Source organism: Anguilla rostrata, chromosome 8, assembly GCF_018555375.3.
Source record: "Anguilla rostrata isolate EN2019 chromosome 8, ASM1855537v3, whole genome shotgun sequence".
Classification (NCBI taxonomy): domain Eukaryota; kingdom Metazoa; phylum Chordata; class Actinopteri; order Anguilliformes; family Anguillidae; genus Anguilla; species Anguilla rostrata.
This window is the reverse complement of record NC_057940.1, coordinates 12,903,799-13,047,977: the sequence shown is the minus strand read 5'-3', so window position 1 is coordinate 13,047,977 and position 144,179 is coordinate 12,903,799. Positions and strand designations below refer to the sequence as shown.

The 144,179-nt window shown below is 41.0% G+C and overlaps 1 protein-coding gene and 1 long non-coding RNA gene across 2 annotated transcripts; both read left to right on the top strand.

The window, feature by feature from the left end:
* Window positions 1–25,256: 25,256 nt before the first annotated feature.
* On the top strand, window positions 25,257–28,426 carry LOC135260343 (uncharacterized). The gene is made up of 3 exons (XR_010331535.1): window positions 25,257–25,346; window positions 25,871–26,060; window positions 27,248–28,426. It is a non-coding gene; the product is annotated as an uncharacterized LOC135260343 (long non-coding RNA).
* Window positions 28,427–54,570: 26,144 nt separating this feature from the next.
* On the top strand, window positions 54,571–127,298 carry LOC135260860 (cadherin-18-like). Its single transcript, XM_064346506.1, has 12 exons — window positions 54,571–54,785; window positions 67,411–67,889; window positions 81,650–81,944; window positions 88,386–88,505; window positions 102,658–102,825; window positions 103,939–104,126; window positions 104,334–104,587; window positions 107,116–107,252; window positions 113,008–113,129; window positions 114,873–114,987; window positions 122,514–122,765; window positions 126,472–127,298. The coding sequence occupies exons 2-12, from the start codon at window positions 67,662–67,664 to the stop codon at window positions 127,011–127,013; spliced, it is 2,421 nt and encodes an 806-aa protein (XP_064202576.1). The 5' UTR covers window positions 54,571–54,785; window positions 67,411–67,661; the 3' UTR covers window positions 127,014–127,298.
* The last annotated feature ends 16,881 nt before the right edge of the window (window positions 127,299–144,179 follow it).

The window sequence follows — 144,179 nt, the reverse complement described above, 5'->3', positions numbered from 1 at the left end:
TTATTATTATTATTATCCATGTATTTTGATACAGAGATGTGTGACTGTGAGGTGGTGGCACCTCTCTCTCTGATTTCTGCGGGTTAATTGACCCTGACGAGGGGCAGGTGTATGAGTACTATGGTGAGGTGATAGCACCTCACAGGTATTTGTCTGAGCTAATTGTCCCTGATGAGGGTCAGGTGTAGGAGGCCTATATGTAGCCCCTGATTTCTGGGGTTCAGCGCAGACTCATTGTCAGACTCTTAGTGTGTAGGGGTGTGAGAATCGGCAGGAGTTACCGTGTTGATCCTATCTGCCTGATTTGATCACCGTTTAGTTTCTTCTCGAGTTGGTGATCTCTCTGCGCTGTGGAGGACATTTTGCCCTCGTCTCTTTAGTTTTCTTTTTGTTTTCTACCCGCCGGGCAGCGAATATCCTTTTTCTTTTGTAAGGGACCCAACTCTGTTTTTCTAGTGGGGGTTTTCTTTTTGGGCAGCTACGCTGCGGCGGTGTTTAATTTCTTTTAGTTTTCTGAGCCCGCTGACAGAAGTTTCTGTGAGTGGAGAGAGCGATTACTTTGCTCTTTATTTGGTTTTTCCCCTTCCCTTTCTATCGCTCAGCGATTTGGTGGTTATCCCTCAGGGTTAACTTTTAGATCCCCTTGGTCCGCAATTGCGTCCCACCCTCCTCAACCGTGACAGTGACTTCACTGGCTGAGATCTGGCTCACTTTATTTCATTTGTGTCTGAATGTTCTTATAGGGCTCCACTTAACAATACTGTTGATTTCAGCTGAAATGCTTAATTAGACTGATTTGATAAACACGTGCTAATTAAAGACTCCCTGTGAACTGCTTTGCTGTCTTCATAACATCGTACACGACTAGATGCAACATCCGGTGAGATCAAATGTTTGCCCCTAATTAACTAGCCTAATGGTGTCACATCCAAATTCATAGCAGAGACAACAGACTGATCTGCAAACGTTGTTGAAACATCAAAGAAAAATCATGGCTGTTGGGTAGCAATCAGAATGTATTCTATTGCAAAACTTGGTGTGGATGTTGGGGGTGAATTTCTTGTTTTACTGCACCTTAATAGCAAGTTTGGGCTGTTCCTCTGCAGCCTTCTATAATAGCGGCATTATTGGTGGCCTGAGGTTAACTGCTTATTCACATTGTTTGCAGTTTACAGTCTTACATGTTTTATCCAGTCTGTTGCATGGTCATTACTGTGTAAACTGAGGCAAAATTGGCAAGCGACTGCATCTCAGTGTGGTGTAATAGCTCATAATTTCTATAACTCCACTTTCATTATTTGAATTCATTGATCAGGCTTTATTGTGACATTGTGATGATGGCAATGATATTACTGACTCTGATGATGATGATGATGATGATGATGGATTTTTAGACCTGAACCAGCTAAAGTTTTGCATGACAGACTTTTCTACTTCAAAAGACATAATTTCAAGCACCAGGTACCACCAATTATTTTCATTTCTTTTTTCCTTTTTCTTTTTTAAAGAACATCTGAAATGAGCATCTAAATAACATAAGAAGGAAAAAAATTGTGAAGAACAAAATTCATATCTTTGCTAAACAGTCAAAACAGTGAGCACAGACACCACAAGAAAAGGGAACTGTAGTTCTACCTCCAAACCAACTTCAAAAGGTGGAAATAGCCAAAGGAGAGTTCCCATAAGCATTAATTGCTTATTAGTGATGCTCTGAGGTTAATAAGGGCCAGAGCCAGGTGCTGAACAGAAAAGCTTTTTTACCCAGAATACCTCTGGACCTTTAACATCTCCTCAGGGGGTATCCTGGAAGCCCACCAAAATAAATACCTTATTAAGGTATTACCATCGACCTATGGAACAGAGCTATAATGAGCACTATTAGTGTCTGTTCAAAATTAATACTGGGCACCTGAATAGTCAGGTCTCTCTTCTGCCTAGCTAACAAAAAAGCAATCCACCATTCACTGTGCACTGCAAAAATAGGCCCACTATGTCGTACATGTGGAACAGCAAGTCTCCTTCTCAAAGCAATGCATTGATGTGACATAGCGGTTTCCTGAAGCTGGCTGAGAATATCAGGATTAGAACATGTATCCTTCTGGTTGAAACAGAGGTTCAATATCTGAAGTGTTATGCAAGTGCCTTTTTCAGTATGCATTGACTTAGCATGCAGACGATGACAGTGCAGAGCTCTGCGATTGTGATAATTAGAATGTGTCTGGCTTTTGTGTAAGATGACACTTTTCGATCCATGACAAAGATTGCAGTGTCTGACTCTAAGACTTTAAACAAACTGGGTTGGAGACCCAGCTCGGTTAGGCATTTTATGACCCTTTCAGGAGATGTGCATGTGTGGGTGTGTGTGTGTGTGTGTGTGTGTGTCTGTGTGTCCTGTTACACTCATCCTATCAGAACCAGGACTTCATTGGCGATTTTAACTGAATGCAGGGTGTTCAAAGGTGGCGTGGCACATTTGAATTTAGGCAGGTTGGAGAATGGGCGTCTCTTCACTGTGTCCCTTTGGTGAAACACCCCAGGGTACCCAAGGCATGCATCCACACACTTTACACACAGCGCTGAGGTCAAATGCATTCTGTACGCAATGAAGTATTTGCATTTGAAATGTTAGTCTTGGATGTATTTCAAAGGCTTCAAGGTTTATTTGAAAATTGACTGTCAAGCAAGAATTTATTATAGACATGTCGCATTCTCACGGTACTGAATGCTCTCCTTCTCCCCCTCTCATTTCTGAAAAGTATTTTTATATAGGTTTTAAGTTTTGACTCCAATCCAAACAAACCACATCTCATCTAACAGTCTGGGAGCTCATTGAGCTACTAATTAGTAGAATGAGGTGTGCCAAATTATGGTTGAAATCTGCTAGACCGTAGATCTCCAGGAACAGGATTGGGCAGCCCCGGCCCGATTGCATAGTATCATGAACATCAAAGGTGCAGTGTAACATGGTCAAAAGTTATCTGCAATGTATAAGCTGTGATAGCCTTCCTGAGTGAGGTGCAGTGGTGATGCAACCTCACTGCAACATGGTCTACACACAGCATGTATAGAAAAAAGACACCCCGCATTCAAATCCTCTCACCCCCATTAATGTTTAGTTACCTTTAGAACAGCACGAAGGAAATGCAGCCATGTTGTAAGATCCATTGTCAATGTATCTATATATATATATGAATACATTGTTTTTGAATTATGTCTGTTTACATGGTGAATGGTAAATGGACTGCATTTATATAGTGCTTTTATCCAAAGCGCTTTACAATTGATGCCTCTCATTCATCCATTCACACACACTCACACACCAACGGTGAAAGGCTGCCATACAAGGTACCAGTCAGCTCGTTGGGAGCAATTAGGGGTTAAGTGTCTTGCTCGGACACTTCGACACGCCCAGAGCGGAGGATCGAACTGGCAACCCTCCGACTGCCAGACAACCACTCTTACCTCCTGAGCTATTTTGCCCCGAAAATGAGGTCACACCTGCCATCCCAATTAGCAACACATCCATGTCTCGCTCTTGAGGAGTATTTTTGATCTGTTAGTGTTTCGGGGTTTTTCTTCATTATGGTGAGAATTCTTCAGTCGTCAACTTCCTTGGCATACCTGACCCTTTGAGCCAGCACTCTCGTTCATCTCAATGATATTCCAAGGAGGTGATTTTGGTAAGACTATGCTATGGCCTATGTCTCTGACTTTTTTTCTTCTTATTTCCCGGCCTCATAATGGCCTCCTTGACTTTCATGGGCACAACTCTGGTCCGCATGTTGACAAATGCCTGTAACAGACTGCACAATCAATCAAAATCACGAAGGAAGCAATTGAACACACCTGACTAATCAGAAACACCTGTGAAGCCATTTGTTCCAAATTTTATGGTGCCATGTACTGGGGTTACTATGTATGCAAAACGCTGTAACTTCTACATGGGTACGCCAAAATGTATAAAACATTCACAAACATACACAGCTCACACAAAGCTGAGAATCTGCACTTTTGATTACAACAGAAACAAAATTAAAGTTTTGGAGTGGCCTAGTCAAAGACCTGACTTGAACTCAATAGAGATGCAGTAGCAGGAACAGAAATTAGCAGTTCATGCTTGAAAACCTACCGCTTTGTCTGAATTAAAGCAGTTCTGCAAAGAAGAAGAAAATAAAATCCTCCGCAGCGATGTGAAAGACTGCCATCAAATTATAGGAAGCGTTTGGTTGCAGTTATCACTACTAAAGACGGTGCAACCATTTAATAAGTTTAAGGGGGCAATTACTTTTTTCAAATGGATGATGTGGGTGTTCTATAACTTCTCATTAAATAAGTGAAATAATCATTTTTAAAATGTGTTTTGTGTTTACTCAGGTTCCCTTTGTGCAATATTACATTTTGTCTGCAGATTTGAAATTATCCAGTGTGAAAAATATGCAATAATAGAAGAAATCAGGAAGGGGACAAATACTTTTTTTCATGGCACTAATATATATATACAGTGGTCATTATTGTTGTTTCTAAAATTATTTATGTTCCATCCCTTGTCAGTGTTCATTTGCAACTGCCTTTCAATCAAAGTTTGCAGACGAATGTGAGCTAAATCCAGGAAGATGTCTCTTTCATTCCTGTCAGTGTAATTGTACAGCAGCTTTAGGCCCATGTGGCACAAACCCCTTGTTTTTCCTTTGACATCCATTTTCTGACAGTGCTTTCCAAACATAGTTTGTACTTTCGACCATGCATCCTGACACAGTTGTGCAAGTATATGAATTATGTACACTGATATCTTTGTCTGTATGAATGTAGTGCCGGTGTGTGTGCATGCCCATGTCTCTTTTGTTTGACTGTGCACATGTGTATCAATATGGATGAACATGTGTTTCTGGGTTGTCGGCTTGTTGTTGAGTGTACATGTATACACTGCATTTCCAAAAGTATGCTGTCACCTGAAAATCATACACCATACAGTACCACATTTAATACAACCCATTATACTGCCAATGTTTGTCAATGGAGATTATATATATATGAGAGAGAGAGAGTGAGAGAGAGAGAGAGGGGGAGAGAGTTAGTGTTAATAAATCCTGTGCATCCTCTGGAAAGCTAATGGTAGGGACGGAGAGATTGGGCGACTGCAGATAACACAAGATGAATAAATGCAGTTGTTTCCCCTTCACTCCCAGCTGTCTTGCTCGATCACTTGTCCTTGGCAAAACAAAGATAATGTTGCCAGAGTCTTGTTCCGCATAAAGGAGATGAATTATGCAGTGTATTGATTAGAGGAAATGGCTCATCCTTCTGTTCCCTTGGTCTTCAATGTAGATGGTTCCTCTCTACTCTCAGCCCAAACATTATTTCTTTGTACACGAATCCTTGAGAAACAACATTTTGTAAAATGAAATCTGAACCAGCCAATAGAAAGTTTTCAGGGACCAAGGGCTGTCAGAGGCATATTGTTCCAAAAGTGACCTCAAACTCAAACTTTGCAAGTCGATTGGTTTTTATATAAAACTGGAGCATTTGTTTGTTTGTGCGTTTGTATGTTTTTATCTAGGAGCAGAAAATATGACACAGTCATTGGCGCTTATATAAATACTTTGATATCGCTCCAATATAAATATTTACTCATTAAAATCAAGCTCTGTTCAACAGCATGGAATCATGGCATGAATTAATTGTATGCTTTTTTTAAAATGATGGTTATATGTAAAAGAAATACATTTAAGATTTTTTTTTTTCTTTAAAAGCTTTCAATTCTGAGTTCAAGGAAAGCAACTGCTGATAAGAGGAGGGAAAAGACAATCTTTCCCGAAGAGTGAGTGCGTAAGTACTTCATTGAATACGCTGTAAAAATACAAATGAATTGCAGTAGCATGTAATAATTACTTATTTGGCCTAGCAGCGCAAACTTCTGTAGCATCCACAAAAAGTGGCAGAATTTAAGTCCGATGCAAGGAATGATCTTTTTTTTCTTTTTCCTTGTTTGTTTTTTGAGTTTTAAATTGTGTTTAAGCCCACTGAAGGAAGCCCGGGCCTTGATCGTTGGCCTGCTCGGCTCTCTCAGAGATTGGTTTTGGAGGGCAATGACACAGGACTCAGAAACCTTGCAGCCCGTTATTAAGAACTCTTACTCCGCGCTCTCTCAAAGGCAGCCTCAGCGTGGATGGCCGAAACACATTAGCCCCATGGGGCCTCGGCAGAGGAGGGCCAGACTAAAGGGAAAGGAACAGCACAGCGGACAGGAAAAGGGACGTAGGTTCGGCGCGACCAGCACTGGGCGGGGAGCCATGGCTTGCAATGAATATGGCTGGATCATGGTACATCCCTCAGATAATGACTGGAGGAGATAAGCCAGTGCTGATTCAAAAAGAAAACTTAAACAAGCTAACCTCTAAGAAGGTAACCCAATATCCATTTAAAGTACTACTGCGGGTACTGCTAATTGTAGTAGGGGATGGAAATTAGCCTTGTCTATTAAACTTTGATGTGACACACCTGTTTTTCCATTTAATTTATCACAATGTTACATTGACTATTCCCAACAAACAAGTACATAAATAAAAACATTAAAAAATATATAATTTGCACACCACAATTTCCGAACCTATTTCTTAATGTCTTTCCCATAGAACTAAATGCAGATGTAACTTCAGTCACTGTTCCTATTGCTACACTGGCCAGGTGAGCAGTCTTTGTGACTGAAGCTCCTACCGTGCGTGCCCCAATATTGAACCCTCTTTCAAAGTCACTTTTCCTCAACTGGGCCTGCTCAGCCTTTTTTATACATACCACAGAGCATGATAGGATGTTAATTGCTTAATTGTATCATGCAGTACACCTGTATGGAAGCATCTGCATTCATTATGTTTCCCCACTCATTTTATTCAGGTTTTTCCTTTCATTGGTCACCCGTCTGTGTATTCATATACAGCATATTATATCACAAACAAGCACGCACACAGTTTCTACAGTGTAAACGTTATAATTTGATGTTTGAGCAGAAGTGTATGAGACATCTCTTCTGCTGAATGCAATCTACTTGACACATTTATTTGCATTTTCTGAAATAAGTTCTAGATGTGTTTGCACATTTCTTCAATCGTGTGTTCAACATAATTTAGCTTTTTTGAGTCTTCACAATTTTTTTCTCTGTCATGATCTAACAAAACTGCCAAATAAATAAACAAAATGAATAAATAAGTTGCCTTAAATCTTATTTTGAATGATTGCTAAGAATGCGCCAGTTGGTTTGCTTTCAGAATAATAAAACAGTTTTATCTGTCTGCTGCAGATAGCGGCTCAACTAATTAGAAATGCTTGGAGAATAGAAAATATTCTCCCTAGGAACATGATAGAACCACATACATTAAAATAAAATACTTGCTGCTGATTTAATTTCCAACATTCCGTATAAAACAGAATTTAATGGCTGCACAATGGCAATAAATTCAAAAGGGAGGACATTTTCTAATGATGCATAATCTATGCGTTTGAGTGAGGGTTATACAGATTTAGACATTCCTTTTTCAAAATTGATACTGCAGTGCTATAGTATATACTGTATTTCTTGTGCATAAGATCGGGCATAAATATTGTAAAAATGGAAGGACTATCTTCCGGCAAAGAAAGACAGCAGAGACTTACATACAGCAGGAACATTAGTAAATATGTAGCCTGTGTTTGAATGTATCGTGCATAAATGTTATCTACAGGAAAATATAGATTCGTAACGACAGATTAGTTTAAAATATTTTTAAATGTAATGAGACTAGTAATGAGAACTCATAGGGATACATAGGAGTGTTTTAAAATGTAATGGTACCTTTGAAGCGTTTCATATATGTATTTGATCTATCCATCTACCATCTATTATCTATACTTGCTTATGCCTGGTCAGGGTCATGGGGGTGCAACAAGAACATCATCATCATCACCATTATCCTCAAAATCAAAGGATGCGTTCTTTTTATGATGCCTCTTGTGAGAGGCAATTCCTGACACCTCTGAAATATCTTAAATATAGGAAATGTATTTTCACTGTAAGCGGGGCACTTCATGCCAAGAAAGAAAGTAAGTTCATAATAAAATAAATAAATAAAAGACCTCATTCGTGGTGATAGATGTGCGAGGCCTGCCACTCAGCCCTGTACATGGTCCTCCACACCTCGGTGCAAAACGCGGAACGTGCTGATGGGTAGACATTTTGGCAGATCCTAATCCTGGGCACTCCTCACACCTCTCTCGCCTCTCCCTCACATGTTCTTCCGGGCCTCTCTTCCTGCCCACCTGCAGGCTGGAACCCAAATTTTAATAGTTCTGTTTAATTTTCAGTTTCAAGGTTCAATGTTAGTTTCTATCTCTTTTCGTTTTTTTTTTTTTTTTCCACTTTTGCTAGGCAGAGCTTGTAGGTATCCGAGCGCAGCAGGTGCAGTTTTAAGAGGCTGTAGAGGCTGTCTAAGTAAAAGTGCAGACTTCACCCTGCACGACCCTGTACTGTGCGTATGCAGAGCGTTCCCACAGCAATGACAACGAGCCTGTGCCTTCCAGCTACTCAGCACGTCACCTGACATGGCATATTAGACAGTTTTCCACTTAACATATGGCTACATGCAGCTGCTAGCTGCTTGTGGAGGGAAGATAAAGGCTAATTTACACGTTATTTTTTTTATTTTTTTTTATAGAGCAACCATTTAGCTGTGTTATCTGCCATTTCCGCTACAAATCATGTCAATTCATAATTATTTTGAAAAGACAATTACTTCAAGTTTTGTGTATGCATTTTACTTGAAGTTGAGTCACATCACGTTTCAGAATTTAAATCGTTTCTATCCACTCTATCAGAATTGCTTTCACAATATTTATGCCATACAGCTAGCTACAGTATGTAATTCAATAAATTCATTCTGACATTCTCAGATATAATAACCTTCCATTTTGTTGGGAGCTCCTTGCTAAAAATACTCTCCCTTCATTTTTAAAGTGCACTGGATTTGTGACAGTCCATTTCAAATGCAAATGAGAAACATAGCTAGCTGGCTGCTGTGCTACTTCTGTAGTAAGCCGAATTACCGAAACAGCACCCCACCCACAGTATTAAATTAACTCTAATTGAGTTCATTTGAGTCTAAGAGGAATTAAATGTGCTCTCAGAAAAGTAGAAACCATCAAGAGTTGATTTAACACTGGAAATATGAAAGTTACCATGATATATGCAAAGCAAGCTCGGCGTGTGTTGGCACAGTCTGCAGTTCATCCAGGGTCGTGGGTCCCATCCATTGCGTTAGAGCAGTGACTTAACAGCATGAGCCACCCAGCAGCAGGCACGCATCATCAATATTTTATCTAAAATGATGCAAAATAGCCTAATATGCTTGACCAATATTCCAGCAGTGGATTACCTTTAATTACTCTCTCCATAATTAACAGAATTACATAATCTTCCTTAAGCACTGTTTATGCACATCAGTGTTTAAAGTGAAGCTCTCACGGGAGCTGGGTTCATTTTGAAGGAGGCTAACGTGATGAGTTCTGCATTTGATCTTATCATCTTAGCTTTATTTAATTTTTCTTTTTTTTGACACCATGTTACACTTTTTTCGTGTGTGATAGACAGGAGTGTGGTATCTTAGACAGGCACTCACATTGTAAAAGTAATCTTGCTTCTGGACTCTCCCCCCTCCCTCCTCCCTCCATCGCCCCACATGGAAATTAACATGTCCTCATTCATTTTGTCCGTGACAGCTTTCTAATATACTATCATAATTGATCATGTGGGAGCTGCAGAAACCTGTATGTCACTATGAACGTCATCATCGGCTGGTGGAAATGCCCACAGTAGTATGTACTGGATTAGTAATATATTAAAATAAATAGCATCGCCACACAGAATTTATGCACTTTTCATTGTCTGTTAAGCCATTGCTGAAGCCAGTACTTTCACCCTGGATGTGAAAATCCATAGATAAATGAACTCATTTGTTCTGGTTGATTAACTCATTGATTAAATTATATAACTAATCAAATAAAAAAGCCAAAAGCTGTAATCGCATCAATAATCGCACAGGCCGGATATGAGCGGGATAGTGGTATTTCATGTTGACCAATGTGTTTAATTTTTATTAAGTCTGCTTCTATATTTAAGACAGTGCAGTTTTACTTTTATTTATTTTTCATATGGCCCACTAATAGGCAATCATATGGGGTTGCTTAATTTTCATTAACATTCATCAATTTGCCTTTAACTGTATTTCTGCTTTTTAGACTAAATATGATTTTAAGTGTGTTTACTGGACAAAGACTCATATGATATAAGGAAGGAAGTACATATATTGGCATGTTGTTTTTTTATGAAGTCTATTTGGTAAATGTGGTTTTGCATTGACATTTTTTTTGGACCCAGATTCATATGGGCAACTAAAAGGACATGCACTGTACCAGCATGCTTGATTTATATTAAGACTATTTCCTTTAAGTGTCTCTCTATATTAAGACCAGATATGATAAGTTCATTTCCTGGATGTAGATTTATAAGGGCCATTATGGGAACGGGAAATACAGTACAATGCAATCTGAAATATCCCAGAAGAAGAAACAGAGGGAAGTGAGGGGGATCAATACACCTGTATATTGGGAGCAACGCGAACTCTCCAGCATTAGTTTGGCTACATTTCCTCTCTGACAATGCAAGTGCTGCTGCTCTCTGATCAGGACACCGGCTATGCAACGCGAACACTCCGCCAGTATCAAAGGGAGGCAGGCAGTGCTAGATAATGGGCTGCGTAGTCGGAGGCAAATAAATAAGCGAGGCACAAAAACATCCATTGTTTTGCGACACCAGCCGCGACTCCTCTGAACGCCAGCCAGAGGGCAACCGAGGGAGATAATTGTAGTCAAGTGCTACTCTTGCGCGACTAATTTGACGGTATGTAAGCGGTCTCATTGCCACACTGTCATTAACACCTCCACAAAAAGTGTCCTGAGAGTAATGCCTCAGGTAGGGGGCCGAAAATAATGACTGTTTTGGCCGCGGCCTTCGGGAATGCCGGCCAGCCCTGCCCCTGGGAGCGCTGGCGGGCGTCGTGCCACGGCCCAAAATCTCAAATACACGTCGCGAGTGCATTAGGAAGGGCCAGATGGTCAGGTTGCTTCAATCGGACCCGTGAAGCCGCCGAACAAGCTGAGGGCGATCCAGACAGAGGGGACATTCTTTCTCGAGGGGACCTCTCGCACTCTCTGTCCTTTCGAGCGTTTGTTTCTCACTTTCCCAAAAGTTCTCCGTGTCCCGCTCCTCCTATTGGCTCAGTTAGCGATGACGGCTCTTCCTCTTTCAGGCGGGGTGTGCGGCCGGCACCCTCAGTAAAGCTCACGCAGATGGGTCCACGCCAAGGCGGTCAGATACATTTGACATTTAGAACTGCGGTTCTTTGCTCTTGTTTGCATAATGTAGCGTTCACTAGAGAAGTTTTTTTCTTGTCGGTATTACTTAGTTCAGCGTTTAATTACGCAGATGAAAAGTTTTCAATCGAGTTGGCTCTTCTTGCACTTGCACTGTCTCCCTTGAGATGATACTTTGCCCCTCAAATAATTACTGCACTTCTTTCCCTGATATCTGCATTTGTGTTTGCACGCAAGCCACTTTGCTAAATGCCAATGACGTAACTCAATGTAATGTAATGTAAGGTCCAAGGGTATGTGTCTGACAGACCTCTAAAATGTGTCCCTTGGGCTCATTTCAAAATACTTTGTTTATTTATTTATTTAGACATGTAATGTTCCATTCTTTTGAATGCACACGCTGAATGATAATTGCATGGTAAACTGTGGGCAGGCTTTCAGGAAAGAGACTTAAGTGCAGTTCAGGACCTCTGTGGTAGATAACAATGGAAGCCATTTGCTCATGCGGTTCAGAGGAAGGGACTGTACAACACTTACATGCCAAATAGCAAGTGCAGGTACCACTGAGGGCAGCATAGTTTGTCATGTAGAGAGTCCATAACATACCTGCCAACAAAGAACATTAATCGAGACCTTAAAAATAGTCTGAGCCTTTCTTCCTATGTTAGACTTTTGATCTGAAGCTCATTTATTTATTTTTTTACACACTAAAAATCACACTACGACATACTACAGGAGATAGGATACCAAAAAGTCTGGTCAGCAGTCTCCACTGATGTAGGGCTATACTAAGATAGCTAGGATATGTTCAATAACCTACTCAAAACCCTTATATATATTATCAAACCGGACAATGATAAAATTAAACACAACATTAAACCCAGTCAAAATTTAATGAACACTACAATCTGTCAAAAAATAAATAACACGCCCACAAGCAGCCGATTGTGGGATGTGGGACCAGTGCCAGGCAGTTTTGCCAGAAACAGCGTGGCTTCACTGTGACTGCTCCTGAAGAGCCTAAGCCAGTTATAGTCTTGTGAGGCTATGAGGCTATAGGGCTCAGCCAGTTCTCTGAGAAAGATCATTTGAGACACTGAGGCAGTTATGCTGGCTGCTCTTTCAGGAACATAATATCTCACAAAGGAAATAAAATGGGTCCCAAGCAGCTAGGCATGCCTTTAAGTGACAGAGAGACTGTGAACAAGTTGTTAAAAATAAAAGACAGAAGCAGTTTAGGGTAAAAAGGCAGTTATAAATACACCAAAACCATGCATAGCTGTAGCTTGTGAAGCCTGCCTGTTCGTATGTCATTTTTAAACAATTCTCTTTTATTTTTTATTTTTATTTTTTTTCACCAAACCTGACAGCAGGTGTTGTTGATTAAAATTATATTAAACTCATTGGCTTTCATGTCCCCCACTGTAATCTGGCACTTATTCCAAATAGACCGAGAAGCAAGTCTGGCAACAAATCTCTGGGTGTGATTTATAGAACACATAGCTGCAGGAACTGGACAGTAAAACCGCACAACACCTAGAGTAGCACCTGGAAGGATATGATTTGGCATGGGGAAAGGATGTGGTTTATATAGCCATTATATGGTCTATTGACATGAAGAACAAAGTTACCATTATCATAAATAAGCATTAGGCCAACTCTGTCCTCTCCATCTAGATGTCAATCTCTACCCGTCTCTCTGCAAAACAGTAATTTGTGAATTAAATATTTCTAGTTTACACTGTCATATACATTCTTACCCATTAAATCCACTGAAGGATCTTTTTCAAAGGTCTTACCCATTAAACTCTCTGAAGGATCTTTTTCAATTGCATTGCATATGTGAATGATTATTTTCTTGTATGTGTTATATTTACTCGTGTGAGGAGTTTTATTTTAAAATGCCTTTCTGAAGCAGCAGGTTCGTTTGTGAGGATGGCGGAGAAAATATTTTACAGTAGCTGACAGGACTTCTGACGCCCACATCTCCGGGATTCTGTTAACAAACCTGTAACGAGCCTTTGACACTTGTCTTTCCAGCTCTCGAGTTTGGAAGAACAAGCGCATGCTCACACACGTTTGGGACGATGAAAGAAGTGGCAGCGGCAGTGCAAAGCGAGAAAAGCCCTTTCCAAGACCTAATTTGTAACTACTCACCCAACCGGGGAAATACCAGTTGAAGAACTTCAAACACTCCTTACTCCAATACATGAGCATGCATGCAGTCCCCAGCTACATGCACTTGCGTTGGTTTAACATAGTCTACGGCTTTTTAAATGCAGTATAGGTTACACGGAGCCGCTGCGTCTGCACTTAAGTGTTTGTGGAAACACGGAAACTGCATCAGTTCCCGTGTTTCATGCTCCCATCTCCAGCGGTTCCAGCTGCAGTGTTTAGCGCCCTGCCGCATCCTGTCCCGAGGGACGGCACCAGAGACACCCAAATATTTTAATTCGCTTAGAACTTAAAGAAAACAATGAATCAACGCTGAGCCTAAAGGCTTCTGTTTGCAAGTCTGATGGTTCCAGATTTGCTTTGCGCTTTTGTTTTGTTTTTTTCTTCTGAGAGAGAGAGAGAACGAGGTGAGTGAGAAAGTGAGAAACACAATAAAGGAAAGCTAAATTGGTCCACAGAGATCAAGAGAGGCGTGGAAAGCATCACCAGAAAGGCTATATATGGCTACATGCTTTTGTCACTCTTAAAAACTGTAGCTACGCTGCTGGACTGCCCATAGCTGGAGGGAGCAGTACATTTCCATTCTTGGCCGGAACGATGACACCTGGAGCCCAGTGAGAGTACAAACTTACACTTGTGACATAATCACTTATTTTGATATTTGGCACACCTTCACCAATGTTACGATTAAATAAAGACATATGAAAGCACTGGGTTAAGTTCCCTTGGAAACGGTTAGTTGAAAGGTTTGAAGGTTTTTATTTCAATGGAGTGGCAGAATGTAGCAATTCACTGCTTTTGGATTCCTTCCCAAAGGCTCCTGCATGTTGCAATTCACACTCTACTTTAGTTGTATTCAGAGCAGGTCGGATGGCTAGAGGCCAGTATAGGAAACCCTGACGCACTCTCTGGTAAGGTCAGCTCATGTTGCTTTTGAAAGGAAAGGAATACCACCTGAGGAAAAAACATGCATCAAACATGACTTGTTTTTCCTTTTTTCAAGATTATAATGGGAAAAAAGAAAACAAGATATTATGAAGTGAAAATGAGCTGGAAAATAGCTGAAGAATATTAATTTAACAGCAGGGTTTCATAAACATACCATGATTGCATATTTTCTATTTAGGCTTTTACAATGTCCTTGGTCCTTATGTCTTACATGTTGACCATGTGACCAACTAGTATGTAATGCACAGAAGTAGGTCACAGTCTGGGACAGTACCATGCTCCAGGGAGTACTTTTACCATCTTCACCTGGGATTCGAACTTGCAACCTTACAGGTCTGCTTCTCTAATGTGCAAAATTGAGAGCGAGAGAACGATAGAGAGATGTATCCTGATTTCATTTGAAAAAGGTCAGTATTCAGATTCTCACTTGCCTTTCTGTATTCAGCTTTAGTCTGAGGGGGGAGAAAAAATGACACGTTGCAAAACTCTGGCCAAGTGACCATAAAGCACAAGTCTTTTCAAGTGTAGTCATTTGGTGGTCAGATCACCATACTTAATTTAATTTAGAAATATATGCAACACATGAGAGATAAGCAGGATGAGGGAAGTGACAAGTGAATCTCATTTCTGTACTTTGGTAATATCTGCAGTACCACAGTAATTCAGCTGAAAAAAGCCATTTCAGCTACTCCTCGTTGGTGCATACAGGCAAGTTATATTGCAATGTACTGTACGAATTGTAGAAATGCTTTCCATCCCACCCCATGAAAAGCAGGTGACCCTGACTCACATTCCTGTGTGAAAATAATGAGAAAATCCATCTCCCTGTACCGTCTCAGTGCTCTTTCCACTCTCCACTTATATTAAGTCACTAAAGTATAAAATTAATCCGTTGTGTGTGGCAATTAAATTGTCAGACAATACAGCCATTTATCAGTTTATTTGTGGAGGAATATGCACACCTTGAGAGATTTGTATCATTGACAGTGATATCTGTTCATTATAAACAACCCAGTAATTGGATACCAGACCTTGGAAATGTATCAGAGTTATATGTTCTGACAGCTGGGTCTGTTGAAGAAAAAAAAGAAAAAAGAAAAGTAGAGCAGGTTCTTCCTTGCACAATGCTGCCCCCAGATTTTTAGAAAGCTGCTCCATTTATTAATCATTCAACTGTCGGGGCTGGTCCATTATTTATTTCACATTTTTTAAAACATTATTTATTACAGTAGAGTTGCCTGACAGACACACTTATCATGGATGACAAACAGCTCACGGTTTACATATTATCCATTTATGCAGCAAATGCAATGCAGGCTACTGTAAGTGTGCTTGCTCCAAGGTGCAACTGCAATGACCCGGCTGGGAATGCTGTCTGTGTGTAGTCGGAGTAAGGACCCAGCCGCTAATCTCCACATAAAACTGTACTGAGGGGAAAACGATGTTTCCTGAACCCCATAAAAGTCTGAATAAATTTGTGTATCCTGCACCAGACCAGTATTTATCCAGTCCAGTCCACAAAGCAAAAGAATAATACGAAAAAACGATGATGTGAAATCTAATTAATTTATGGCAATGTGTGGGTGTGCAATCTAATTTTTATGTGGTCTGAAGGACCTTCTCATGTCCACATTTGTGAATCCCCCCCCCCCACCAAAAAAAAAACATCCTCTACCACCTCGGAAATCTCATTAAGTGTACGGGGAGTTAGATGGAGCATGGTTCCCATTTTCAAAGCACCCTCTACATTATTCAGTAGCCGTTCACTCTTTTAACTGATCTGGTGAAGGAAGCATAATTACAATTGATCCTTTTCTAATCTTTAATTAATGCTCACGACCTCAAACGCGGATAGAACAATCTAATGTTTGCCGGATCATTTGCTCTGTTATTGGGAAGAGCGTCCGTATGCAGGAATATATCTGTCTGCCTACAGTCACAGACCAACCCTCCCCGGATATCGACTTTAGCTTTTACTATTTCAGGAGGACTCGCGTTTAAGTTTATTATTTTCAGTTTGTCTTACTTCGTACTTAATCTGATGGCCGCCGATCCTCTCAGGAGGCCAAGGCTAAAGACTGAATCCTGCCCACTTTAGTGTTGCCTGTGGCACGATCGTGGGCGATACCAATGCTGGCATTTCCCAGAGTGGATGGTCCAGCAAGCAAGCACCCATCTGATCACTGCTGGCGCCGGCTGTCACTCCACCAGCATTTTGCAAAACATCACTACAGCCGTCCAGTAGTGGCAGGAGCAAACAGCAGCTGTTCTGCGATCTTCTACCAACCCATCATAACTGCTGCGCCTCAGCTGCCTGCTAGCGGACCGCTGTAGTGCCGATTGGCAAGCCGCTGGTGGACCGCCGGCTGGGCCGACAGCAGGCCACTGTGCGTTCGCTGGCTAGGATGTTTCAGCCAGCGGGGTTTTACTCCTTTGTGTGATTTTGTGCAAGCGCAATGCCTCAGGTCAGTGGTCCACCTGCAATCTGCTTGTGCCAGGCCAGGTGTGCAAGTAACCGCAGTTGCCCAACTCAGTTAACTACGCAGCTCATACAAACCAGCAGCTCAGCTCAACAGGACGCACAGCCAGCCAGAAACGGTCACGTATTCTGTATTAGTGCTGGAGCCGAGTCAAGTCCCTCTCCACCCAGGCATCACAACGCATCTGTTATCAACTACTCCCATGGAGACCACTTTGCTAATCCTAGTACACTACTGCTATGACATATGCATTGAAATCTATGCTCTGCATGTTTCATATTTACTTCCCCTGTTGGCCAGTATTAAAACTAGAGCACAGAGCTAATGGTTTAATATTCATACCCCGTTGACTGGAGCAGGCAGTACTGGCAAAGGATATTTTGTATAGGCCGGATTTGCTGGCACGATTTTGTCCAATCCACTGTCAAGCACTTTGAGATCATGAGATGAGAGACAGAGAGAGAGAGAGAGAGAGAGAGAGAGGCCATGATCAGAGTAGTCATATGGAGTGAAGGAGAAAATATGGTTGATTGGGAAACATGTTCTGTTGAGAGCACTTCGGGAATCGGGACATCATTGGGCATTTCATCAGCTGTGGAACAAAGTGGCCGGGGGAGGGGGGGGGGGGTCTATGATTCATACACTGAATGTTCAGCACAGTGCCTACAGTGCCAGCCCCCCAGCAAACGCCAAACCTTTATTAGCACAAACCACAAAACACAGTCCATGCCTATACACCTCTCCAGCCATAATTCATTAAGGGCTGCATTGCATGATTCTGAATATGCTATCTGCTGCACTTGTTCAACGCTGATCTTTTTTAACCGCTTTGACAAGCACGCAGAATGGAACACACCGGCAAATCAAATGACAGCAAGTAGGAAAAGGACACTGTGTTCAAGATGGAGGAGAAAAATAAGTGCACCTTTCATTCACTTGAGTCTCATTTATTAACAGTGCAAGCACACAATTTTATTCTACACACAGAGCAAAGCTTCATGTTACTCAGCGCTGCCATCACAAAAACTTAATGCCGTGTATAAACGTACCTTTGTGGCTAAGTGCGCTTTCTGCAGGGAAGACGTACCATTGCACACAGATTTTTATTCCAAGCTGCCAGGGTCATGCTGAGGGCGGGGGAGAGAGTGCCAATCAAGTGTAAACCTACGGTTTGCCCACAGTATGTTCAGCCACAGATCAGTTCAACTGAATTCAAATAAGGAAAAAAAATGATGAAAATGTTTTTAAACTCATCACATTTTCATTTGTACAACAAAAAGCAGGAAAAAAGAAACATGAAAGACTCAGTTTCTGATAAATGGTTTGTAAAGAATAATTTACAGACACTTGGATATCTAAGAAACATAGTAGCATTTAGATGAAGGCAATGACTCTTGTATAGCTATAAGGAACACATTCCCAGGAATGCTGGAGGTGTAATTGAATATCCTTAATTTTATTTACAAAAAGTAAATACAAGTAGGTACATGTTTTCTTCTTTTCAGATTTTAAAAAAATTCTGTCATTTCTTTTAAGCTTTCTTTTTTTTAGCTGATGAAATAAATGTAATTTGGATTCCCCTTTCTCATATCTGCTGTGGTTCTGGAATTAAGAGTCCAAGGGCCTGATTTACGGAGACTTTTATCATATGCAAAACTCTTTAGCACAAGCAAAACCAATAACATGACAAATGATTGGTCATGGTATTTGTTTTGCACCAGTCACTGGTTGTGTTATTAGTTTTGCATGTGCTGAAAGGTTTTGTATATGCTAAGGTTCTTAGTAAATCAGGCCCAAAGAGAGGAGCATGGTGGTGCTTCTATGTTGACATGGTTTTATTTCTCACAGTCTGTCAGACCTTGGAATAAGATGAATTGACTGCTTGGTTATAACTTCTCATTATGTTATAAATAGCTGGCTGTGAACTATAATGGGCAGCAGTGTCATAATTCCCCGGTAGGACACTGCCATTGTACCCTTGAGCAAGGTACTTACCCTGAATTGCTTCAGTATATATCCAGCTGTATAAATGGATGCTATGTAAAAAAATGCAACAGTTGTGTAAGTCACTCTGGATGAGAGTGTCTGCTAAATGCCAGCAATGTAATGTAATGTAGTGTAGTGTAATGAACTCCTCGGATTACAAAGACAGTGTACTGCCTTGTGGGCTCCACAGAAAGAGCTCTCGCATGCAGCACAACGGAACAGAGGTGTTCGTTCTCAGTGCTATGTAGCTCCTGTTCCTATACCTACACCAAGAGATGACACCAGGTTAGGATTTCAGGAGCAAGTTCAAAATGTTCGATTTTTATCATTCTAACACACGACTTTCAGCATGCACTGAAATCCCAGGAGGTAGATAGGCTTTCCTGTGGAATGTTAGATGGCTTGTTAGCTACTTTTGTAACTCCCAAACTCCCCTGTCCTGCCCACACAATGCTGTGGCCCAGCATACAGATTTGGTGGAGGATGCAACTTTTTCTATATTCCTTCTTCCTGTCTATGCACCTTCAGGAAAGAATATTATATCCGTGGGAAATCGAACTGGCCTGAATTTAATACCATTTAATAACATGCAACAGTTAACTCTGAGTCAAAATTTAATGCTAACCATTGGTCTCTTTTGCCCTTAAATGCAGTTTGGCAGCAAGCTTAGCGATCTCCAGAACAAAGCGGAAAAATTGATGAACTAATTTACTGAACCCTTTGGAAATTGTGCAGTTGTTAGGGTCTTAGCTCTTTCTCTGAAAACCATATTTCTCTACTGTGAAACCCACAGCTTGCTCTTCAGAAAACCCATCTATTAGATGATGAAGATAAACATAAGATTTAGCCCCTCACATTGCAATAAAGCAGTTTATTATTATTATTTTCTTTTACTTATTCCCATTACATGCATATGTTTCACATTCTCTCTAAATTATCAACGTCACATAAATTGAACAAGATAATATTGACCCTGAGAGGTAAAACAAATTGCTTGCTGTCAACATTGTCTAGTCATATAACACAGGCAGAATGAACAAAACCCTTCAATACCTCACTCTGTGGGTTAAAAGAAGGTCACGCCAGCATTCTGTGCTCGTCCAATTTAGATTAAACGGCTATTCATCACAACAGTGGAGCAGTCTGTAATAACCTTGTGAGGGTACTCATAACAGAACTGAACTCCGATACTTCTCCAAGAGGAAAAGTAAACAAAACAATGGACAGCGTCAAGTTTAATACCATTCATGCGAACTGTTGAAGTAATTAAACTGGTCACTTAAAACTAAGACACCTGTAAATGATGATTACAGATAACATGTCCTTTTTTTGTTTTATTTTTACTTGTTTCTTAGTTGCTTCCATTTCCACTTTCTTCAACTTAATAGCCTGTTAGATTTGTGCTTTACCATCTGTAATACAGTTAAGCGAGTATGTTGTTTGTGACCAGTTATACACAATCCATGAGTGTTAAGCCAAAGTATGATTCCAATCAACCTTTGTCTTTAATTTTGTATACATGTATAAATACTAAATAAATTCCCTACTTGACATTAAATCAAAGAAAAAGCGGAACTGTTTTTGTTTTGTCACATTACTCAAAACTAAAGTTCTGTTAAAAAAAAAAAAAAAAAAAAAAATATATATATATATATATATATATATATATATATATATATAAACCTGTGTATACAGAAGAAAAGGGCAAACAATGCCCGCAAAGCAGAATTACGTCAATATCCGTGACTCATTAATGTCCACAAAAGAGCTATTCAAATTCTGGAGATGTCTAAAGCACTGCTCCTTGTACTTTTACAAGGCCCTGTAATACAAAGAGTTGAGTACAGGGAAGAGTCCCCTCACAGAACTGAACTAACATGAGAATGTACAGGGGCTATACATCACTAATGTTAAAAAAACGAGTGCCCTGTATGAAAAAACATATAGTGGGTAATTTTCTTCCATAATCATTAATGGAAATTAGGTTGCATTCCAGTTTGTAGTTTTATGTCCTCTTGAGGGCAGGTAACAACCCTTTTGCTATCACACAAATCAATGGGGAAAAGGAGAGAGGTTCTACATTTTCCCTTAAACCAACTAGTGAACACAAGCCTAGCCTAATCTCAGGATACAGTACGCTTTTTCCAAAACAAGCACACACACGCCTGAACATCTAGCTGTTTCATTGCTTGTTTTGTTACTGTATTCTTCATCACAAACTTTAATTTACTTTAATTATGTTTTCATTGCCTAGTCTGGGTTCTCGCACAGTGAACAACAAATATATAATTTTCTTAAACGCTCTATCTCTCCAATTAGACAGTTATTATTAACTGATACCACTGGCAATGATTTAAAAAAAAATCTAAATACGTAGGTGCGCACATCTGTCCACAAACTGACAAACAGGTGCATTGCTGACATTTTAATTGACACGCACAATGGATTAATTTTATACTTTAGTGACTCAACATTAGTAGTGAATGGAAAGAGCATTGAAAGAGCAGGGAGATGGATTTTCTCATTATCTTCACACAGGGATGTGAGTCAGGGTCACCTGCTTTTCATGGAGTAGGATGAAAAGAATTTCTACAATTCATAAATTGCAATATAACTTACCTGTATGCACCGACGATGAGAAGCTGAAATGGCTTTTTTTTCAGCTGAATTACTGTGGTACTGCAGATATTACCAAAGTACAGAAATGAGATTCACTTGTCACTTCTCTCATCCTGCTTATGAGTCTCTCATGAGTTGCATATATTTCTAAATTAAATTAAATATGGTGATCTGACCACCAAATGACTTCACTTGGAAAGACTTTATGGTCACTTGGCCAGAGTTTTGCAACGTGTCATTTTTTCTCTCCCCTCAGACCAAACCTGAGTACAGGAAGGCAAGTGAGAAGCTGAATACTGAATTTATACAAATGAACTCAGGACAGTACATCTCTCTCTCTCTCATGCACTCTGTTATTTTTTACGGATGTTCTCAGTTGGTTGCGCCTGGCTGAAACAACACAATGGAGACTGATTTGATGTGAACTAAAAATGGTCCTAAATAACTTGGACAAACAATGGATGCTGGGTGCACAGTACATTAATTTACTTTACTTAAATAACATTAATTAAAGACCATTTTATACCATTTATTTGTTCCTCTGTTACAAGACTTTTTATGTATTTTCAATTCATCACAGGATTTTTGTTGGTGAGGATTTAAAGGTGGTTGGAAGGGTTAATTTACAGCATGTCTTCGAATGCTTGCCAGTTCATATTTTTGCAGATGTGTTCTGGTTAAGGCTGCAGATTTTTTTTTCCTCTTTTTTTAGGCATGACAAATAGCCACATGGGTTCAAGGAGTCACAGTTCCCAATTTTGAGCTTGCGGTGTCTTGCTGTCTACTTCATCCCTTTGATCAAGCACATTAGCCTTGAAAGGAACAAAAACAGAACAAAAATGAAGCCGTTTAGGCCCACACGTCACCTCCCGTGACAGCTGGATCCATCTCCGTCAACCAAGGACACACCTGTGTCACCGTGGGCCCAAGGTCCTATCTCAAACTAAAGTCGGGACTTCAAGTGTCACACACTATCTTACAGCAAGAGGAGAACTGTCACATTTTCTCACGTCTCTCCTCATAACCCTAGGGTCCAAGTCAGTACATCACAATGGGCTGCATTCAATCAAATTGAAAGGTTCTGTATCCTTAACTTTCAGTATTGGGTTTCATCAAGCATTATCATATGTATTTTTTTTTCTGGGATGGTGAGTGAAGAGGACTATCACAGAAAAAATTGCTGCTGCTTTTTCAACCTCAGTGGGGATTTGATTTTAATTTTGATTAAATGTAAAAACCTTGTTTATTTATTTTTTTACTTAATGTTTGGCAAATTCAGCAATATCGTAAAAAGCTGTGCTCATGATGAAAAAAGTTATAGACAATTTCTGGCTGTTCTGACGCCAGGATTTTATCTTTGGATGGGCCAAAGTAATTTTGGCTGGGCTTGTTGAAACTGAATTGAAATTGAAACTGTTTGCACACTCCATGTCCTTTATTTTGCTAAATTACCTCGGTGTTATGGCTCTGTCTTGCCAAAATATGCACTGTTGCCATTATTGTGCTGCTTATGTTGTAAACAGCTGATCAGACACCTGAAGCCGTCATTCTACACAGTTGGAAGTTGACATGTTGCCACAGCAAAATAGGATTTGGTTTCTGAGCAACTTAACCGCTGAGATGTGCTTGGAACCCTGGGGCAGCATATTCAATATTTAGAAAAGAAATTATAAATCTTTCAACTTGTGATTGCAGAAGCGGAAACGGATTAGGATTACTAACATCAACACTGAGCTAGCTAAACAGTTTGGTGTAAATATGTGCAATATGTATTACATTTTAAGTAACATTATACTATGTTGTCAGCATCTCATCGACTAGGTATGGGCAGCCATTAATGTCAAAACAAAAATAACTGAGACGACTTTTTAACGATTTTTTGGCATTGATGTCTTTTCATACGTAGGCACTCAATTGAATGAAGACAGCTTTGCTGTGATTTTGCTACGAACGTAGATATAGCTGCAGTTTTGAAACAAATGGAGTAGGTGGCTAGCTAGCTATCCATTACAGAACTGTGACTATTCTGACCCAAGAAATAAAATGTAATACGAAGTTATGCGAGTGATACCAGACCTAGCATAATGCTGGCTTGCCTTTATAATGATGTGGGATTCCCAGTTAGCTAGCTAGCTAATTTAATAACACCTGGATCTGTTGGAGTGTTTTCCATGCAATTAAATATTTTTTTTTTCGAAAGCTATTTGCCTTTTAAGATTTTATGTATAAATAGACTACTGGTGGTGCACGTCATTGTGGGGCTGCATGCCTGCAGCAAAATACTTTTGCACTAAAGTGCTGCCCTTTTTAACTACAAAGCCCACTGCTTCATCTTTCCTAATAACCCTTATTCACAATTTCCTTTGGAGTTCATCCTCAGAGAATGTATGAAAGGACAAATAGGGCTGTTGAGATGGTGCTTCTGAACTCAAGCATATTCTGTGAAGAGCTAAGCAGAGCTAACCTACTGGAAGAAAGTTACCTTTACATCCAGTTTACTGTACACATGCGGAAATGTGGAATAGACTGATCGTAGCCTAATAAAATGTCTTCAAAACTTAAATTTGAACCTGAATTGTTTTTTTTCTAAATAGTTGTTGTGCATGTTAATGAAAATAATTTATTATTAAAAAAAAAAAATGTTCTCCCCTCTGTCAAAAAAAGTGGGTGGGCCCAGGCCTGTTTGACCGGGCACATTAAAGCTGGTGTGGTGCTGTGGACGGACCTAAGCGGCCAGCGATCCTCTGTCTTAATTCACACTACGCCGGCTGCTTTTTAAATTCAATGTTTCTTTTTCGCTAGTCCCTCCTTTCCCTTCCCACTGCAGTTTGTGTATGTGCCGGCCGGGCCGTGCCAGTGTGTCTCCACATGTCCCGCAGTGACCTTGGAGGAAGGACTGACCCACAAAGTGGCGGCCCTCAGATTAATGCCACTCCTTTGTAATCTCGGACGCGCACCGCCACGGTCTGAGCCGAGGAAATGAATCACCGCTCCCAGCACCCATCAGTCATCAGTGACTAATGCCCAGCGCAGAGTTTCAATGTGACATTCATCTCCCTAATACCAGAGATATGAGCACACTGCCCGTTTACCCTCTTATTGCGTGTCCCCCCTACTCCCTCCAGGGAGGGAACGCCAAAACGTCAAACGATGGGCAGAGGTGATCGATTTCACATTTCCCTCCCAAAACATTTTGAAAGGCCAAGTTTTGCTCCGAACTGTCATGTGCTTTATGTCAAGATTAAAACACTGGGTTGGAAGGAAAGACTTTTTTTCTCTGTCATAAAATGAATTTGATTGTATCACTAGTGCGTTCACTCCAATGCGATTTGCTTAATTTTGTGTTTTAAAAATTATGATTCACACTGCTGTCGGATGTACATTGATTAAAGGTACATTTAAAAAATCCTTTAAAAAAATATGTATGCAGTCTGGTGGCTTTACATGTGATCCTAAATACACAACACTATGTGCACTTTAACCCATAACCATTTTTCACTGTGGAAAAAAAATATTGAAATTTCCATCAGGGCAAGGCTTTCTCCATTTCTACTTTCTGGTCAGGACTGTCCTTGTCTATTTGCTGACCTGGTATTTAAGCCGACAGTGAAATTAACACTGACCCCTTTTTTTTTCCTCTTTCTTCCAAAGAGGAAGAAGAGTGCCTGAACGTAAGAGGGACATTATCTCGCTGCTGCAAAGCCTCACCTGAAGGGGAAGCAGACGATGGTATAAGGCCAGGTATGTCTCTAATGAATGCCTCCCCCACCGCTGTGGGTCAGTGTCTTTTATAAATGTCAGGAGATAGCGTTCAGCCGCTAGAGCTTACATCCTGGTCACATCACAGAGAGCCGCCAGTGCAGTGCAGGCAGATTTCTATGCTTATGACCCACGGGTGAGGTTAGACTGACAGACCCGGGAGTGAGCATGCATTTAGAAATGTTTTCTCTCAGAGGACAGCGTGTCAAGAGGTACTCCTAACAGATAAGGCCTGCCTTTTGTGTCTTTGAATATCTGTACGCTGCTATAGACGTAAATGTTTATTTATTCATTTCAGCAAGTGGTAAATGGGGTTCAGAGTAAAGCAATAAGGCTGTCATAGCCGTCGGTCTTATTTTTGCTGTCAGCATTGTAAGGAGGGAATTTAGCTTGTTCTGTTTTTAGGGATTACAAGGAATGTGATACAGTACCTTCTCTCTCTCCCTCCCTCCCTCTGTGTGTGTGTGTGTGTGTGTGTGTTCTACCGTGGTTTGGGTTTCCCACAGTGTTGCCTGTGATGTTTACAGATGTCTGGGTGTCCCTACTGTTTACCATCACAGCATACCGCCCCCCTGCAATAACTGTGATTTCAGGAAACATGTCTGTCGGAGAAGCAAAATCCATCCTATCCTGTGGAATATGGTTATCTGGTCAAAAAGGCTTACATCACGCTTAGCAATCTTTTTGTGATTTATGGTGAGTGGTGATTTATTATTATTGTTATTATTATTATTATTATTATACACATTCTGCTATTGTTGGGGGAACCCTTGATTCCTAGCAAGCTGTCATTACCTATTGTAAATGATGGAATTAATTCCTCTCTCTCTAGCTAAGCAGGAAGAGGTGCTTGGAAGGGCCACACAGTAGTATATTTTCTAATACACCTGTCTGAATTCAAAGATATTTTCCATATAATTGGTCCATAGGCATGTGAAGTATAAAGGAGCTTATTTATACATAATATTGTTCCATCCAGTATATGCAAGCAGCTCTTGCTGTTTTTAATGTAATACGATCTGTTTGATCAGGAATATATATTTCCTTGTGCTATGCAATGAATTATATTATCAAAATGGCTGAGGGATTCTGTAGAGTCTACAGTGTACACCATTGGAAACTGTGAGAGGCTTTTGCTGGGGTGAAACCATATTAAGAATAAATATGAGACAGAATAGCATAATCATTAGTTAACTGGGCTTGGAACTCAAAGATTGTGGGTTTAGTTCTCAGCTGGGGTGCTGCCGTTGTACCACTGAGCTGGGTACACAACCAGAATAGCTTGAGGAAATCATCCAGCTGTATAAATGGATTTTATGTAAGGAATGTAATCTGTCTAAGTCACTCTGGATAAGAGCGTCCGCTAAGGGCCGAAATGTAAATGAGGGAGGAGTCTGGGATGGATCAGCTGCCTGTACAGCATAGCATCGCCTTCTCACTGCCAATTACTGGGAATGTAATTGCTGACTGATTCATTGCCTGGGAAATCTTACTTCCACCAAGGTCATTCACCACACTCACCTAGTGAACTTGTACACAACATGAATTATACATTAACTCAGTCACCATTACACCTCATACACGAACAATGTACTGTACAAACGGTGGGGTGGTTTGTTTATTGTCTAGCTATAAATAGAACACAGTACATCAGACATGATTGTAAGATCCCTAGTTCTAAGCTCTGTATTGTAGTGATGGTGCAATGCATTTCTAATGAATTATTAATTTACTATATTCAGATAAAGATTCACATAAAAGGATCGAGGCTGTGCAGACTACAGGGCAGGATCCTGATAGGGCCTATTTTAGTCAGGCTGATGTAAACAAAATACTTGAGCTACATGACTTTTTGTCTTATTTTTCCCCCTCTGTCTCACCAGATTTCTGGGTTTATTTTTCAAATGAATGCTAGAGATTAGGCTGAGTCTATGCCAGTCCCTGCAGATCACAGCTCTCATTTAAACCACCAACACACACTAGCGATCTCAAAATTGGAGAGGGAGGTTAAACTTGTTCGATCAAGACAATGTTAAGTCGAATGAAGTGGCTCCTAGCTCAAATGAAAGTCAACACCTCCAGAATGTGGGACAAATAGACCCCCCACACCCTTCAATACAGATTTTCCCATCCAGCTAATAAAGCTATAACCTAATAGACAACTAGAATCCTAAATTCCATTGATACTTTTATGTAGCTTTTCCCTGAGTCCTGTCAGTGCATCCTTAATGTTTATTGCCCACGGCGCAGTTCTTTACTAAAATGTACCACAAATGGAGGGAATTCTGCTTGTTTGGCTCCTCGCTTGAAATTATAGCCATTAAGGGGTTTCGTTTCAAAATGAACGGCCCCCAGTCATCTGACAGGCAGCCTGAGGAAAGAACAGCGCTGTGAGATAAGAGTTTAAAGACGTCAGGAGGACGTTCCAGACAGAACCAGAGGGGACGACGAGGGATTGCACAACACCGGTCTCGAGGGCTCCTCTCCTCCCTGCTGAAGGCCCAGAATGCACTCTGTTCACCTTTGCGCCAACCAAAAGAATTCCGAAGCAGCAGAGTGGATTAGTGATCATCAACGGGTCTGCCTGCATACCGGGGAGCTGAGGATGGTTCTGATGTTCTTACAACCTTCCGTTCTGTTTTGCACCCAGGGGAACTCGCTGAAGGCTACACTACAGTCGGTGTTTCTGCAAAGCCGTGGGAAAAGTCAACATTCTTAGTGTATCAATTAGGCAATTGCTTTCACTGTACCACTCCTTCCACTTCCACACTCGACACCACAAATCTTGTATTAATGTTGACACTTTGATCTCTGTCACTGCTTACCAAATGTCATGGGTTAATTTGCTTTGGTTCAATGTACAATATTACCTGAAGTGGATGAGCTTTTGTGATTCTCTATATGCCTGAACATGACATATGCATGCTTTACATAAACAACAAACTTATTGCATTCATATGTAATAAATATATATTTGTACTTTCTTGTCCAGTAGGATTCATTTATAATACCTTTAGTCCCAGAGAAAGTGTCTTTGAGGTACCGAAATATGATCATGTAAACTCATTAGGTCAGTGGATTCAGTTGAATTTACTTGGCACTATAAATACCATATAGCACTGCCTTGGGACTATATGAGACACTTGTGATAGGACATGATCTGAAACACTGAGTACACATTGTCAGCAATCTCAAATTGGTTATATAATTCAGCTCACTTGCTCCAATGCAAAAATCTTCAACAGCTGTCATTGCAAATTCAAATATTCCATTCCAAAAACATTTCAACCATTTGACACTTCATCTTTTTTTTTTTTAACCCCCTTTGGTAATTCGGTTATTATAATATAGGGCGTGTTATGTCGTGCCACGGGCCCAAACTAATTCTGACTCCCATGCTAACGTGGATGACAGAAGAAGACATCACATCACCCATCACTGACAAGTCTGTTAATGGAAAGGGACTGTTATGTCCTTTGGGTTTAGTTGAATCTTTTGCTATGAAATGCAGCTTTGAGTTTCCTCTGGGTCCAATAGAATAATGAAGAACATGCTTCAGATGGCATTGATGAGTGCCATCTCCCCAGGCAGCGCATTTCTGGATTCTCCTTGGTCTAAAAACACGTCTCCTTCCTTGAAGCCTATTTTTTTTTCAATCTGTGTTTTAAACCCATAATATCTTTGAAATATTAATGCCAAATTTAGCCCAGCTGCTACCGAACATCATCCTAACCTAAGATCCTATATAATCTTAACCTCATCGATATCTAAAACTTTTGCTTAACTATAATTTCAGCTTTACCCTAAAATTCTAATGCCCACTAATTTGAAATTAGCCTTACCCAAACCTACACACTTAAACCTAACCTCAAGTTTCCACAAACCAATTGCATGCCTGCTGACACCTTCCAAGTATTTTCTCAGAACTTTTCCAATCCTTTCTTCAATCTTATGCCGCTGTTTATGATTGCGTAGTGAAGCTTATCAGATGCCAGGGGATGGCTTATCTTTCGAGGAAGTCATTCATATTTCAAGAGGAAGAAAAATGTAACTTTAATGGTTTAGAAAGAAACTGATATGACACATTTTGCTCAGGTGCTTGGGGATTTTTATGTATTTTATTTTTTTGAGTTGACAGCAGCAAGTTTACATGAAGTTGGCGTAGGTGTTTACTGCCTGTTAGCCTGTTGTGTCATATCATTCAAAAAAAATTAAAGTTTGGTACAGTATTACAGAATTACAATATTTCAGAAGACATTATTATTATTATTATTATTATTATTATTATTATTAGTAGTAGTAGTAGTAGCCTGGGCCATATATGTCATATGTTAAAGCACTGTTTGGTTACACTCTCACATATTTTCTGGAACAATCCTGAGGCTGTTTGAGAGCCACTTTTTGTGCTATCGACCTGGATGCTCTGAATCAGCTTAGTTGTGTTAATGAGAACTGTGGGGTCGGGACCTTGCCTCACATCCCAGCATGATGCAAGGGGGCCTGCACAAGCTTGTGAGGAACACATGGACATTTCCCTTCTTCATTTATACATTCCTTCTTTTCCCTTTTTCCCCATTCACACTGCGGGGCCTGCAGACATAAGATCCCCCTTTCCCAAAACAAAGCCATTTAGTGGTATTGGTTTAGGTTTTGTTAGTTCCCAATAGGCATACACAATGGTGATGAGTGAGAACATAGAAATGTACTTTCATAAACTGAGTTCATTTTCAAGAAAACAGACTTATGAGAATGTAACATTTTCAATATGGCACAAATGTTCAGTTTTAATCAATTGATTAGATTTAGAACATCCTATCATAGTGAATTATAGTAATGAGTTTCATATACATGCAGTTACCGAAAACTGGATGTTACAGTCTGAAACAAGAAGCATTGACTGCATATGAATACATGGGACTGAAATATATCACCGTTTTCAACGTTGTACATATGTACTTATGCTTATATCACAACTCAGTGTTCAGTGCTTAGAGTTTGTTATGTGCATTTATTTTTTATCGAACTTTTATTCGTACAGGGTAAGATGACTGCGCACACTTGCTTATTTACATCAACGGCCTGTTAATTCTGTTAATGCTACCCCTCCTTCCCCCAAGTAGCATAACATGTATGTCTTTGGATTGCAGAATGTAAATGAACAATTTGTCTCTCTGAAAAATAAACCCTATACACCAGGCTTGCAAATCACTGCCACTTTGGCTGTAAAAGAAACACGTGTCACAGCCGACAGTGAATAACGAGCGATGATAAAAACACTAAACATGCATTGTTTTTAAAAAAGCACTTTTTTTAGCTTTGTTTCCCTCTTATCTTCAAATGGATAATTTCTCTGTATAAAGAAAAGTGTGATTTCAGTGAAATTGATTTATTGATTCATATTAACAATGGACAAATATTGATACGAATTCACATACAAATAACATGAGCTAGTCCAGTTGTTAATTTGCAATGGGTTGAAGAATTGAATAATACAGTAAGCTTTATGAGCACACCCCCCCCCCCCCTCCCCCAACTCTCACTTACAGAGTAGTAAATGAGGACTTTGTGTAATGGATCACTTGATATGGATGTAAATACCCTCAAATTAAGTTTGCCCTTTAACCTCATATTCAGTGCTTTATTTCAAATGTTCTGGAGCATAGAGCCAAAACAACAAAAATGTGTCACTGTCCCAATACTTTTGCATTGTATATCCTATATATTTGTATATTTTACTATACAAATAATATCCAGGTGATAGTCATAGGGAAAGTGTGATGTGCAATAATTCAACTGGTAATAACACAGCTGTTCTTTAGCTTTACCATCTTCCAATATATCCTTGGTTTTCTAGAAGGGCTCCATTGAACTCAAATGGAGCTTGAAAGAAGGTCAGAAAGGTCACCTTATTTCAGTCCTGGCTTGTGTGTGTTCTTACAGTGAAATTGCGTCTCCTGACCTAAACCATCCTTCGAGGGGTCAATCGCAAAAAAAATATTGTAATGCAAGGATGCAGGTGTAATGAGCAGAGATTTCATAGACAGAGCACGTTGTGGAGGGTGAAACGATTTACTCGGACTTGATGTCTTTTCCACCCCCCAGTCCAGGTGTCAGACAGAGGCCCAAATTGAACCAATGAAGTACGGCAACTCTCTTTTTACATTCTACGCAAGGTGTAATCACGGGATTGTTTTCTGAGGATGAGGTTTCTGAACAGTAATCTTGGCAATCCCCTTGCGCAATGATTTATCCAAGGGTGTTTAAAGAAAGAATAAGACGTGGTCTGTGATCCCATATCAGACGACGGAAATTGATTCGTCAGGAGCGTTCAAATGTGTGGAAAGGGCGAGGAATCTGTGTTGGCTTGCACTCTTAGCACCACAGCACAGGAACCTGGTCCGTAAATTGGTAAAAGCCCCCAAAAAGAGGGAAACGATAAAAAAAAAAACAGTGAGAAATGTTGCTGAAGGACCCCTGATCTTCGCTGCTTCACAAAAAAAAAAAAAACTGTTTTTTCAGGACACTTACAAACTGACTCATAGTCCCAGTTTGTTCATTATAGGCATGATAACTCATTAGCCATAGCATTTATCTTTTTTTTTTCAAATGTACGTGTCCTTGTGTGGGCAGTACAGTGGTGCAGTGATTACCTCACAGCAAAAGGTACTGAGTTTGAATTCCAGCCAAGAGCCTTGCTGTGTGCCATTTGTATGTCCTTCCTGTGCCCATGTGTGTTTCCTCCAGCTTTCCTCCCATGCAGGTTAGGCTAATTGGAGTGTCTAAGTTGTCCTTGGGGTATGAGTGTGTGAGTGAATGCTGTGAGAGCCCTGTGATGGACTGGCGGCCTGTCCAGGGTGTATTCCTGTCTTTCACCCATGCTCTGCAACCCTGACCTGGAGTGAGCAGTTTACAAAATGGATGGATGGATGTTTGTCCTTCTTCATAAAAATAAATGTGCATGGCATTCTATTTGTGACACAAACATGTTATACTGGTTGTAGTCAGGTTCATTCAGAACTGAGTTCAACAACCAATCAGAATTCTATAAGTCTGTAGAGCCCAACTTAATGAAATAACGGACACGAGAGTGGTTTGAAACTAAAGGATATATATTTATTGGCTATGATAATGAATATGTGAATAGGCAAATTGAAAACAATAAATTGCATAATATGAAGAATAATATTATAGAAACATTGCTATGGCTAAACGTTGAGGTTAACAGTACGACAATTTAACAAAGGTTAATTTGTGTAATTAGTTAGTGACACACTACTTTATATTATGTGGTTTGTTTGTTTAATCGTATCATAAAAGTTTTAACAATGTAAAGCAACATTTGCTATTCCAGACCAACATATGCATAGCAAAACAACAAACAACAACAAACAGTAGTGAAATTACCTAATAAGGTATTACAAGTTTTACGCTAACCTATTGGTCAATGTCAGCGTTAAATAAAATGTGTGTCAGTACTTAAAGGCAATAAAAGGGAAGGTTAGCCCTTAATTCTGTTAGGTGATGCATCAGCTGGTCCAAGGCCACTATGGGTGCGTTTGGACTCCTTCAAGATTTTTTCATTGAAGTCGGGGTTGCGATGGGTTCCAATCAAGACGACTTTCGATGTTCAACAGATCTTCCATTTGGGTCCGGCCGCAAGGAAGATATTGGAGGAAAAGTCTGTACTTGTTCCTCAAAACAGCTGTCGGAGGGAAATAGAACAGATTGGTTTATCTTGTAGATGGTGGCAGGCCAACTCAAACTCGTTGATCATGCAAAGTGCTTATTGGGGCGTGCAGTGCGTCTGGTCGGGTAGACAAGTGTCTTTACCCTCAGAGCAAAGTTGTTAAGTTTTATACTCACAAATTCATTGACACGAGGGAACCCCACATTTTATTCCTGGAACCTGGATATGGTGGATTATTTTGGGCACACAAACACTGATACTGTAGATAAACCACTATTACTGCTTTAAACGTTTGTGTGTGTTCAATCGAGCTCCCCATTTCCCCCTAAAAGGGATATTCCTGCCCAAAGCTGGTGCCTTAATTGATTAAGCAGTAGTTTATTGCAGGGTCACAAAAGGAAGCAGACAGGCACTTAATTATGCCTTGGTTGACCAGAATAAGTTGATGGTGAACGTGATTTAGCAGAGGGTCAGTCCCGTCGTCAGGGAGCCGGAGGCCAACAATTTCCTGTGTGTAGTTGTACATCGTTACATGGTTCTTTCTCAGGTTTGGAATATTTCATCAAAATGGCTATCAGAGTTAGTGAAAAATAAATGCAATATATAAATAGCAGCCCTGAGTTTATGGAACCACACGGAAATCACTTCCAGAAATAACTCCCGGAAACACATTATAACAGTGAATTCCCGGAACATCTCCATGAAAGAAGGCATCCCACCCACACTGGAACACACGGCCTTTTTTCAATTTCACATTCAAATATTTTCCATTTAAAGCAGAAATATGGAGTCAAATACATCCAGCGTTACAAAATGTGTTTTTTTTTTTTTTTTTTTACACACCCTGTGCAGCTGTTCATTTCAGTCTGAATGGACAGTTGATCGAGCCACAGTGGGTCATATTTTAGTGTTAATGTTAATGTATAACTGTCACTGAATGCAATTACAATAATGCTTTATAGAAGCCTCTGAAATAAAAACCAATCAGCTGTAGGTAGATTCCTGCAACAGAATTTTCAGTCTAATTCTTATTGAAAATTAGTTTGAATGAGTTTAAGTAAAGAGTGGCAGTACTTGCCAGTATGGTCGTATTAACACAAAAGCTATTCTGATTACAGTGGTTTCATTTACAATTGCACTACCAGCATCCTGTCACACACCATAAAATGATATTAATAAAGGTTTAAACAACAGCTTTACTGTACTTTCCTTTTCCATGGTGTAGCACAACACTGCTGCAGATAGTTGAATTATTTTAATATTTTTGTTTGGCAAAGACAAAATGGGCCTCTTTAGCAGGTAACGATAAGATCTTGACATATTCATAGGCTGTTCATTGCCCTCTCATACCTTATGAATGTATGTTCAAAATATTTTTAGTGCAAGTTATCTTAATCATGATTGAAAATATTAAACAAATATTGTTCATATGCATTTGGAATTTGTTATAATTAAGTTTCTTTTTATTATTTAAACAACATCAATGACACAAATAATAATAATAATAATAAGATAGATAGATAGATAGATAGATGGGAAAACTTCAGTGTGATGGAGGAGAGTGAAGAGTTTGAAGAGATACAGACCACACCGGCAAGCAGAAACACACACACAGTTTATATATATATATATATATATAACAGCCAGCTATGCATTATTACAAATAATGCAATCCATACATGAATCATTCGATTTTTTTAATTTGAGCCAAACCCTTTTCATAATTGTTTTATCAACATATAATTAAGTTCCACAGTTAGCCAGCTGGATAAACTACAGTCCCTGTGTGTGTAAGAACGCATGGCGAGATCTGGTAATTAAGTACTGTTGTAATTGCAATTGTGTAAAGCATGAAAACAAGTGGTTCAGAATAACCATCTGCATTGTAATGTCTTTGATATCTATGAGTATCTTTTTATTGTGATTTTTTTTTCTTTCATTTCCAATAGCTTAAAAGGGAATTTTGACAGATAGTGTGCAATATGTTCATCTTCTTTGTAATCCTTTGTATTATGTTTATATCACATCAAGTTACAGCCAAACTAAAGACTGATGGCTTGCTCTAACAAAGAAAGGCAAACTGCTCCACTGTCCACAATTCCCGACATGTCCGTGGGTGACAAACTGTATGTCTTTCCAGTTCACAAGATTTATTCTAATTCATTCATAAATAATAAAAAAGAAAGAAGATATAATAAAAGAAATGATTTAATGTCACATAATCTCACACATCTGTCATTTCATCATTTCCTCTGAACCAAAAACAGTCTCACTCCATCTCTTCTCCACTGCACTGCTACCGTTTTATCTGAGGACATTGTGGCTGATTTAAGTCCAATTAAAACTGGTATCTTTAAAATCCTCAGATTCTGTAACATTATCCTGATGTGCTGGCAAGAAGGAGTGAATTTGGTTCTATGAAGCAGCTAAGTAAAATATCTGGAAAATACTAATGCACCATTCTTCATTCTGCTGAGTCTCTGCTGATATATTTTTATTCATACTAAAAAAGTGACTTAATATTATTTGATAAGTACAAATATCATTCATCGTTCCAGAATGATAAGAATAGTTCTGAACTGTTCTTTTACTTAACTAATAAAACTGCATTTATCTTTAGCTGGAGTGCCAGTGCTTGCACTAGTGAACCTAGACCATTTTTTAAAAAAAATAATGAGCGCTTGTCTATTATATTACAGGCATTTAGCAGATGCTCTTATCCAGAGCAACTTACACAACTTCTTACATAGCATTGTCTACGTATGTAATGCAAGAATGTCAGGAATGTTTATATAAAACTGACAATGCCCTCAATATTGCCAACCACCTTTTAAAGGGCGTTTTGTGGTTGATACACGTTTGCAGAAAGTCCATCCCTCTGGGACACATAACAGCACATTTTAAGAGATTAATGCACATCCTGGAAGTTCCTTTCAACCACTCTTTATGGAACAATGATTCTTCCCCGCATTGCATGTATGCATACTCAACATAAATCAATGTCTCATTAAGAGTAAATCTGACAAATCCTGGGGGAAATTAAAAAGGTTTTTTTTTTTTAAACTGTCCAGCTCATTTGTGTGAATATCACTGCTCAAATGGTTTTTCGACAATTAAAAGCAGAAATCTAATACATCCATGTCCTAGAAGTACATTTCATTACAGACATTTTATTTTCAGGAGCTTGTATTCAGAGTGACTTATACTTTCTCATTTTTACATAGTAAATCCATTCTTTCATATAGCTGCATGCCATAGCTTTACACAGAAGCAATTCAGGTTAGGCACCTTACTCAGGGTTACAACAGCAGTATCTCACCTGTGTGAGGTGGTGGCACCTCTCTCTCTGATTTCGGCGGGTTAATTGACCCTGACGAGGGGCAGGTGTATGAGTACTATGGTGAGGTGATAGCACCTCACAGGTATTTGTCTGAGCTAATTGTCCCTGATGAGGGTCAGGTGTAGGAGGCCTATATGTAGCCCCTGATTTCTGGGGTTCAGCGCAGACTCATTGTTTGTCAGACTCTTAGTGTGTAGGGGTGTGAGAATCAGCAGAAGTTACCGTGTTGATCCTATCTGCCTGATTTGATCACCGTTTAGTTTCTTCTCGAGTTGGTGATCTCTCTGCTCTGTGGAGGACATTTTGCCCTCGTCTCTTTAGTTTTCTTTTTGTTTTCTACCCGCCGGGCTGCGAATATCCTTTTTCTTTTGTAAGTGACCCCACTCTGTTTTTCTAGTGGGGGTTTTCTTTTTGGGCAGCTACGCTGCGGCGGTGTTTAATTTCTTTTAGTTTTCTGAGCTCGCTGACAGAAGTTTCAGTGAGTGGAGAGAGCGATTACTTCGCTCTTTATTTGGTTTTTCCCCTTCCCTTTCTATCGCTCAGCAATTTGGTGGTTATCCCTCAGGGTTAACTTTTAGATCCCCTCGGTCCGCAATTGCGTCCCACCCTCCTCAACCGTGACAACCTGGGAACTGAACCTAAAACCTTTAGGATACAAGTCCAGTTCCCTAACCATTACACCACAATACTGCTCTAACAAATATTTCTGAGAGGACGAAATGCAATGAATAAATATTCAAGAAGAGGGTCTTGGATATTTGTGGTATGGTACGACATTTGGTGATGTGTGCAAAAGCATGTTCTGCCTTCAGGTCATAAACGTAGGCCTGTCATGTACTCCATGTTGGTGGCCCTCTGTGGTATTTGCATTGACAAGGGTAACTCTGTGCCAGACTGAAGGAACTCTGGACATCAGATGGACACTCTCTCAAAACAACTCTGTAATGACCTTGCTCTGCTGTCACAGATAGTACATCATTGTCTTAAAAGGAGAGTGCAGCTCAGCTCAGAAAAGCAGTCAGGTAAAGCAGTATGTCACACGTATTCAACAAGTTTAAGTTAGCTCTTTTATGGTGTCATGATTATATCCACAAATGCAGGCAAACCTATAGAAAAAAGTTCAAAAAGTTGCTTACAGTGAAATTATTTTGAGGTAAATGTATTTTGAGAACCTCTCTATAAAAAATTCCAAGAAGAAAGTGCTGAACATTATGACTGTAAGAGGCTGCCTGAGATACATTAGTTTAACTGTGTGTATTAAGGATTAATTTTATCCCCCACAATGCAGCTGGATAGCATGCATGAGAGTGCAGTGGGCCTGCAGCGCGAAGACAGCCAAAAGCGAGGCCTCTTCAGCAAGAAGTAAGTTCTATTTAGAGGGCAAAGAGGTAGAGTGAGAGCAAGTGAAAAGACGTGACACGATCACTTGTCATACACTTTCGTAACCGTGGACACCAACACGCATGAGGTGCCCATGGTATGGGACGCACCGTAAAAGACGTGCCAAGTGCAGAGATGGGAGCTGCAGTAGAGGCTTCCGCCCCAGGCATTACAGATGAGACAGGGACCTCGATAATGATCCTTCGTGTCACTCCACTCCTTCAAATGATGTACAAGGTTGTGGCGGGAGGCAATGTCTACACCACTCTAGAAAAAAATGGACGGATGGTGCTAATCAGTGACGGCTCTAATTAGAGACAGTGCTCACACTGGAAAAGACAGAGTGGGGTCTTTATTGCATAATATGCATTTGTGCTAGGTGCCATTTGCCTTAGAGTCTACATATTATAGCTGAAAAATATTAGAACAGCCCAAAGCCATAGAACACTCCAGTGCTTGCACTCAACACTGCTTTCCTGTCCTTCTGACCTCAATGAAACTCAATGGCAAGGTCTTCACAAATATCAATGGGTGAATAACAAAATATTGTATGCTTTTTTATGAGAAAAATGGAACCACTTATCATTGTGTCCTCTCCGTAACTCCTGATCTTGGACCTGGTGGCGGTATGATGTCTGTTCTACTGCAAGCAACTTCATGATGACAACTCCCTACTAACTCAACAACAGTTATTCGTTTCAATGCTTCTTTTATTATTTTTGTGAGTACACTACAGGTATTCCATTACACTTGCAAAAATATGAATACATTTGGTTCATACAACCCAAAAATCGACTGAATGAATGAAAAAATGTCATTTGAGTTTACTCAAGTTCCTTTTGTCTGATTTTATATTTTGTCTAAAGATCTGAAACCATTCAGTGTGACATATATGCAATAATAGAGGACATCAGGAAGGGGGCAAATATGTTTTCACAGTACTGTACACAATTTGAAAATGTGCCACGCCATAAATTGTAATTATTGTGAAAACATATATAAATCTTCAGCGGTCTTATTGTATTACTGATAGATGCAGTCACCATGGCGACCGTTGTATAGATGTTCTATCACTGTAGAACAGCAGAATTCTGTTCTAGGCAACTTGAGCTATGTATGTGTCATGTTTTTGGAGAGAAAGATTAAATGGTCCTGGCAGGCAAGTGCAAATCATAGTTGGAGCATTGGAGGTTAGTATGGCAAACGTCACTAATGGAACAACAGTTTTGGGGAAATCATGTCATTAGATGATCTGTGATTAACCCATTTAAACTCACGGGCAATTAAAATTGCCAAAGCCTCTACCACTATTTTTCCATCTGTGAATATTATTTGGATGACTATAGATGCTTTAAAAAGCAATCTCTGGGAAACATCTGGGCATTAATGGGTTAATAAGACAGTGGTTGAGAGTTGCTGTACTACTGGGATATGGTTAGTTGTGTGCAAAGTGAAGCAATGGTGTTGGTCAGCAGTATCTAAGGAGCCCTGTGGCATTCTTACATTACTCTAATGTTTAGCATGCATCCTTATCCATGTAAATACCATCCATTTATAGAAATGAATATTTACTGTAGCAAATGAGCATATATTTATATCTGATAAGTTTACTACAAGACTGCAATCTGTGGCAGCCATTTTAAAATGTCCTTACGTAACATCCATCAGCTATCAAACCCCAGTCTGTTTTTAAACTCCTTTTATCAATTTTAAAAAATGGTCTGCAAAACAAAAAAATTGAAATCACAACACTTGGTCGACGCGCCCAGAAGTGTAAATTGAGTATGCCCCCTGATTTGTGTCCGTGATGAAATTTGTTGCGTCAGATTCAATGTTCCTGAGAGAGCCAAAAATGTTCTCGATAGATGATCAAACAGAATTATCCGCATGAATGTTAAAATCCTCTCAGACCTAAAGTCAATGGTGAGAAGACACAAAGGTGAATAGGCGCTTGGAAACCTTATTTGAAAATCAAGGATGATGGTTTGGAGGTTGGCAGATTAATGCCACAGTAATAGGTAGTGACATGCCAAGAGTAAACAATATTACATTTATTTGTTGGCTTGGCAGGCAATCTCGCCCCAGGAAATGTGCATAGCTCAGGTCTTTTTTCCACATATTATCTATTTATAAAGCAGGACATTTCCTCAAGTACTTCAGGTGAGGTGCTTTGCTCAAGGGTAGCAGGAAAGTGATCCACCTGGGAGTCGAGCCTGGAGCTTTGCCTAGCAACCCCCAGGGCCTTTTGCCATTATCCCCTCATCGCCAACCCCTTGTGACCTCACTTCCTGCCATCATTACTCATCAGTGCTGTAACCCACGGGACAGAGGCACTATAAAGCATAAGCCCGTGGGCTAACCTTGGAGTTGTCCCAGAGAAACACTTCCAACCTGTGTCTATAAAAATCTGTGTGTGCTGTCGAACCCATTTGTTCAACTCTCCCTGCCCTCTTCTGTCTTTCTCACTTCTACTATGTGTAGGAATTTTCCAGCTGCCATTCTTTATTTATACATATTTTTCCCCATGAATCAAGATTCCCTCACCTATAATTTATGTTTGATCTTCAATGAAAAAAAACAAGCGTGAATCCGCAATAGCTGTGATCGCACACGCACATGCATCCATGTGTGCATGCATCCATGCACACACCCTCACACAAACACGTGACCTCATGACCAACCTTTCCACAAAATCTTGTGCAAATCTGTGAATCCATTCAGGAGTTATGCGCCTTTTTGTGAGGCCACGCCCATCGCCATGCCCCCTCTTGGTTAATCGGCCTTGAAAGGTACTCAGCTCTACCTTCGGTCATGACCAACGTCCATGCCAAATTTCAGCCTCCTGGGACGAAAACTGTGGCCGCTACGGGGTGGGACACTGTTTGTGGACCGACCGACAAACCAACCGACCGACCGACATACAGAGCTATAGAGCTGCGGCCGCAGCTAAAAAGAAGTAGCAGTTAAAAGGATTTGCCAGAGAGCAGAGCAGCATGTTACAGCCCAAGGAAGAGGAGAGGGTGAGTTCTGCATTGAAGTACAATACCATCATCATGACTATGCGCTTATTCAATAGACATGCTATCTTATGTTCCATCTGTTGGATGAGAAATTCACTATGAATGGTTTGATCCATTCTAGAAGAAAGAAAAGTTGATTACGTTGGTTTGAAATGGAGTATCTGCATCTTCTGCACTGTGATATATAAATGTCAAATTAACTTAAATTTGAACCCTCATGAATTTGATTTACAATTACCTGTCAATGTGCAACCAATAGTAGTTTTCCTCTAAATGAGGTTGCATTTCAACATTTCTTGCAGTCATTCTGCCTAAAAAATGATAATCAGTTCATTGTTATTCTTCAAGTGTGGACACTTTGAGGGTTCATGCTTAGCCCTTAAACCTGGAGTACCTCCACATAACCAGCAGGTATTTTATAGTGACTCATGTCTAGTATAAAATTTGCATAGAGATACACTCATATCCACCTCAAAGTGAATTTTTATTAATAACTACTTAATCATGGTTTTCTGCATAGCCCACTATTGAAAACACAATTTGATCACAAGACCATTGTTTAAATCACGCCCAACATGTGCCTATGTAAGACCAAGCATGTTGCCCCTTTGCTTTTGCTCAGAGGCTTTTGATGGGCTGAGCCATTTTATTTTTCTTAGTCTCTCACTCAACCCTCCTTTGTGTAGAGTCACAAAGTGTTTGAGCCTTAGTTTGTTTTTTCACCATTTGAAAGGGTCAAATGAAGTGGCCATTGGACTTCTCCAAAGTGTGTGCTTTTCTGTTCTTATCACCACTCAAAGCTCTACATAAGCACCCATAGATGCCATACTTCCTGAATACACTGTCTGTGAGGCATGCCACCACACAGGGACACTGTCTGGAGTCATGGGCCCCATGAGAAGATGTGACACTGGGTCGCTTAAAAAATAAATCAAAGACTGATAATACTCTTCCCTATCAGACTGGACATTTTTGGGCCCCATCTAGTCTGGGTCCACTTTTCACTGCATTTGCCCCATCAGTAATGCTGCTGACACCAGGTATGGCGTTACCATATCCAATCAGAATCTTGTGGCAATGTTAATAGTCACAGATGATGAACACAACCTATGATAGTGTCAGTGTATGTGCCTATGGCTCTTTAAGTGGTGGTTCATAAGTTAATGCAATGATTCTGAATGCATCTGACAGGCCCATCAAAGGACATGTGATTACACCTTGTGTGTTGATTTCAATGGGTTTAGCTATCTGCTAAATGGCATTTCTTTACAAACCAATTGTAATTATCTTGTCTCTGGACGCATACTGTGCCCACAATATCATACGTCTGTCCTTTGAAGTTGCGTGCTGTATGCAAAAATGAGGACTACACGCGCACACATGCCCACACACACACAATATAGGGGAGTAATGGTCACCAAAAAATGATGTATCTCTTTGAAATAATACCACATGCAATTTATTCATAGAGATGGCATTTGACGGGTCTGAGAGGGAAAAGTCAGTCTGATTGTGACAGCCAAAGGGCAGGATCACAGCGCAACAATCATTCACGGCCTCCTGGACGCCTCTGTCGCGCAGGACGCCGTAAAGGGCGGCTGAACTTTCCGCCTGTAATTTATATTGCGTTATAGATCAGGCCCAAAGAGCACTATTTCCATAACACTGGAATATTCTCGCCATCGTTCAAATCTCAAAGCCTCTGCGGACACCAGTAAAAACTATGCGGCGGCCTGCTTCTGTCAATAGCATGAGAAAAAGAAAAATGAGAATCCGAGGCCTTGGGGAACGTTTATTAGTACAATCAAATGTTGCATCGCATCGAAGTTCATTTGTTCCTTATATACCGTTGAGAGGAAAAGCATGGCCGCCTTTGAAAATGCTTTGTCTAAGCCTGCGCGCGCATTGTGGCCAGAAAGACCTTCGTTAGGACAAAAGGCTTGAGAGCTTTTTAATTTAGCGACGCCATAAAGGGGAGCTGTGGTTTACCATTTTAAAGGTCTTCACAGGTCATAAGAAAGTACTTATAGATGTTCTTCAGGTCTCACTTCCCCTTGAACACCCAAATGCTTTTTTCATTCATTTATTTTTTCATTGCGTGTTCTGTCAATTTTTATGAAGTATTCACTGATATGATTATCAATTAAACTATTGATATATTATTAAATGCCTTTCTGAGAAGGTCAACCCTTGAATGCTTTTGCGCTCATCTGCAGACAATCAAAGGGGGGACTGGGACAAAGAGGGTTGACATTGGCTACTTGTGTAGTGCATATTTGCTTGAACTTTGCTGGTGTGTGTGTGTGTGTGTGTGTGTGTGTGTGTGTGTGTGTTTTGAACAGGCTGTTTTCATCATAAGATTTAATCACTTCTCTCTTAAGAAACTCAGAACTCTTCTCTATCAAGGAGGGACATTTCTTCAGCATGTTTCACCTTGGTCTTTGGTCTTTTAATACTCACGGGAATTCAGCAGTTTGCGCTTGCCTTTCTGCATTTTGCGGTTCGGGCTGGATTAATAGGGCCCACCGTTTTGCCCCGAGGACCCCACTGGTCTTGTGTCGAGCACAGAGTCAGCAAGGTCTCATAGGGGATGGCAGGATTCAGAGCAATTGATTTCCACATTGAAGGTCGATGAAAATATGACATCACGCAGCCTACATCTGTCCTGGAAATTAAGCTCCGTTTAAATCAATCAAATCAATGTTTCCTATTGACAAGCAAAAAACATGTGAAACTGTTCCTGATGCCAGCTTTCATGTGTGATCTGTCCATGATAGCAGCAGTCACATGTGACCAGTTTATAGATTCTTTTCATTTGAAGCCCTGAACGGAAGTGTAATGTGTCTTTAATGTGATTTTTACACTCTTTTTAATGAGCCTAAATGGAGATTGATAATTGCTAATTTATGCACAGACAAACTCAAGTTTATATTTATGTTTTTTTTAAAGGATCCCAACAAACCTTTGGTTCCAACTGGCTGGATATTTCCAGACTAAATTAACTGCCAAGATTTGTGTAAATAAAGAAGAATAAATTCAGTGTCAATATGATAACAGACAGTCTGTTGATGAATTATCAAATACAGGGTGTCTCTGGATTCACAACATTGCTTTCCAAAGGCTCACAAGCTATGTGCTTAAACACCTTTATTTACTTATTTATTTTGTCTGGTTATTCTCACAACTAATGCCAAGACATTCATAAACACACAGAAGTAAACACATTATGAGGGAGGGGGAAGCTGAAGACTATTAACATAACAGGTGTAATGTACAGATATGAGGGATCTGCACAGACTCTAAAAAACAAAAAACTCAAACACAGATTGTTTTCTACAGGAGCACCTACCAGGCAGGCAAGGTGATTGTGGGAGCCAAGCAGTGCCAAAACTGAGCCGAACCCTAATCGATAGTTCAGGACATGGGGTGGTCATCGGACAGCCAATAGCATCCACACTGCCTGATTGTGTGTGACGACTGACAAAGGAGAAAATCAATGAGCGTTTCTCAAGGTCTTTGAAAGCATTTTTCGCTCTTTAAAAGCTGAGCTTCAAGCTCATCAGTGGTTTTGCAACCACACTTGCATACCCACTACACTCACTAATTCATTTAGTCATTGTTCATGAAGTCTTTCATTATCATTTTCAGTTAAGCAGTTCATTCATAGGCTCATTCATCCACTCGCCATTCATTCAGTCATTAATGCATTTTTAGTTCATTCCTCATTTATCAAGCGGCAGGCATTTTTTTCAAGTGGCAGGCATGAATTGACTCCAACGTTCATGAGTCAAACTCACAACCTATGGAAGCCCAATATAAACCACTGTACTATACTTTTACACAAAGTATTAATTTGAGGAAATCTGCATTTTTACACAATGTCTAATTCTGTCACTCTTGTATTTGAAAAATATATACATGAATAGACACTATATATATGAAAAGGCACAATCTATCAAAAGAGGTACTGGGGAAAAACGTAACACGTACCAGTGTTTACATATTTTATATGTAAAATACGTAATATTAATGCAAAGAAAAGTTGAGCCATCACATGTGGCCGTGTATCACCTGCATGACCACTGGCATATGACAGCCCTTTTCCACAGGAAAGTCAGGCTCAGCTGCCTGAAGGGGAAAACGCTGTCTCTGACATCATTCCAGAATTTTCCACGAATGCTCAGTCGAGTTCAGCTCTGGCGACAGAGAAGCACATGAAATATGGATAGCGCTGGTGTCATGCTCCTCCAATTGTTGTGCTCTGTGGAGGAGGGCATTGTCACCTTGTCAAGAGGCCTCTCTCTGCAGGAAAGAGATTATTTACAGCTTTGCTCCGTTCATGGCTGCTGACTGTTGATCTAAATGCAACTGTTTTGTTAGAGGTGATCGGATGAACTTGCATTGTGAATTGCTGAACGCAACAATGCTGTTGTACCGATACAGAAAAGCCTCAATTTCCTTAAATAACCCGCAGCACAAAGATGTAGGCGGTTCCATTAGTTTACCTTCCATGATTTACAGAGTGAATTAATAAAAAAAGTCACCATTACTGAGTGCATGAGACATGTCTGGCTGAACAAAACTGAGCAATATGCTATAGACAGAAACAAAAAGTGCACTTAAATAGATAGTATGATGGGTATTCCAATAGAGGCTGAAAATGCACAACCATGATTATGCCTCACATGGATCCTCTGTAGAATATAAGCACAGTAAAAATTTACAAAACTGACACACAACAACTAAGGGCTCCCACTAGTGACAGGAATTACCCTATACAGCTTGGTATGTACAGTTGTCATCATACGCAAGAGTGGTTTTGATTTGAAGCATCACGTTAATGAGTATAATAACACATGCAACAAGATAAGGGGGGAAATAATTAGCTTCATAGATTTACTGTCATGTAAAATGGATCAATGAATGAACAAACAAGTTTATAAATAAACACTGGTTTATAATATATAAAATTAGCTCAAAATAAATTAAAAATGCATTTCATATTTTTTCATGCATACTTACCCAGTAGTTTCTGTATAATGCAGTATTGCACAAAAATGTACATATTAACATTTTCAGTTTCGTTTTCCTGAGTTGTCATACATTTTGTGGAATATCTATTGCAGTTGCTTTGCTTTTTATCCACAGATGAAAGGGATCACTTCACCACTTCCAAGAAATGTACCTTTTAGTGTTTCTGCAGGGTGGTGATTGTGTTTTTTCAGGAAGAATCAAATGTCCACCTTCATCCCCTGGTTAGGTCGCCTACGTGTCACTTTCACCAGAAAGTTAGCATGAAACAAAAGAGGGCCGTGTGTGTGTGTGTGTGTGTGTGTGTGTGAGTGCGTGTGTGTGTATATGCATGTGTGTGTGTGTGGAGGGGTCAGTTGCCACTAAAATATAGATAATAAGTACAGCAGTCTAAGAGTGAAATTAGATGTATGTTTGGCCACTATGATGATGGCTGTTCTATAACCAAGAGGCAGCAGAAGTGATTCCAGGTCCCGTGCTCAATAAATTTCAGACAGAAGAGGTTTATATCTGTTAGATGAGAAGTACGACTTGATCAAATTAAGCCAAGTGTTCTCACTGGCGGGATGGTCTCCTCCCTTCTTCTGGATACTACATTGTTCCATGGGCAGAGCCCTGTCATTCAGGACAGGGGGAGAGTGATCATTTTAAATGTTTTAAAATGCGTGTGCCTCTCTTTCTCTGCCACTTTGCGCTAGCTCTTTGGTTGTATGCGTTCTTGACCGACAGATTGCAACCAACAGACCTGAAATGTCCTCTTTATTCTGAGAACACGGGACATCATCAAAAATTATATGTGTAAAATTTAAGTAGATACTGTGAGCGCTTCCAGTAAACTGATTAGTTTAAGTGTTCCATAGGTAGGAACCACCAAACAACCACAGGTCAAATCCTGATTGCAATTATATATAAAAAAAGATTTAAATCCCTGTAGGAGTAAGCCATGGACCCACCATGAAGTTTTTTTTCATCAATGGCATGTGACTGAGAAACAGGTTCCTTCAGATCTAAAATATTGTCTCCTCGCCCTCCCCACCCCCACCCCTCCATAAGTATATAAAGACTCCAGAGATCTTATGAGTTTCATAACATAATCCAGTCCCTGAAACAACTGTAACCTTGCCAAGCAGCTACAGCTTGGATTATGACCTTAGACTGAAATCCTGGTTAATCCCCACATGGACTTCCCAAGATTAGCCTGCAAAGAATCACATTTGAGAAATGTAAGCTGGGACACTGTGGTGAAAGTCTGGATCCCCTGATCCTACAACCCATCTTGTAAACCTTTGCTCTCAGAGTCATCAAATGCATTATAACTGTTCTGTACATTTTGATTAAATAAATAATAATAGTGTATATCTGTTAAATAGCTGCTGTTACCTTGGCTACAATGCATTAATTGCATGTCAGTGTTATGATTTGTGGGGGAAAAAATGTGCTCATTATTTTAGTCTTATGATTCATGTTAACAGCTTTAATTGGATGCATAATGGCTTAAGTATTATCAAAAGGGATCCTTGGGCTATTTTAAAACGGAAGAAAAAAAATAGTTTCTCCATTTATTTTTCTCTACAATTTGAAATACTCTAGTCTCTCACCCATATACTGAGCACCAGAGCTGAAGAGTGTGCACTACCCCTTTGGAGTCCTGTGAGACAGTCACAGAAGATGAGGTCATAGTTTGCTGATGGCATAGCCATTAGAGGAACTGAGAAAAATGTAATTAGACATTTTAGGCATTTAGCAGACACTTATCCACATTCATCCACAACTTGCATTCTTTTACAGTTCACACAGACTCATACACACACACACTCATACATACTCACACAATGCGCAGTGATGAGGAAACCCATATGGGGGCCGGAACTCAGAAGGACTCCTAAATTCGGGGTCTTAATTCGGGGTGTGGCCATTGAACACTGTGGCATGCCGGGGTGACACCCCTGGGAGGGAGATGCGACAGGGTGCGCACCGGTCTTTGGCGCATGGAGAAAGAGAGAGAGAGCGCGCACCCACACCAACACAAAATCAAATAAACAGACACCTTCCCCCTTCCCCCTCACACGTTCTGGGCAAAAACAACAAACTAACTGAACAAACTAAGACAGTAAAGATGAAACAAAACGGAGCGACAGCATTTCAGCTCGCTGCTCGTAGCTGGCCAGCTTTAAAGCTAACCAGCTCCTCCAGCTTTATAGGGCCGGTTTACTTCCTTACAGCACTCAGGGAAACAAAACTCAAAAGAGGCTCACTCTCATTGTGTGTACTCCTGGTCTTGACCCTGAACTGCAGAGAGGAACTCGCTTTTAAGCACATGGGCTGATTAGTTAACGCGACCCAGGTGCGTGTGCTCTCTCCACCAATCGGCTTTGCCACCGAACCAGATGCCACAAACACCGTTACATTGCACTACATTACATCACATTACATGTCAGTAGTGCACCAGCTGGAAATCACATCTGTAACCATTGAGCTGTCACCCCAGTCCCTGAACTACTAAGTTACACTGCCGCCTCTCTCGTAGAACTTATCAAAAACAATGGCGCAGACCCTGGGCGTGCCAGCTACATTTAATCAAATCATCCTCTGGGGCCAAAGTGAATCCCTCACTGTCTACCTCAGCTGATTTGTCATCTGATGGGGAGTGGCTGCTGTGTTTGGCCCAGCTGGGTGCTAAGCGTTAGTGGTGGCTGAGACGGGTTATCAACATCACTGCAAAGAGCTTAAAGATTCACAAAGGACACAATAAAATACTATGAAATTCATATGCATGTATCATGCTATGGTTATTCATGAGCTCACATACAAATGTACATCTGAGGGAGTTAACACAACCGAGATGCGAAAACCCCCACGCTTCTTCAAGCTTCAGTTCTAGTTTTATATGATTTTTGAAGGATGAGAAATTTTTTTTATCATTTTCTTTTTAAATTTCCCTTTAGGACTGGAATGTCAGATTTGAGCTGAAGCACCTCCCTCGCATACACCATCCCCTACTTAAATTCTTTATTTTCTCAGCAGATGGCGTAATGACAAATCACACCACTCAACAGCATACATAAATGCAGCTCAATAGCTCCTGAGACAACTCAGATGAAGCGCAAGAGCATGTAACATCCCACTTGTGGAATTCAAACCTACAAGCTTCTGGTTACAAGGCTGGCTCTCAAACCACCGTGTCAACCTGGCAAGCCCCCCGTGAAATAATTCAGTATGAAAAATGAGGTTGAGAGCAGCGATGGGACTCCAGAACCCGCTCTTGAATCCGCTCCTCGAAAAACCACTAATCCTGTATGTCAACAGTGGGCTTGTGAAGCGCTGGTTACTCAACAAAGAAAAGAGACCGGCGGGGGAATCTCGGTCAATTTTTCAAAGTTGTCTGAATGCCCCTCGTGAGTCAGGGTATACAGCGCGTCGGCGTGCCGCGGAGCATATCTATGTCCCGCCAAGGTCCAGCCCGACCCGTCCAGGCCCGAGATCTCATTCAGAGTCCATGCATGGCGGACTTAGACAAATAGCCTAGCTCCCACGCAAGGGAGCTCTAATCAAATATCAGACAGCTTTGAAGTGAAAGCACTCAAACACTTGTTTCTCTTGTCCCAGCCCTGCCCAGAGCGATGTTCTCCACTACAGCGGCAGAATCTAATCAGCAGGCTGTGACCAATAAACCAGCAAAAACAAAAGTGTCATTTTTGGACTCGATGGGAATAAGAAGAATGATTTCATACTGCTGTCATACATTATTAGTGAAATCAGTGTCAAGTTCACAACATAGCACACACTGCTTAATGAATAATTTGTTGTTATTATTATAGTTGTTTGGAAGCTTTACTTTATAGGGAAAGCTTATCATATATTTTAATGTAATGGGGAGACGATTGTTTCACACATGATGTAAGAAATTTGCATGTGTTTTTCATGGATTGTCCGTTCCCTCCTGCATATTTCTATACACAGGTATGCCATTTTCATAGTTCATGGCTCCAGTGTGAGAATTCTGATGTGATGACATTTTCAGATCCAGCTATGAGTGTAATTAATTATTAATGTAATTACAGCTAATAGCGCTCTTGGAGAGATGTTGTGTAACTGATACCTGCGTTAGTTGTGCATTGTGGAAAGTGTGGCATTGTCTATATTGTTATTTTTTCACCCTATGGATTCTATTACATTTATCATATTATATATTTTGTTCATATTCAGAAGTATGGGATGCACAGAAAGGAATATTACCCCTGTTGCCAAATGTTGCGTAGGTTGTTTATCATTTTGCATTTTAGCACGGCTTGACATTGCAGGATATTGAGTTTAATTTACAATAGTACATCAAAAAGAGGATTGGCTTCATCCACTGCATTTGAGACAAAACAGTCCGGCTCATTTGTTTGGTGAATGGCCTTGTCCAACACAGAGAAACCTATGCAGCTGAATTATGAAAAGTTCGGCAGCTACGCACAGAAAATAAACAAGGGCATTTTAATGAAAAAGCATTGTTTCTGTAACTGAGTTTTGAGATTCAATGCCACCCTGAATCTTATTAAGCTTTGAGGTCACTGGTTTCAGGGTTGCAATCATCCTTCTCTGCTAAGAAAAACAATGGTAACATTTACAAGGCAACTGCATTGTAAAGAACAGTAATGCTTGGACATACCCTTGTTATGTGAATAAGATGTATTTGTAGGTTCCATGTTTTGGCTTTGCATATACTTGACATTTCATTGAACACTGCAGTGTGTATGTAGAAAAGGCAAGCTCACGCACTGCTAATTTTATGAATTATTTTCTGGATGCACAGAAAAATGTAAGTGGTGATTACCTAGAGAAAAGGTGTGCACCTTCAGCAACACAAGGTTTTAGGGTGCAAGCCTATAACGTGAGTGAGTTTTTATGTTGCACAAATGTTATGCACAAAAATCCAGTCTCTGACTGCTGACAGATTAAGTTCATGTTTCTGAATTCAATATGAATTCATGTAAAACAGATAATGTTCTGTTTCTTTCCCTTTTTATGTATGTGTGTGTGTGTGTGCGCAGTATGTATGTGTTTATGTATGTATGTATGTATGCGTGTAGATTTGTTTATTTGTTTACAGCAACTATGAACAATTTGAAGAAAAAAAACGAGTAATGGAACAATTTTAACTGAATAGCAAGCATCTCAGTTTTAAAGATGTATAGGATGGAATATGGGTGTGCAATCCAAAAGCTGCAGGCTTTATTTCCAGGTATACTGTATCTTTGAGTAAGGTAGCCAACATGAATTACTTCAGTAAATATCAACTTGCAAAGAGTGACCATTTAAAAAATGTATTCGGGTGACGTATACCCGCTTATTCCTGGTCAAGGTTGCAGGAGGTGTTGGAGCCTATCCCAGCATGCATTGGGTGGAAGTAAAGTTTGCCAGTCCATCGCAGGGCACACACACCATTCCCTCACACACACCTAGTTTATCCAATTAACCTAACCTGCATGTCTTTGGACTGTGGGAGGAAACCAGTGTACCCAAGAACCTTCTTCCTGTGAGGCGACAGTGCTACCCACTGCACCACCATGCCACCAACTCACAGTATACATAATTTGTCACATTATTATTGTTAATGCATCTGTGAAGCTACATTAATCGAGTGTCCATATACCCATAATATATATTTTAGATCAGAGTACTATTTCATATTTATATTTATGTATGAAATATAGAGTATGATTATTAGATATAACTTGTATATATAAAAGTTTTGATTCCTCAGCAACCCACTCCACTGACCTGCTGAGCGGAGAGCACATTAAGTATTTTTAATATCATATTCAACATATGCTGAGTGGATCATCTGTGCTAATATTATTCATCATATTTACTCATTTATTTATTATTTTTAGTTTGCATTTTGGCTGTATTGCAATTGCATCATCCACTGGACTTTTCAGTTATATTTCAGGGCCAACATTAAATTGACTTTTAGTTGCATTAAATTCCTCCCCTTAGAGGTCACTAGTAGAGATTGAGAGATGGATTGTGGGTAATGGCAGGTGCTTGGAGGCGTGTTCCTCCAGGCCAGAGCGGGGCCAGTGTTCTTTCCTTCCTCCTTTCTCCTCTTGTCCCCCCTCACCAACACATTTGTTTGCATCCCAGGTGATGCGTCAACAAACTCAACCCTTCCACCTTAAACACAGTAGGAAAAGGCCATCCATCTGAAAGCGATCCTGCTCAGTGATCTCCAATGTCAGCAGGCAGTGGGGTTTTATTCATTTCAGTCCAGGACAAATGACTAAACTACGCACAACTAACTTCCAGATAACGATTGTGGTTTACGGGTCACTGCCACTGTGACCCTCCCCCCCAATCCCCACCCCCCCACCCTTCCACCTGCCACATGTGCTTGGCTAATAGATTCGCTTACTGCACCAACAAACCAAAGAGCGGTTAGAAGTAGTACAACAAAACGCCAAATTACTTCTTTTCTTTTCCATTCCCCTAAAGAGGCACTATTTTTGGCTCGAGCTTCTCCACAACATCAGCGTGTTTTCCAGACGGCAGCATCACAATTAATTTACTTAGCAGATGCCCTGATCCAGGGCGACTTGCAGAGATTCAATTTTTGCGTGTTATCTGTTTACACAGCTGGATATTTACTGAAGCAATTAAAGATAAGCTAAGTGCTTGAGGGTAAGGTTGCGCCGGCCCACCTGAGATTTGAACTCCTGCCGGTTGCGAGCACCAAGCCACGGCTAATGTCGATCGTGAATCACCGCGCCTTTACATACGGCGCATGGACGTCACTGGGGCCTCTCTCAAGGGAAGCGCTAGCAGAAAAACGTGCGCTGGTTGCGGGATCGATATGACGCATGTTCTGTTTATGTGAAGCCACCATCCATCCCTGGGACCCCAGGAAATTAATGAAATCAGTTAAACCGGGCGGGCGTTTTATTTGGACCGGAGCCGCAAACGTGTTGGGCGTGGGTCGTTCGTTTGCCCTCATGGCGTTGCATGAACACACAGCCCCACCAAAGCCAGAGCCATGAAATGAGATTCATCCAACTGCATAATCTATTTTTTCCTGTGATTAGCTGACCAATGTTCTGTGAGCTTTGAGATGAGACTCCCCTCCCCCCCCCCCCAACCGCCTTGTCTTAGTGGTCGCAAACATTATGGTTACATTGGCTACTTGTTTCTATGAGGGAAAAGCCATCTACGCTTTGGTAAACATGCAGGTATGTTTACATCTGTGTGCCTGGGCATGTGCACACGTGTTTGTGTGTGTGTATGTGTATGTTTGTGCGTCAGTATGTGCCTGAGTTTATGTGTGTACTCATACATATACGTGTTTGTACACATGTGCATGCCTGCGTGTGCATGTTTGTCTGCGTGTGCATGCACGCACGCAAGACTGTGCGTGCATTCTCAGCAATGTAGTCTTACTGAACTTCAAAGTGCCCTCACATCTTCGGTTACATTTAAAGTGTACTGTATACCTCAAGGTCTCATCTCTATCTCAGAGAACACAGAAACAAAGGCAGGCATGTGACTGGTCTCCTCACAGCCATAAATGATCCCAGCACCAGGCTTTACTGAGCATAATGCAACTATCACCAGGATACAGTTTACTTTATTATTATTTCCTTCACAGATGTCATTGACTTACACAGTGAAAATGTTTCAAATGGTCTATGTAAAAATGCACTGAAGCCAGTCAGGTTATAAGAGTACACCCCAACTGTTATTGTAAAGCAATAACAGTTTGCCAATTAATTATTACGTGTAGCCTTGGAACCGCAACCACTTTGGAACACTATACAGTTCATGGCCTCTGATATGAATGAGCAAAGGACGTCTAGCAACTGAATACCAGGAAACCATTTTTACATCCACAACGGACACAGATTCAGCAGAGAGTATCCAGAGTAAAACTGTGTAAGAAAAACAGAAAAATAGCGAAAAATAGAGCAATAAACAAAATCTGTGATAAAACCTGCTTGCATCAGCGCTGTGGTCCATCTCACGGACTATAAATCGCTCGGCCGACTGTAAACGACGACGTTCGAATTGGCCACGGCCATCAGCGCGCCTCGTAACATTTTATTTTATTTTATTTTATTTTTTTGCGCATAGCGTACCCGGGACACGTGCGGACCGGCGTGGGCGCTGGCGGCCGCTCGGGGGAGGGGCGTAAATAAATGTAGTTTTAGAGATAAATCACCGTTTCCTTGGGACGAGGGACGGGAGGGAGTGCTGAAGCGGGGTGACAGATGGGAGGGGAGAGAGGTCACACGAGCGTGCGTTTTTAGTCCCCCCGTGTTCTCCTCCGCCCGCCCCTCCGGCCCGCGTGACTGCCCTCTTCCCCCGCCAATGCCCCCACCTTTCCTTAATTGATGGGCTAACACCTCCATCTACTCATCCCCGCATCGCGCACATGCCCTCGCTCCGTCCCTCCCCGGCTCTTATTATTAATTAGCTTTCCTCCCGAAAGAGAGAGAGAGAGAGAGACAGATAGAGGGTAAGAGGGAGAGAGATGGAAAGAAGGATATAGAGACATGGAAAGGTGTGGCTTGAGGGAGAGGGATAGGGAGAGGCATAAAAAAGTAGAAGGTGAAAATAATGAAGAGGCAGAGGGTAAAAGAGAGAAAGGGGAATGAAAACTGAGCAGAGCAGCCCACCCCAGAGCATCTGAGAGAGATAGAGAGAGAGAGAGAGAGAGAGAGGAGTGCAAGAGAGAGAGAGAGAAACAAGGAGGGCAGACTTGCAGTGTGTGTGTGCGTGTGCGCGCGCGGGGCTGGCCAATCACAGCTCCCCTCCTGAGCTGCAGCAGGCGCGGCGGTAGCCCAGCGGACTGGGAAAGCGGACTCCTGAGGAGCGGATTGGGATCAGCGGCGTGAGCGGAGAGACGCGGGGAGACAGAGGACTATGGGAGAAAGCAGCCCGCTCAGATCAAATGCCTCACTGTCTGCCAGTGCACGCGAGACAAGGTAAAGCGCTCTTTCCTCCGTCTTCCTTTTCTTCCTCTTCTTTTCTGCCGCTGCGTGCGTTTCTCCGATCTCCGGGTTCATTCTCCCCTAGACCCCCCCCTCCCTCCCCACTACCCCCGTACCGCGCTCCGCTAGACTTTTGCGTCTCTGTGTGGAATCGGTCTGGGTGCTCAGCGCGGTGTGCATGCTGCGACATGCTCGGGCATCCAGGACACACGCGTACGGGGGGCAAGCACCTGCCCGGTCCATTTCAGGCATCTGTAGCCAGGGCACCGTCTTGGGCTTCGGTCTCTAAGCTTCCGCAAAGACAAGAAATGAAGAAGTAAGTAAACGAGAGTAAAATGCACGGCTCGCGCAGAGTTTATCATTCTGGCATCGGGATGCTTTTTTTTTTCTCCTTATGAAAAGGCATGTGGTGTCCCCTCCACCAGCTGTCTCTGCAGCCTTGGTATGCGAATGCATCTTTTCCACATGGGGTACAGAGAGTTCTTAACATGTCAGGAAACTGTTTTGCTTCTTTTTTTCTTTTCTTTCTTTAAAACAGAATACTGCCTTTTCGAACGCTGCAGAAAAATGGCAATGAGTTTCGGGTTTTGTGCAGGTGCTGCACTTTCGGTCGGTCACGGTGGTTGCGGTCCGAACGCGTTACCGCACGGCACGGAAGTGTGGTCCCGCTTTAATATTTAATGTGCCGTGCGAGGGTGTTGTCTGAACGGTACGTTCGGCAAAGTCTCGTAGCCCAGCCCTCAGCGGAGCCTCCGAGGAGCAGCCCTGAGACGCGCACAGTCTGCACCTTTTCATCTTTTCATTACACCCGTCGCAAAAAAGCCTTCATGAGCGGTTGCATGCAATAGAGGTCTGCGGAGTCCTGCCTCGGAGGTGAACGTGCTAACTCCCTAATGCAATCTGTGTGTCAGAGTGGCAAATGCATGTCATTCCCAAGCCCCTATCCCAAGACACCCACCCCACCCCACCAACCCCACCCCACCAAACAACAAACAACCCCCCCCCCCCCCACCGCCCTCCAGCCTGGCCCTGGATATTATTGGGATATTTATTTCAATGTCATGGAACTGTTTGAGCCTTCATTTCTGGGAATATTTACCGATGCATCTTGGGAGGTGTTTTTTTTTGTACAAAAGAAATGAAAAAAAAAAATAAAACAATAATGCTAGAATTATTGGCAGACCCAGCCCAGCCACTGTCTAATGTGTAAGGCGTAAATGAAAGCATCTTCCCTAGTCAGCGATAAGGTGACAGCGTGCAATCGCATGCACTTGCATCTGATTAAATAGGCGTCTGGTCTTGTGCTGAGGACATACGTACACTGGCAGGTGTTCTATTCTCACCTTTTTGTGCCGCGCTGTTTGGAGTAAGGCTCAGCATATCTCCCAAGGATCCGCAGGGTTTTCACCTGTACGCTTTGCAGCCACTTAATCAGAATCTGCGATATGGAGACTGACATCTTTATACTCGCGCCTGAAAAGCCATGGTCAGTCGTATTGTGTTTTTAAGAGGTACTATAATACAGCTGACAGCCACTGAATTTGAATCAGACGTTGCATTCAGGCTAACTTGACTTAAACAAAGACAATATGTTTGGAAGCAGACAAGAAACTCTACACGCCGGCAAACCTGGTCACAGCACATGAACAAGGTTTTGTTGCCATTGCATTGATTTTTCATTAAAACAGTTTTGTCTCGCCACACTGTCTTTTCCACACTCGGATAAAGAAATGTGTTCAGGCTTCAGCTCTGGTCCCTGCTCAGGTTGCACGTATTTGTCTCTGTCCCACTGGCAGGAGGTTGTCTTTATTCTGTGCTCTGCATGTTTCCTGTACAGCAGCTTTGATTCCTGTTAGATCCAGTAAGTGGTAGAGTACAGCATCTGGTCTTGTGTGGGTGTGGATGTGCGCGTGTACGTGTGTGTGTGCGTGCGTGCGTGTCTGTGTGTGTGTGTGTGTGTGTGTGTGTGTGTGTGTGTGTGTCTGTGTGCGTGTGTCTGTATGTGCGTGCTTGTGTGTGCGTACCCACAGCTCATAGTTCCTGTGTAAGCTTGCATTTCCTGACAGGCTTAGATTAACAGATGTGCAAACTGCCTGTACCTTCTTATGTATGCAGGACAATCTGGCTTTGTTAATTATTATTTTTTCTACTTTTTTCCTCAACGCCTTGTGGTCAGACATGGTATTGCAGTTGTTTTGTGGGAGCCACTCGCTCGGCCCGTGATCTAGAGGGGGTTGCTGCTTGTCGCGATTTCTCTGACAGCTTCCTCCAGCCCCAGAAAAAAAAGACTAAATAGATACTTTAGTTCTGCAGTCTGGTAGAAGTGATGGTTCTTCATAAGGGGGAAGTCAAATTGTTTTGTCATGTGTTCCGAAGGCAGTGACATTAAGTGCAAATAAAGCTTTTAGAAATCCTGTTGTTTCGAGCAGTGAGCTGCAGGGAGGGAGGAAGCGTGTTTTTCCGTACCTCCTCTCTCCCGCGTCCCCTCGATGCGTTTAAAGTCTGCAGTGCATTAACAATGTCTGCTGTTTGGTGTCTCATGCATCTGAATTCTAACAAGCCCGGGCCCCGCTGCACCTCAACCATGAAAAAGAGCGGCGCTTCTGCTACGGGTCATTCAGAGCCAGAAAACTGGAACAGTTTACTGTCATTTTTATCTCGAGACTGGCTACTGTTCTGCTCCGTTCTACCCTTAAGCATGCCGTCAGGAACCCTGGGAGAATTACCGCTGCACTGACAGTGGATTAGATGCAGTCTCATTAACTGGAATCATTTTCACAGTCAGATGTTAAACCTATCAGTGTAAGTGACTTAATCCATCAGAATTTGAACTCTTTAGACAAGTCCTTGGGGAAAAAAGATATACATTACTGAGCATGTTTAAGACATTCACCCCACTCTATGTAGCTGAATTTTACTTTCACCCTCATTATGAGTAAGAATATAAAGTTGAATAATGTTTTGTATGGCATTGTTTGACGTACATATACATGCACATGAATTGCAATGCTCCATACAAATAAAAAAGGATTAGAGAATACAATAATGTTGCATGCAGTGCAATATGAAGTGTTTTTTTCATGTTTGTTCCTACAGTAGATCATGTTGCATAGGCATTGGATTCCATATCATTCAATTCCAGGAGTTTTGTGTCTGAAATGTTAGACATTAGAAGTATCCATTAGAACCACGTGTGCGACTTACAATAAAATGTAGGGCCCAAAAAGGCTTGGGCTCAATTGTCTATTCATCTGTGGTCTCTCATGTTAGGCTAATAGCGCAGATTCATTGGTAGCTTTTATGGTTAGCCATCACCTGAGGGATTGTGGGACACTGAACTGAGTGCAAAGGCACGATGGAGTGTTCCATTTGGAGAGGCCTGCTCGCTCCCAAGCTTGCAGAGGCTGTTAGAGTGCCCCCGAGGGTGTCGCCGGCTTGGGGTTTGAAGCCTCACAGATTGAACATCTCCGAGCAGCTAGATACACGCTCACCGTTGGAGCGACTGTGCCCCGGGTGTCTTGGACTCTCCCATAATTCATTGGGACTGCCTTGCACCAGTTCATTGCCGGGCCATTACTGACTGTATTCTTTAGGCTAAGACAAAAACCAGTTACGGGGGTAATTCACTTTGACCTTGATCCCTCACCAGCCTGCCCCACTTTGCCTGGCTCAGATACTTCTCTGCATTCTCATATAGATAAATTGAATTATGACCTTGCTAGTACTTCCTGAAAGTAGGTTTCAGTTAAGATTATGTCCTTAGAGAAGACACATTATGCATACTTATGCACACAATAGGCATCCATTCACACACACACATGCACACACATACTGTACATACACACCCTTTTTCCAAAAACTGCATTATAACTCCAGTATACTGTACATTTTTAATGTATAAGAGCTCACTTAAAGCTGTCCTTTCCCAGCCCCAAATCTGAACTGATTAATCAGAAAATGCATTAGCAACATGAGAGAGTTGAGTGTCCAGGGAGAATATAGCTCTCTGCATACAGCCCACAACTCAAGTACATCATCCAGTCAATGATTAATTTATAATTTTATGTTCCACACATTATAGAAATGCTGTGCTTAAAGAAATTGTTTAGTACTCTTAAAACATTCATTTTTTCCCTTTCTTCTGTTTCTTATTGTTTCTCAGAGCTATTTTCATCTGTAAAAATGTATTAAAAACAGTTATCTTCTTGACTGCGAGTGATAATGATTGGACCCATTGCGACCATTTAGCAAATTGATGTAGATATTGTGACCTTGTAGCAACTGCCTTTGCGTAGCAGTTCCAATCTTTAAGTAATTCTAGCCCTCAGTGGCCACATTATTATGTATACCTGCTCATTATCACAAATAGCCTGCTCCTCCAAATAGTGAATCATGTGGCTGCAATCAATATATGAAGCATGTAGATGTGGTGAAGAGGTTTAGTTGTTGTTCGACCAAACATCAGAATGGACAAGACATATCAACGTGAATTTGGCCGTGGTATGGTGCTGGTGCCGGATGTGGTGGTCCCAGCATCTCAGAAACAGATACCCTCCAGGGATTTTCACACAGTACAGCCTCTAGAGTTTACAGAGAAAGGTGTGATGCTAAAAGCATTCACTAAGCAGCAGTTCTGTGGGCCAAAACACCTTGTTAGTGACATAAGTTAGTCAGAGGAGAATGGGCAAACTCATTCAAGCTAACAGCAAGGCCACACATGCTCAAATAACAGCTGTTTACAACAGTGATGTGCAGAAGGGCATTTCTGAATGCACAATACACAAAACCTTGATATGCTACAGCAGCAGAATACCATGCCTGGTTCCACTCCTGTTAGCTAAGCGCCAGAAGATGAGGCCGCAGTGGACACATGATCGCCAAAATTGGGCGAGTGAAAATTGGAAAAAACATTGCCTGGTCTGACGAATCTGGATTTTTGCTGCAACATGTACATGGTAGGGTCAGAATTAGGTGTAAACAGCATGACCCCATGGAACCCTCCAGGCTGGAGACGGAAATAGTGTGGGTACTGTTTTCTTGGTATGCATTAGGCCCCTTAATACCAGCTGAGCATCATTTGAACATCACAGCATAGCTAAGCATTGTTGCTGACCATGTGCATTTCTTTATGGCCACAGTCGACCCTTTTTCAAATATGCTTCCTGCAGGATAATGAACCATGTCACAAAGCATGCATAATCTCAAAATGGTTCCATGAACATGCCAGTGATTTCAGGTTACTCCAATGGTATGTGTCGAAAGTGTGCTTTTCTTCATACATATATATATATATATATATATATATATATATATATATACAGAGAGAGAGAGCAAATCACAAATCCAATTCTTGGCTCATGTCATATGGTATTTATTTTATTCATTTATGTATTGAAGTCCAACGCTGCTGTGCTGTAGCCCATGTCAGACAGAAGCCAGACGGAGAGAGCACAGAAGACCATCTGACTGTCTGGCATGAGCGTTGGCCGTGACCGAGAGGCGGCTGGTCCTCCCATTTTTTGATTTTCCGCACAGATATGGGACACGACAGACTGCGAGCTCTGTCTGTGTGGGTCACGGTTCACAATCTGGTTGGGGGGGGGGATTTATCTTCATTGTCCTCCCACCCCAGCCCACCCACCCATTTCCTTTTTTGACACTAGGTGAGAAATCACTGCTCCCTCAGAAAGCACCGCGCAGTTTTGTGAGGTCTGGCGCATTTCTGACCAAGTTTAGCTCCCTTAACCATAGACTATCCGCTTGGCCTCAGTCCTTTAGTCTGGACAGTGAAGTCCCAGAGGAATGCCGTATATGTGCATAGCTGCACATTTTAGCATTTCCTTATGGTATCTGCGGACGCCTTTATCCAGAATGGTATGCATTTTATATCTATGGGGTATATGGGATATTTACTGAAGTAGCTCAGGGGAAGCTCTTTGCGCTAGGGTACAAGAGCTTATGCTCACATGGATGTCAACCCTAAAACATTTTTTATTTTATTTTATTTATTATCATTACTCTAAAAGAAGTAAGAATCATCACGTTTACAGTAGTTTACCAATTAATAGAAAATATTCTACTACTATTAATTAAATAAGTATTTTTCCTCTGGTACAAATTTCTCATAATCAAACTCAAGCTTGCTCCATGCCTGTTGGGCTCTAAATAGGGTCTAAACATTCACCACAGTGCTGCGAATGCAAGCACACTCTCAGGCTCCAAGATCTAAGTGGTGGTTCTGTACATCAGCCAATCGGCACACAGAGAGAGGAACCCCTGAAGGCCAGTGAGTCACAGATTGCACATCCCTGCTGATTCACTAAATAGAGCCAGGAACGCGAATGGAGGAACATAATCAAGAGCCACTGTCCAGTCAAGCGCTCTGGAGTTTTTTCTGGATTTTTAAAGATGTTTATTCCACATCGGCATGTGAAGAAAATAGTGGGTAAGAATAGTGGGCAGGAGTTTGGTCCCTATTTTGATAAATAACAGCTAGCAACATTGGTTCACGGTTCATTTCATCTCTTTTCAGATCCGTTTTTGAGGCTGTCATTTATAACGAGATCAAAGAGTGGGCCGCTGGTGGTGTTGTGCCCAGAGTGTTCACCCCGGATTAGGTGAGGTGAAGCAGGAAGGACTGAATTAGCCTAATGAAAAGGGAAATGGTTACAGATGGTTAGATTGAGAGGGCGGAATGGGGTGATTTGACAGGGTGGGTAGGAAACCCCCCAAACTCGCAAGTCAAGGTCTACGCTTAAGCTCTTCTTCCGAAAGGTGTCGCCTCCTACAGAAAAACATCACCAAACTGCATTGTTGGTTTTAAGTTTCCTACTGAAAAAAAGAAAAGAAAATACTATTTTTCATATTTAATCAGTAAAGATAGAACTGGCCTGGTGTCATATCAAAGTTCAGAGGCAGTTTATTCCATCCCTAAAATAATGGATCTTGTCGGGAAAATAACGTGAATGAGCTGTAGCCATGGTGATCTTCTATGAGCAATACAGAATCAGGGAAAATTGAGTTTTTAATTCAAAACTGATGCCCTTTAAACCTCAATCCATTACGTATCAATCAAATTGCATACAGTATAGGCTACTGCTTACAGTGAACCATTAGATTGAAAAAGCAGAGGCTGAAAGCTTAGATTTGCTGAATTAAAAGATAATTTTCTGGATCGTAATTGTATCTTATACACGAGTGTTCTGTCCTGTTCAACTTAGAAATGTAAAGAGATTTGCAGAATAAATAGCATGCCATTTCAAAGAAAACACCTTTGACTTAAGAGATTAATTATCATGTAATATTATAGTGCCCACATGAGGGTGAAGTATGACAAAGTCTACAAAACTAACTGAATTCAGAGAAGTGGTACATTTTAAAGGTCATTTGAACCACAGTGTCCTCGCAGATTAATCATTTTTAATTCCATCAATATCCCCAAATAATATATAAATTGTGACACAGAGAAGGGCACCCCACTGCCTGTGCAATACAACCAAGACAAAGGAACAGAATCCTCACTGTGGTAGATTTCTTACAAGTAATTGTCAAAACCAAATACATTAACTTGAGTCTAAACTGAACAAATTAACACTTTCAAATGCCGAGGCTATCAATGGCTGTGTTTAAACAGACACACGCACACACACACACAATGTGTTTTCATCTCAGACCATTTTCTCTATCCCTGGGGCAAGTACATTCTCCAACGTCCAAAGAGGAAATTATTGTTATCTTATTTTAAATATTTAGCTATGTAATGCATGCGCTTAGAAATTAAGGAACATATTACAAAAGGTTTTATTGATTACACGGTTATCCTGGGGATGTTAGGTTAATGATATAGCCAATGGTATCAATTAAACATGTTTTAATGCATAGTCATACAGGCTATGACCTAGCAGCATAAGGGAGCAAAGCTTTTAAACTATTGTAGGTTTAATATTAGCTCCTTCACTATCACGTATTGTTAAAATAACAACTGCTACTGCATATAGCGTAATGCTCCCTTTTCTAACACAAGGAAGTGTTCATACTGTATGCAAGACTAGACACATTTGTTCATGTTTGATGGTAGGCACATTGACAATCATCTAGTTAAATCCCAGAATTTTCATGAAACGTGCATCCGCACACCTTCCAAACATTTGCTACCATATGAATGTTTAAGGAAAGGAAATTTCAAATGTTTGTCAGAGGGACAGTTATGTATGAAGTAATTTACAAATCATAATCATAACAAAACCATTACATACAGTGCAGTCTGTAAGTATTCAGACAGTGACATATTTTTGTTGTTTTCGCTCTGTAGTCGAGCACGTTGGATTAGAAATTAAACAATGAATACAATGTAAAAATGCCAACTGTCAGCTTTAATTTATACATTTCACATACACAGTATATTGGGCAAAACCCGTAGGAATTGCAGCCCATATATAAAGTGGGCATATTTAGTACTTATTTTGCAAATCCTTTGCATTTGGTCACTGCCTGAAATCTGTGGCCCATAGACAACACCAGATGCTGGGTATGTTCCCTGGTGATGCTTTGCCAGACCTGTACTATAGCCATCTTCAGCTCCTAGTTGTTTCAGCAGCTTTATACCTTCAGCAAATGGAACACATGTTCAGCTGGATTCCGCTCAGGTGATTGACTTGGCCATTCAAGAGCATTCCACTTTTTGGTCCTGAAAACCCCTCGTGGTTGCTTGAGCAGTATGTTTGGGATCATTGTCGCACTGCACTGTCCAATGAGTTGTGAGGCATTTGGTTGGATCTGAACAGATAAGATGCTTCTAAAATTTTCAGAATTAATCCTGCTGTTGCTATCAGTAGTCATGTTACCAATGAAGCCAATTGAGCCAGTTCCATTGGCAGCTACACATGTCCAAGCCATAACACTACCTCCACCATGTTTCACAGATGAGGGGATTGATTTGGATCATGAGCAGTGTGTAGCTTTCTCCACACTTCCATCACATTGGTATAGGTTAATGCTAGTCTCATTTGTTCCAAAACTCTAGTTAAAATTTTTTTTTAAAAATGTGTATATATATATATATCGCAATGAACCTCTGAGGTTATGCTGCTGCTGTCTTTATACTAATCTTTGACACATCTATGCCTACATCCTGGTGAGTGTTCTTGTTTTCTTGTTTGACAGTTGTAACATTCTTCTTCACAATTGAGTATTATTTGGTCCTCCCCTACAATGGGCTTCCATGGTCTATCAGGTTGTTTGCTATTGTTGAACTCGCATGCTCGCAACATTAGGATACAACTCGCATGCTTGTATCCGAACAATGCATCAAAAACTTGATTTTGACACAGCCAATGTTCTAGCTATCGCTCTGATTTATTCTGATTTTTCGGCCTTGTTTTGGCCTGCTTTTCTGCCACTCCCACTTCTTTGGTCCTCTTGCTGTGACATGAGTAAAATATTTCATATCCAAATCCCATTCCTAGAATTGACTATTGATCTTGCGTTAGCTACCTTGTGCATGAACTAATGGTGCAGAAACACACTACTGGCCAAGAAACATCTGAACAGGCTATTGTCCAATTACTTTCGATGTGCCAAAATAGGCCACCTATGTATTAAAAGGGCTATAAATCCTACAAGGTTCACCTGATATCATTGTTAATGCCCTAAAATTAAAGCTGACAGTCTGAACTGTATCCTCATATTCACAGTTTTATTTATAATCCGGTGTGTTGGAGTGCTGAGCCAAAACAACAAAAATTGTACCATGACGCAAATACTTACAGACTATGCTGTATAAATTGCAATTAACAAAATACGGGTACAAGTCTATGTACACACACCAAATGACAATGACATGCAACTGCTATAGAGCAATATAAATATTATCTAAAGTGAGGGGGCACAATTCTGAATTCTGCCCCCTTTAATTCAAAGTTAATTGGGAAAAATAAATGTGAAGACTCTGTAATTAATCCTTCAAATGGAATCCCTGAAGATGTGTCATTACTTTCCCCGTATGGAAAATGAGTTGAGGCAGAACATCCACCCCAATGTGAAACAATGACTATTTTACTCCTACCACTTCCATGCAATAATCTCAATATAGGGGGAGAAGCTATTCAACAAAATAAAATTTCACTCTGTCATCCACCCAATAAGAAGTGACGCTGAGACCCCAGTGTTAATAGGTTCTGTCCTGACCTCAGGGTTACATACAAATAAGGATTCTACGTATTTGTCCTCGAGGTTCACTTCAGTTTCCAGTTTGGTACGATCCCATGAAAATATAATTTATGTCACCAACTGTAAGGAATAATATTGCAACTTTTGTCATCTGCAATGCCCTACCTTGTCTCAAAATAAGGTGGTGTTTACTCCTGGTCCTGGTCTTGATCTCTGCATAGATCTTCACAGGTAACTATGACTATAATGAATCACAGCTGGGACCCATCATGACCCATACTATCATGACACAGGTGAAACACCATCACAAGGGGCAGAACTCACTTCTTATCACCCTAATGTATAGAGCCCACCCTGGTGATACACAGCAAGCAGAACACTCTGGGTGCATCGGCTAATGAGAAAAGATAGCACTTATTAAGCCAGCAATAAAGTGGGGGATATTTAGCCTGATTAAGACAGCCTGAGTTGGAAATTGGGCAGGGCACCAGGGAGCATGCCTACCACTGGTGATGACAGCCACAGGATCTTTAATGACCACAGTAAGTCAAAACATCGGTTAAACGGTCTCTCTGAAAGACAGATGTTTCAATAGCCCACTGACAACTGGAGCAGCAGTCCCCATCCAATCAATGTCTCTAATCAAGTAATTAAGGCTGTTGCTAGGACAGAGACCGGTGACTTATGGACCATAAGTAGGCACCATTACTAGAATAAGAATAATAGAGTGAACCTCAAAAAAACCCAATACAGAAGAGCACTCTTCTTATTATTATCCTCCTCTCTGTGACTTGAGTTAAAGGTCAACGGGGAAAAAAAGAAAAAAACATCCATAACCAATGCACCCATAACCTGCTTCAAGTTCGACGCTTCTTTCCTCTGTTTGAATTCCTATTGCTGCCATGCTCCAGTATATTCAATAGGAAGACAGAAAAATAAATGTCAGCAGACAGATTTCAATTTTGCCAAACATTAAATATGTATCATTTAAAAAATTGTTTATTCTTATCGAATAGTCATGGCAAGTAGGCTCAGGCAGATTAATTAATTGATTTATTTATCTATATAATTTCCCTTCAGGCGTGCAGACTAAGAGACGGGTGGATTGAAATAGCTGTCCCCAAAATACAGAAAATCTCTCACAAAGTCACATGAGCGGAGCAGCTCTCTGAAGACTGAAATTGTGCTGGGTTGTTACGCTTGAATCCGTATTACAAAAAAAAAAAAGAGTTTGGATATAATACAGATTTTTTTTAGGCCTTCGCACCTCTGCTCTGCAAAGTTTTTTTTTTTTTTTTTTTCTCGTCCCGTTATCAGGTTTTGCACCTTTGCTCTTTTCTCCCCTGCTGCAGACGGGGTGACAGATATGTCTCGTACTGCCATGGGTATTTGTGAATAGTTTTCAGATGATACCTTCTTGAAAAGGGGATTTTGTGTTTAAAGCCTCTTCAGAAGTCTCCTAAGATGCTTTTATTATTAGGCACTGATTCACAGTGAAATTTTTACTTTAGTCAACAGCACACACTTCTTATCCTCAAATTTTTTGTTTACCTCAGGAAAATGCAAAATATGAAAGTATGGATTTGTGTATGGCTGCTGAATGTATGTATTTATGTCTGCAGAGTATTTTTCAATTCCAGTGGATGTCAGAGGGTATAGGTGTGAAGCATCTGAATATCAAAGTGTTCACTGGTGAAATATATTATCCAGGGCTGTTTTGGATGATGTTGTCATGTCCCCTCCCTCAGTGTAACTGTAAGGCCTATAAAACTTATTGGTACTCTTGGCTTAGTACATTCATTTTTAAAATCAGCTTTGAAATGTGTGTATCAAGAATACCGTATTCCCATCAAAAAATACATACTGAAATAAAAACATTTTCATAAACAAGCCAGTTTGTTCAGCAACAGTTGTTTCATCAACAATGTCATACTTACTACACGGTGTGAAATAACCTCAAGAACTGCATATCAAACACACACACACACACACACACACACACATTTATTTACAGTAAAGGAGACAGACATGACATCCTACTTTCAGTCCCATTATCAAAAACACAGCAGCTTGCTTTATATTTGAACCATAAAAAAATGAGAAAATTGAGCTTCAAAATGGCCTCTGCCTCTTGAAATGTCTTCTCTCCCACTATGGCTGCTTTTATCCTGATCACCTGGGCAAAGACTGCTGTGGAATCCGTCCTGTAATTTGACCCTTTGTACAGTAGTAACCGTATGTCAACAATAAAATTGTAGAACATATCTAGAGGATTATTCTCTCTTTTCTCCATCTATGAGAGTACCCAATATTGTTGTATTAAAAAAAGGCTCACATTTTATTCAGTGGATGGACTGAGTAGGGGCCTTTGAAACGATCAGAAATTTTGTGGGCTGTCAGCATAATGTGGTGACGTGTTTCTTTTTTCTTTTTTTTTTCTTTTGTTCCATAGGACTAGGAAGATGGACACGTGTGACAGACTGTGGTAAAAACTATCAAGAAACATCATTTGCCTTTTTTATTTCACCTGCTGTCACTCACTCCGTAATGTAAACGCAGCTTGGCTTACCTGTTAGCCAGCGAAACCATGGACCTTGGCAGAACTCTTCGGACCCGCCCGATCAGGATCTAGCGCCTTTCAGCGCAACCCCCCCCCCCCCCCCCGTGGGACCCTCGCGCTCAAACGCCCAGGGGTGCGCTACCATGAGGATTACGGCCTCCTCCTGCCTCTGTCCGCTGCTCTTCTGCCTCTGCGTGGTCCGGGGAGAGCACGGCTCGTCCCACCACAGCCCCAACAAGCTGAGCAGGAACCAAACCAAGCTCCCGGATGGGGAGAAGGAGGTGCATCATCGGCCCAAACGTGGCTGGATCTGGAATCAGTTCTTCGTTTTAGAGGAGCACTTTGGTTCGGACCCCCAGTACGTTGGAAAGGTAAGGTCAACTTTTATTTTTTTTTTTTTTGCCTTTGGTGATGGAGCCAGTACTACACTACATGCCGTGATACATGTTGTACACGTGTACTAAGGGCAAAAGCACAGCCTTAGGTGGAACAGCAAATAAAACAATTGTGTGTGTGTGCTTGTGTATGTGTATGTACTGAATGTGTGTGTGTGTGTGTGTGTGCGCATTTGGTTCAGTAAGAAAACTAGAATTGCAGAGCAGTCATTATAGTCAGCTTGTACTGTCGCCATATTGGGTCTGGATGTTTGTGATTGCACAGTTGCTGTACATAAATTTTCAAACCGCTTGGGGGATGAAATCCACGTTATGTTTGCATGAAGTATTATCCCTTTGTGCTTTCTATCAATGGATTGCTAAAGGTAGCTTTCATGCTAAATATAGAATGACTGGAATAGCTCTGCTCATTAAATTGGACAGCAGAATGAACTGTATTTAAATGAGTGCAAATCCCCTGTTTTCCAGCATTTTAGATTCACATTAATGCAGCAGCCAAAGACAATAGCTACCTTGGTTCTGAGATTGTTGCATGGTTGCCAGTTCGTGTAAGCCAGTTTAGGACACTGTTTTTATTAATTTATTTACTTATCTTATTGTCTTAGCACGGTTGCTGTTTTATCTAAATACCCATATAAAATCCACAAATATTTCCATTCAGGGATGGGAAAGTTGTCGTAATAGCAATAACTAAGTCATGAGGATTTTTCCTGGAATTTCCTCTGTTGCTGGAGTAACATGATCTCTCCAAGCCAATGGCTTCAATCAAATAATTCAAACGTGAGACAGAAAAGAGCCCAGGAGAGCCTCCACAAGTCCCCAACAGCCCCCCACTCCCAACCCAGCCCCCACCCTGGGGGTATTCAGTAACCATGCTTCCTTATGAGACTGCGGAGGGTCTTGAGGTAATTTGTAAGACAGATGGAAAACGATATTCTACGCTGTCAAACAAATCTGAGGGAAATGTCGGCGAGAATTTGTCACCGAGTCGTAATTTTTTGATGTTTTTTTTTTTTTTTTGTATAAGAAGCCGTGTCTTTCTCCTGATTTCTTCCATGCTGAGCTGCGGAACTGAAACAGCATGATGCCACAACAACCCAAAGGTTTTTTCTTTCTTTTTTTTTTAAACCACAAAATCAGTTTAAAAATGTCAGGTAGATAGTAATCCGTGTCTTCCTCTGAACATTCAGCAAAATAAAAGTCTCGCCCCTCAAGATGGGGCAGGATATGTTTGTTCATGCTTGTGCTCAGAAGAATATATGACGTTTCCCGCCTTTGTTGGTGGAGGTAATTTCATTTTTAATGGAAAAAAGGAATTACAGCTATATATCTGTTTTTGGGGAGTAGCATTACTTCTGCATTACAATGATGGACTGTGCGACTGTGGCACAGTTGGGGCCTCTGTCAGATTCATTGCTCTGTATGGATAAGATACAAATCACATTAATGATGAGGCACAAATGTACAAGAATTGTAGCATCGTCTGCAGTTGTGGTATCATTTTTCAGTCAAATGGCAGTCTGGCACAGTACTGGTGAAATCTGTTCATTTAAAAAAGAAAGAAAAACTAATAGCCAGATTCAGAACATTGCTGATTGCTCCACTGATATGTTCTGCTCATTAATATGATTTTATTTTATATTTTTCTGGAATAATCGTACAACTTGTCAAAGGTAACCAATCAATGCAATGATTCATATTCTGAAACATAACAAATAAAAAAATCTACAGTTATTGACATACTTGCTTTGATGCAATAAGCATTGAGGCAGGCTAATAGAAAATATGCTAAAACTATGAAAGGTACAGAGGATTGCAGTTCTCTCATTTGAGGTGGTCTCTTTTTTTTCTATGAGAATAATTGGTCGGCTGGTTTTGTTTGTACACTAAAGAATAGGGCATGCTTTAATTTGAACACTATACCGGGCCATCAATCAGGCAGTGCCCACTAGCAGCCTGCCAACGGCACAGCAGTCGGTCCTCCGGTGTTTTGTGAATCAGCCCCACAGCGGTGCACTCGCAGACAGTTAATGTGAGGCATTGGAGATGAGGATCAGCTGTTAAAGAGAATGTGAAGTAGCCGGTGAACGGCCCTGTCACTGGCCGACCGCTACGGCGGTAAAAACACGCCGAGGAACCCACGGCTGGCTAGAACAGCGGTCCAATGGGCACATTCCTTATTTGTACACTACATCAGGAGCAGGACATGTTTTATCCTGTCAGAATGGGAGGTGGGCTGATAAACCAAGATACAACGGCATCATCACGTGGAAACGCAGACAAGAAACTGAAAAGAGAAGGCCATGTAGCTTACGTTAGATCAGGCTAAAGTATGCAGATTAATGGTAGAATCAGGCTAATCTGTTCATCCAAACTGGTCATAATGTCATATTCCTCATTGTTTAGATTGCATGCAGGACTGCGTCAGACCTGGGTTTCAGCGTCCCAGCGGTTTCTGTACAGTATGTACTAAAGGTCTTGGCAAGCAATTCTGCGCATTCATATGTATTTACACACTTTACAATCTGTGTGAAATTAGGCTTTTGCCAGTTCTAATCCGCTTCTTATATAAATCCTGAACCTGCAAGGACCTCATAGTGAACACAGGCATTTAATGCTGGAATTTGGGTTCCATTTTCTCTGCTTGTTCTCTGCATTCCCTGCTACAGAATTTGACATTTCAAAGATTGTAGAGCTCTACTCAAGCTACAGTATGTTACTTGCAGGCAGATATCATCTGCATATAAAATAGAGGGCAACACCTCCATTGGAGCTACTGCCATAAAATATACTACATAAGCAAAAGTATGTGGACAACTGACATCCAACAGCTCATTCCAAAACTATCAGGGTTAATATGGACTTGGTCTATCCTTTGCTGCTATAACAACCTCCATCCTTCTGGGAAGGCTTTAAACTAGATGTTGCGTCATCGCTGCAGGGATTTGCTTTTATTCAGTCAAAGAACATAAATGAGGTTGGAAACTGATTGGGTGATTAGGCCTGGTTCGCAGTTGGCTTTCCAATTGATCCCAAATGTGTTGGATGGGGTTAAGGTCAGGACTCTGTGCAGGCCAGTCAAGTTCTTCCACACATCTTTTTGGCAGAACCACTTCTGTATGGACCTCCCTGTATGCATGGGGGCATTGTAATGCTGAAGCAGGAAACGGCCTTCCCCAAGAATGTGACTGAATGTTGTAGCATTAAGATGTGCCTTTACTATGGGAACTAAGGGGCCTAGTATCCAGACATGGCCTGGATTCAATAAAAATACGTCACTACCTTTGATTTACAGTACCAATATAAATGCATTTTCTGTATCACAAACCCAATTTGACAAACTATTGCTGACAGTTTCTGAACTTTCACACTTTAATGGGCAAAAAAAAAAATCTACCTGCACACAACACGATCCGCTCTTTTTATAAACGGCCATTTTAATTGGTGTATCAGGAAATTCTGCTGTCCCCTCTCATCTGAACTGAGAAGAGTGTGACAGTCGAGTCCATGGATGTCGCGCACCCTCAGCCATTCCAGTCACATGTTGCGTGTTTCCCCTCCCTTTGCCCTGTAGCACTGCATTAGCCGACCGTGCTAATGTGATGCTTTATCGGTGACTATTCAAAGCACTGCTGCGTCATAGAACCTAGCACGAACCTTGTACCACAAACGCTCGCTCTCTTCTTTTGTGATCTCACTCTTCCCTCTCTATCTTTATCTCTCTCTCCTTCTCCCCCCTCTTCTGCCTTCTATTTCCTGATGAAATTGTTTTGTATGTTAAGTTTTTATATTTCTATATTTGTTCCATGGAATAGCCAATTTTTTCCCCCAAACAATCTGTTTTTCTTTCATCTTTATAAATATTCACAGAACTGACAACAAAATAAATGATCTTGGTACCCAGCAAAAACAGAGGATTTCTGCTCTGAGGAATAAAATTGTTCATGCATATTCTACCTTGTTAGCAAGAGGTGGGTAAAAATACAAAAAGGTTTCATTATAAATTGTGGCATCCAGTTGCGATTTCTCAAATTGCTCATCTCATAACTGACATGTGCTCCATCATTCTGGAAGCATGCTGCCATGTCTTGGGATCTGGAATGTGTACGACCAACCATCACAGCATTTTTTTCCTGCAGACCACCAACCGATCTGCACCACAGGATCGCTAATCAAGTCGGGGAGGCCCGCGGTGTCTGCACTTATTTATGATTTCCTTCCAATCAGTGGCCAATTAAGGCCTTGAGAACAAGTTGTGTGGGTTCTTCAGGCAATCACTGACTTAGTGGCCTGACACCTGTGTCATACAGAAACGGGGTCATTCAGACTGCAGCCAACCAATTGACCAGAGGACTTTCTATTGCACAATGAGGAATACATTACATTTTGCTATTTGTTTTATGCAGACAATCCATTTATACATCTGGATACATAGCAGAGTAATTCAGGTTAAGGACATTGATCAGAAGGTAAAATAGCAGTGCACCCATACCACTTCAGTTACAAACCCATTTCCCTAGTTACAATACTACACTGCCCAACCCATACTTTGTCAACTGATATCCTCCCTCCTCTGGCAAGCATCTGACCAACTATGTGTCATTATATGGAACTCCCACCCCGTCGGTTCTGGCATGACCAGAATCTTATTCCAAACTCTGGAGAAAGATGAGTACAGCAGGATAAAGCATCCGAAAAGTGGAATATCATTTATCAATCAAAAAACCAAAAAATTTCAGGAACAAGGTTGATCCTGAATTTGAATTGGAAGCATTTTGCAGTCTGTTGTTTTAACAAAAATATAAGTGTATAATTTGGACCTTCTGAATCGCAGATGAGAGGTATTAGCATGGCAATGCAAATCAAGTTTATTTAAATATGTATTATGGTCTAGGGGTAATTATGGACAATAATTGGTCTGACAGCTTGATAAACTTTGTGAGCAGACAAAGACTTGCTTTTAAGTCATCCCTGTTAATTGGCGAAAAATTGAGCTGAGTGGGTCGCCAATTCTCATAAGCCCCTCTTCCTCAAAGTGTTTTGTATTGTTGTTTTTTTTTCCACAACGGCTTTAATTAAAGCATTTGCATGATAACGGCTGAGGACCGCGTAAGCCGCCTGAGCTACCCTCACAAGATTGCCGTGTCTTTATGGAGGGCCTAACCTATTGTTGGGAAATGAATTGGACGTGCATATTAAATAATGTCAGGTCCCGATCAGTCCTCTCGAGGTTCACGTTGGCGTTCATTTAGGGGTCATCGATGGTTTACTTTGTCCTAATGCAGACACGGGACATGGAGTGACCAGCATTAATCTGCTGATGATTACAGGAGATTAATAGTTGGAGATATAATGATATTTCAAAAGCAACCCTCTTATTTCCTGGGGTAATTAAAAGGCTCTGTGCACCCACAACCCCCTCCCCCCCCACACTTCTTTTATCCTAACCAATTCCATCACATAATAGCAGGCTGACTTTGTGATGACTTTGGGTTGGTGCAGCTTTAGCCATTAGCTTGTATATTGTCTGAAATCACAGCACACAAGCCACTGGTTGATATTTTGCATGTGATTTCTCGACATCATCTTGTGCTCACTAACGGCAAGGATACCACTATTATTTGAGAGCATTTACAAAGTACATATTTTTTCTTAATGTGCATGTAGCAGCAGTGGAAGTCAGAAATGAACCCCTAGGTTCATGTTCAAGTTTCCACAACATTAATATGAGCTCCCTAGCTATTTTTATTGGCCTTTTTTCTCCCTTTGGGTCAGAAAAGTACAGAACAGAAGCTTGTGTAGTAAAATTACCCTCTGGAGTGAAAAAGAAGAAATAAAGTGTCTGGATTATAAACAAATTCTCATCACCTTAGACCTCCATCAGCTCGCTAGATTAATGTGTAGCTGCATGCCTTTGCGTCCGACTATCAGCTTGACCATAAATTGGAAAATAAGAAAAATGAGATCCTAACGGAGGCACTGATGTGGAGTTCTGTAACATTTACAGAGTCTGAAAGACCTGCATTACGCACTCTGCACAGAGAAGGTCACCTCGATATAGGGACATGTCAGCATGGCAGAACTAATCCACGGCAGTGGCAGTGACATGTTTGATAAAAAAGAAAGACCTGAACAAGGTGAAGGTCAAGGTGAAATGAAAAGGTGGTGGGGGGGCAGGGGGTGTTGCTTTAGAGAAGCCACCCATCCGTCAGAGATGAGAAGAAAGCCTTCCGCTCCCTCTAGGTTGCGGAACACGACATGTCAATCACTCCATCATGGAACCTGGTGTTCATCTGACAACTTGATTTGACAGCGAGCATCTCAAGATTAAGGGAATGGAATCCCATCAATTCCATAGCATTCAGCTGCTTGTTTCTGAGTTATTCCACTTCATCACGCTATATGGACAGACCTGTAGATGCGGCTTTTCATTTTAAATAAACATCAAATAACAATCCACACTCACTGTCTTTGAAATTTACATTGAAGCTATATGTTTTGTTTTATATGTAAATTCTAATAGCATTTTCTTGTAGTGCTTATCATTCACTTAATTCGGTCAGCCCGTGTTTGTGTGTGTGTGTGTGTGTGCGTGTGCGTGTGTGTATGTGCTTTCAGTCTAAACACATGAGAATTTTCACAAAGTATCCCTTCACAAATATGGACACTGGCATGATAAACAGGGTGTTCAACACAATAAATAAAATATTATTTAGCAACATCAAGATATATATTTTATTTAAATATCTCAAGGCTGGAGATAAAATTACTTCACTGGCAACATTTGACAGATACGTCTGTAAATCTGGTGAAAACAACATTACGTTGACAACATTTGACAGTACTTGCTTTAAATGTTTCTACATTTGTTGACAAAATGACTATGTTGACAACATTTTACACTGTGTTAGTCCACATTGTGCCTGCAGGTGATACTTTAGTTATGTCACCAGCTGGTGAGAACATTTTGGAAATGGTATGCAATTCCTCTTTTTGCCTTTTTTTCAGTATTTCAAACTGTCTTACATTACATTACATTACAGGCATTTGGCAGACGCTCTTATCCAGAGCGACGTACAACAAAGTGTATAACCATAACCAGGAACAAGTATGACGAAACCCCTAGAGAGAAGTACCGGTCCAAGTGCAGGGAACAACCGCATAGTTCAACTTGGACCCTGAAGGTTAAATTGATTAACACTAACAACGAGAACGGCAACATGCAGTCTATGAAAAAAAAAAACAAGCAGTAGTTAAGACAGTTAATGCACCTAAGTCACCTGTTAAAGCTCTCCAAGATTTTATCCTATTTTGGGCTGTTGCATTTGCTTTCTTTGAACATTTTGGTTTGCTATAATAAAAATGTGATTTCAAACTTTTAGAATGGCATTATCAGATGGTTTGAGACTGAAAAAATGTTTTTTTCTGGCAAATAAATAAATAAATAATGCCCTTGGCATCGTTTTCAGCACAAAATATCTGCCTTGTAATAAAGGCAGCAAAATGTTTTATTCATAATACTAAATAAGGAATGTGCAGTGACAGGATAAGGCAGTTATCTGAAGTTTAATGGCATGAAAAAAACTTGAGTAGGGGTTTCACTTAGAATGTTTTTGCTTCCCTTTCTCAGTGGCCGAGAAAGGAATTTATGCTGCTATCTGAATGTCCATCACACTCGTAGTTCATTTAAAGCTTCCTCCACCAATTCCCATGAATAAAATCCATCTCTTCTGAGGAGTATTCCTGCAGGGACCAAGGACAAGGTCCTCTAGGTTTCAAAAGTGAATGAAGCGAAACACATTGAGGTCTTCCCAGGGGTGGCCTGTTTTGTAGACCATGTAAAATCTGGCAACCCTCGACTTGGGTTATAATAATGATAACACATTGCACATATAAGCACCTACATATGCATGTATACGCACAATCCCAAAGCACTGAGGAAGCATTTAGCAGTTAGGACTGTCATGTGCACCAACATAGGCTGAAGCACATTCCCCCTGCCCTAAGAGAGCAGAAGTACCCTTTTGATTGTGGCATCTTTCATTTTTTAAACCACAAGTTCCCTTTGCAATCACAATCCCTCTTCAAACCCTCCCGTCCCCCACCTCCCACCCCCAGGTCCACAGTCGCAATCACCCACTATCACCCCCTGCCCACGATTACAATCTACCCCTCATTTCCTCATTTTACAACATATGCCCTACATGCCATTCTGTGCATGGTCCTGCTTACAATAAAGGGGGGAAACTAACCTCCACCAAAATCCAACATGTGGCATTCCCTGGATGATACTCAGCAGCCATTTTGTACCGGAGAGTAAACCACCATTTCACTATAACCCCAGTTAGAATATAAGCAAGTTTTTTTCAGTAAATAAACAAATAAATATAAGCTGTCGTAATAAATATGCATTCTATAAATCTTAGGGATGGTGAGTCTGTAGAGGGGCTGCCCCAATGTCAATATAAAGTTATTTGCCTCTGTAAAAAGCTTATGATCCTGTGGATTCTCTCCCTGGTGAGAGGTCCTTATTCTCTGTGTAGGTATTGACCCCATCGCTTGGCTGAAGGTTATTGGAGTCAAGGCTCTACTGTTTCCCTACATGGAGAGGGAGAACACAGCTGCGTTCTGTAGCTGGTAACATGGAGCCCCAAGCCCTTCCTGTCTACCTTGGGGCCCTTGGAGGGTTCAGACGGGAAATAAGAACAGCCGATCCACCTTAGACGCACAAATGATGCGTCCAATGGCCATTGGTTACACATACAAATGGGTTTCCCGATGAGTGCAGAAGCCATTTAAATTCAGTATCTGTCTGTGTTGTAGCTCCCTCGATCCGCTTGGAATTTGAACCCATGACCCCATCGGTCATAACACCGGTGCCCCTGAACAGCTGCCGTGCGTCTTCCCCGCTGCTCAGATTGACAAAGTGCGGCGAAGGTGGGCGGCGAGCTTCCTCTTGTGAGTCGCTGCAAACGGCGCATTAGCGCTTCCCTTTGTGGTCGCCCCGTCAGAACGCGTGAATCAGAGGAGCAATGCGATTAGACGAATGCTCAGACCTGTTTCCACGCCCACGGAAGCGTCTTCGCCGTTAGGCTGAGCCAGGGATCCCACGGCGATGCATCGCGCTCCAAGTCGAAATAAAGAGCAGCCAGAATAAGAACATTAGAAGCCTTGCACGGAAAGCTAAAGCTTACAGGGCCCCGTAACCAAACAAACGATGACTGAGGTGGTTGTTTTATCCGCTCTTTTGTTTATCTAATTATCGGCATTTTGCAGGAGGGTTTGTTACTCGATTTCGAGGGATCCGTCCGCCCACATCCACATTCGTTATCGAGGTGGCGAGAAAACACCAGTCATTTCACACGGGTGCCTGTTAAGTGCCAACAGTGCCACATGGAAGATTTGCTCCTCCCGTTTCTTAACCTGACGCTTGTGATATCTCTGCGTTAGCTCACTCGGGGACATGGAAGCTTCCATCTGTCAGATTGATGTCTCTTATTTGCTGAGGTCATGCTCGTGCACGTGGACTTTCTGAATTGCTTGCAGTTATTTATTCATTTGTATGTGATAGATTGTTTCTCACCTTCAAGTAATTGGGACATCTGTGTTAAATGTATTCTGGAATCAAGGCTTCTGCCGAGTGGATTGGCTATCAGTCACGGAGGTTGCTGTGTACTTGGCCATTAGGTGGGCTGGTGGGGTTTGGGGTATATGGAGGGGGGGGGGGCTAAAAACTGATGACAGTAATACAGTCAGAGGTAGTAACCTCCCAGAACAAGACATAATGATTAAATCTCTGCTGTCAGGGGAGCAGGGCTAAGATTACACCAAACCTATCACCCTCTCACTAATTGCAAATTACAAAAAGCAGTCCTGCTGATTCCTCCTTAAAGAAAAGGCGCTGTTGTAGAGAGCTCTTGCTGCTACAGAAGATTGACCTTTCCATCAGTGCGTCTCCTGTAATTTGCGGACGAGCCGGAGTTTGGATTTAACTGGTCTTGCGGCTCTTGTGGCGTGGGCGTTTTATTGGCCTCTGTGAAACAGGGCCAGCCGCCTTGCCTTACACCCCAGAGGGCACTAATCCACCATGACCCATGGTTAGACCACATGCGTTTAACCATGAAACGCACCCTCTCTGAAAGCACTTGCTTATATAATATATAATTTTGCTTTGTTTGATGGCATAAAGAGCTTATTGCTTCTTGCTGTCTGTCATGGTCTGCTTCTTGAGGCCGGAGGCATTGTGGTCATTGTGCAGTTGCTGTAACCAACGATGCTACAGTTTCAAATCTCAGATGCTATTTTTCTTCTATTTGAATAAGAAGGAAAAACTTTATATCTGTTTTTTTCTCTGGCCTGAAATTTGGAACACCCAATCGCGACCAAAGCATCACTGCTGTAGCGTCATCCATGAATTTAGGAGCTGAGCTCCACAGCTGTTACTATGGAAGACCACAGGCACCCAGTTGACCAGAGAGATGGCTGTTATGTGTTAACATTGTGTACATTGTGTATATGTCTACAAAAATAACTGAAGAACTGAAGAAAGAAAGCACTGTTGTGCATTGAGTTAATATAGGATACCCAAACCTTCTTCCTGCCCCCCCCCCCCCAACACACTGCAAACATATCTGTAATACATGCACATGTAGCATGTACAATATGCGTTTTTACAAATATTTTTAAAAAAGGTGATTTTGAGGATTTCTTTTGTGTTGGCTGTTTTATTATTATTATTATTATTATTATTATTATTATGTTTTATTTAGCTCCCTTATAATAGACTGCCCATGTAGCCAAAGAGCTATCAGCACCTCAGCGTATCAGCACCTCAGTCAGCGTATCTCAACCCCCACACGTATAGCCCCTCGTGAAGGTCACCCTCCCTTCTGCAAAACACTAACAAAGACGCCCTCATCCTTGCAGGCTTTCCTCACGTGAAAATAAGCGTTGGCCAGATGGTTTACGCACCTGATGGCGGATTATTCATTGGGTTTCCGTGACTTGATCCCTGCCACTGAGTGAATTGAGCGGCAAAATTACAGACCAAAAATGCACGGCGGCCATTCTGTTGGCCCCCAATCCTCCCCCTGCCCCCGACACCCATCCGCCCCCCCAAACCATCCTCCTTGCTTCCTGTTGCGGCAGGTCATCCTCCACCCCATTATCCTGGTGGGTGTTTTGTTATTAGCCGCCAGTAATAGCTGATGTTGTGCTGTGTCCAAATGGCGGCAGCCCTCTCTCAGCATGCCGCAATCATGCCTGCACTTTCATCAAACCATTCTGCGGCATCGCATTTCTCCGGGGGCCATTGGCTGAGAGGACACCCCAACGCAGCGGCACATAAATTAAGAAAAAAAATGAAAAAGTGTGAAGCAGGTGGAAAAAAAGGCTTGGGGTGTGGGCTCGTGGCTTCGTTCTTTGTAATCCGTTTAATAACAAAATGTTCTTCTGTAAAGACATGCTGGGGGTGGGGGGGGGAGGGATGGCACAAAGTGCGAGACTGGGAGGCAAGCATGTCCACGCAGTGAAAAATGACCCTCTGCATGGGGAAAGGATAAAGGGCCAAAAAGTGGCACTCTATGACAGGAAGAGATCTTCAAATGAAAAAAAAAAGCAGAGTAAAAATATACAGTGCCTGTTGTGTACATTACGTTATACGCAAGTCACCATCACTGTTTCCATGGCAATGGAAACACACAGTCTCCATGTAGTACTACTACTACCAATAATAGTAATAATCCATCCATCCATTAACTATACCCGCTAATCCTGGGCAGGGTGCTGGAGACTATTCCAGTGTGCATTGGGCGAGAGGCAGGATTACACTCTGGCCAAGCCGCCAATTTATCACAGGGCACACAAACCATTCACTCACACATTCATACCTATGGGCAATTTAGAGTCTCCAATTAACCTACCTGCATGTCTTTGGACTGAGGGAGAAAATCAGAGTACCTGGAGGAAACCCACATGGACAAAAAAGGGCCCAAGCCAAGATTCAAACCCATGACCTTATCGCTGTGAGGCGACAGTACTACTAAAATTCTCACAGGTAGTCTTGTCTCCCTGCCACGAGATTGAATGAGCGTGTGTTCCCAGGACAAAACATTTCATTTCCAGTGATGTAGTGTAGCAGTGTAGCACAGCTAATCTGGATTAACCTGTTTACATTACATTAAACCCTTTTCCTGTACACCCATATATACTTTTCAATGTTATCCTCCTTTTCCAGTCTTCGCACAATGTTGGTCTTCCAGGGGAATTACAAATTATCATCGACATGCCACAGGGGGAAAAAAAAAATAAGTCATGTCAATCATTTTTCTCTTTCAGGCATAGAAAGATGCATATAATGATGAACACACAATCAGTTAAATCGAAGTCAGATTTGCATTGAGCCACTCATCATACCTGGGCTGCGTTATAGGCCCAAGTGCACAGTTAAATTGACAATAAATAAGAGAAATAATGTGATGTGTTTCTTTCATTTGCTGTGAGACGCTTCGGTTACTGCCATCTAATAACTCTTTCATCCTCTTAGCCCAAGCTCATTGGATTTTCCCCGAACCGCTGCCTCTCTTTTTGTCTTGAATTAACAAGGTTTCATCATGTCTTGTTTGAAAAAAATGGTCTGGTAAACTACAATGGATATAATGATCAGTTCCCTTTATATTAATTTAAGTTTTCAGATCTAGCTGTTTATAATCCCATATCATATATATTTCTCTAAAATAAAACAAAAAAGTATAATAATAACAATATTATTATTGTTATTATTATTATTAGGCACTCTTAATAATAATAATAATAATAATAATAATAATAATAATGGCTTTATCATGAAATAGACTAAGTCCTAAATCATTGGCTGAACACCAACACAAGCACTGTATGAATAAAAGCCATAAAACCTAATAATGTCACCCCTGAAGAGACATAATTCCTGTCGCCGGCCTCCACTGTCCATGAAACCGTGGAGGAGTTAAAGGCAGGAGGTGAAAACGAGACGACGCTCTCGTCTCGCGCGTAACGAAGACCGCCGTCTCTCTCCCCGAAGACGCGCGGCTTCCCGGCGCGACGCTGAAAGATCAAAGGGTTCCGGCTGAGGCGATAAATACGCCTCTCCGTCGTGTTTCCTGGTGGATCTGAGGAGCCCGTATAAGAGTGCCTCAGCGGTGAGGGGGCTTTGGAGAATCCACATTTAATAAGTCGTGTAATCCCTGTGATGTTGTCTTGCTTGTGTCTGAGGGATATATCCAGGCCTTATAAATATATGACAGTTTTGCTGTAGAGGACCTATTCCAGTCTGCAACGTATGTTAACTCATATACTGGCTTTCTTCTGGTATTTGTTGTGACGTTTCTTCCTTTGCATGTGCATGAAAAACCATCGAAAGGTATATTTGTAAATTTAAGAGTAACCGCAGATGGCTTAGCCTTGGTGTAAGAACTTAAAGGTACCATGCTTTATGATAGTGGGCACTGAGGGTCACTCAAATGCATTTTGTTCCTGTTCTGCTCAAGCCAAAGGTAGTGTAATATTGAAGGCAAGTGAACAACGGAAGGTAGTTTATCCATCATGGATCCAAAACTTATCCCTCCCCCCCCCCTCTCTCTCACACACACACACTCTCTCTCTCTCTGATGCATGAATCTGGGAGTATTCGGGCGTGATATTTCACTGCATGCAAATCTCCCAGGGAAAGTAATGCGCTGTCTTTCCTTTATTGGCAGCTCCACTCCAACTCAGACAAAGGTGATGGATCTGTCAGGTACCTGCTCTCTGGAGAAGGTGCCGGAACGATATTTATCATCGACGAGGTGACAGGAGACATCCACGCCGCGAAGAGTCTCGACCGCGAGAAGAAGGCGCACTACGTTTTGCACGCTCAGGCCATCGATCGACACACCAACAAGGCCCTGGAACCCGAGTCGGAATTCATCATTAAGGTTCAAGACGTCAACGACAATGCCCCAAAGTTTCCAGACGGCCCATTTGTCGCCACAGTGCCCGAAATGTCGAATATCGGTAAGGCTGGCCCAGTCATTTCCTTGATGTTATTATGAGTGCAGCCTCTGGCTATTGGCTTAGTGTTCTGCCTTCTAAAAGCCTGTGTACATTAGCCGGGTCATAGATTTTCCCCACCGGATTACTGAGGTCATTTATCTGCCCTGTAAGAGGAAAATTTTTAGGTCATCCTGAGCAATGGAGATAAAGAGATTAAATATGGAATTTCTGTCTGATAAGGGTGTTTACTCTGTCCCATAACACCTTTATGCATGTTTTTACTGAATTGTTTTATCCCTGTTTTGGGTTTTCTTTTGAAAGCATTGTTTTTTTTGTTTTTGTTTTTTACGTTGTATTTCATTCTTCTTTTCTATATTTCAGACGTTTTAGTTCCTGCCAAGAACTGCAGGAAGATTAAAGTTTAAAGGGGTTGCATGTGACCTGTCACACTGTGACTTTCATGTCAAACATGAAACAGAAATCCTTAGTACTGCACAGTTCCTCAATACCTCTCTGTGAAATTAACTTCAAGAGGTATTACAATATAATCCGCGTAATTACAAATATTATGTTTTAAATGCTTTTACTTCTAGTTTAACAAAGCTTCTCTGAATCACTGCTAGTTTTCACAGTCGAGCCTCTGAAACACTAATAAGTTTCAAAATGCTCAGCAGTGTGTGTAAACTTCTAACAATATAGCACATTATCATTTTAATGCTAATCCCATTGCAGCCAATGTCTAGCTTACTACCTGCTATCTAGTTTCCATCTTGCCTCCGTGTTGCAAAGTCTGTGCATTACATGGATTATTTATTTTATTTTATTAAAATTTTGTGTGAAGCCACTGAGCTGTCAGCAGTGTTTGAAATAAATCACATGGCCGACAGTGAAGTGAACAGCCGGATATTTCAGTCTACTCCATCAAGGGAAATAGCTTGGTGGTTATTTCGCACACCACTCCTGCTCTTGCCTTTCCGCACCATTTGGAGCTCAACGCTAGTTGACCCGCACTCAATTTTTTTTTGTAAGTCTGCCAAGTACTGTAATTTCTTTGCTGCGGAACGGTGCATGACGGCACTGCCCTGATGCAGCTGAAAGAAGCTCTTCTTTACGGGGTAATTGTGCCACTCAGGGCGGGGGCAGGAGTTTGCATTTGTGGGCTCTTTTGTGTTAGACTTCCCCAGGAGTCTTTCCATTTCGTGTGGAGTTATTTTTATGCCAAACTGCTGCGTGTGTGAGAAGATATTTTGAGCGCACAAAGAGATTTTTTTTGCACATGCATGGCACACGCATAAATTTAACTTCGTAGTAGTGAAACGTATTGCCACATTAAATATCATTAATGTTCAGCAAACGAAAATACATTTTGTGTTCGGTTAAAGTTTATTTGCATGTCTATGGTATTATGTTACTGACATTTGTTGAAGGCAGAGTAATTAAATGTGAGAGCATTTAATAAATAACACCCTACCAGTCGGCTAATATACTCCACATACGCACAGATTTCTGAGCTCTGTGACTTCATGTTCGCACAATGTCTTACTTGCTGTCTCTCTCCTCATCCCTTCTCTGTGCACTTTGCACACTCGCTCAAAATGAACAATTGTGACACAATTTCAGCCCATCGAAGATGGAGGACTTGATTTCTGATTGGCTGGCTCGATCTCTAATCAGACCATTAGTTAGAGTAGGAAGAAGAAGAATCTTAGAATGGAGACTGAAAGGACAATGCTGGGGCGTAGCCAGACATTTCTGTTAGGGTGCATGGCATAGTCAAGCAAAAGAATAGCCCACACTAATGCAGACCATCTAAAAAAAGAAATCAGTTTTCAGTATTATTAGTTAGTCTGCCAGTTAAAAATGAAATATTTTCAATGTAGGGTTTTAGTCACTTCTCATGTAGTTACACTGACTGCAAAGACTGCAAAGCAATTAGGCTTACATCAATGCTGTCCTTACAGAACCAGATTTCCATTGCTTGCATGTACAGCAGGTTTACAGTCTCTGGGATTCTTAAGATTCTTAAGTATTTCTCAATTATAGTTACAGCTAGAGTGATTTGTGTAGTACCTAAGAAGACATTGTATGAAGACACTACACTGGCGCCTCAACAAATAATTTTAACAGCCATTAGTTAGGCTTATTGTGGCTTGAGTTTCAATTCTGCTGCTTGTAGATGCTCTCCAACCTGAGGACCCTAAATACAGAGTAAAGTTGGGTGCAGAAATTGCAACCCCAGGGAAAGAGCTCAGCATTTCCATTAAATGTGCTGATTGGTGATTGGTTACAGAGAAAAGGGGTGGCGTGGTTCTTCTTTCAGGCCCTATTTTGTGCTATTGATCCAGTAGTTTGCTTTTGTGTTCACATTCTTCCCAGGTCGTAACTTGTTTCAAATCAGAGCTGGCAGCACAATTTGTTGTCGCAAAAGAGGACGCTGATTTCATTCAAATTCTGAGCTGCAGTTAATCACGGCATTGGCGCGGCTAAATTCTCAGGAGACACACTACCATTCACATCCTCTCTCCTGCTCCCCTTTCTCACTGTTAACTGTTTCCTGCTCCAAGCCACTAGTTACTGAAACTTCATTGATATGCAGCGCACACAAAACCGTTCAGTTTAAATACATACTTTTCTGTACATGAAACGCCTCCTTTGACTTGCTGTTTGGCATTTTAAGTGATACCTTTTGCTCTGAAACAGGCATTCTTGGTGCACAAATTATACCCCTAGGGTTGCACCAACTTGGATGGCGTGATGAAAGTGGAGGTGTGCGTAAGGCAGCTCTTTTGACTGGAGGGCGAAACATTCCCATCTCTCTGCAGTAAACTTCTGGGAAGTCGCAATACTTGGACTAACCCACATGGGACCTGCCTCCTTCTGTGTGTCCTCAAGTCAAATGCATATAAATGCCCACTCCTGTTTGATCTTTCAAAATGCAGAACAGTACAGTGTGTTTGTTCAGCAGATGTCTTTGTTCAAGGAGTATGGAGTTTTTGTTATTTTTTTCATATTGATTTAACTTATCTGTGCCTGTTACAACTGCAGTACCCGAGCAGAGGTTCTAGTAACCCGGTCCATTCTGATGAACACTGCGCTGTTGCCGGGCAGATAGAAGTTGAATCCTACCCATCTTTTGTACTTTACTGTGAAACTGCCTTTTGTGAGCATTTCGAAGAACTCATTCCTGCCATAAGGTTGTGACACCACTTTTTTTTTTTTAGCCTCAAACTGTGTTCTCTCAAATGGTTCTTCCTGTTCTCCAACACAATTTCAACAGTGACTGGGATGTAACAGCGCATTGGACCATTACTGAAGAGCCTAATCAAATATAACTGTCAGTAATTTTGAGAGTGCAACAGATGTTATTTACTAGGAAGCATCAGCAGTCAAACAGTATATTTCCTTAGACAGTTTCATTTAATCTCTCATTAAACTTTCTGAGCAAATAACAAAAATGTAATTTCCTATTCACTCATCAGACATGCCTATCTGACTTGCCAATAGCAGCTTAAAGTTTGTCCGCTGCTCATGGGGCTGCATCTACATGGGCATAACCAATCAGTGCACTGCATATGTTCTGATTACATTGTATGAATTATTACATCAGAGGCACAACAGCAACGAGCCATTTGGTATTCAAAGCTGCGAGCTTTTGCTTTCACCCATTTCTGTATTCCGTGCTGTGCGCTGCCGACCGCATCTTTAGATGTCTGTCAGAGCAGTAGTGCATGTTACACGCATGTCAATAGCTCGGCATGCCCGTCAACCTTCAGCAGAAAGAACGTACCGATTTCAGGAGACGCGGACAGGAGCGGATCTTCGGGGAGGCGTTAGGGCTAATCGTCTGTGATGTTCTTCCTTCCTGTCAGTAATTGTTCTGCTGGGCGCACGCCAAGTCGTAGTGAGCTTTCCATTCTTCTCGAATCGACTGTCCCGAGTGCGGCTGGACCCCCTGCCCTCCCTCCACCCTGTTCTCCTCCGAGAAACTGCTGAGAGGCACTGAGAATCCAACGCCGTCCATCTTAACAAAACTAGGGTCCACACCTGCGCTGTGCCCACTGTGTCATTTGCTGACACAGCGTGATGCTGTGCAGTGTATTCCTCTCCCTGTATTGTGTAAAGTCCTCAGGTTTCCAGTATATTGCAAGCAACGGATTAACTTTGTCAGTCTGAGCAATGATATCCAGGAGCAGATGCCGTCAGCTGAGCAGCTGAGAATGAGCTGAGAATGAGAACTTTCAGTGTTTGGCTAACAGTCTGGTAGCACATGGTGTATTATCCAAACAATAGTACACACGGACATGGAAGAGCTTTAAAAAGGCAAATACACACATCATAGATACAGGAAGTATAATGTGTCATAATTAAAAGATGTGAAGGAGGTGAAAATTTACCAAGTGAAGGTGCGATTTCATTAAAATTTCCAGCATTTTTGTAACAATTTTCTCAGCATAAGTTTGTGTTTATAGCATAATGAAATTATTACTGTTCATAAATTTTAATGTCTTGCATAGAACATTTCAATTAATAACGGCATTCGATGTATTAATGTTTGAAGAAATTTTTTTGCAAAGCACCTGAAAAAGCTCAAACAAACAAAAACTTTAAATTGAAGCCAGATGATACAGAGCTGCAGAACCAGACGATCTCATTAATAGAATTGCTGAGACAGACTGTATAGCGACCACATAGATATGGGTGTGCCACGGCCACCTGAAAGCTATCCTGGCCCACCCAATTAGCTTGGCTGAACCACTACATTCAATTGTGAACTTCCACCAAGGTATTACTGGCCAAAACAGTTTGAAGATGGCCCAGCTATCAGAATATTTTTGGCTATGCTGCAGCAGAACATATTTATAAACAGATGGGACTGTGGCCCCAGGAGCAGAGGTCCTGCCCTGACCCAGTTGGGGTTTCAGGGCCCCAACTGCAGTGACCCTCAGAGGGCTCTGCAGACCCTTTTTTGTCTCAAATTTACTGTTAATTCCAGTGGTGAAAATCTCACATGCTGCTTAAAAAAGTAAAACTAGAAAGCCTTTACCCTATTTGTGGTCAGACTTTAGAATTGAAAGCAAATGTTAGCTTTTTTCATTACAGGATTCCATATCTACTCCGTATAGGATACATAGTATATGTCGAAGTATGCAACTTCATTTACATACAGGATATGACCTTCATATGTTGTTTAATACAAACCCTGTTATACATATATTCATATATATGTTACAAACACTTGTGTTTGCATTCTGCACCTAGATATTTTCAAATGCAATCATAAATTTGCACTCGTAACTACAGAAAGGGATATAATGCGCATTTTCAACACGCACTTTGCAATCAGATATCCCTCAGATGCGGGAATACATATTTGAAACATAAGCCGCTGTCACGCGAGTTACTTTGAAATCTTTTTTTTTTCCGTTGAAGAAGTGCCAAGATCACTGCCAGGACCCCAGGAGTTCACACCTAATCACATTTGTTAGGAGCGGCGGCTGAGGAAGGCTTTCTCGGGCTTCACGACGCCGGCTTCCTGCTGCCAGAACTGGGCCGGCTCCAGTAATCCGATTTCGGAGGACTAATTTCAGGCTTCAAAACTACGTTAAACGCTCCGTGGCTCTGGAAAGAAAAAAGAAAAGAAAAAAAGAAAAAAAAAAAACAACTTCACACGGTATTGATGGATGAAATGATAGCAGTATAGACTGAGACTATCTGAGGTAATGATAGTGGACTCAGAGGAGGGAAGGGGGAGGGTGTTTGATGAAGTATGTGACCTGGGTCGTGATTTAGTGAAGGCAGAGGCTCTTGAGCTGCAGGGGGATTTGGCCGCTTTGTGTTATATATTTATTAATCACTTGACTTCACATTAAAATCTGAATGGGGAGGGAGGAGGGGGAGTTAGTGGCTTATTCCTCTTTTGTACCTTTAACCAAAAGATATCGATTGTTTTGTCTTTTTTTTCTGATGTATTGATTTATGTTTTTTTATGTACCTGCTGACTTATTGATCACTTGGCAAAGCACTTCAGTGGTAATTATTGGGAGTCATCAGGGTCTGCTGTGAGTCATGGAGGCATTCATGAGCATCTTTTATTGATTCATTAATGTTCTTTGGCCTCTGCATGTATGGACGTGTATATGTAAGTGTCCAGAATGGGCTTGTCACTTTACTGGTTCTCCCATGCCCAAAGAAAAAGGATCAGCCATTTTGAAAACTGTACACATGCTGCAGCCACAGTCCATATTTCATCATGTGCTCTAACCATCGCATTGTGTGTATATATATCTCCTGCCTCAAGGTCCTAACTCTTTTGATACAGTAAAGAGCTTTCCACAAGGCAATAAGACATATTTAATGTGTACGTGCTTCATTTTCATTGTTGATTTTTTTTTCATTGCACCATTATGTATAGAATAGTGAATGCATGAATGAATGAATGAATGAATGTCCCCCTCCTCGCAGGCACCTCAGTGTTCCAGGTCACGGCCACGGACGCGGACGACCCAACCTACGGGAACAGTGCCAGGGTGGTGTACAGCATCCTGCAGGGGCAGCCCTACTTCTCCATCGACCCAAAAACCGGTGAGCAAACACTGGCTTTCTCTCCTCCGTCTGAGAGGGTTGGGCTGTGCCTGTCCCACTGGGGCTGGGCTGGAGCAGCTGCACTGTACTGGTGCAAGATTAGCAAACTGCATTTACCATTGTTCTTCTTAACACAATGGCCAGGATTTAATCAAGTTTTCCTTAATAAAGCCGAATTGAAAATCGCTAAAATTATTTTTTGCTAGATTGTGGTTGTTTAAAGAAAAAAAAAAAAAAAGTTCCATTTATTTTGGGTCAAGTGTTGATTCAGTCCAGATCATGGCATGTTTATAACACACTGATTCCATAATATTATTTATTTGCTTAGCAGACACAAGGGGATAAAGGGATGTGAACCCACAACTTTCTGTTTATTGCCTGTCAGGTCTCCTGAATGGTACACAACACCAGTGATCCTGCCGTGGGTTTTATATTGCCAGATCAGTGTTAATAAAGTGGTGCTGAGAGCTATTTTCAGTGCTGTAGAAACCACGGCAACAGCGGTGGACCAGACAAAGGGGTGCTCTGCTCTGCAAAGGGTTCAGCACTTTGAGCAGATTGTTGTGTTCCAAAGCCAACTTCCTCTGAAGCATTACAGGCAAGCTCTTCAGGGAATCCTGTCCTTTGCTTTTTGGAAAATGGGTTACCTCATATTTCACAAAAAACACACAACGTATCTGCATGGCTTTCATGAGATATTATTTTTCAGTCCAACGTGTAAAGGATAAATTAGCAAAGGCATTGTTTGTCAGTGTAGAGAACAGTCCCTTGATATTTTCTTTATTTTTTTTTTTATTTGAAATGAACTGAATAGAGTTCCTGCCAAGAGACTATTCTGGAGTAATATTTAACTTCCTGAGGCTCATCTATTCATATTCAGTTATTCAATTATAATATAGAGAGAGACAGGAGGGGATAGAGCTGTTAAGTGTTGTGGGGGTCTTTTATTTCCTTTTGTTAAGCAAAATCTTGAGCTCAAATGCAAGGCAGTGCAGGTATCAGCATTGTCCTTCTTAAAAATGCATTTAATTATTTAACTGACACAATGCAGACAGTAAGGTTATGCACAAGTCCAAAGACTGTGGACATGGTTGTCTATAGTGGCCCTAGGGTCAGTTGAGAATTTCTTCTTGCCGTGCTTGAAGTGTGATTGGGTTAGATGAGGGAAAGGAGAGTTTTTGAGCTACTGCAGCACCAGTTACTCCCACTCCTGTTCAACAATGCTACCGGCATACCAATGTGCCATATGCAGTTCCCTCACAGAAGAATTAACAGACCATCCATCCGATTCCAGTAACCACATTAACTTTGAAGAAGCACGACGCAAGCAGGGGCTGGGACGCAGTGTGTGGAGTAGGGCAGGACACACACACACAAACACACATACACACAAACAGAAACACACACACACACGTGCACACTCTCTCACACACACACACACAAACAGAAACACACACACAAGTGCACACTCTTTCACACACACACACACACACAAACAGAAACACGCACACACACACACACAAACAGAAACACACACGCATGCACACAGGTTATGATTACTTTGCCAGAACCATTTTGGATTGCATTGAAATGCTACATTGGAAGGCTGGCCTCTTTCCGGAGTATTGCTTTATTTACTTCAGCAGACATCTATCACAAGCAGGCAAAGGCAGATTGATCAGGCCTCTGGAGTTTCATGCACAGAGCCTCATATATATGATAGCTTTTGATTTTTTCTTTCTTTCTTTTTTTTCTTTCACATCCTAACATCCTAGATATCAACATTGGGCCAATTTGAACCAACACTAGGTTTGCTAGTAGAGATTCCAAGGGCCAAAAAGATGCTCCAACAGGAATAATTCAAATTCATTTGCCCTTGTTGAAAAACAATGTGTGACAAATTGTTCAGCTTTTATAATCTACCAATATCCAGCCAACAAAGGCTGCCTGGTGATTGATCACCACATGTTTGGTTATATTATATCATATTTGACTGTACCAGTCCTCATATTAAATGTATATCTTCAGATTAAATGTATTAGGACTGTAAGAATGCAGACATCGGTGAAGGTACTGTTAGAGAAATATTGTGTGCATTACTGAACAAACATTGGCCTCTGTTAGATTAGCTACCTTTGGCTGACTGCAAAACAACCAGAAATGTGTCAGAGTTGGTTATAGTCACCCAACCATGTCCACCAATATTCATTACTGAACCAACCAGGTCATGTTTACATGGACAACATAAATATGGCACACACAACACGTGTTTCTGTTACAAATATGTTATACTGTGCTTTAAATTTTAATGTTTTACATTTGTGACATATTTACACAGCTGCGTGGTTTTCAGGTTTGAAGTAAAACAGTGTCCTCAGCAAAAAATTGAAAAATGACCATTCATTGCTGCTGTAGGAATGTTTCTGACACTTCATCACAACCAGTGAGATTGCAGTATCCTCCAAGCCTAGCCAATGAGAATATGATTGCCTCTTTTTTTTTCTTTTTTTTTTCAATACTGTAGCGTACCGGTTGAATTCCATGCTCCGTGTTTCTGCACAGTTTCTGTTTCTCCTAATGTCCTCCACCATCACGCTGATCATTTATCGATTCTCCTGATTATTAATGCACTGGATGGCAAAATGGGTACGTGGATGGGAAGACAGGAGCAAACAGGAGAGGAAGAGAAAATCAATAGCATACTGCTGCAAACCGTGTGCCACCTGGTAATAAAAGGTTCCTGCGGAATTTCGCTCCCTGCATGAATCCGGAACATAGTTTGATGTCAGGCGCCGAATCAACTGCTGGAGACATATTCCAGGTGGAAAGCCTGAACAGCATGCCACGTGGCTTATCTCGTTAGACACGCCAGTCTCAGTGAGTGACACGTACTACGGTCCAGTGTCAAATCATAACCATGGTTATGTCAACAGGAGCAATGGTGTCGTGAACATTAGGTGGTGTTGCAGTGTTTAACATTGTGTAACCTGACCTTCTCAAAAGCAATGGCAGGTTGTAACACATGAAATGAAAGTTGAAAAAAATTACTCAGAAGCCCAGTGATGTCAAGGCTGCAATGTAAAATGGAGAAATTGCTTGTAATATGAACCTGTTCCACTCAAACTGTCTCCTCCATTGATGTGGTTGTCACCAAAAAAATTGCATACATGAAGAAGTATCATGTGTGAAACATCACAGCTATACTCTATGTCTGTGTTTTCAAGGTCTTCAGGCATTTGTGTGTGGTCATCAAAGGATCATTGCACACTTTTTTTTAATTAGAGTGTGATTCACTTCACTTGCTAACCATAGCATGAGCAATCTTGCAATAAGGATGGGAGGAATGTATATATTTTTTTAGATATTCAGTGTGTGTGTGTGTTATTCAGCTGATATTTTGCATTACATTATGCAGTTTAGCTGATTCTTTTATCCAGAGTGACTTACGCAAATCACATCTTCGCATACAATCCAGTCCATTTTTTTCTGAAGCGATTCTCGTTAAGCACCATGCTGAAGAGTACAGACAGCAGTGGCCCAGCTAGGAGTCAACCCCATAACCTTTGTGTTACAATCCCAGTTCCCTAACCATTATGCCGCAGTGCTGCCCACACATATTACCCTGTACTTGAGGTATCATCGCTGGCATGTTTCATTTAGCTCCTGTCAGGCTCATGCTGTGGAGCAGGAGCAAACATTGTTAGACACTCAGGGTGTGAGTCACTGAGTGTTTTTGCCCTGACCCAGCAGGGGGACTCCTGTCTGTGAATGAGAATGTCCATATCAGGGCGAGGAGGTGATAGTGGCTTCACTGCTGGTGACGTGCCTGCTCAGCATGCATTGTTTCTTGTCATCTTTTCTGTGAATTCATTAGTACGGCAAAAGAGTGGTTAAGTTGGGGTTTGTTCTCTCAGATGCAGAATGATAGTCGCTAAATAATACTTTTAGCAGAGAAGCCACTCCTATCAACACAACACAGCTGAAGAATGACAGTTTAAAAGATAACTCAATGTAACATCTTTAGCCAAGATAGCTCAGTTATATAATCCCAAATAGCTAGTGTTAGATAAGCGTTAAACAACAGAAGTGTTTTATCAGCTAAAGTACTTATACGTGGAGTTGTTTTCAGTAAAGTGCGAGGGAAATAATTTTGTTAGCCAGGTTAAACAGCTAGCTATATCTGACAAGCAAAGACAGCGACACAGTTTATTCCATTTCTAAAACATATTTTATTTATAAACAATGTTCCCTCACAAAATCACACAATACAGCTCCAATATCTTCTGTGCGCAAAGTCTCATATTTGTTCAAGAATCGTTGGGAGGTCAGGTTCAGTAAAGTATTTATTAGCGAAATTGTGGCAATAACACAAGTAAGAACGTCATAACCTTTTGTGTGCTATATCCAGGAATGTTGCTGCTTTTGTTCACACTAGAGCTATGTGATCTTACATGAAACAATCAACTCTGGCTCCTGTTCACACATGGTTCTGAAGTAAAAAGCATGGTTGCAATACAGTCGTCGGAGCCCAGAAGCTTTTTAATGCGGTTAGGCTTTGCTCTTACCAGTTGTTATACGCAAATATTCTCATTTGACAAGAAGGATTAAGATGGTTTCGAGTGTAAATCGGGACAATGCTATCTAAGCCGTGGTGCGTCCCTCTCTTGACAGCTACAGCAACCTATTCTGCTGGTGGACGATGGTATCGGTAAAAGGCAGGATTAGACCTGTTACAGCAATCATTGTAAAAACCATAATAGGATTATTTCAGACAAGGATGATCATGTAGAAAACGATGCTCGTCCCGAGCTGGAAAAAACTAAAACTGCAGTTTCCTGAATGCAAGAAAACCGTTGAAAAAAAGTGAACTTTCCTATTCAAGTGCTAATAAATGCTAGCTTTGTTTCATTTGATGCAACAAACAAATGGCTGATTGAAAACAATAGTATTGAAGGGGAATCACACCAAACAGTCTGGCTAGATTATGCCGTGTAGTTGCTGAATAGGTTCCATTTTTTCTGAGAAACTATTTGTTTGCCTCTCATCAGCTGTAACACAACAGTAAGGAGAAACAAGGATGTGCATTCAGCCACACAGAGTGATTCTATAACTCCCCTTTGAATGTCAAGTGGGCCAGTTTCATTGCTGATGGGAAATTTCGGGTCTTCTCCCGTGGCCTGACAGACAGAAGCATTCTTGAATGAGGAGGATTAACACCTTTCTGGATCAGATTCAGCCCAGTCACTCTGTCACTCAATCCGCGGTACCCTAGGCCTCTGCTAAAGCAACGTTTGTTGAACACCCACGCTTAAAGCTGGGGGTTAACCCCTCTTGGACACTCTTGGAAGGCTGACAATCTCTCTCAGCTAAAAGAGAACAGAGGTTACAGTCTCTTCTTTTGGACCTGCACCAGCTGCTAAATGAGCAGATCTTCCCACTGGATTCTAACTGAAGTGTCAATAGAGAGAGTGCTATTGTGTAAAAATAAAGACAGAACACCCAGAGCCTGACTCAAAAAGCGACGTAAGTGGCTGCTTAAGGCCCCACGGCCACCAGGGGCCCTGTAAATATTCTAATATGTATATTATCTTATATTAGTTAGGTAGTGAGTGGTTTGTTGGGCCCCCCCAAATCAAATCCTGCTTAGAGTCCCTTGAAGGCAAGAGCTGGCACTGGGAACACCCATATTAATGAATCCACTGCTATACAATGCAAAAGTGACTCCATCCCTTAAGACGGTTTGTCAGTTCTGCTTGAGTTTCGGGGCACATTATTTCAGCATTGCCAATTCACTCTGGGAGGGGTTTGATTTCAGTTTGATTGGAGTAGCACTTTCCCTTAAGTTGATTTGGCGGGGTTAGATTGAACCCGGGGGGCTGTGTACGGGGGTGAGATGCCGGCATAAGTTATGCACAAGCTTGTCAAACCTTTACTCTGTTTGTTCAACCAAACGGCAGAGAAAGTTTCCTCAAGGACCGCCTGCCTGAAAAGGCAGTGCTCGTAAAAGACGGCCCATTGTCTCGGGAATTTGTAGTGGATTGGTTGAAATAGCGGCGCTGCGTGTCGAGAGCTCGTGCACCGCTAACAATTCGCAGGCCACTCAGAGCTGCTGTTTATTGAGGGGAAAACACGGCTGAGGAAAGCTCACCGTAGCTAATGAGGGCACCGTGGGGCAGGCGTGCAGCCAAACAGCATCACGCCGACTCCAATCGTTCCCCCAACCATCCCTCAAGTCAAGGCGAAGCGTGTCACCGCCACACCTCTGGTACTGGATCGTTGCCATGGCGACGCACATGGCAATGCACTGGCGCTTTTGGATTTCATTTTTATAATCTTTCTCTCTCTTCCTCCGCTACAAGTAAAGGAAATCTTAGAGGCGGGGCAAGCTGACCAACACAGCCCAGCGCAGAGGAGCCTCAGCTGTCTCCGACGGTGTACTTAACACGTGGCTGTGCTAGGACACTTGCTGTGGGTGAAGACATGAGATGGCGTGGAATGTGTTTTACACACAGCAAACAGGTGCACAGTGAGATCTGATGATGCACTGTGTGATACATAAGTGATACAAGATTGGGGGTAACCCTTGGGAGGTGTAATGTTAGAGTTAGTCAAGGTACAGTCTGAAGAGGTGCATCTGCAGATGACGGCGGAAAATGAGCAGTGGGGAGCTAGGGTGGAGAAGCTCTGTGGATGGGATGAGCTAGAACCATTTACATGAATGGCAGGGAGCGCCAGTCACCCTGCTCTAGTGGAGTGCTTGAGCTGGCATGTAGAGATGAATTATGTTCTGTAGATTGGATGGGGCTGTCATGTTGGCTGTAGTGCAGGCCAGAGTCAGGACTTTGGGGTAGAGATTCTGTCCCACTTATGGCCCAATGCATGCTTGGATAGGCTCCAGCACCCGCCGTGACCCTGCCCAGGATAAGAGGGTATAGATAATGGATGGATGAATGGATGATTGGAGATCTTTTTGCCATCACAAAAGAGTGTGTGAAGCAACTAATCACATAATCTGTCTGGATCTCACCTTCTGTGTAAAAGCCACACGACATGACATGCATTTCTGTTAGCGGGTGTCCTGGAGCTGGTTTTAAATGAAAACAGTGACCCTGAGGCTAATTAGCAATTAAAAAGCCTGGAGCACCAGCAGCTTTCCTTACACATACTTCCTTATTTATTTATTTATTCTTGACTTGGCTTGACATGTTGATAATATATAAAGCATGGTTATTTGTATATTTAAATAACAATGCGTATGACACCGCGTATCAGCCCAAACTGCTCTGCACTTCATTATAAAATCCGAGCTCATTAGTCTCCATGTGTGCAAATGTAGCTAACGGCATAATGGAACGTGTAATGGATCCAAGGGAGCATCGACAGGAGCTGCTGGCTTCCAGCCCAATCTCAGGATAAGCAACACAGCTGCTCTGGTCAAAGTACTGAGATTACCCATGACCGGAACACACCTGTAAGCCAGCCACTCTCAGGTCAGTGCCAGTGCAGACATCTGAAACCTGTCAAAAACTGACACGAGATCACACCTCTCCTCCTCCCCATCGATCTGCTGGTGCACTCCTCTGCAGAGCTCAATGTGTTAGAAATTCATGTTCTGAAAAAAAGTGAAAAACAAAAAAAAATGTGAAAAAAAGATGTGAAAAACAAGCGAAGACTTGCTATTTGCAGCTATTGTGAAAGCGGTGTGATTGGCCATACCGAGTAAACACGCTTACTGGGTTTGATGTTCAATGTATTGATTTGCGCTCTGTGAAGACTCCTTAATGGATGTCAAGCAGTCAGCAGATGTGTGTACTGGAGGATCTTGGTACAGGGCTCTAAATTTCAGGAATAAGCCAATGTTTGTTTCAATCAGAGCTCAGTTCTGTTGCTCTTATCGAAGATCAGATCACATCAGAGCTAGGAACGTCTGCAGTGCAGCATCCTTCAGTTTCCTGTTAAATTCAGCTATGAAGTTTCTGTAAATAAATTAAACTCTGGGAGAGCATTCAACTGGATGCACACACGATTGGTGCTACTAGTTTTCAACTGCGCATTTATTTTATCCAGAAACTGTTAACTGCTGTTAATGTTGCAACAGAGTAAGATGCAAATATGTACTATGTGGCTATCAACTGTCTGCTCCTTACTGCTACACTTGAAAACCTCCAAATCCCCAATATCATTTGATACACAGCTTATGATACATAATTTATGCAGTAACTATTCTATACTTTGGCTGTCCTTGAGGGTGAAGTTGGGATTTGCGGGCAGGTCACTTTGCCGTTGGCAAATTCATCTTTTTTCTGCAGCTCTTAACTGTCTGAATCACCTTTAGAGATGAGAAAAGAGACAGGAACACGGCCAACAACACAGTCCTCTTCCTGGCATCGGAATTCATTTCATTTCAGCTATTTCATTCATTTATTTCATTGTGTATTGCATTTTCTGATCTATATATGTCTCTCATGGGATATACAAAGTTTTTATTTGTATAAGATTCAAAGAGAGAGAGAAAATGTGTATGAAAAATAGATTTTCAAAACTTGACAGCGGAAATTGTGTTATCCAGTGCCTGTTTGCATTGGGCCCCGTTTCTCAGCCTGTTGTTTTGTCTTTTGTCTAACGCCGTGGTGCCGTTTTACATCTGCAACTTTCCCCTCTTCGCTGTGTGTTCGCTTGCGAGGGTCTGGAGATTTCAGTGACCTGGCAGTTAGGGTTTTAGTCAGTGTGAGTTTGGCAGCCATTACTGAGATTCACTCCAGGGCAAATCTTCCAGAGTGGAGTTCATTTGTTCAGACAGACCAAGGTGTCTGCCTGCATTATAGTCTCCCTTTTCAACCACACAAACACGCACACACACACACACACACACGCAAACACACATGCACACGCACACATATACACAGTCACGCACACACCACCTGCTCTTGACTCCAGACTCATTGTTTGGCTCCAGAGTTTGGAATGAAAGAATGAGCTGTTACAGGCACCCCTGTAGCTGTATTTATGCAATCACTGTCACTAAAGACAGTCAGAATAGAGTATTCAGGGACTGCTGGTTCCTTCCTGTTAATGCATGTTCTCGTGCACTGGCTTCAATCCTGGTGCTGGAGATCCACAGTATCTGCTGGCTTTAGTTGTGACTTGGCACTTGACTTGCGCAGCAATTGATCAGGTAAAAACGTTGGCCGAAGAGCTATCACAGGTCTCCTGGTTTCTGGAGTCTGGAGTTAGATGTTGATAAAATCAGCAGACTTTATGGCTCTCCAGGAACATGATTCAGGATTGCTGTTCATAGATAGGCCCCTTGGCCTGGCATTGGATTGTGCCATGGTGACACAAAATTGTCCACAGCATAACCCAAGTATGGGAGAATTTCAGTCAGATGGGATGAGTATGTCTTTGCTCACTAACGCCTGCCTTTTGCCTTTTAAGCTGCACATTAAGTGTCTTCCTATGACTCATATTTATATGAGTCCGACTGGCAAGGTGCAATGTGATAAGAAGTAGTGGCTAACATCACATTCTTCTGAGGAGAGTTTGTGCTTGTCTCATTTTTTCCAAATCAATAGGAGGTGGCTGCAGCAATGAGTGCTGATAAATATGAGTATTCATCCAAGAATAGAGAGCAATGAGACATAAGACACTAAAGAGCGATGAGACATGGACTCCAGCCAACCAAACTCTCTTAACCATGGGCGCACTGTTGCAAATGAAGTGTTGCCCTGAACCGCAGTCACTAATGGCGCAGTCAGACTTCAATCCCAGGCGGTGAGGCTCATCCGTGCGCTAGAACCGGATGAGCCACCATGAATCAGGATCTCCATTTTTTTTTTTTTTACAAAATTATGGAAAGCTGAGCTGTCTGAAATCTTTTTATTTTTATTTTTTTAAGTCCAAAGAAGATCAACTGCTCTTGGAAAACTAAATGGCTTGTCAAGCAGAAGGCCTATAGTACGTATAAACACTAGGCATGTAATATTAGTGATTGCCCAAGAGTGAGACAGGAATATTGGTTGTGAAGATGTTTCTCATCTCACCTGTTCCATCGTGACTGGATATATAAAATAGCATAAGATGCTCATTGTCTTTTAATCCATCTCACTTTCACGGTTTCATGTCTTTAGTAATGCCATTGAGCAATGAGTCTTTATCTCTGTTTTGTTCTGTCCTTTTCAACTTTCTGTGCTTTTTTTCATATTTAAGAGGACTGCAAAATTATTGTCCAAATATTTTGAGAGACACAAGTGTCACTCAGCTTCCTATAATAAAGTCACTTAGTGCAAGGGAGTCTTCAAGTAATTAAAATTACTAGTGCACATTAAATCAGGTGAAAAGTGTTAATAATGAATGGCAGTATGACATCTCTAAAGAAAGCTCTCTCTCTCTTTCTCTCTCTCTCTCTCTACAGCTAGAGGAAAGATTCCTAGAAATAAAATATATTTTCTTCTCGAGAAAGGAAAGCTTAATTTAGTAATGCCTTGCTTCCCAACAGTCTGTCAGTATCAGTGCTGTTAATCACAGTTTATGAAAAGCTCATACATGTCAATGTGTGATAAGATATATCAAATCTTATATCTATAAATAAAGAACAAATATTATATTGTGGAAGTGGATTCAACAGATGTGCTTTTCTCTTTTATTTGCTTTTTCTACTTCCTGCAGCCTTATCATGCTGTAACTAGTATTACTGTTATTCAAACTAAACTAAGCTACTGAAATATGTTTTGGGTTGACAACGCAGTGTGGGAAATAGATGACAGGTGAATGAACATGTTACAAGCATTTGTCTTCAGAAATAGCATCAGTCTTGACCTAACATCAGCTCCTACTGAAACAAGTTGGCTGGGCATAGATGTTCCCCTCTTGTCTGAGCTCTTGATGTACTTTCGCTGCATGATTCATCTGTTCCTGCGGAGTGTGGGTTGGAGCTCTGCATGGGGTCAAAGATTGAACTGAGATGATGGACAATGTCGAGGATTCTGTGTTTGGATTCAGTTACACTTTAACACATTCCCCTTCCCTTGCTCTCTTCCCTTGAGTGAGCTATTTTGTGGCAAAATGTGTGATGTACAAGAAAGCTTAACAGGTGCTCTGCTAGACAGGATACACGAGGAACCATCCAAATTGGAAGTGAACAGGACTCGCAACTAAAGTGCTACCCCACAGCAACCTTCTCTCTATGCGCAAATATTTTATTTTCACAGAATGACTTTTGAAGGTTCATGAATAATTCATAGTAACCGTACCCTAGCTAATCTTGAGTAATAATAAAAACACACCAACCAGTCTTATTAAAAACATTATCCCCAGTCTTTGTGGCACCTTTAGTGACGTTTTCTTGAGAGAAAACCTCTCTCAAAAGCACAGGCACAACACATTTTGACTAAAGAATCTGACAAAGTTCAATTCTTAATCATAGAAAAAATATGGACAAAGTGACTGACATCCTCCATTGACTTTCCGTGTGCTTGTGAAAAGCATTGTGAAACTGCAGAAGTCCTTCTATGTTGTACAAATTGGAGACAGAGACAGCACTGTAGGGAAAAGTGGGGACCATTAAATGGTCATGAAGTCTGGGCCGGGTCTGGTTCGTCCACTTAGTGCATGAGATACAGTTACGCGCAGTGAATCGGCAGTGATCCACACTGTCTCTGATTCCACCACAAAATATTAAAATATTGTCCAAATGACATAATAACATAACAAATTGGCTCATGAGAAGACATTCGACAAAGAAAAACACCCATCATGACTATGGGTTCTTGTGGGGGAAAAAAAATTATTGACTTGCATTGAAATGGGTGGCTGAACCGACTATACTGGAGCCAACCTCACTGACGCTAGTGAGCAATGTCTCTCAACAAGTCTTATTTCCCCCTCCCATTCCTCAACATGTGCTCATTAATTATTCACGTACCTTCCAAACTTATCCTATGAAGAAAAAAAAAACATTGCCTCCTCCTTTTGACAGCCAAATACTGACTCATCCCATCTTTTTTATGTGTGGAGCATTGCATTGTGGGATTTCTCTTCTTGCTTGGAGCTTGCAGTTTATACCATTTATGGGAGGGAGGAAAAACAAGGGAGCAAGGGAATGTAATTGCTCCCTCCATTTTCATAAATTGGAACTGAACGCCTCTTGGTGTGGCTGTCATATTTCATCCTGGCATTTTGGGTATTTCTTCCTTGAAGAAAAGGAAGGGAACATCAGGAAGAAAGTATAAAACTAGGACCTTAATTCAGTGACATAGATGAGATGTCCATGGTTCTGTACATCAGGTTAGCTAGACACTGTGCGTGGTTCTGTACCTGAGGTGACATAGATGCTACCCTTGGTACTTTACCTCAGGTGAGATAGACAATGTTCTTGGTTCTGCAGTGCAACTGAAAACAGTTGAAACTGACACTGTCTGTTTATTATGGACAGTATCCATATTTTCTTCCATAATTCAGAAAACATGGACACGGTCCATTTTTATCTTTTTCAGGTGATTTTATGCGTGTGATTAATGAATCTTACACCGAAGGCCAAATCATCTCTGAAGTTAACAAGAACATTCTAATCAGCTCCCTATTTTACATGGAATAGGTGTGAGAGAGCCAATCCTGAAGCATACATAAACCAAGACCACTCATACATTTTGGAGAGCAAAAAACAGGGAGGAAGATAGCAAGTCATTTATCATTTTTGTCTCTTTTTCCCAACTACTGTCACCTGCTCGCCATGGGACAAAACACAGCAAATGGTAAACAATTTCCATTTGGCCTGGAGATATTTTTTCTCACAGTCCCTGGTTCTGTGGACGAATACCTGCAGCATTACTGCCACCAAACCCATTTCCACATGCCGTAATTGAACCCAACTCATAAAGCTGTGTCTCACGTATGTTAACTAGCCATTTGATGGAAAACAAAGAAATGGAAAATGAAAGAATAGCACCTAATAGGGCTAATTGTAATTCATTCATTACCATGTATACTGACATTATTTTCCAGAGCTCTATTTTTAAGGGGTTAATTTATGCTCCTACATTATCATTAATTATTTTTTTGTAAATATTTACAATGTCCATTTTGTTATAGGGTGTGACTGTATTCTGGTGCATTTCTGAATTATTCATTATTTGCCGCACTGTGGGAAGGGAACAGTATTTTCCATGTTTCATAGCAAAGCTGTAAAGATAATTGAATGGGAATCCAAGGCTGGGGTGGGTTTAATGGTCCTCTGAGGTTGTGAAACACAATGAAGTTTGATGAAAGGTTAACCTTGGTTTTGAAAGTGCGGAATTATAAACAAGGGACACACAGGCCACTGGTTTATGCTTTTGAATGTAAACTTTTATTCTGTGCTGTGATCTAAACAAAATGTAATTCCCATTTATACAGAACATTACTCACTGTCTAAACATTTTTTATCCTGGGGAAGTCATATAGCATTGATTTTATTACGTATATTTATATTTTTTTTCTTTTGCCATATTTTCAGCTGGTTATTTATTGAAGCAGTTCAAGTTGGGGTTTTTTTCAGCAGTGGGGGCACATCAGCAGTAGCAAACTTGAAAGTTAACACCATCTCTGCTGCCCTGTTTGAGTTAATGTCACTTTTACCACCGACATTTACAAAGTCTAAGAGTCATGTGTGGTTCAGTGGGCTGTGAGGGCATATGGAGGGCGGAGTGTGGAAGTAACAGATATTTAGTTAATTTATTGAGTGTTCTTTTCCAGATAACAGAGATAATATGATTAAGAAAATGAGAACGTACGTGCATTCACATGTGCAACAGTGCCAGAGCAGGCTAACAACACTCCTACACCAGTGAGCTCACATGTATGTACAACATCACTGAAACATTAAACAAATCCAATATATGCAGTCAAATGAACTTGATATGCAATGTACAGAAACTTGCATGTGCATGTATTGATATATCAGTGTCTTATAGGCCTTTATGGGCAGGAACCAGCAAGCAAGCAAGTCATTGAAATAAAATTAAAATTGATCATTCATCAAGATCCAATATCACAAAATGGTATATGCAACATTCAACAGGTTACAGACCACTGGACAGATGGACGATTTACCGGGCCGTGTAGGTCCGACGGGTGTCCATCCCACAGAGGGACCGTGACCGTTTTTCTCGTGTTGCAGGCGTGATCCGGACCGCCCTGGGAAACATGGACCGCGAGGCGAGGGAGCAGTACGCCGTGGTCATCCAAGCCAAAGACATGGCCGGCCAGGTGGGCGGGCTCTCCGGATCGACCACGGTCAACGTCACGCTGACGGACGTCAACGACAACCCGCCCAAGTTCCCTCAGAGTGCGTATTGGCCCGTTGCCTTTAATTTGCTTTCATGTGTGTACAATTCCAAAAGGGACAACAATAGCAATGATGAAGAACCAGCCAGTTACGGAATTTCCGTCTCTTTCATCAGTTCGAATGTTTGTTTTGTGAGCCAATATTGCACCATGGATGCGAGGGTGAAATTATTTTTCCACTAGCAACAATGAGCATCATTTTTCTGGAGGTTCTCAGAAGTATAAAAGGGTGTAAATGGGTACTCCCCACCCTTCTGCCATAGTTCGGGGCTTGCTTTGAAACGTCGTCACGGCACCCCAGAGCTCATTACGAGCATTAAGAACTCTATCTGCACAGCGTGTGACAGCGCAGAGCTTGATGAAAGCAAAGTTCTCTGTTCTGTCGGATCCTCCATTCTTTTTTTAAATAATTAAAGCAACCCTTATCATACATGCAAACGCCATTATGGTGATATTTTTTTCTCCTTTGAAAAGTAAAGGCATATGTGAAGGGGAGGCGTTTGAGTGGGCCGAAGGTCCCTGGTGTCCGGGGTCTGATGTGTGTCCTTTCGCATTCACAGCTTTGCTTTGTCACATTCGCAGTGTTCTCTTTATGGGATCAAATCCCACTGACCCCGACTCCGTAATCAAACGACCAGCCCGCCCGAGACCTCTCCCGGTCCGGCAGGCAGAGCTGATCGTTTTTCACACGTGGTTTTTCCCCTTTTTTTTATTTTGAGCGACGTGAAGTGCGAGAGTAGGTTCCGTGATGCTAGGCCCCGCGCACAAAGCTAATGGCTTTCTGGGGTTAATTATGCGACTCCGCGGGTCGTGCCGTTGACACTGCTTGACATATCGTTAGCAATTCAAATTCATAGTTCCTGAACCTCGGGCTACCTCAGTGGAATATAAAGACTTGAATGAGAATTCAAAGGGAACTTGCCTTGTTTTAGCCATCTATAATGTGTGCTTGAATCATGACACGGTTTTTGCCTGGATCTTAAAGCAAACTGCCCAGCCGTGATAACCGTCATATCGCATCACACTGTTCAGTTTACATAGACGTGTTGGGAATTTGCATTTATCACAACGTGTTCATGTTTTCACAATGTGTTTTGATTATGCATGTTCACAGAAAACTACCAGCTGTACGTGCCGGAATCAGCTCAAGTGGGCAAGGCGGTGGGCAAGATCAAAGCGAACGATGAGGATCTGGGATTTAACGCGGAGATCACGTACAGCATCACCAACGCGGAGGGGGCGGCCATTTTCTCCATCACCACAGACCGGGACAAGCGGGAGGGGGTCATCTCACTGAAGAAGGTGGGCTACACAAATCCAGACCGCACCAACACAGCAAAAATGTCCTGTGAAATCAACTCTTACAGAGTGCTTTTAACTATAAAAGAGTACTTTATGTGCCTTTTGAACTCGGTTAGCATTCACTTAACACTGCTAGAGTTGATTCAACACTAGTAAATCAGCTCCCCCTTCATGGTGGGCCCGATTTGACAGCATTCTCCTCCACAGCCCCTAAACTTTGAGAAGAAGAAGGCATACACCCTTCACATCGAGGGAGCGAACACCCACCTCGACCCCCGATTCTCCCACCTGGGCCCCTTCAAGGACCACACCACCCTGAAGATCATTGTGGGCGATGTGGACGAGGCCCCCGTCTTCTCCATGGACTACTACATAATGGACGTGTACGAGAACGCAGAGATCGGGACAGAGGTGGGGGCGGTGACGGCTAGGGACCCAGACAGCACTAACAGCCCGGTCAGGTGAGTGCCATACACCCGTTTCTGAACACCTGTATCTTTACATTTACTGACATTTAGCAGACGATCAACTTACAGCGCACCGATTGAGAGGGGATGGTGCGGCATGTGGCACGTTGTGTTGCATGTGTGTGTTCGCATGTGTGTGTGTGTGTGTGTGTGTACAGACAATGTACAATGTCTGCTCATAGGTACAGTTCTCTACCTTGTGTTGTGAAATGTTAATGCTCCGACACTCCTGTGAAGGTTATTCTGACATTACGAAGGTTATTCTGACATTACTAATGGCGAGGGAGGAGAGAGAGAGAGAGAAAGAGGGAGGGAAGAAAGATATAGAGATGTTGAAGAGACAATGAAAGAGAGTGGGGATGAGGAGTAAAACCAGGGGAGAGAGAGATAGAGACAAAAAGAGAGAGGGGGAGAGATTTTATTACATCACTTATAGTTCAACGCTCATTACCAAACAATACAGACTTGTTATTCTGCTCATCGATAGTTATCTTTTTTGTTTGCTTCATTTTAGCTTGCATTAGTTGAACATTTTCTTATGACTGCATGCACATTGTTTTTTCATTAATCTTTCATTAAATTAATCTTCATTATGCTGAGAGAGAGAGAGAGAGGAGAGAGAGCGGGAATGAGAGAGAGAGAGAGAGAGAGAGAGAGAGGAGAGAGAGCGGGAAAGAGAGAGAGAGAATAAAATGAGGCTATCATTGAAAGAGTGGCCATTAGCTACTGAGGACCACGGCCACAGCAGGAAACTAACAGAGAAAAAGTAGAGACAGATGCATCCAACAATCACAAAATGCCATGAGATGAGGAAAAAACAAATCAATGGATTCCCCATTCAGTTTGTGTGACTGCGTGCACATCGGCTCGAAGTAGCATAGTGCAGTGTTCCACAAGCCTGCTAATCTGCTGCTTATTACGCTCCTCTCTCATAAATCTTCCATTTCTACGTGGATATATGTCAGGCCTAACAAGCCTTCAAGAGGAATAATGTGTAGATCTGTGCAAAATATGTAATATGAATGATACGTGTCATTTTAAAAAGACAAAGAAGGAGTAGATTAATTGGATCAGATTAAGGGGTTTTGAAAGCACTGAAGAAGACATTAGCATATACAATAAATGATGTAAGAAAATGGCGCACACAAGCTCTCTCCTCAGAAAGTCCCCGTCTGGGTTTATCGCGTGACACAGCAGATGAAACAAGGGACCTGGCACGACTTATCATTGAACTGCGGGGGGGATGAAAGCAAAGAGGTTCCTCAGTTCACACAAGCATTTTCTCAAAAGCAAAAAATAAAAAAGAAGAGAGAAATCAATACAGAGTCATGTCTGGCCAAAATAATTAGGACCTTATTTTCTTGGGAATTGATTAATCTTGATTACTTGTGTGCTGGCGGATAGCTTAAATTGCTTTAAACTTAGGGTCACTGCGACAGACTTGTAAGTTCAGGGTGGGGAAGGGTGTGGGTGGGGCAGTGTTTCATTAATACTGAATCCAGCCGAAACAGGATCTGGGAGTTTTGTGGAGGGAACTACTGTATGTCCACAGATCCAGCAACTGTCGAATGGGATGTAAGTATATAAAAATCCATGCGTTGCGTCTATGATAGTTGGCGGCACCCCCCAGTCCACGATCCTCCTCCAGTTAACAGTTGTACTCTGGGACCTCTGAGACAGTTTGGTCACCTCCCTCACGCAGGGACTTCCGACACCTGATTTTCTGTTTAAGCTCTGATGTGGGAGATGAGGTCATTTAAAAAGTGTTACACTTCGTCATAATGTGCACCACACAGCAACAGCATATCCAGAATGTCAAAAAAAAATACAGAGTATATGAAGGATGTTTTCGTAATGAATGATATCTCTCTTTCTTGAGAGTACTCTTGGCATTAATGCGAGGAGTAAATAAATGACTGCGCATGAGAGGCGACTCACCTTCTCCATCCAAGTTAAATGAGCTGAAATACTCAACATCAATTAACATCGACATCAGAGAAGCTTCTTCTTCTTTTTCTTCTTCTTCTTCTTCTGCTTCTTCTGTTCCGTTCCAAAACGCCTGAGTGGAGAAAGGCTTTGAGGATCGTCTTTTGAAATTCTCAGTTTTGCAGCAGATTGTTAGTTCAGCATGTGCAGTGACTGTGGCCTTGTTTTTTGTGCACAAATCCTCTTCATCTTCTCCCATGTTTATGGGCTCATGGTGGACTTAGCAAATAACAGTTTCCCTGTTATAGTCTTGTTATGCTTGCTATGTATTCATTCATTTTTGCTATCCTGATCAGTAGTTCCACACAAGGGTTTTGGCTCAAGGTGTCTTAGTTCCTGTGGATGGCACCAGGACCTAACAGTGTGCTTTGCATTTCAGATGTTTTCGATGGGAGTGGCGGTTTGCAAACTCAGGCCTTTCAGACATTGTCTCAAAATGTTAATGTAATGGGTTTCCCTTCTGTATTACCTTACTCTGAGACAGGGCCAAGGCAGCGCTCATGCAATTTTAATTGTTCCTCCTTCTCCATAAATAGGTATTTCATTGATCGCAGCGTACACGGAGATTCCAATTTCAACATCGACGCAGCCACGGGAGTCATCACTACCACTAGGAGCCTGGACAGGGAGGAGACAGCCTGGTATAACGTCACGGTCGTCACCTCGGAGGTTGGTAAGTGCAGGCTGGCACTGAGACCGCACCTGCCCACCCACCCCCCCCCAACCCCTCCCCCCACCCCCCAAACTACACACACATCCCATCCTGCCATCGATTTATGAGCTTTATTTATATAAGAGAGTTATTTTCAGCTCTTTATGAAATAACTACATGGTAATCTTTCGCTGCTATGGCCTATTTACACATCCGTATTGACTGGAGCAAATGAATCCTGAAATTAGCAGAGCATGCTGGGTAGAATGCTGAAGTTATACAGAGAGGAGGAGAATTACTGAAAGTTGATGGGTCAATCCATTTTTCCACCATTTCTTTTGCAGGTCCGCATCTAAGCTTTGACACTTTCCTTTTCTCTTCTTTAATGGTGTTGCCCTGATAATGGGGTGAATCTTCACACCTTGATAACAACAGAGAGACCATGCTGATAGGTTTCAGTCGCATCACCTAATTTGAATTCTGAATACAACCTAAATTGTATTTCCTGGAGCATTTCTAGAGCCAAAATTCATTTTCTTCTGATTTCAGAGTACTCTCTTTCATTTTTCCTGAATTGCTGAACCCCTTATTATCACATAAGGCATATATTGATTTATTTTCTTCCCTGCATTCACTTTTTTTCTTATTCATTTTTGTATGGAACTTTTATTTTAAACCTTGCTAAACTGAGCAGAAACAGTAGAGAAAGGAGGAGGAGAGGCCTTTGAAGAGGTGCTGTTGAATACATGAGCATAGTTTATAGCTCAGAAAATGTTGGAAGAGAGCTTGGCTGCAGCTTTCAAAATCACTGGCCTCGGTCAAACAACTAATAACCAAATTACTGTGAAAATGAATGAGCTTGGTGCCATCTCTGACACCATGGGACTGATAGCATTTTTTGAGGGCTTTGCAACAGTTGGTGCTAAATTTGGCCTGCTGCAATAGCTTCACTCAGCCAGGAGGCAGATGTTAGGACTTTAACTAGTCGAGGGAGCTGTGCACACATCTGTTGATTGTGTCAAAATGTCCTTGTATTTTCCGTATTTGCCAGATTCCATACTAAGTCCCAGTTTCCACATTAGTTACTGCATTCCACGGGTCTGTCTATGTTCTCTGAATGGCGACAACCATAGGGCCATTTGTTCAGATTTATACTGTTTCTACTCTCTAATAATGAGCTCCAGTGAAAGTAGACATGTCCATATGATTTGGCTGCACTGTAATTTTGTATTAAAGAAAGGCATTATTGCTCAGTGTTAGACCAACAAAAAAGGGGCCATTTAAATACTTGGGGAAAAAAACAAATGGCAAGTGTGTTTTTAAATTTAAAATAAAGCTAACGGAACTATAAATAATATATTGTGGATGGAGTGCATTCAGTTGTCATGGGGATAAAGTCTGGAATATAGTGCACTTTGAGTGGCGTGTGGCCCTCAAGGCGATAATAGGCTTTCAAAAAGACTATCTTACAGAGGGCCTTGCTGTCTTCTGGGGCAATGAACATCAGCTCCATACAGAAGACATAATGTCAATTTCAGACACTGCTGGAGCCATAAACCCATTTGAGAAACTAGTGAGAATGCGCTAAAATTGGTCACTCAACATGGAGGTCAGTGGGCATTGATTAGAGGTGTTAGTTACAGTGATTCTTTGATTTTGGAAGGTATGGGAATAACACCGTTCATTCACAGGACAGGAATTATTCAGCACATGGAAAAAAATGTAATAATAGTAAATTAATTCAATTATATAGAGCAGTGGACTGATGTCTTCTGGTTTGGGACTGTGATGACTGTTGGCACAGGATGACCACAGGGCCTGTGAGTTAACAGTTTGGACAGAGAGAAACCCTTGGAACTATGGGAGTGTGATGTCATTCCAGGTCTGATAATTATCCAAAGTTTCAAGTGATTAATAAGTGTGCAATGATGAACATAATAATGTTTGATGAGAAGTTCAGCCCATCTAGGCTTGTCAGTTTGCTCATCCCTAAGGGGCATATCCTAATTATTCTACTGCTCTATGACTAACTTCTACCACTATCCCTTTACTTGAACAATGCACTATGATAACTACATTACTTCACAAGTATAACATAACAACTTGTATAAACTGTTATGACAGTATATTACAGCTTATGACCTACGTACACTTTCATAACGTATGCAGAAATTATTTTCGGTAACTTATTTTTAATGTTTTATACAATTTGTTACATACATTATTACATGTATTATTACAATGTTATGACATTGTTCTTAATGTGTAATGTGCTGTCATGTCTGGCAGAAACAAATGGGGTAACTGGTCTGCATCTGTATTGGAAGCTCACTAGCTAACAGTGATGTTTAAATTGAAGTGGAAGTCTGCATATGGATAGGAAGAGGTTGGATCAGGGCATGCTTTTTATTTTTATATCTTTCCCTGTTTTCTTTTTTTTTTTTTTGCCTCTCGATTCATCACCGTATCACCCGCATATGGAGTGCTGTATCTGACTGCTCAGATATGAAGATTTTACACTCTACAGTCCATATAGTACTGTAGGACAGAGGCTAGAACCATTTATAACTCACATCTTTGCTTGATATCAACCAGCTGCATGTGAGCATCTTTTTCAATGTTGAGAGTATTAATTAGTGGTATCCCAGGGGACACTAGCCTACTTTAACCATTCCCATGCTGGAACTGAACCAATGGTGTTTCACTGTTGTGGACTCCTGGATATATTTAGGCTTATTATACAGTAGTTGGCTAAAAAACAATGCAGTCTCAAACATCGGGGGGAGCAACCTTGACGCATCCCTTCTTGTTATTATGGATAGACCACAGGCTACTGGAGCAATGAGACCCAACTGACCAATCAACTTCAAAAGTCACAGTTTTTGGTCAAACCTGACTAGCTGTAGCAGAAGGTTAAGCATTGAGGTCATGTCTGTATACCGTAAGAATGAGGGCATCAGAAGCCAGCATATCACAATATATCTGATGGTTTTTGCAAACAACCATCTTACCGCAATGCATCTCCATAACTGTCCACCTGCTCCATTGTTCGCATCATGCAAACGTTTATGCATCACCAGGGATACCCTCTGCTGTTTTGCAGAAAGGAATTTGGCGCATTTTTATAATTGATGAGCTGTGTCAGTCAACATCGCGTCAGCGCAAAGAGTGAGCGTGCTCGGGCAGGAGCTCATTAGAGCAATCTCTTAGCATGCTACAGGATGTTAGTGGTACTCAGAAATTTCAGACTGTCTTCCCCCGCAATGGTAGAAGCAAATCCCTTGGTGAGACAGAGTTGAGCAGACAGGCGAATATTCCCATTCCCAGTTCTCCTCAGGGGAAATTCCATAATTTTTCATGTGCATTTTTATTCGGATGTGCCTTTTTTAATATATGTATTTTTGAACCATAATATAAGAATCTGTATGTGTGTGTCTGTTTGTGTGTGTATGTATGTGTGTGTGTGCTACTGTGCTGTCATGTAAATGGTATCCGTTGGAGAATATAAGGTTTCTATCTTAATGACATAATTGGAGGCCCCAAAAAGATGGAAACTTGATTTCCCTGCTGTTTCAGATGTCAATCAGCTGCTTTGTTGTAGGTTGTCCCATGAACCCTCAGGACTGTGGATGACCACTACGTGTAGACACCACCGCCATATAAAAGTCTTCCCTTGTGCCTTTGAGATGAATCGTACTCTGACCAATTTCTCTTTAACTGCCATCTTGTTCAAAGGTTTAGACAGTCGTTGACATCTTGCTATTCTTTTCTGTTGGTACGTTTTTTTTTTTTTTTTTCAAATGCTTCATCTACTGTCTAATTAAATTTGTTTGCATGCAACCTGCTGGCTTTCATTGGCATATTAAGCTTCTTTTTATGTTGCATAAAACATGATGTCTCTGTGTTAGGAGAGAAACAGTGGAAACGCTCACGTTTTTAATAGATATCTTACCAATAAAAGATAACAGTGGTAGAAAGGTGAAGAGAAACAGTGGAAACCCTCACGTTTTTAATATATATCTTACCAATAAAAGATGACAGTCGGAGAGAGGTGAGAATTTGTGGCCAAAACGCAAATGCAGTGTTATGGAGCTAGTATCTGCAAGAATATATAGTTCATGGCTTGAATGGTGACCATTTGCAATTATTTGTGCAATACACCGACACAAATGCCAACCCCCTTCTTACTGCAGGTAGTGTTCTGCGTTGGGAATAAAGTCATCTTATTTTCATAGAGCCTAGTTTCAGCCTCTGGGTGCTCCACTCTCAAGAGGCACTGATTACCATTCTCACCAAGAGCCTTATGTCATTCAAGCAATCTTTGAAAAATAAATAAATAAATGAACCAATGTCTAAATAAATACAATCATCATGTGCGCTTAAATGCTTCTGCCTGTGCTCGTTAAGGTGAATTCTGGAGTAAACAGCACACGGTCAGCCCTACAGGAGACTGGCTTTTTAGTTAGATTTATGCATTTATATATTTATGTATTCATATGTGCCCTTTGACTGATGAAGAAGTAGTGCACACATATTTTACTGGGAAGCAGCAGAATGAGAATTGGGCCTTTACATCATTCTTGAGCATGGCTTCTGTTAATCAAACCACACTTGGCCATCTCCTGAACTTTCTGATAGAAAATAGGAATTGCATTTTGATTCCAGCAAGAGTCACATGATCACCTATCATTAGGTATTGGTAGAGATTTGCTCAACCTCTAAGAGTGTCTTGTATAGTTCCGACATAGTCTGGGCATTAGACTTTATATCTAGTGTAATTTTGTATGTATACAGTGTATAACACCTCTGCAGTGCATTCTTGTGTTGTGAAGCTGTAATAAGCATCAAATCCTGTGAAGGCTAACATGCATCATGACACAATTGACTATATTTATAACTGTGTTTTTATTTATTTTATTATTATTTTTTTTATTTTTTACATGTCTGCTGTAATAATGGACTTTTTAAAAAATCCCTCCCAAAGAAGGTAATCCTATGACCATGAATATGTAATCTTTACATTACGAGAGCCATAAAAAGATACGATATATGACCAAAAGTATCTGGACACCTCTTGGTCTGGGGTTATTTTTCATAGTTTGGGCTAGGCCTTTTAGTTCCAGCAAAGGGTGGACCAACTCCATATTATTGCCCATAATTTTGGATGAGGTGTTCGATGTCAAGTGTCCACATACTTTTGGTCATGTAGTGTATACTTGACATAAACTGTGACAAGGGCTCTAAAACAAAATCCACTAGTACAAGTCTAGATTCTTGCTATGCCGTACTGCTGTATCAACTTTGAAAATAGCCTAAAGAAGCAGGAGTTTTAAGTGGCTGTCTGCAGTTTATATATAAATTTTTAAATCAGTGAGCATTCAGATGATTCCTTTTAGGAAACACTGCCTGAAGTATTCTAGGAAACTTGCTGGAAGCCACACTTGTCAGAGACAGGTTTGACAATAGAGGGTAGTGATGAGTGGAGCCTGCAATAGAATATGACTGTCACACAATCCATAGGCTGCTTAGTAGTCTGCACGCTCATCGATTCTAAACTGGAAATGTTTAAGCTACATTCCTTCAGAGTGAACTGTGGCCTCGCTGAATTTTAAAGGAGAAACGCCCAACGGAACAGACACATTTTGAAAAGCATTATGTGTTAGCCCACAGGTCACTTCAGACTCCAGATTCCATGCTCTGCTGACAGTTTTCATGTTTGTGTGTATGCGTGTGTGTGTGTGTGTGTGTGTGTGTGTGTGTTTATTTTTCTTTCTAGACAATCCAAGTCTCCTCAGTCATGTCCCTGTCACAGTCCAGGTCTTAGATGTCAATGATAACCCGCCAGAGGTCGCCATAGACGACGAGGTCATCGTGTGTGAGAGTTCTAGGCCGGGTCAGGTGACTGACACCCTCTTCTTCTTTTTCTCCAAGCTGTCCTTCTGACTTATACTGTACATCATATTCTCTCTGTGCCACCGTATCCCTCTCTCTCTTTCTATCTCTCCTCCATTTTCTCTTTCTCTCAGTCGCTGCATTTCCCTTTCTTTGTTGCTCTCTTCCCCCATCTTTTACTTTCTCTTTTCTAGCTCTCTCTCTCTCTCTCTCTCTCTCTCTCATTCTCTCTCTCTCTCCCTCTCTCCCCCTCTCCCTCCCTCCTCCATGATGTGTTTAACAGCAGTGCAAGATTTATCTCCGGCACCACAGTCTCGCCTGGCCTCTTGAGCCCATAAATTATTCAGCGGGCGCTGATGTCCCCACAAGCAGATAGCGCCGCTTTAAGCACACAGAGCGAGCGGGAGGCTAGAAAATGCTAATCATCGTTCATTCAGACGGGGCACGTGTGCAGCAAAGCGCAGCCGCTCAGATGCACATCACATTCACATTTTCTCTTCATATTTTTCCATTTAAATGAAGATTACAGCGCGGAGGCAACACAATCAGTTAGCGGGGCCCGGATTGCGATGGCTGATGCATTTTTAGAGGAAACATCAAGAGTATTTAGACACGGCGGCACAGTGCTAACCGAGGAGATGCACTAGGGAAATGGGGATGGGGGGTGTACTGTAGAATATTCACTTAAGATTATTTGCGAAAATAAGACTGAGACACGAGTGGAATTAAGTTATGCTTTTATCGTTGTCAGGAAATAGAAACTTCAAGTCTCAAGGACTAGCAATGCTAGTTTTTCATTTGAAATTGCTGCATGTAGAGCAGAAACAACAAAACACTGCTTATCACCAGCAGGATTCTGGTCATGGAAAACCATTAACCATGTCTGTTGATAAGACACAGACCTGACTGCAATCATCATTTGTCCTTAACTTTGACTGTCCTCTGTGATGGAAACCAACACTCCAGGTGTGAGTGTAAATTATAGCATTCTAGTCACACTCCCTAACATTGCCCAGCAATGTCAGTTTAAAATTTGTGGTGACGAAATAATCCCTTATGTTTTTTATGGATTTAGAGGGCATTATGTAAAGTTGTGTCAGGTTTCTACACATACAAATAGTAACATTTATGCATTGACCTCCATTTGGCATTTATCTCATGCCAAATGTGTAGGAATCCAGCCATTTTTACAGACCACTATATCAACAGAGACGATACTAATGAGGACATGAGGGAAACACTGGCCGATGTGCCCCGTGCAGAGGAACTGTTATTGTAAAAGCCTCAAGCTGACGGAAAGATATAATTGGTCCTCCCTCCAGCTTTGTTGATTTTTGATTGGGCAGGAGGGTCCAGTTATATTCACAGACATATTCAACATTTCAACGCCCTACTTTCCTGCTGCTTCATACTGACTTTGCATTGGCATATAGAGGCAAGGACAAGCAAGTATTTTATATGATAGATAGATAGATGGAGAGATAGACAGATAGATAGATAGATAGATAGATAGATAGATAGATAGATAGATAGATAGATAGATGATAGACAGATAGACAGATAGATAGATAGATAGATAGATAGATAGATAGATAGATAGATAGATAGATAGACAGATAGATAGATAGATAGATAGATAGATAGATAGATAGATAGATAGATAGATAAGTAAATACATTTCATTCCATGATTGCACTGGAATAAATGTTTTTTTTTCCACTGTTTTTTGTTTTTGTTTTATTCCTCAAGGTGATTCAGACCATTAGAGCTTCAGATAAAGACAACTTTGCCAATGGCCGTTTCTCCTTCACTTTACCAAGTGACCTGCCCGTCAATCCCAACTTCACCCTCAAGGACAACGAAGGTACTGAATAGTTACTGATTAAATTTAGCACTGCAGGTTGTTTATGAAAATGTATGGGTTTAATGTTGTAGCTCTCTCACATGCGTGAAAAGTACACGGTGCATGTCTCATTTGTGTGCTCCCATGCTTACTGTTCAGTTAAATAAAATGCACTCAAGTAGCACAAAATGGCCTCCAGCTGTGAAACCTGTTCTTCGGATAATGGAACTGTATGCTAAGAACTGAGAACACTGCGACACACCAGTTTTATACAAATAATTAAATACTAATTAAATGTTTGATGATGAAGTTTCAGAAAACATAAGCGCATGATGAAACGTTACATTGTGTGTAAATCTGTCGTTCCCTTGAGGGAACATACTCGTTGGATTTAACTACAAGGAATATACATCCTGGGATTTTCCCGTAGTGGGTAGGCCACTGCCCCTTTTAGGTGCTCCATCAATGTAGTTTGCTGAGACTCCACTGGTGAAAGGTGCACCTGAATTTAGAGCTTACTGAGGTTATCACTTTAAATGAAAGGGAAAAGGCCAAGAGTGGGTCATTGCCATGGCAACTACCACTGCCTCATCTCTCAATGTCTCACGGCCACATCTGCGGATGTTCTGATCCGGCAGGTTTCTGTCTTAAAGGGAACCCCGCCTGTTAAGACCTGTAGGCCTTAATATGGTGTAAACACCTTCAATTATATAAATATGTCATAAAAGCCACATGAAAGATTTTAGGTTGACTCGTAGGTCGCCATTGTTATTACCCTCGCAGTGAGCGCTGGGTAGCGATGTCAAATGGCTGCCCGGGTCTCCCGGTCCATTGCTCTTGTCCATTGAGCGGCATTGAAAATGTCTTCTGTTCAGCCTTTTCGACTCGAGCCAGAGTGGGACATTACTCAGCAGGAAAGCACCGAGGACAGCCCTCATCAAATAAATCAAAACGATGAATGCCGAGGGCCAGAGGAGACGACAGTAGGGCATAAGAGGTGTCTGTGGAGCAACTGCTCGCTATGCCAACAGAGACAGAGAAGTTGTCTGCTGTAAAGTGCTCCACTTTCTAGCCGCAGATGTTCAAAGTCACTTGACTATTTGGATCAATAAAACTCACTTTTTGGTGAAACTGAAATGTGTACATTATCCCCATTCATTTAAATGAGGTAACGTTATTAGTGATCCATGTCATATGATCTTAAGACAGTAATAGTACCTCTGTTAAATGCGTAATCCCTAATGATAATATCTGCTGATACACTAATATGTTTAGCTAATGAATCCGTCCTATTCACAGATATTCCATGTATCACATCAAATTCTGTGGCATTGTATTGTCACAGAAACTGCTGGACAAAACAACTTAACTTCCAGTGCAACCATTTTACGTCATCTACCCGAAGTGCATTGCGCATCTAATCTAATAATGGTGATCTCCATTGGTCAAAATTTCTATTAAAGGCTTTGGATTTTTTAAATAAGTGAAATATTTTGTGTGGTTTTTACAACATATTTCCATAGTTGAGGGCATTTATGACATATCAAACCATAAAAGTTCCCTTTAACAGATAGACAGAGCAGGATCTGACTCCTTTTGAGTTCCTTGATGCACTATTACCGTGGAATTTTTCATCAATCTGGCAACCCCACAATTTAATTTGATTTAAAAAAGGAAGGTAAGAATAGGATGACTTCTGCTCTACTTGTGAAAGGAATGTCATGAATTATTACAGGTACATTTCATGCATGAAGCCTCTGTCTGCTAAGCCATTGCTTTCATTTAACACCCTGCTTTGGATCACACACAACCAGATGGTTATTTCATTTATATTTACAATCAGTGTTGCTAAGGTTGTGTCATTGGCTCTAATTTTGTAAAATATGCCATCTGATCTTCTTCTATGGAGAGAGGAGCTGAGTGATAGACTCAGATCAGTTAGTAATTAATTAAATGAGCTAGTAACGAATCCAGTGACTCTTCACTCTGACACTGCTTTCTTGAATTTTCAAGCAAGTGAAAATCAATGAGCATCTGGCAGTAGGAGCCAACAATGGCTTACATTGTATTAAACCCTCTCAGTTTACCTCATGTACAGTATATCACTGAAGAAGATCTGGCTGTAGTCCCTTCTCAAAGGTGTACTGACTCTGTCCTCTTTGAGACATGAACCAGTGAAGTTCTGCATGCAGGTTCCAACAGCACTTGGTTACACTGCCAACTTGTACACAGAACAGAGGGAGGTAGATTTTACAGTAGAAAGGCTTTGAACTAAACACTGCTCAGATCTACTGACATTGAAAGGACCTGTTTGCCTAGCAGTCTGGTAAGGACCACTGATGCCAGTCTTCTATAAAAGTGTCACATCAGTGGATAGCACTTTATAATGTGTTCCAGTTATTAATATGTAAAAAAAAAAAAAACATGCAACTGCATTATGTATTTTGTAATAAATAAGGAAAAAAATATAGTTTCCTCTATATACATAATTCAACAATACATATATTATTAATGTGTGCATGTCAGCATTACTGTATATTAGCCAAATTACGCCCCCCCAAAAAAAAATAAAAAATAAAAAAGCATATATAATATTGTTTCAATTTATTAAAATGAAATAAGATGTTCTTATTACATTTTACATAATTCAGCCACAGTAAAAAAAGAAGCCGGAATAAGCCTACTCCCCAGGGTGCAGACAAAATGTCAAGATACATAAACAAAACCATTTTATGTTCATCAGCGTGGTTAATTTGACCCTAAATCCTTAAAATATGAATGACTGTCTCAGCCATTAGGTCTGATTACACTGTTTTCATGCATGTGAAAAATTAAATGTGGGAATATTTAAATAAGTGGCACTTTAATAGCATCAAGTATTTTGAAAGATATAAAAAATATCATGGGAGAAGTCTGAATTAAACTTTAATTATGTTGATGAAAGAGCAAGGCTCTCAGTGATAGTTTCGTTTTTTTTCCTTTTTTTCCCTCCTAAATCTGCACATCGGTGGACCTTTAAACTCTTAGAATACATCAGCAGGTGCTGTCTAACTGTAAAACAGAAACTCAGTTAGCCAGGACTCAACTTATACATATTAATGTGCATTTGTCATCCGAATATCCATTGCTGCATATGAGATGGTGTCAGACTTATTATAAAATGTGTACACAGTACAAGCTGAGCTCTTGTGCATTTTTAATGCAAGAACATGAAAGAATATCTAAGTATCTGGCCATCACAGCTTTCTCACTCATGAGTAAATAAATGTACCATGTAATTTGTTGCTGATATTTGTTATTGAATGCATTTTTTATAAAATGCCCCAACTTGTATTGACTCAGGGGAATAATGAGCTTCAAGGCAGAGTTGCTATATCAAGGTTTTTACACAGTGGAAGTCCAGAAGAACCACTAGAACCCACATAGATTACAGAATGATTAAAAATGATAACCACAACTCACAGAAGCAAGTATGCGTTTTCACACTTGGCTGAAATTATGATCATGTGCCTCTACACACAGGGGACGCATTAGCCTTGAAATTCAGCTGTTCATAGGAGGCGAGTCTGAAATATGAGGATCAGGCTCCATTATCAATCTTCAAAAGGCTCTCACTTCTTCATTCTGTTCATGCAAAAATAGTATTGATTTAAGTTATGTCAAAATATAGCTGGATTAGAGTACACGTGCTGGGTGGTTTCAACGTTTCACCTGAACAATGTCACTACAAACAAAACAACACTGTGGATAAGGTTTCCTCCGTCCTTGTTTCCACGCCTCTTCTCCTTTTTCGCTGTCATATTTCCTTCTTATTTGTTCAGAAATAATCAAGGAAAGGAACCAATGGAAGGAAAGGAGAAGACATTTTTAAGAATTCAAAGCCAGCCCTGGTCTGTCTGCAAGGGTTCTATTCATTCAACCGCTGTAGGCAGCTGGCTGTTGTTTCCAAGAGTTCCTTATCGTGTGCCTAGTGTGCATTAAGATGATTGTCTGCTTTTTAAACTGTTAAGCATTGGGCAGATTAACCTGATCTGCTTGTCTCTTTTGATTAGCCATAGATGTACACTTTTGTTGAACCACCAAATCCCTTACCATCAAAAAAGACTAATAATACAATAAAAATAATAAAGGAAAAAAAAGGATGATAATTGCTGTATATAATCTGATAAAATACAAAAAAACTGAAACTAAAAAAAGAAAACCTTATTTTTCAGGAAATTCCCTGCATACCACATCCAAGAAATATATTCTTAGGGGTTTAAGAGTAAAGACAAAACAAAAAACAATAGAGAATAATATACAGGAAGGGGTTTTCTTATTTATGTGGCTTTGTTCTACACCATTGTGTATGCACTGTTTGGCAAGGTTAAAGAAATAAAGCAAAGCATTTTAAAGCAATTTTTGTCATTCAGGATGTGTCTGTGGGAAGATTTAAATATTTAACAGCATACATTAGTCTAATAACTCTTTTGATGCTATGCAGATGATTAAAAACTTTCCTCAATTAGATTCCATCTTGCGTAACTCCTCAGGGAATGGGTCTTTAATATCTAAAGGGTCAGAGAGGTGGACAACGAGGAAGAGGAATTGGTCAAATTTACTTAAATCATTTGCTGAGTGTGAGTTGAATATGTTTAATCCAGTTTCCAGAGCAATTTAAACAGGAAATTATATGTATATATATATATATAGGATCACTCTATATGGATGTAAATATGATCAAATGTAACAAATGTAAGCTGGCAGTCTGCACTGTAACCACATATTTCATTTAAAATCCAATGCGCTAGAGTACAGAGCTAAAACAATACAGATGCGAGTCTTACAGACTGCACAGTCTGTGCATGTTGTTTATGTTTTTTGTTGCTATTGTTGTTGTTGTTGTTGTTGTTGTTGTTGTAACAGACACTAAGGTTGGCTGCCAGGGAAACTATCCATACTTCCTACTTTTCTTTTTCTCTTTCCACCTGACGCATCTAATCGATCAGGATCGACCCACTTTCTCTTTGTGTTATGAGAATGGAAAAATAAACATCTTGTCGCATTCATGTGAAAGTTTTATCTTGAATAGTTCATTGGAGCTAGCCATTAATTTCAAGTTGAATTGGACTGTAAGCAGGTAAAAACCTGAACTTGGTGATAAGCCAGCTTGCCCTCGAGACACATTTTCTAGTTGCCGCACGGGAAGCCTATTCCATGGGTTTTTCATTCTAAGAAAACAGCCCTTGCTGCCCTTTGAGCAACTCAGACCCCAATTTTGCAATGTTTGCTAGAGCAGAATGGCTCACTGTAAGCTGAGAGACAGTGTCCCAGCCTTTCATTCAGTATGAGAAGCCACACTCTTCAACACCGGCCTTGTCACCCGAGACATTATCACTCCTAACATTAAATCTGGCATTGTTATGCATTATGCATACTTTAGGATAAAAGATACTGCTGTTGTTTGGCCCTTGAAGGAGATTGTGAATAATCATTATTGCTCTGAACATGTTAGTATAATGCAGGAATATAGTGTCGTAAAAATGTGTTAACTCCACTTGATCCCCTTTGGACTAACAGAATGTCTTTTCATGTTGAGTAAACAACGCTTGATATTCTACTGCAAATATTTTTTTGTTAGTTTTTTTTTTTTTAGGAGGGGGGGAGGTGGGGGTGTTTCTACAAGTTCTTCTGTTGTCACTGTTCAGACTCTTCACTGCACTTCTCAACGACCTGGAACTCGTTGAGTTTTACTTTTCAGGTCGAGAGCTGTGTTTTTTGGTGAAATTACTGCATATTCAAAGGAGTTACAAGATATTGCACCATGACGGTCTTGTCAAAGAAACATCGAGCACAATCTGAGGCAAACACACTCCTGTGCTTACATTTCAGTTAATCTCTTTAAACACTAATGCAGTTTGAGCCCCGTGGTGGGGTGTGCCCTACAGAAAAGGAACCATAATTGCAGAAATGTGACGGAAAAACAGTGACAAAATTGGAGTTTCTCAGACCGCTCAATAATATATGAAAGGCATTGATGGAAACATCATTAACTGTGTTGTAATCTGTACTTCCTCAAACACTGCAAATTCAATTAAATGAAATGTGGAAAACCTTATACTCCCCAACCCTCACTTCCCCTTAGATATCCTTTTATTAAAGGCTAGAGATATTTCTGTTTACCCTCCTCTAGTCAATGGGCATTAAGTAATGAGTTTTGACATCCAACTCATGACCTGTACTGTACATTGGCATGCTAATTTAAATCTGAAGTAAAATAGCACAGATTCCCTACATAAGAGAATATCCAGTGTTAATTCAGCTGTAACACTGGGACCTACTGTTATCTGTTTGTATTAAATTAAAACTGTTAGAGTTGAATTAACACTGGATATTTTACTGTGTAGGAGTTTCCCACGGATCCTTTTTTTGCATAGAGTGGTGTGTTCCCACTGTATCCAACCTGAAGACCCCCCCACTCCACTAAAAACCCTTGCATGCACACACACACACACACCAGTATACTCACTGCCTGGAATTCCCATGAGCCTGAGCATTTCCATAGACCTGTGTTTCTAGGTAAAAAAAAATAAAAAAAGAGTTGCATTTTTGAATACAGAGGCCGTGACCACGCATACAAATTTACAGTTGAGCCATAAAAATCAAAACACCCCCAACTTCTTCTCCCCCCTTTTCTTTTTCTTCACGGCTCCTTCAGGATGTGAGAGGTGATAACTTGGCATGCCTCAGGTGCGCCTGAGTTAATAAAAATTTGAGTCCCTGCCACTTTAACGACTGTACACCAGAGCAGATATTCATAAGAATGGAAAGGGAACGTAGGACCCCGTCAGACTGACAGGCTACTGCAGACGATTTGAGAGGGAGATGCACTGATAACCACAAGAAAAATGAAGTTGCAGTTTTCATATAAATATAAGGAATATTGTGCATCCTATCAAAAGACTTACATTTATGTAACTTACAAGTATTTGGGTTTAATTTGATGTTTATTCCAAAGGGCACCTGGAGTGCTTCCATTATTATTTATTTATTTATTGACTTATTTTTTCTAAGGAAAATGATCAGTTCATATAGACTTTATGAATTAACTTTCAGGATGGCGGCTACAGTGCATGGTGCATTATTAGTGTGTCCAACCCAACACTTTCTCAACATTCATTTTCCTGCAGGTTTGCTTGCTCCAGAGATAACCATTTGTGAATAGTTTCAGGCTTCCGACAGTATATACAGATGCATGAATAAAAGATGAAGTAGTGATTGTATTTTTTTTCTTTTTGTTTTGCTTTTCATAGAGCCGGTGCAAGCCAGGCGGTGACAGTGCTCAAACTGGAGCTTCAGTAGTCCGTATTCAAACAGTATTGGTCCTTAACTTTAACCACAAATTAAATTATCTTCCGTCAGTCCCTGAACTCAATGTTTGGTGTTAAAGAGTGAGTCAGAGTGAAGCGTGTGTTGAGCGCAGGCCCAGGCTGAGCCGGTGCGCGCGGGCACCGCGCGGTACTCCCGCTAACTCCAGGGGCGCGTGTGTTTGTGCTCCGACCCCGCAGACAACAGCGCTAGCATCGTGGCGCGGAGGCGGCGCTTCAGCAGCTCGTCCCAGGAGCTGTACCGGCTGGCGGTGGTGGTGTCGGACGGCGGGGAGCCCGAGCTCAGCAGCACCGGCACGCTGACGCTGCGGGTGTGCGCGTGCGGCCGCGGGAGACACGCCCGGACCTGCCAGGCCCAGGCCTTCCTGTCCGCCGCCGGGCTCAGCACCGGAGCCCTCATCGCCATCCTGCTGTGCATCGTCATCCTGCTGGGTAAAACGCGTCCCTCCCCCGTCGCCTCAACCCCGTTCGCGGTTCACCGCGCGGTCAATGCTCGCCGCGGCGCAGTCACCGCCGGTTAGGCGGGCTAGCAGGAATGAGGATAAACATTTCCAGGTACACTCAGACTCGAATGGAAGAATGGTAATTTATTGTGGAAGCCGATGCGTTTTGGCGTCTGGCCTTCATCGGGGGTTTCGCGAGAGCCCATATGCCATTCGGCTCGGTGCGCTACTGAAATGGTTCCAGGGCACTCTGTTTTTCTTCAGATCTAACAGGAATAAAAACTCATTTGGGATGGAGGAAATGTCGCTATTTGGCAACTGGAAAACCCTCTCCCTGTTAAGAGATGGCAGAATACCTCAGAAGCAACAGAAAGTGGGGGGGGTGTTAATAGAGGACAGGAGAGATGAGAGAAAGAAGAGAAAGTGAGAGAGTGAAGAAAGATATATAGTGCGAGAGGGACAGAGAAAGACAATGAGAGCATATACCGGTACTTACAGAGAGGGGGAAAGGGTCAGGAATAGACAGTGAAAGGGCAGATAGAGAGGTAGAATAGGGGTAGAAAAATATATTAGAGGAGGAGGAGATTTACCGGGATGAAAGGGCATTATATTACTCTGCGTGGAGATCTGAATACCTATCTGTTTTAGCCATTGTGCATCATCTAACAACGTCTGTCAAAGGACCACAGTCCGTGAAGCACAATTCCATATATCTCTGCTGAATGACATTAAAAAGCTTACAATTCCCTTGGATGTTTCCCATTTGGAATGATTACAGTTACAGATATTACAGGTTGAATGCTCAATGCTGGAAGATGAGAAATTTTTCACCTCCTATATGTCAAATCCAGTTTCCAGCCCAGAACATTCTGATAAGACATCTGGGGGGGAAGCTTAAGCTGATATAGGATTTTTTTTCATCTTCAAGGTTTTCAGGGGTTTACTAGTAAGTCTGTTATGTTGTACATTTCTACATTTCAACAAAAATAAAGGTATTTTCATTGAAATTTTTGCACTTTCATGTGCAGCATTTGCACTTTAATTAAATACTTTTTAGTAAATTGCTAATTTGCTTGCGATAAAGTTTTAGCACATGCTAATATGTATCAAATGAGGTAAAAAAGGAGGTTTCCTTGTACATTACATTACATTATATTACAGGCATTTGGCAGACGCTCTTATCCAGAGCGACGTACAACAAAGTGTATAACCATAACCAGGAACAAGTATGACGAAACCCCTAGAGAGAAGTACCGGTCCAAGTACAGGGAACAACCGCATAGTTCAACTTGGACCCTGGTGGTTAAACTGATTAACACTAACAACGAGAACGGCAACAACGCAATCTATGGAAAAATAAATAAAAATACAAGTAGTCGTTAAGACTGGCGCATCAACTAAGTCACCTATTAAACAGCTACCTAGTTACAACCCTAAGTTTAGTCATTTACAGGGGGGAAGGGAGGGATGGGGAGAGGTGCAGCCTGAAGAGGTGGGTCTTCAGTCGTCGTTTGAAATGGGTCACAGTCTCAGCTGTTCTGACCTCCACAGGGAGGTCATTCCACCATCGTGGGGCCAGAACAGACAGGAGACGTGTTCTGGAAGTGCAGGTGCGAAGAGGGGGAGGTGCTAGGCGTCCTGAGGTAGCAGAACGGAGGGATCTGGTTGGCATGTAGGGTTTGAAAATCTTGTGAAGGTATGCTGGGGCTGATCCCTTGACTGCCTGGTATGCTAGAACCAATGTTTTGAATTTGATGCGAGCTATAACAGGCAGCCAGTGGAGGGTAGTGAGCAGGGGAGTTACGTGGGAGTGTCTGGGGAGGTTGAAGACCAGACGAGCCGCAGCATTCTGGATGAGCTGCAGGGGTCTGGTGGCAGATGCCGGTAGTCCAGCCAGAAGAGAGTTGCAGTAGTCCAGGCGGGATAGAACCATTGCTTGGACCAGGAGCTGGGTTGAGTAGGTGGTGAGAAAGGGGCGGATTCTGCGGATGTTGTATAGGAAAAATCTGCATGCCCGGGTTACTGCTGCAATGTTGTTGGAGAGGGACAGCCTGTTGTCCATCATCACTCCGAGATTCTTGGCGCAGGGTGATGATGTCACTACGGTGTCCCCTAAGGAAATGGAAAAGTCGAGGAGGGGAGGGATAGAGCAGGAATAAAGATTAGCTCCGTCTTTCCCGGGTTGAGCTTCAGGTGGTGATTGTCCATCCAGCTCTGTATGTCCCTCAGGCAAGCGGAGATGCGGGCGGGGACCTGTGTGTCCGATGGGGAGAAGGAGAGAAAGAGTTGCGTGTCGTCGGCATAGGAATGATGTATATGCTTATAATAATAATAATAATAATAATAATAATAATAATAAGTAGCAGTACTACTTAGTACTAGCAGTATAATTAGCAGCAGCTGTACTACTAGTAGTCTAACTTATATACTCAACTGTATTCTGCTTCTTCCACCGCCATTTAAAACTGCAACTGAACACAGCTATCTAACAAGCCAGCCACTTCAGTCATATTCCTAATGCTATTTTCAGTATGCTGCAGTTTATAATCTAGAAATAGAAATTAAAAATGTGTTCACACTTCTTTATCTTTCTTACAACTGCAGACAGAGGAGAATAAAGGGCATTTCTGGTATGAAATTAGATACAAATAAAGCCATATTTTAATGTAATTTAAATGTGAACTTCTGATCAATGGTCTCCATTCTTGCAAGGAAAATTGCATTTGGGATTGTCAGAAAATCATAAGAAATGCACTTACAGCCACACATGCCATCACTAAAGGTAACCTATAAAAACTCATTATGTCTTGGTATGTCTCAGAATGCCAAGTATGAAAAGTGTTTTCAGAGGCCAGTGCATCTCCGTTTTTTCTATTTTATTACATTCATTCAAAAGAATACAAAAACCAGCAACAGTCCATCAATAAAAATTGAATTGTTCTGCTCAGAACATAAGATTTTTTGACTCCTTTTCTCCTGTCAAATTCATCAGCTTATATATTGGTGAATTTATTTATTTATTTATTTATTTATTTATCTTGAATTACGTACCTTCGTTGGAAGTGATTCGTGTTTTTTTTTGTTTGTTTTTTTATTTAATTGTATTTGTTTCAGGTTGCTGAAGGGACAAAAAGTGTAGCCTGTGTGTTTGTGTGTGTGTATGAGTGTGTGTTTGTTTGTGTGTGCATTTCAGTCTGTGTCTGGGACAAATCTGAAACTCTGTTGTAGATATGAATACATGTTTACAGTGGACTGTGTGTGTACTGCATGGTACTGTTTTTAGTTGTTTATTTGAACCCTCACGCTTTTTTCTTGTTTGGAAATTTGTGCTTGTGTGTTTGCTACCCTCTGGGTACACTTGTTTAAGTAGTTTTTTTCCTGTTGTCTGTTGTGTGCATTTCTAGTATTTCTAAATATTAAACCAATAAAATGTGCACAAAGACATAACAACACGCAGGTTTATCACAGGCTTTATAGGAGAGCAGCGTATGATCTTTAAATTGTGTTCCTGACTCTTTGCAATCTGCAAAATCGTGAGAAGTAACCTGCAGGGTTCAGTAAATGGTATCTGAAGAGCACATAACCCAGCTGCTACTCCGCCGTAATAACAGCTATTACTTTGTCAGAACATTGCCTTTGATTGCCCGCTCTCCTGACCGCACCTCTCTGGTCTCTCCCCCGCTGTCTGCACGTAGCCATCGTCGTGCTGTTCATCAACCTGCGGAGCAAGAAGGCCAAGAAGGAGCCTCTGGTCATGTCTGAGGAGGACGTCCGGGAGAATGTGGTCACCTACGACGACGAGGGAGGCGGCGAGGAGGACACCGAGGCCTTCGACATCGCCGCCCTGCGGAACCCCGCCGTCGCCGAGGAGACCAAGCTCCGCAGGGACGTGAGGCCGGACGGGCGGAGGGCGGCGGTGGTGGCAGTGGCGGCGGCGGCGGCGGCGGCCGGTTGCCGGGACAGCTGGAGCCCCTCCCTCGTGCTGGACGACGCCGACGTGCAGGTGATCATCAGGCGGAGACTGGTGGACGCGGACCTGGACGGGAGCGTCCCGCCCTATGACTCCCTCCAGACGTACGCCTACGAGGGCCGGGGCTCGCCCACGGGCTCCGTTAGCTCGCTGGACTCGGCCGACGGGCTGTCGGAACCGGATTACAATGACGTGGACGACTGGGGACCCGCCTTCCTGAAACTGGCAGAACTGCTCGGGGAGGTTGAGCTGGAAGCCAGTGGCTAGCTTTTGGCACATAGAAACAAACTAACAAAAAGAAAAACAAGAAACTCTCTCCCTTCCTCTTCTACCCAGTTTACTAATAAAATTTAAAAAGGAAAACCATTTTGGACCATTCCGCTCGTTCACTTTTACTGTCAAAGGAATTACTCTTTCTACCAGGTTCTACAAGCGGGAAATGGTCATTTGATTTTGGAAAAAAAAAGGAGAAAAGAAAAACCTAAAATGCATAAAAAAGAACATATTTTCCCTGGTGTATATTTTTTATTGCTTAATAAAGTCTGTAATTCCAAATAAGTGTGGTACTGGATGTGAATTTTAACTGACACTAACTGACATAAATGACAATCCAACAAAGTTAGGGAACTGTTCTAAACTAAAGCATTTAGAAGGTCTTAAAGTTTTGATATTCTTTGGTCTGCTTCTTTTACTGTGAGACAATACAAGAGTTTATATTGGCACCTAAACAAAACCAGAAAGCCAGATAGAATGCCATTAAATTGCAGTCACTATTTGTGCATTCGCACTGGAAATATTTTATTATTTCATGTATCACGTAGGACATCAGCTGTTCTGTGTTACTTCAAGTGAATGTTTTCTACGTCAATACATTTGAAGGACGCAGGGCTCTATTTTATATTTCAACATGAAGTACTCATAATTATCAAGAGACAGACAAGTGTTTTAATTGGAGAACTGCAGTATTTGAATGGAAGATAATTGAATCTGAATGCTTGGGTGGTCAGATTACATTTATTTAGAATTATAAATCAGCTGCAAAAATCTGTGTTATGATTCATATGCAGTATGATCAATCCTTGGCTTACACAATCTTTTTCTTTTTTTTTTTGAACAATGCAGTCATGCCTTTATTTAAAAATGCTTAATGATTTCTTGTTAAAGCCTGAAGGACAATTGAAGCTTTAGACAAGGTGAAATTGCGCTTTACTCCCTATAAGTGTATCTTTTAATTGTGCTGTGTTTTTCCACACATGGCGGTCTGAAAACTGGTGATGCGTTTCACGTGCATAAATTAACTGAGGCTAGGGTGGCCACTCAATCAGCTAAAATATTCAGTCAGCTAGCGAAAGTCCCAATTGGACAATATTCGAAATTCCATTTGATTTTCATTTGTAGAAGGGATTATTTGCGCATCGATTTTCAAAACGTAGACTTCTTACCCAGGGAAACAGCATCGACCACCATTGATGCTGATGACCCAGATTTATGGAAAGAAGATTAACAGAATAGTGGTCTCAGCTTGTCTGCGCGCACAATACTTCTGCATGTTTCAGTTTCTCATTGTGACAGATCAGCTAATGGATACAACAGAAACAAGCAAATCTTTGTAGCTTACATATACACATCTACCCAGGTAATAGACTCATGAACCATTAAATACACAGTGACATGACTCAGTAAACTAACACAGATGCCAAATCAATTTCTCCTTACCAGTTCAGTGGGCCTTACCATCTGCTGGGAACCCTGTGTAACTGTACATCATTTAAACTTAACAGTGAAATGGAAACACCTGTGAGATTTAGCCTAAATATATTTCAAGTGTTTTATACAACAGCCTTGTTTGACTCCGATAGCTAAATGACAGAACTTGGTTAAGTGAGCCCACGCATGCTTTTAATAGATGTTCATGTGGAAAACCAGGGCAATTCTGTGTCATCTTAGGCCTTTTGAGACAGATTTTTTATTTTATTTTATATGTGAACCGAGGTACAATACAGAGCCCAGAAGTTACTACACTCTTCTGTTCCCTAGAATGTGATAGGACCCCAAGTGTAATGGGTGTGTTTTAATTTTTTATTTTGTTTTGTCTTGAGCAGGCATAGCTAGGTGAACAAGCGGAAAGAGAGCTAAGCTTTTCATTTCCTTTAAATTGATATATATTTTCACTACAGTGTTTATAAAATGACAAAGTAATGACAGCTAGATATAATCCCTGTCATTCCACGTTTATTTGGAGCAATGCTTCGATTTTATTTTCAGAACAGAAATTATTCAAGTTTGCAAGCATGCCAGTATGTTTATGACGACAGCTGACATAAGGCGAGTATTTTCAGCCCTAGAAATAAATGATTGAAGTAACTGGAGATAAAACAGCATTGCCTTTCCTTTGATGTATCGTTATTGGCAGGTAATGAGTGGAGGGTTTCGTGGGTAATGGGACAGATTACCTAGTTTAATTTGATCTTATTTTTGCATCGTGGACGTGTGCTTGCATACAGGTGTAGTGTTAAACGGAGGATGAAACCATGCAATAATATCTTTAGAACTGAAAACTCATTCGGCGAACACATTAATCATGATTTGTGTGACTGACGGTAGCAGTATTTTTGTCAGAACCGGTGCAACACTAAATATGAAGTTCATATTGATTTTGGATGGATAAATAGCATTTTAATGCCTCGGTTGGGTTCCATCACAGCACAGGGATTATGGATAATGCTTTGGTCTATGGCATCTGTCCATGACACCCAATAGATCACTGCTGTCTAAATAACCAGGGGCTCTGTTGCATGGTTGCCATCTAAATAACCTGAAGCGCTTCTACATCATTAGCATCTAAATCACCTAAAGCCATTTTACCTTGAGGTTGTTATCCCAGACAGTTCTACTTGGGGCCACTCTAGCTGATACTGTTTTACCTGTGACCGTTTCACCTGAAGCTTTTTACCCATGGTAGTAGCATTTTTGTGGAGGCAAGCCTGGGCTCGCTGTGGAGGAATCTCCTATGGTCAAGACCCTAAATGAATGTCATCATTAATCACCCCAGGGCATGTAATATAAATTACTGATTTTTGTAAGTGGTTGCCATTCAGTACATGTACATAATTATTATTTTATTCAGTTTCATTAATGTAGTCAACGTCCATGTCATTTCCTATCACAACGCTGGTTTCCGTGAGATGCCATCACGTGTTGATATGGCCTCATGGTGAAGTATTTATAGAAATCAGTCAAACGTTTCATGCACTGAAACAGAAGGTACTGTAGAGATGGCAAGACAGAAAGAAAGAGAGAGACAGAAAGATGTAGCTTTCCGCCCATACTGTTGACATTAATGTAAAGTCAATAATCTTAACAAATGATCTTAATCTTTCAGAAATCGCTGTTGCATGATTCAAATGCAGCACATTTGTTTGGAGTGTTGGAGTGGGTGCAGGGCTTTGATTAGATCCTATGGGGAAAAATGGGCAGAATGAATCGCTGACAGAAATGCAGATGCCCCAAAATGCTGTTTTATACTGGGCTAGACACCAGTTAGGGGATTAAGCTAACAGGTTACAATGTCAGACAGTGCATTACCATTTTACCATTAAGCAAAGCATCTGACCTTGCATTGCTTCAGTAAATTTCCTTCTGGGCAATATGGTTAGCGTGTCAAATGTTAGCTGTGAAATTTTCTCTGGACACAGGCTTCTGTTTTATAGTGGACTTTTAAGAGTTGACTTTTAAGACAATTTACATATGTAACTTGAATGTATTGCCTCAGATTAAGTACCACAGCATTGTAGCAATATTATACAGCATACAACACTAAGTATAATGCATCTCATCACATAGTAATTGAGCACAAAACAATAATCAGAGACATCCAGCAATGCACCACACTACAGATGGAAAATTACATACCCAGCTAACACAAAAATGTTCCAAGACCATTAGGACTATTCCCATTAGATTGCCATTTGGTTGAGAGATAACATTAGGATGAAATAATTCCCTAAACAGTTTTGGAATGTATTTATTGTTCCAAACAAGCTCCATGAAATTCACAGAAGAAAATATTCCAAGCATGTCATATACAACCTTCCTGGCAGCATTCCCTGACGGTTATCGCTTTCCCATGGAAAAACTCATTAAGCGCATGCACTTTTATTGTACTCTGAATGAAACTACTGAACTGGAAGATTTGTTCAATGTTGTTAACCTTCCAGATGAAACAGACATAAAATACCACAATTAAATGTGGCCTACGTTTATTTGAAACAAGAAAAGTGAATAACATTCCATGGCTGTGATGCTCTGTGCGACTTAAATATTAACCTTCCAATGACACTGAAGAAACTGTGCAAAAGTACGTGCTTGGATTGTTTACCCTAACATTTGGGCAAAGGGCAGCCGTCCTTTCTGTTGTCGCCACTTAGTCATGACCTAATATACCTGACAAGTACTGAACATTTAATTCTTGCCTTTGTGGCTTCAGCCATGACAGTCGTTGTTCACAGCCAACACACTCTGCAGCCACGGCGCACACTGGCTCTGGGACTGCAGCTCATTCCCTGATTCCGTTTGTCGTGGCGGACGCGGTCACGTGGTCAGTAAATGGGCTCCTGCAATAACAGCACATCTGTCACGCATCAAGCGTGCGTGACAGGTGAGAAGCCCTGAGACAGGTGGAATGCATTACTCCGTAATGACTCACTCCACACTAAGGGTCTCCCCGACGCGTCACTCCCGAGTGATCGATCATCACTCCCTACCCACCAAGTCATTTCTGGCAAAATAATTTTGAAAGCACATTATATTTGTTAACCATAATCCACTGCAAACTGCAATCATCAACTTGACATATTTAAAGCATCATGAGCTTCCAGCTCTTACCCATTCAAAGCAGCGTAGGCATTTTCCCAACCGGCTGGTTATACATTGGCAAATTTAAATTGGGCTCTAATGGACTTGAATATTAGAATACTCCTCCTAATTCTGGGTTTTTGCATTTTGCCATGTCAAGGCCATCTATTTCCTCACTTCTCCTGTGCTGTTTAGCTATAACATGAGCTGTGTAAGTGCCTAAAATTAAGCATTTTTTACCCGTTGCAATCATGAGGACCACAGTAGAGGCACACTTAGCTGGTCTGACAACCCATTTCCATCAGCAGCAAGAAATGCTTTTTTAATTTTACTTTTTTTTCACAGATGTTAAGTGTGCTTGCAAGATATGAACTATTAACCTGAAAAGATGTGACTTGGAGTGGCAGCTCATCAAGGTTTACAACAAATACAAAAGAAACATTTTTAACCCCCACTTGTTCACAAGTTTAGGACAAGGGACACTGGTGGATGACTCAGTCGGAGTTACCTTCTAAGGATGCGAGCCAGATTATTAAGCACTGGTGGATATTATAGTGTCAAGCTTCTCATTAAAATTAAAAATGCATTTCCTTAATGTTTCATTCATTATCTTCATTAATTATTTAATAAAACATATATTTTTTTATTGTTTTTGAGAGAATAAATCTCGGATTTTAATTATTTATTTTTAAAATGTTGGGGCCCCCTGGTCTACAATAAGTATCATTTGAAGGCACTTGATCCTATTAACTATTTATGTGTCCAGCCTGACGTGTGTGTGTGTGTTTGTGTTTGTGTGTGTGTTCATTCATACCCCAAGGAAATGCTCCTTATTGTTGAGTCTCGTGATATTGGCGGCATTACATTTTCAGGAAGTCACCGGTGCCCCCTTGCACTTCACTCTTACCAAAGGAAAGAGTCCTTTCCCCTTAGTCTTAGATCTGCCAGAACAATCTGGCATTTTGGGTCATGTCTGGAAAACGGCCCTCTGCCCTGCTCCATTTTATATAACCCATATAACCCTACACTCTGTCCTATCTCACTCAGTGTATTACAGACTTGTATGCATTTCCTCTTCTTCCTCCTCTTCTACAAGATGCTTTGCGGTGCTCACAGAAAATGGCACAGGGATGTGCGGTTGGGGCAGGCAAGGCAGGCACAAGTGTTCCCTGTCCTCACTGTGTCCCCTGACTTCAGTCATTTCGGTGCACAAGAAATATTAATGCATGTGTACCAGAGGAAGAAATCCCTGTGGGGGAAAAAAGACGGATGGATGGAAATGCGCAAACCCTTCAGAGACGTGTCCTACAGAAATTGTGTCGCAGAGATAAAGGCTCATCACTGCTCATATGCAATTTAATCATTTTATTTGCGCTGGGTTTTTCAAAAGCTCCAACCCTGACCACACATGCCTGAAATTTTCTACGAGATACCTGTATCATTATGTCTCATTTATTCAATAATCCACCACTACTAAATACAAATTAGCCCATTAAAATTCACTGAATCCTCTGTAGAGCAGCTGCTGGAAAAGTGTTAACTGCTGCTGTGTTGATGATGGCTGACCGGTTAATGAGCTGCATTCTGAAGGTTTAGTAATGCCCAGCATATATGCTCAGACAATGAATCAAACAGGTTGTTATATCAACAAAGACTCGAAGGAGTAGTCTTGGGTCACAATGCGAATCAATATAAAAGCCAAATTTTTAAAAAAATATTTATATTTGTACTTGTGCAAACTGCATGGGGCACTTTTTTCCTTAACCAAGTCCTCTAATGGTTAAATCCTTAACCAAAAGGATGATTTTGGTTAAGGATCTAAATCCTTAGGCGTGCATCACCAAAAGAGGTCAGTGCATTGCTAAGTTAATAAGTCTGGTCAGCTGAGGTCTTCCTGGTGCAGAATGCACCTCTATCTTCTGATACACCACACTCCTCTCACGGATGAGTACAGTACCCTGTGTAAGCTTTAAAAAAAGAATAAATTACATAAATATTAATTTTCTTTTCCGTGGAATTACAGACTCGTCGCGAGAGTAATCAGTACAAATGGTGCCCGGCAGTTCAAGTGCCCACTTCGAGGTGTTAAAATAGCCATTCCCGTCCCCTGAAGCCACAATCGGGAATCTGACGAGCGCTCTCAGTAAATGTGGCTCTCCCCTCTCCCGACGGAGACAGAGTGAGTGAGCGGGCAGGAAGGCGGACGCGTAATTGCGAAAGCGGTTGTTTTTTAAGTACGGCTCAATTTAAAACTGATTGCATCGCTTTTTAGTCCCTCCAACAGTGGGCTTGTCATCCTAACAACATCCGGCTCCAGGCCTCTGTTTGCGTGTACTTCTCCCACTTTCAAAATCATCCTCTTGTGTTTCACTTTCAGGTTAATTAGCTTGAAACAAGGCCAAAACTGCCAGACCCAACTTTTATATGTTAATTTACTGAAATTGTAGACAATTCTGAACTAACCAGAAAATGAGTCAATACAGAACTATATATACGCAAAAGTATGCATACAGATTTGTGCATATGTGTGTGTGTGTGTGTGTGTGTGTGTGTGCGTATATTTGTGTGTGTGTGTGTGTGTGTGTGAGAGACAAAATTTAATTTTCCTTTTGGAGGCAAATCTCCCCACTGTTTCAAGAAAAGAAAAAAAACTGCAAGTATGGCTGGGAAAGTCATGACAGACAGCACAATGATGAGACAGTGATGAAAACTGCAGTCTGGTTATCTAATCAGGTCTTCAAGTATGGGGTGCCAAATGTGAACTCCAACACATCACGTTTTTTTATACTATATCTGTCCATGCCTGACAGGAATTAATACAGGCCTAATACAGTAACGTTAAGTTTCACAGCCTTGCTCGAAGTACCCTCATCACTAAAACCCGCCATTTCTCCTTTTCCTTCCATTGGATGCCTTTCATTAGGGCTAATTAGTATATCTTTAAAAAGATATGAATGAAAGATTTAGATTTAGCAAAATATGTAATATATAATAAATAATATATATAATAAAAAAAATATTTTTTACAAAAGGAGATTTCATATATGAGATGAATATTTAATTTGAAATTTCAGATACATGCACCCAATGAATTCATATTTTGCCTAAATCTTGAAGAATTGCTGCATTTGGACTAAATCTGAGAAGAAGAAGAAAACAGGGAAAATGTGACGTGGTTACTTTACATATAGCAACCCATATTTAAGGACCATAAACATGTGAATTTTAGCAAAACATTTTCAAACTCTCATATTCCTCTTATGGTCCTCTTAGCTAGTCAGTGCCATAAACTGTCACCACCCCAAAAAAAGCATTAAAGAGTGTAAAAGTAAAAGTGTAAGATATTATTTTATTATATCCTCCACAAGGTTTAATATACTGCCTCCACGACCGACTTCACCCTGGCGTAATAGCAGACAGTAAAACGGAAAATGTAAATGAGTGAAAGTACATGAAGAGCGAAAGTAATGAATCTCATCCCTGACCCATCCAAGTTAACAGCAGTGAGTTTTATTCAAATAGGGCATAAGTGACAAGTGACTGAATCAATTAAGTGTAGTCCTTTTGCAGTTAATATCAATGTGATAGTATTACACAGAGGGCACTGGCATGCTGACATATGCACAGTAGTAGTGAAGTATTGCTAGCTCAATGTATGTGTGTGAGAGAGAGAGAGAGAGAGAGAGAGAGAGAGATGGCTCTAGAAAACCAAAAATTACATTTTACAGTTTGCAGTAAAGAATGCATATATTTTGTTAATTAAATTGCTGCTCCAGGCGGAAAAGATACATTAATATTTTAGAATGTAACTCTTTAATTGCAAAACATTAAATCAAGTGTATTTCCATTAGTATGCAACTAAAATATATACATTTATTTCAGTTTTGCAGTCTTTTATTTTTAAAAAATAATAAATTCTCATTAAAAATGAACTAGCAACAATTCATAGCTCATGAATGCATGAATAGGTCCTGCTGAAAGCAAACTCTTATCTCAGAAGACTGCAACCATTACTTAATAGCCTTTTTCTGTATATGTTTATATGGGCTTGGATTCAGCATGTAAATGGATGTTTCTTTCCAGTAGAAAAATGAAAAATAAAAATGAAAAAAATCTTACTTCCAATGCATTCGATAGAAAAAAAGTACAATTCCTATATTAATCCATAAAGTCATCAATTTGTATATACTCAGATGAATGTGAACTCATTTAAAGTGTAATAAGATTTCGGATATAAGTTAGGTTTGATTGGCAGCTGTTGGCTTTGGATGCTAGTGTTTACATATAAAAAAGTAGAAAGTTACTATTAATGTAAATATCATCAATTGAAATAGTGAGACTTTATTGTATGGTGTGATTCAGCTGAATGCAATTCAGTCTGAACTGTGTTTGAGAAAATGTGATGACTACATTTTCTTATTTATTTTTGTTGAGTTATGGTTTGTGTGCAAAGTTCAATACAAGCCCACGGACACATGAGAAATTATATAAAAACTTATTCATATTTGATATATCTTCAGGCAAAAAGCTTACTTTATTTTCCAGGGGGAGACCAGTGACAGCTAATGTATTATTCATATGTAATCATATGTGGTGACAAGTCAATAATTCAGATAAATCAATCAATCCTATAAACAATGCAAAAAATGAAACAGAGCATTTAGAATAATGGCAACAAACAGACAGGGTAAAATTTAGTTTTGAGAATGGCTAACTTTTAATACTTCTAAATTAGTAAGGATTGCACGCCCGACTGAAAAGTAATTACCATCTGGCTCTCAAGTGTGTGAATTAACTTCCCCTTTTAGTGATTCATTGTGATTCATCGTCATGAACACTGTGCCACCCGTAATTGGGGATTATATTTGTCTAAAGAGCACTGATACACTGTCTGATAGGATCTCCTGATTGCATAAGAAACAGACAAATTTTATGGAAAATATGTGAGACACAATTCATAACAAATATACTGCTCTCTCTATAATATTTCTGGATGGATCATCTAGTTCACCTCATAGTTTGGTTGTATGTGATCGGTATCTGGAGAGTTTAGAGTGTAGAAATTATTTATTTACACTCAAAGTTGCCAATATGTAAAACAGCTTGCCAGGTCACGTACTAGAGAGCCTTGGGGTTTCCTAGTTCAGCACCGATGTAGTAGATATTCTCTTCTACAAGGATTTTAAGTTTTCAACTTAGTGAGGCAACCCAGAATCCTCGCATTAAAACATTATCCAAAATATTAACCATCAATATTTACGTTTGAATGTTACACATCTTAGATGGACTGACATTGTCCCTGGGTCATTGTTTGGGTGTCCCTGCATTAGACTATGGAAAATGGTAAGCCTATATGGGCTGAACGGCCTGTTTTCATCATTATGTATTGTTTTTATAAATTTTTTTATTTATTTTGGTTTTCCCAAAGTTTATAAAGACGCATTTCAATATCAGCTGCTTTGCAACAGCAATGCCATTAGTCTCATGAGGATAATGAACATGCTGTTACAGGTAACTGGATTCCTTAATTAATTGCAGGAAAATTAAAAACCCCTGCATGCTGAAATGATGACAAAATCAATTAGCACTTGATTAGTACATGATGCAGTCTACACCTTGCCATCATAAAGGCAGAATTACAATGGCTAATCAGCTTCTAGATTATCCCATGTATTATACAAATTAGTAGGCTATAAACAGACCTTACTAAGAAACAGCCTTTTTTTGTTTGCTCGTTCTATCTATCCAAGGTTAAATGAATTAAGAAGCACAGCTAATTAAGAGAAGTACTCTGTGTGAATGCTGCATTTAAGCTTTAAGGGTAATTTCATAAATCTAGTGAATGAGGACTATTCTCAGTTTGTTGAACTTTCTTGCTGACTATAAAGGGTGCCTTGAGTCAAGATTACAAATGACTGGCTGGAAGATGTAACCATGGTGACGCAGCTGTGAAGGAAGGTTTCGGAGGGAGTGATTGATGGACCACGGAAATGCAGATTAAGCACCGCGTGCTTTGCCCAACTTCTCCAGGTGAACCGAGTTCTGAAAGCTGCCTCCTCCCTAGACCATCGCAAGTACACCCGTTTAGCACAGATCTGTGTGAAAAGCCAGGGGCAACATGCAAATGTATAAATATCTTCTGAAGTGCAATTATTTGTTGGTATGTATCTAAGTGAATCACCAATGAATGGTATTTACAGTTGACTCACTATGATTGCATGTGCTGGGTACTACTGTGCTGTTATAATAAATGTAAAAAGAAATGTTCAAAACAGGCATGTGCTGAACAGGAATAATGTTAATGCAAATAAAATTGTACCTGCATACTATGTTGCAGCAATTATCCAAAAACAAAATAATAATAATAATAATAATTAGGAGAACAAAAGAAAATATCAAAAATAATAATGATACGAAGAATAACATGATTTTGGGAACCATTAGAGCTGACTCAAAACAGCATTTTAAATTGTGCAAAAGTCTTTTACTTTTACTCAATTATCAGTCAGAACAAGACAGAGTATGGTGGATTGGATCTGAACTTCTGTTGCCTGTTATGAAAAAATGGTTTTATTCGTAATATGCTGGCCAGCTCATATAACTTGCCAATTACATAAGTCTGTGTCTCTATGTCTATGGCTCTTTGTAAGAAAGAAAAAGAGTCCCAGGGATCTTAGAATGGGACAAGAGCTTCTGGTGTCAATTAGATTTCTCCTTCAAGCTCTCATGCAATACCACCCAGCGGCTCCATCATGTAGTGTGATGACACCAAGAGATTCCTATGAATGAGGATGCACACCTGGAGCCTGCAGCTGGGAATTAGCTGACCTTGAGCCATTTCCCTCCAAGGCTTCCATTACAGTACCCACCGCTAACCTTGCAAATTCCACATACATTCACTGCGCACAGGGTCAATTATGTCCTGTGGTTTATGGAAATGATGCAGGCCTTTCAATATAGCCTCAGTGTTTCTTTTTTTCCTTTCTTTCCTTCTTTCTTTCTTTCTTTCTTTCCTTTTGTTCAAGCAGGTGAGTACCAATTTAGGTAAGTGATTTGAACAAAAACTGAAAGAACTTTCTGATTGCATTGCGGTTTGACGGATTACACTGCTGCTCAGAAATTCTTGTCTTTCACTTTTGATCTTTTTATTTGTTCAAAAGGAGCACAAATTATGAAATCAGTGCAGAGACCCTTGTCCCAACTTCTTTCGGTGCGGGCATCTTCTAATGGCTGATCTATGACAGTAAACAGACTTATGGACAGACAGACAGACAGACAGACAGACACTCCAAGCCAATAAAGAAACCAGCTGTCTCTGTTCACATCATCAGAGGGTGAACTTGTTTGCAGATAGCGGAGCCTGGTACAGGCCATTTACTAAGCAACACCACATCATTTTAGAGGACATTCATGTCAGTGATGAGGCCTGTGTATTAGCATCATGGCAACCGCTGATTCTGCAACAGGAAAACCAATTAGTCCAATCAGTCTCTCTGCATTTGAACTGTGGGTTGACCATTAGAGCCAACCCTGAAAAATTCAAAGACAAACACATGCTGACACACATTGTACAATTTGACTGGAACCTCTTGGAACTCTGTAATGTCTCCCAATCTGGAATCCATATGTATGGAAGTTGTATAGACTGATAAAACTGATAGAAGTTTATTCTCATAGGGAAACAATGCTTATATTTGCATAGTGGACCATGATAGGTTCAACATAATTGTGATGTCACAAATTTTTCTCGTCTGTTTTAGTTCACAACTAAGATTTCCAAGTATGGAGAAAATCTCAGTCTACAGTGGAAAAATATGAAAAAGGCACTCTGGTGACAAGTTCTGCACAAAATCAATCTGTATATCTTTTTGAGTGGAGGGAGTCTTTAAGGGAAAAGGTTTGGTAATTTCTGTATAAATGTACACCAGAAAACAGTCAAAACTCTAATTAACAAAAATACATTTCTTGGTGTATGGGTTGCATATGTGTGGGTTATTTATTACAAATTAATTATGAAGGGCAAATTAATTGTCACAGCGCTGCAATTAATAACCCATAACCTTAAAAGGTTATGGTGTCTACCTCCAACTCAAAATGCCAATGCTATTTATATTAGGGTGTCAAAAGCTTTGTATCACTAGCTTTACTAATTTGCAGCTTTTTGTAATATGTATATATTAAAAGCTTATATATATGTGTGTATGTGTGTGTGTGCGTGTATACAGACGGGTGACAAATAAATAAAATAAAAAACATAATAAATGAGTGGAGAAACATAATGAATGAAAATGCTTCCATACAGGTGTACCTCATAACACAATTAAGCAATTAGCATTTTATTATACTTGGCAGCATGTATAAAAATGCTGAGTGGGCCCAGTTGGCCTCGATTTTGGATCAAAATGGTAGGAGGAAATGATCGAAGTGACTTTGACAGAGGGTTCATTATTGGGGCATGGATGGCAGGCGCTTCAGTTACAAAGACTGTTCAACTGGCTGGTGTTTCCATAGGAACAGTGACTAAAGTGACACCTGCATGTAGATCTATGGGGAAGACATCAGCAAATAGGGTTGGAAATTGTGGTCGATACGGCACATTCGATAACAGTGATGCTTGTGTATTAGTGGGATGTGTAAGGAAAAAAGCAGAGAATGTGCACTTTAATCACATGTGAATTGTTTGATTTGTTGTGGATTATGGAGTCAAATAAATTAAAAATATGTCTTTGTCCCAAACATTATGGAGCTCACTGTATATATCTACATGGGATTTTGCATTTCATTGCAGCAATAACATGTACATGGGACAAGGTAGCCTATGGCATCAGTGAGGATTCCCGAACACACAATTTTACTCTAAGGGGGTATTTTGGGATGGTTTTTACACTCCTCCATCTGTGGTATTTTCAAGTGCAGTCAGCCACTGTTTGGCTGCTCCGTCTCCCTGCACTCCAGCACACGCCAACCAAACCCCCCCGCCCTCCACCCCCCCACCAACCAGCACAAGATGGCCTAAACGGTCCATCCTATGAGCTTATTTTGTGTGAACTGCCCCCCCCCCCCCCCACCACCAAGCATTCTTGTCGCCAGGCATGAGACCAGTGGTAGCGCACAGTTGGATGAGCCACAATAAATGCCAGATTTTAAAAAATTAATTAATTAAATAAAATAAAAACATGGAATGCTTATTTCCTTTCTTCAGCAGAGCAAATGAATAAAAAATACATATGAAAAGCAGAAAAGCACAAGGAAAACCAGAGCATAGTCTCGTCCACCCACTCATTCTTTGATCTTATGCCTGTTCATTTTTTTATTAGTGGCAGTCAGTGTTAATTTAGGTTTTTCTCATCCATTGGCACCCTGTTTCCATATGAATCATTCTTTTCCCATTTGAACTATTAGCAACAAAGTGAAAGTTTGCCCATTTAGGAAAACTTCCCAATAGCATCTTTATACATGATTACATTGACACATAATAGAATATGCACAGGGCGATAACACTGTCTCTAACATGTTGGAGTCTGCTGTCTTTGTGGCAGTGTAACCTACAGTATGTTCAAAATATTCAGTGCACTTATGCAGAATATTCTATGAAAACATTGATGTTATGACTGCCGCAATGTGTTTTCTTTAATCATGGAGACATTTAGAGTGACCCATGACACACGCTTGGTGAAATGGGATTTCTCAGTAGGAGGTATTGTCTGTGAACCAGAGACCTGCACAAAGATGTGAGAGTGAAAAATAGATTATTAAATTTCAATCGCAATTATTCATAATGGATTGCTCACTTATTGGGGGTTCAGGTCAATTCCACTATCAAGCATCTTTCTGACAGTGTCTCTGTAAAAATAAAATACACGAAACAAATAAAGTTTAACTGAATTGAATGTAATTCTTGTTTGGATTATGGACACACAGTACTATGCATTCATGATGTCAGCCAAAAAAGAATATTAATAAATGAACTAGGTGCATTATGCATGAACTAAATGATCTGGTTGGAGATCGATCCTACCAGTCAGGAGCTATGACCCTGTGTAGAATTCCCTGTGTGAAAATATGAACTAGATAAATCAATCTGCTTATCGCATTTATGGTATTAAAATTTGGCCATGTTACAATATTGCTCACTAGGTTTCAGAGAAACCAGAACTGTTCCATTTCAATGCTGCCCCACTTTTTTCTTTTTTTTGTTGTTGACATTTATACATGTAACTGTTTCTTAACCCTGTCATCTAAAGACAACGTGGTCTTCCAAATATTACATGTCCCACATCTCAGGAAATACAAAACAATTTTCCAAAACTTACATTGGCTGCACATAAAATTTCTCTTGAATCTTGAAATCATTTTGATATCAGTAATTTGGTAGGCAGGCAGATTATATATTTAGAGATGTGTTGATAAAATATTATTTCTATGTGCAAGTAACTCGCCTTTTTTAATGTAAATGTAAAAAGAAACATTTTTATTGAGATTAAATGTTATTGACAGAGGGGCAAAACTGGATGCAGGGGCACACTGTGAGGTGGTGGCACCTCTCTCTCTGATTTCTGCAGGTTAATTGACCCTGACGAGGGGCAGGTGTATGAGTACTATGGTGAGGTGATAGCACCTCACAGGTATTTGTCTGAGCTAATTGTCCCTGATGAGGGTCAGGTGTAGGAGGCCTATATGTAGCCCCTGATTTCTGGGGTTCAGCGCAGACTCATTGTTTGTCAGACTCTTAGTGTGTAGGGGTGTGAGAATCAGCAGAAGTTACCGTGTTGATCCTATCTGCCTGATTTGATCACCGTTTAGTTTCTTCTTGAGTTGGTGATCTCTCTGCGCTGTGGAGGACATTTTGCCCTCGTCTCTTTAGTTTTCTTTTTGTTTTCTACCCGCCGGGCTGCGAATATCTTTTTTCTTTTGTAAGGGACCCCACTCTGTTTTTCTAGTGGGGGTTTTCTTTTTGGGCAGCTACCCTGCGGCGGTGTTTAATTTCTTTTAGTTTTCTGAGCCCGCTGACAGAAGTTTCAGTGAGTGGATTACTTCGCTCTTTATTATTTGGTTTTTCCCCTTCCCTTTCTATCACTCAGCGATTTGGTGGTTATCCCTCAGGGTTAACTTTTAGATCCCCTCGGTCCGCAATTGCGTCCCACCCTCCTCAACCGTGACACATACCAAGGATGCATTTTTAAAAATGTCCTTATTACAGTACATTTGGTAATTTATTACTATTTAAACAATTGTAAAGAAAGAAACTTTATTCTTGCAGAGCGCTGGGACATACTGCCTACCAGAACAGCAGAGTCTGATGTATGCCCCAATATCTGAACCTCAGAAGATCGCTTACTTAATCTTAGGATTTAGACAAAATATGTAACTAAACAAAGGTTCAGCAGTAGGCACATTATTATTACTTCTGATGCAATCCCCTGGAACCTTATTTCTTAGACTATGGTTCAGCCGTAAGGAAATTCTGTTTGGAAAGTACGGTCCATATACCTACCGTCAGTTCAGCTAGCCCTGGGGAGAAAGAAGGTGACGTTTAAACACAGCTGAAACTCAGACTATTGAGTTTAAACACAGACAAACGACCGAATACTGTAAATTTTACAAAGTAACAAAATAAGTAGTAATGGTTGGTGGTTACAGATGTTGTGGTATTAATAAAACAATATTTTGATGCATGTCAACAAAGTTGTGCATCTATTACCAATGAGGGAAGAAGAAGAATCTGATAAATAAAAACTAAATATTTCCAGGGACAAATTTTTTTGGGCCAGTTGAATTGGGCCCTTCAGGGCAGGCAATCATGTGACTGCACTAAGAATCACGGCAGGTCTTCCAGACAGCCATTTAAGTTCAGACTGTTGGCCACATTTAACCACTTAGGCTGTTGGCTCCTCTGTGGTCTAAGGCAAAGTGGACTGCTATTATTATTTCATCAATCAATGTGAAATGCTATCAATTGGCTACTTTTTTTGTTTTTGAGCATTCAGATAGGAATCTGGTTCATATGCTGTGGGTTCAGTGCAATACATAGTTTCAGATTGTATTCTATGGTCAAATCAGAAGAGTTTTCTTTTTTTTCTTTTTTTGTATGTGTAGAGGAGTTAGCGAAGTTCAGAGATGTGAGTTGTTACATGAACATCTATTAAATGTGACATCACACTGTAAAAGTAATAAAAGTGTGATTTGTTTCCTTACTTTGCAAATGAGTTTCTATGGAACACATTTCCAGGTTGCGTGGGGGTAGGGTAGAATTATAGTAGACAAGTCAGTGACAACCAGTGCTTCAAACGCAATCTGCTCTTAAATATCTGCTTAAACTGCTCCTGCAATGTTGTAATGCCAAAATCTAGAATATCATATTGCTTGGGTGGCTGTTACAGTTCACTGTTGCAGTAATTGTTGGAATGGTACCTTTATGAAATGAGACCTGTAAACAGTCACATGTAACATTTGCTACCAATACGTTTTATGAATAACTGAGTTTGTCTTTCACCAAATGGTGTCCAACAGGAAGTGATATTGCAGAGAGTTGTTAATATACCGGTGGGATATCAGTGGCTTTTGATACTCACAAAGTGT

Bases quoted from the DNA above. Each gene is read 5' to 3' on its own strand.
- LOC135260860 (XM_064346506.1), top strand. From the start codon at position 67,662: ATGAGGATTACGGCCTCCTCCTGCCTCTGTCCGCTGCTCTTCTGCCTC. The intron at 102,826-103,938 runs GTGCGTATTGGC...GCATGTTCACAG, and splicing joins CCCGCCCAAGTTCCCTCAGA to AAAACTACCAGCTGTACGTG. The intron at 122,766-126,471 runs GTAAAACGCGTC...GTCTGCACGTAG, and splicing joins GTGCATCGTCATCCTGCTGG to CCATCGTCGTGCTGTTCATC.